The sequence below is a fragment of the Falco cherrug genome, chromosome Z (genome assembly GCF_023634085.1).
Source record: "Falco cherrug isolate bFalChe1 chromosome Z, bFalChe1.pri, whole genome shotgun sequence".
In the NCBI taxonomy this organism is placed as follows: Eukaryota; Metazoa; Chordata; class Aves; order Falconiformes; family Falconidae; genus Falco; species Falco cherrug.
In genome coordinates, this window is record NC_073720.1 from 62,966,694 (window position 1) to 63,110,872 (window position 144,179).

Sequence of the window (144,179 nt, forward strand, 5' to 3'; positions counted from 1 at the left end):
CAACATGCTTCATAGTAATAAAAATGGTCATTAGCAAAAAAATTGAAAAAAACTCCACCCCTTGAGGAAGGCCCATTGACTGGAGGAAAAGCGTGCAGCAATTCTAGGTATTTCTTAAGATGCCACCCCATGTCTCATGACATTCCCAATTTTGAAATCTTTGGTTACTGTTTTAGAGCTGTCAGTCCAGTGTCCTTATCTTTTGTACCCTACATGTCCCAGATAATAGATGAAGTTTTTGAACCGGAGTGAATCTGCATTTTCATTGGTGATATGCTGGAGAAGTAGAAGAAAGTACAGATTAGTGGAACAGTATAAAATCAAACATAGAAACAGTTAAGTATGTCTCCTTTTAATATGTAGCTACACTATCTGCACAGAGTTGTTACCTGGTATTTATTCTTCTTCCCCCACTGCGGCGAATGAAGAGACGGGACGCAGCTTGATGCAAGCAAGTTGTCCCTTTATTAGTGACTTTCTTACAATTATATACGTTTCTATCTTCTGCATATTACACACTGATTGGCTAAATCTTAAGCGTAAAAAACACTGATTGGTTGACATTTAAGGCACACCGTTAAAACAATAGGAACTGATTAGTTTACCTTGTCATAGCAACAATTTCTATTCTAAGATTAGGGGGTTTCTTCCTACTTGACTTTCTTAATAAATAAAGTTCCTTATCGGCACTATCCGTTCCCTTATCTGGCTACTTGTTCCTCTTTGTCCGTCTGGTTGCCGTCTCAACTGCAACGGCTCAAGAGTCTGCAGTTAGCTTGCTCCTTTGTTCCCAGGGCTTGTGCCCTACAAGTTCTAACATGTCTCTATTCATCAGGCTAACAGTACTTGGACTCTTGTCCTTGAGGCCTTGTCCTGCATCTCCCCCTTCCCGTTGCACAAAAAGAACCCTTGAAATGGAACGAGTTGTTAATTTTCGTAAGCATTGTAAAAGACAAGGTATAAGTAATAGGACAAACAAAAAAGCAACTAAAGCATATATAATCATCTTCACTAAACTTCTTAACCATCCTGAAATAACCCAACCACTAAACGGTTTATCTAACCAATCCCAAGTATCACTTTGTTGAAGATGAGAAACTCCATCCTTCAATCTTTGGATGCTAGCATGAATTGATTCCGAATGATCTGAAAGGTTCAGGCAACACATCCCTTCAAACTCTTCACAACCATGACCTTGTGCCAGAAGCAAAAAATCTATTGCAGCTCTATTTTGTAATGTCGCGTGGCGAACACTATCAACATCTAATAAAAGACCAGACAGGGCACTGCTTGTGGCATTAGTTTGTTTGGCAAGCCAACAGCCAAGCTTATCTAATGTTGCCAGAGCATTTCCTGCAGCAGCTCCAGGCAACAAAAGAGATGCAGTAAAGCGTTGGCCAAAGGACCAAAATTGCATGTTATCATCACAATTGGAGGCAAATGCATGAGTGCCACGCTTTGTCCTTCGAGAGTAGCAATGTTGTAAAATCATAGATGTGTTAGGAATCAGGATGGAAAGTCGCCCTAAACTACATGGACCTCCTTTTATATGAGAAGGAATGACAGGCCATGCTCGATCCCCACAAATAAAAAATACTCCACCAGGTAGTGAGAGCAGAGCATTGCTAGATTTAGACAAGTTGTTAGCAGTGTAATTACACCAGATACTTGCATTTCTAAAAACAGGATGAATAGGGGAAACATCCCATGCCCTAGATTGATTCTTTCCCGTGTAGTTAAATTTTACACAAAAATCCATTTTTACAGAACCAAGGAGTTCAATTTCCTGTGGTTCCAAAGTGGCCAGTGGGAGATGGGGTGTCCATACATCCCAATTGTCTGTCACATTTTTTGATACGTTTTTGGGTGGAAAAAGACTTTGAAGGTCCCTAGGTATAGGCCATTCATCTAATGGTAAGCCCACAAGACATGTGGAAAAAGGCTGATCCGGAGCGGCCGTAGCAAGACACAGAGTATCCTGTCCAGTCAAGCTCGCCAACGTAACCCAAACATTTACCTTTGGTAGAAAAGGGGGATAAGAGCTACCTCCAATAGGCCAAGGTCCAGATGTGAACATCATTATCCATATTAATGACAACGCTTGTTTCTTCTTTTCTTTTTCCATCGTCATTTTACAACCAGCCATTCTTCTGGTCATACTGTCCGTGACCGAGGCACTGCAATTGATTGTCCACACTCTAATCCTATAATAATGTTCTTGTTAATAATATAAATTCTGCTTGCTAATATAATATATTGAAACAATAACCATGCAATAGCCCGTACTTCTAGGCTTTCAATCAATGATAAAAAATTTACAAAAACTAAGTTTGGCAAAATCTCAGAACCTAACCCTATAACTCCCTCTATTTCCAAAAGAGGTTTTCCCATAAAACATTCAGCCCACTGTATCTGATTAAACCTTAATATTTGATTGTTACACCCAGAACACATCCAATGACCCCATCTGTCCCTTAGTCTTACAACTCGCCAGCGATCCTGATCACAGAGTTCACAATGAATCTTGATCCACAGTCGACAGAATGGTCCATGTTCATAGCAACATAACTGTAGAACTGAGACGCTGTCCAACCTGGTTTGTGACAGTATCGTTGAAAGTCGATGTAAGGGAAGATAATATCTGCTAGCGGTGCCGTCAGTGCGCTGGGGATCTGGTCTGGTCCAAACGTATTACCTTTGTTAAGTGGTTTGATCCAGGGTGATAGTGTTCGTTCTAGGCGCTGTAAAAAGAGAAATCTATATTCTATGTCCTGATTTTGGGTATCTGACGTTAATGCAAAACAGAAATCCTCACGCAGTTTTTATTTCATTCTGTAGGGTCGGTGTCGGTATCAGTTGTCTGCGGTAAAGGTTCACGGAAAGGTCTTACATTCTTTGCTGGGATCCATCTGGGTCCTTTTTCTGTGGAGACACAAGCATAACCTTTTCCCCATGTAACAAGAGCATATGGTCCCATAATTTTACCTGTTTCTGGATCTCGGACCAATACTGGGGCTTTAACCCGTGCCTCGAAGGAGGTATTTGCAGTAAAATGTCGAACTATCGGTGGGTTGTTATCTATTAAAGAGCAATTTAAAAAATTAAAAACATACAATGCTTTCTGTAATCGTTCCTCCAGAATAGCCATTCCCATTCCCCCTTTTTGTTGTTGTAATAGACGTTTTAGAGACTGATGAGACCGTTCAATGAGAGATTGACCGGTGGGGGAATGAGGAATGCCAGCAATATGAGTTATACCCCATAGGGCAAAAAAGGTTTTTATAGTTGTTGAAACATAAGCTGGACCATTATCTGTCTTCATCTTTGAGGGAATACCCAAAGTAGCAAAAGCACACATTAAATGTCTACGAACATCTCGTGCCTTTTCTCCTGTGTGACAAGAGGCAAACAAGGCACCTGAAAAGGTATCAATAGAAGAGTGGATATATTTAAGGTTACCAAATTCAGAATAATGTGTAACATCTGTTTGCCATAATTGTAGGCTTTGTAATCCTCTAGGGTTAACTCCTGCAGCAATTGATGGGAAAGAATGTTTTTGACAATCAGGACAGACAGCAATAATATTTGACGCTTGTTGAGAAGTAAGGTCAAACTGTCGCTTAAGAGCTCCAGCATTTTGATGGAAAAAAGAGTGACTTAGTTTAGCTTGTGCGATACAGTCTGGCAGTACTTGAACTGGTAACGTCAATAGATCAGCTCGTCGATTGCCTTCTGCAAGAAAACCAGGTAGTGAGGTGTGAGACCTAATATGCATAACAAAATAAGGCGCAGATCGAGAGTCCAAAAGGAAAATAAGTTCCTGTAACAGGGTAAAAAGTTGTGAATGTGAAACATTCCGCAGCACAGAAGCTTCGGCTCGTGTAACAATACCTGCAACATAAGCAGAATCAGTAACAAGGTTGAGTGGTACATTCCATTTTCGGAAAACGCAAACAACTGCATTCAGTTCTACTATTTGAGGTGAACCGAAGACTGTCTCTATGCCTGAGTCCCATCGTCTCCGTTGATCATCCCACCACAGAAGAACAGATTTATGTGATTTGCCTGATCCATCTGTAAACACAGTAAGTGCCTGTAAGGGTTGTTTGCTTCTTTTGGGTTTTAACATCAGACGAAAGTCAATGTTAAACAGTTTGTGTGAAGGTGGATGGGAAGTTATTTGACCTGTATAGTTGGCAAGTGCCATAACAAAGGTGTCTGATTGCTGATAAAGCCATTGTACGTATACTGTTGTTATTGGTAGACAAATACAGACAAAATCCTTCCCTGATAAGGTTAACAGGCGTGATCTAGCTTTAACAATCAGAGAGGCAAACATTTCATGTTGTGTCAAAATAGTTTTTGTAGACTGGTTAGGTAAAAAGATCCATTCAATAATTAACAAGGGGTCTGAGTTCTGAAGGTCCCATTGAAATATCAGGGCATGAGGCTGTCGTGCAGGGTTTAAAATAATCAAGTAAAAAGGTAGTTCAGGGGCCCACCGGTGGGCCTGTCGAGAAGCAATAGCTGAGGCAACCTTTTGTAAAGATGTATCTGCTTCAGAGTTAAGATTACGTGGAGAGCAAAGATTAGTGTCCCGTTTTAGTAGTTCAAACAGAGGACCCAAGTCTGTATTAGAAATTCCCAATAGTGGTCAAACCCAATTTATTGTTCCCAGTAATTTTTGTGCATCATGCAGGTTTCTTACATTGGTATTGATCTGCAATGGTTGAGGAACAATAGTTTGTGCTTTTATTCGCCAGCCCAGATATTTCCAAGGGGGAAACTTTTGGACCTTTTCTGGTGCTATACAGAGACCTGCCGAATTCACGGCATCTGCGACAAGGGCTACAGCTTTCTCCATGATTTCGTGATGTTGTGCTGCCACTAAAAGGTCATCCATATAATGATACAATAACACAGTAGGCATAGCATTTCGGACAGGACTGAGTATTTTCACAACATACCATTGACACATTGTAGGGCTATTTTTCATACCTTGTGGCAGTACAACCCACTGATATCTCTGCAACGGAGCTTGCATGTTGATGCTTGGAATTGAAAAAGCAAATTTTTGGGCATCATCTGGATGCAACGGGATACTGAAAAAACAATCTTTAAGATCTATGACAGTTAGATGCCAGTGTCGAGGGATCATAGTTGGGGATGGGAGCCCGGGTTGGAGGGCTCCCATATCTTCCACAGCATCATTAATTTTTCTGAGATCATGGTGCAAGCACCACTTGCCAGTTTGTTTTTAATAACAAAACCAGGTGAATTCCATGGGCTAGTAGAAGGTACAATGTGTCCTTTGGACAGTTGTTCTGAGACTAAGTTTTGAAGTGCGCGAAGTTTTTCCAAAGGAAGGGGCCATTGATCCACCCAAATAGGAACACCAGTTTTCCAGGTTATTTTTAGGGTGTCGTGCACTTCAATGGCCCCATCTAAAAATGTGTACGGATAGACATTCCCCATTGTGACAATACATCACGTAACCACAAGACCATAGGGACAGGTAGCACAAAAGGTTTAACAGAAGCCACATGTCCCTCTGGTCCTTGAATTCGAATTAGTTCCAAGCTCTGACGACTGTTACCGGTCCCCCCTATCCCAGCCACTGTCTGAGAGACATTAGTCAGTGGCCATTGCGGAGGCCATTTAGCTTGAGAAATTACTGTGACATCAGCTCCAGTGTCAATGACTCCATTTAGTGCTATTTGTTGGTCATTGTAAATAAGGGTACACTGATACATAGGTCGCTGTGGAGAAATGGATTGTACCCACAAAATATGAGGTAACCCTGTGGATCCAAAACCTCCTCTCCTCTGCGGAGGGTGATCGGTGGTAAGAGAGCTTACCCTTGCCGGAATCAGAATCAATTGCGCTATTCGACTACCCTGAGGTATCGTACAAGGTGGAAATGGAGTCCATGCCATAATTTTGATTTCGTCCACACTGTCAGAGTCAATAACACCTGGTAAAACAAATAGATCAGACAATGTTGTGGAAGATCTACCAACTAATAGAGCTTGTGTATCAGGGGGTAATGGTCCTTTGACATTTGTTGATAATAAATGAACCGAGGAATTGAGCAACGTTACTGTGTGTGAGGTTGCCAGGTCCAATCCGGCGCTGCCTGAGGTTGCTGGACAGGGGCTTGAGGTGTTGGTACTTCTCTCCAAGCTTTTTGAAAAATGTCAGTTGTGGCACTTGTGTCTGCGCGCGTCACTGCCCCGCGCTCCGTGGTCGGTTTCCCTGTATCGGTTGTCCCTGGAAGTCATACTTAGATTGACATTGATTAGCATAATGGCGTTCTTTCCGACTTTTCGGACAAACTCCAGGCCCAGGAGGTTGTTGTATATTCCCCGCAGCCCGCGCAAGACAATTTCTCTTTAGATGACCAGGCTTACCACAACCATAGCAATTTCCCACACCACGCATCAATGCAAAAGCAGCGGCCATAGCTTCAAACTTGTGGTCAACCATACCAATTCGGTTACAAGCTTCCACCATTTCCACCAGAGTTGGGTTTGGGTTGGGAAGAGACTTCAATAGCCTTTTACAATCAGCATTAGCATTTTCAACAGCTAGTTTTGTTAGCAATATATCCCAAGCTTCCGCATTATCTACTTGACGTTCCAAAGCCTGTTTTAGTCTATCAATAAACTGCATATAAGGTTCTCGAGACTCCTGAGTGATGTTAGTAAAAGCCTTTTGTGGCTTTTGTAAGTCAGGGACCTGGAAAAAAGCCTTTTTCGCCTCTTCTCTAATTGCCTCGAGAGCCGCACAGGGGCAGTTTTGAGCCTGCACTACAGGATCAGCGTGTGCACCGATGCCCGTAAGACATTCTATTGTTAGTGCAGCTAATGCAGCATCATTATGATTAACATACATGAGTAGGAGTGCTTGCAGTCCTCCTCTCCAATGTGATTCCCATAACGTGTACTGAGTCGGGGTTAGTAACAATCGTGCTAAAGATTTCAAATCATGAGGAGTCATGATATAAGGGTCAAACACAGAAGATAACAGGGTTATAAAATAGGGAGAAGAAATACCATGTTCTGTAACTGTGCGGTGCGGTTCTTTAATGACCGAAAAAGAAAGAGCCTCCCATCGTGCTCCTCCTGCCCGACCCTGAGTATACAAGACCAGAGCAACTATAGTTTTAGCCATTTCCAAATCCCCCTCCATTAAGGCTTGTTTCTTTATTTTTGTCCAACATCACGTAGATCAGGAGGGTATACAGGAGGGTATAAATCAGGTACTTTTTCAGGGTCTATCAGTCCTGGGTCAAAGGGATCTTCTTCTGGCGGATACTCCACTGCATTGACACTCAGGGGTCTATAGCACTGTGACTTAGAGGCTGGTAAGGAAAGAGCTATAGGAGCTTGCGATTCCTCCTCCTCTCCTTCCTCTGGCTTTTCTTCCTGTGCTTTCTTAGTCTCAAAAATAACTCTCCATGAAGAGAGCAGACAGTGGGACTCAGTATTGCCTTTTGTCGCAGAATCCCACAATTTCACCCCTGTGTCATCCCAAAGTTCCCGCGTAAAAACTGTAGATGCAGTCACTGCGGGCATATTTACTTGCACACATTTGAGCATTGCTTTAAGGTCTTGCCCAGAAATACTTTTCTTATGTTTATTAAGAAGACCTTTCATAAGCTCATAGATGTCTCTTTCTGGGGACAAAGTCCGATTCCCCATGACGGATTTCCCACAGCTCACCTCTCAGCTCTGGAGGGATTTCAGGCCGGCCGGCTCCCGCTCCCTTTCAGCGCTCCATTCAAAGTTCTGTGGGATTCGCTGCAAGTCGCTCAGATAGGCGATTCGAGATCCCCTCCACGTCAACTCCTTCACCGGATCACGTCGGGGTCACCAATTTGCGGCGAATGAAAAGATGGGATGCAGCTTCATGCAAGCAAGTTGTCCCTTTATTAGTGATTTTCTTACAATTATATACGTTTCTATCTTCTACATATTACACACTGATTGGCTAAATCTTAAGCGTAAAAAACACTGATTGGTTGACATTTAAGGCACACCGTTAAAACAATAGGAACTGATTAGTTTACCTTGTCATAGCAACAATTTCTATTCTAAGATTAGGGGGTTTCTTCCTACTTGACTTTCTTAATAAATAAAGTTCCTTATCGGCACTATCCGTTCCCTTATCTGGCTACTTGTTCCTCTTTGTCCGTCTGGTTGCCGTCTCAACTGCAACGGCTCAAGAGTCTGCAGTTAGCTTGCTCCTTTGTTCCCAGGGCTTGTGCCCTACAAGTTCTAACATGTCTCTATTCATCAGGCTAACAGTACTTGGACTCTTGTCCTTGAGGCCTTGTCCTGCACCCCACTACTGTGGAACATTATCAAAAGGTCTTTGAAAAAAGCACAGGTCCAGCAGAGGTGGGATTCCAGTTAGGGCATACAAATACTCGGCAACAGAAGCTGCTGGGGTGAACATCAGACATCTGGTGTGTAAAAGCCCTGCCAGATGGTATGTAAAAGGTGATTTGCACATGTGGCTCATATGGTTAGTTTCCATGCCATCGTCTTGGCAGCTGTACTGCCATCATTTGGTGTTGTCTCACAAAGTTTTATTGCTGCAAGGATATCCCTGAATGATCTCGTGACACCCTATTGCTGCTGGTGTTACCTCTGTTCTTATTAATGTGACTCTGCTTTCCCTGAATGGCATCCTTCTGTGTATACACTGAGCTGTGTACCTGGTTGCATTTTTTTATTTTTTTTTTAACTGAACAAGGCTGTTTCCTTTAGTGCTTTCTAGAAACTCCTAGGTCTTGTGCAGATTATGCTTTGACTTCAAACTACGGTTACAGAATGGAATTTCCTAGGCTTCCCCCCCATTCCTTTTGTTTCCTTTTTGTTACTATCCTTCTGAATTTTTAGACATTTTTATGAACGCAGGGTTTCCAGCGATTTTAACAGGAGTCTGGCATGAGTAGAGGCAATAGGGTAACAGCCAACAGAGCTTTCTAGTAACTTTTATTGTAACCTGTAGGTTGCATCTCCATTGGAGGCTGTTATGTGATTTTTCCAAATGGCTAGCTATTAGCTGTCACTTCAAATATTTCTTAATGTTTTTTTCCTCTCAGAAATCTAATTTTTCCTGTGTCTGTTGAGCTTCCTGTCCTGCTGTTGGTACAGTTTTGCTCAACAGTATTTATCTTGTTCTTGCAATTCGTGGGTTTAGCAAAAGAAAAATCTGTTTTCCAAACATCTCCAGTAATCATAATTGTCAAATGAGACCTGCAGTAACCAACCGTCTCTCTCTGACTTTCTGCAAAGGTGTGCATGCAAAAGTGTGTACACACACACATGCACATACGTGTATGTGTGTGTCAAAACAGCCTCTTTGGCAAAGCAGCAGCAGGACTTCTGACAATTAGTAAGAGCAGTTCCATCCAGTATATAATGAAAGGGTAGGGGAAAAAAAAAGCTCCTGATCCTAAACAGATGTTTGTTTCATAGGGGTTCACTGTTACCAGTTTAGTATGATTTAGCAGTTCTGAGCTGCCGTTGCTAATTATTTGTGATATAAAAGAACATAACAATTCAATTCATGTAAAGAATATATTTTATTTCTGAAAACAAATACACTCATTTTTAAAAGTGAACTTCAAAATTATTATAAAAGGGAAGTCATTAGAATAAATAGCATCTTTTTATTTCAGCTTATGAATCAGTGTCATGGTGAGGAAGGTTGATCTCTTTAGCTGTGTAAATGCAAACTCTCAACATTCTTATTTTAGACCTTGAAACTGTGATGAGATATTCCAGGCTGCACAATGGAACTGAAATAAAACCCTAGCTGATTAGTTTTACAACTTGCTGTGTGATTAGTGTGACCTCTTGTGTTAAACACGGGAATATTCATTTGTTTATTTGCATAATGAAACAATCCAGCAAGTAAATGAAACATCCAAAACAGTAACAGCACTGTCCTTGCCATTTCTACAAATAAACAGGATAGCAGCAGTAAAGGTATTAAAATTGGGACATGTTAATTTTTATATATGAAACAGAAAAATTAACACAATCGTTTTCCCATATAGAATACAGCTATGATACATTTTAGTCTACCAAGACTCTAAAAAGATGAATTTTTTCTTCACAATTCTAACAGAACCTTGCCTGACCGAAGTAGATGAAATTACAGGACAGAGCCTTGGTGACTTCTAAATAAACATGAAGATTTACAAATTTCTTAAAAAGCCTTTCATGGTAAAGTAGGAAATTTATCTTCTGTTAAGGAGAACACTTAAAAAGAAAGTATCTTTAAGCAAACATTAAGGATACAGCATGAGCCGAAAAAGAAAGATGAAACCTAGGCCTATCTAAATCTTTAACTAGTTCACAAAACATTCATTTGGACCGCATGCTTGTGCAGGACATTTATTTACATAGGGATAAAAGCCTGGGTTCCCTCAGGTTTTCATTTTCTAAGATCCATATGATTCACATCTGTTTGAAAACACAGGTAGAATAGGACCAGTGACAAAGAATTATGGTACTGTGCTTTTCAAACAAACAATGGAAGATCTGAAACTGTGTTAAACAGCCTGTTCATTCTTAAAAATAAAAGCAGCTTTTTTTTCTTGGTCTTTGGTGCTTAGGGGAATTGAGTTCAATGGGAAGCATCCAAATACACTTTAGCATAATTTAAAAACACAGAGTGATCTATTTGGAAAGTGCTTTATCTTGCTTCATGCAAGAATGTGTGTATGGATTTTTATTCAAAACTTGGTTGTTAAATTGTGAATTATCACAAGGCATGATGATATATATCACATATACTCCTATTTACGGGTGCTTTTTCCAAAATAACCTATGCTGTGTAGACATACTCAGGAATTTTTAATTTTTGGTCACTGTCTAAATCTCTCTCTATTGGACAACTATGATGTTTACTGCATTAGTGAGGGTTGTTTGATTGTGCATACACAATCCCAGTTTGCTTTAAAAGGTACACCTCGGTTAGAAATGAAGGCATTGAAATTTCATAGCAGAGGATATTTAAAAACTTTGCTGATGACAGTGCCTCACTCATATATCTAAAATGCAAGCCACGCAAGGGTGTAGACTTTCAAAGGAAACTGAATGTCGTGAGACACAGAAATTATAAGGAGGTGGCTTTTGTCCTAGAAAGGCTTGGTGAATTTTCTCTTTTAACATTAGTGAGAAGCTGAAGATGTAAGGAAACCTCTCAAACACTCAGATTCAGCAGTTGATTTTTCAAGCGGCAAAGACGGTGCTGCCTGACTTGGGGTTGGGGGGGGCATAAAAAAAAAATAAACCTCTCTTATAATCTCACCTAGGTGACAAGAACGGCACAGCTGTAACAAGGTAAAACACTTACCATTTTCACGATTATTCGCTATAAAGAATTTCCCCTTAAATATGCGGCAGAAAAGAGACTTTACCTGGAGCAGACGTTACTCTGCCAAAGGCAGCGGTGGGAATGAATTATTCAGCGAGAGTTTGGGAGGGAAAGGAAGGGGAAGAGGCCAAATGGTAGCAGGCGACCAGCTGAAGGACTGGGCTGGCGCTGTGTGCCAGGGAGCCGGCGCCGGAGGGGCGCGCAGCTGCTCGGCGACACGGATCCCCTCGCACGGTAACGCTCCCGCCGACCCCCCGGCGAGGGCCTCCAGCCCCGGAACCGCCGCCGCGGGGCGGCCTCCCACCGCGGCGGCCGGCTGACCGCGCTCCCGCCGAGGGAAGCAGCGGCCGACAGAAGCCGTCGTGTGTCCCCCCACCCCCGTTCGCGACAGGCCCGGGATGGGCCGGGGAGGGCCCCCCGCCAACCGGCCGCGGCCTCCGCCGCTCGCCCCCGGCGGCCCGCAGCGGGCAGGGCCCCAGGCGGCGGCGCGGGCCCGCCGGGGCGGCGGAGGGGAGCGGGCGCGACGCTGTGTTTTGCAGGGCGGCGACGGCGGGCGGGAGGCGCTGCTGGACAGCTCCGGAGCGCGGCGCGGCGCCCATGTTCCGGAGACGGCGCAGATGTGAGCGGCGGCGGGGAGCCGGGGGGCGGGGGAGCCGGGGATTCCCGCCGCGGAGGCCCCTTCCCGGCGGGGGCGATCCCGGCAGCGGGGGCGATCCCGGCAGCGGGCGCGCTCCCCGCCCCCGGGAAGCCCCGGGTTTCCGCGGCGCGGGGCTCCCCGCGGCGGGCGGGGCGGGCGCGGGGGCGCAGGGCGAGGGCAGCCCTTACCTGCGGGCGCGGCGCGGCACGGGCGGGAGGCGGGATCCCCGGGCGGGGCCGGGGCGGGGCGGGGCGGCGGGAGGACCCTGCGCCTCACGCCGCGGCCGGTCCGCCCCCCTCAGGTGACGTGATGCCCGTTGTTTTGGTCCGCCCGACCAATCGGACGCGGCGGCTGGATTCTACGGGAGCCGGGATGGGCCCTTCGTGGCGGCAGCAGGACTCTCCCCTGCCGACCATAACGCATTGCGCAGGGTGCACCACCGCCCGGTCCTCCTGCGGCTTTAACGGCCCCGGCATGGACGCGCCGCGGCAGTTCCCGGCGGGCTTCGGCCCCGAGCAGCAGCAACAGCAGCAGCGGCCGCCGCCGCACTGCCAGCAGCAGCAGCACGGCCAAGACAAGCAGAGCCTCCAGCAGCAGCAGCAGCAGAGCCCATGCCTCCAGTGCAACAACTGCGCCTACTACGGGGCTGCTGCGGCAGCCGCGGGGGATAACCTGCCCCTGCTGCTCCGCGCCTCCTCGCCCCTCTCGGGCGCCTTCCGGACTCACTCCTCCCCACTTTCCTCCGCCGCCTCCTCCCGGCAGGGCAGCCAGCTGAACGTCAGCGAGCTCACCCCCTCCAGCCATGCCGGCGCGTCCAGGCAGCCTCACCAGTACCCTCAGTACCACCAGTGCCACAGCCTGCAGCAGCAGCAGGCAGCGAGCCCCAGCAGCAGTGTCAGCAGCGGCAGCACCCACCACCACCACCACCACCATCACCACCACCACCATCACCAGCAGCAGCAGCAGCGCCGGGAGAGCAACCCCTTCACCGAAATAGCCATGAGCAGCTGCAGGTACAACGGCGGCGTCATGCGGCCGCTCAGCAACCTGAGCTCGTCCCGCAGGAACCTGCACGAGCTGGAGCCCGAGTCGCAGCCGCTCCAGCCGCCGCTCGCCAGCCCCGCCGCCGCCGGCACCCCCGCCGCCCCGGAGATCGTGGTCTCCAAGCCCGAGCACAACAACTCCAACAACCTGGCGCTCTATGGCCCCGCCGGCACCGGCCCCGGCCCGGGCAGCGCCAACAACGGCGGGGGCAAGTCCACCAAGAAGAAGAACCAGAACATCGGCTACAAGCTGGGGCACCGCCGGGCGCTCTTCGAGAAGCGCAAGCGCCTCAGCGACTACGCGCTCATCTTCGGCATGTTCGGCATCGTCGTCATGGTCATCGAGACCGAGCTCTCCTGGGGCGCCTACACCAAGGTACCCGCCGCCTCTCGCCTGGCCCGGCCCGGCAGCCGGTCTGATCGTCCCGCGGCCCCGCGGAGCGGCAGTCCCGGCCCCTCGGAGAGCCCAGCGCGGCGGGGCTGCTTGTCCGTCCCGTCGCGTCCCGTCGCGCCCGCGTCCCGAGGAGCGCGTTCCCGCCACGACCTGCGGCGGGGTGCCGCCGGCCCCGAGATGCCGCCGGCCCGTGCCCGGACGGGGCCCTGCCCGGGGCCGGGGCGGTGGGGCGGGAGCGGCCCCTGCGCGCCGGTCCCTGAGCGGCGCCGGTGTCTTTCTCTTGCAGGAGTCGCTGTATTCCCTCGCTCTGAAATGCCTTATTAGCCTCTCCACTATCATCCTGCTCGGGCTCATCATCGTGTACCATGCAAGGGAGATCCAGGTAACGCTTCCTGCTGCGGGTCGGTGAGGGTTGCAGGCACAGCTGGGGGGCGAGGTGCGGGGCGGTCTGCCCCGGGGCGCGGCGGCGGTGAGTGCTTGGCGCTTCCCCTGGTCGGGAAGCAGAAGCGCTGCCTGCATGCCTGCTGAAGTTGGTGAACGGACCGCAGCCCCGGAGAGAAACACGGTGCGCATCGACGTGCCGGGAAGCGCTGCCTGCTAGGGAGTGTTGCCTGCGGTTATTACGCTATAGGATGGCTTAGCCCTGAGGTTGGAACGTGCGTTCCTGGTGACATGCCTGCTGTCTTCTGTAGCAGATGTCCTGCAACTGTCTTTTATTTCCCAATGACTAAATTTCATGCTGTGCACTTTTTCTTAATGGCAAGGTTAATTGTCTTCACTGTGCCAGTGTCTCAGATATGAGTGTACTCTGGGAGAATGCTTAAGAGGAGGGGTAAGACTCATCTTCTGCTGACTTGTTTTATTTAATGCTGCACAGCCATTGGTAATATAACAGAGGAAAACTGTCAAGAAAGGTAGGGCTGAAGGTAGGAGGACTGTAGTGATCAAAGCTGTAGAGTAAGTCTCACAAATACTGTCACAGGTTCTGTTCGAGGGACTTAGTTCTAATTTCAGTTGTATTTTTTTTGACCAAGAAATTAAAATTTCAGCTCAGCTGAAATCTACAAAAGGTAGAATTCAAAGTTTTGAAAAGAAAAATACGTTACTCTTAGGTACATTGGTGCTTTTGCTTTTTCAAATTAATTAGAGATACCTTGAGCTAAAAGCTGAAAAGTCTGCTTTCAAGGGCAAAGAAGGCTTTTCCAGTCTTCCAGAAGAGTAGTACCAACCATTAAAAAAAATAAATGTAAGAATCGTGTAGTACCCTGCTTCTGTGCCAATGAGTGCTGTAGTTCCAATGTGAAATGGTACCATAGTCTCCTACTTAGAGTAATGTTAGAGAAGTATTATGTTACTGAAGACTCTTTGCCAAATTGGATCCTGTTGTGCAAGTCCCTGCACATGCAAAACTCCTATTCCTGGCTCAGAACCCAGTTTCTCTGCATTAATATCAAAGATATTGAAAGCTATTTAGTGATATTGTACTCAATAAACAAGTGTTCTGGTGAAAGAGCATCTCTGTAAGCTACTGGAGTACTGATGAAGAGGTTTCTTGATCTGTACAAAAATAGATAAGTGGCACTGCAGCAATGTGGGAGCCTTCTTCGCTGGTGTATCTTCCCACAAGTTGTGCTTTGGGCATGAAGAGGAAAGCTGGAAAAAAAATCTCTGTAGAAATTGGAAATTACTCTGTGCATTTTCTAGAAACTTTAAATGGAAAATTTTATTCAAGGTAACCAAATAATTGTATGTCCCTGTATGCATCAGCTTATACTTAGTAGTTACTCCAAGATTCGGCTGGGTTTTTTTCATGCAAAGAGTTACAAATTTTCATTCCTATAGAAGTGTGTTATAAGAAAAAAAATCTTAAAAACCTACAGGTTTAAGTCATTTTGGTTGGGTTTTTATTGATTGTTTTAAACAACTTCCTCATGCATGCAACTACATATGCATACTAATAGGAAGGGTTATGCAATCATGTGACTTAATCAAGGTTAATGTAGTTTTCAGTGCTGCTTGACAGTACAGACAGACACAGGTATACCTGCCTGTAAAACAGCAATACCCTATGCTATAGTCTGGGAGATGCTGAAAACTGCAGTAGTCATGGCAGGGCCTGGAGTGAGCTGCAGCTTCAAGGGGCTCTGTCATTCATCTTGCAAATTAAAAGGAAGTTCTCTTTTTCAAGGAGCTTGTTAGAAGGAAAGGGGCATAGTACCACCCTTAGCTATTAGATATCTGATAGCTTTTTAATTTAGGCATAGTCTGTTTCTGTACAGACACTTGACTTTTAAAAAAATAAGAACACGCAGAGCAAAAATGGTGTCCATCTATGATCATAAATTTATGTTAGATGGCATCTGACAACAAGAAGTACCTTTAAAATACTTTGGTTTAGGAATGTACGGGATCTTCTCCCAGCAAAAGAAAATACTGCATAACCCTGTTAATGTAATGATTTTCCTATAGTCTTTAAAGCTGAGTGTTTTCTGGAGGCACATGCGCCTTTAATTCAAGCAAATAATCTGCTATGTGCAGTAGAATGAATCACATTCTGTAAAATCGTGCCCACAGATGGGTGGTTGTGTGCTGGAGGACTGTTTGCACCAGCTATTTGTCAGTCCTCTTCAAGTTTGAACGTTCCTTTCTGATTCTTATCTGAAGCATACTTAGATTTGAACAGTGGGTATAGTGTAGCAGGTTTCATTGAGAGAAGAAACGCTTTTCTATAGAACAGAACAAGGTTAATGTATTCTGCTTGTTGTGTGGTATCTTTCTTATTCTGGTGGAAGCAAAACAGCCTAAACCTCAACAGATTCTTCTACAAAGCATGAGAGAAAACATGTTGGGAAATACAAAAGCTGACAGTTTAGTAATTGTTGCTGATGGCAGACTTAATAGTTAGAAACTCCTGGTGACTTAGAATACTGGCAAATGGTAATCAGCTTCTTGGTTCTTTTCGGTAGCTGTGACCTTGGTTTATTGGTAGGAATTCCAAACAGCCGTGCTGCTAGCAAGTCTATGGGGCAGTGCCTAGCAGCATAGCAGGTGACTCTGGTCTTTCCATTAAAATGACCTTGCCCGTATGTTTTGCTTTGAGAACAGTCAGGCGGTCAGTAAAACCAAACTCTGTAGAGTTTCCCAACCCCAGACCTGCTGAACTTTGTCAGGGAGTTGGAAGGGAAGTTTTTAAAGACTTGTAGGGATTCTTCCCAAGAGCAGGGAGTCAATATGTCGACGTGAGACAAAGGAGTTTTCTTCTTTTGCCTTTTGGCCCGGGTCAGGCCGTGGCCGATGCGGGCTGGAGGAGGTGGCGCACGCTCGGGGCCGGGGGGGGCGGTGGCGCCTCCGCCGCGCCTGTTCAGCACCGCAGACAGCTCCGCACGTTGCGCCCTGCGGGGCGGCCCGGCGGCACGCGCACCCCGCTGGGCACGTGCTCAGCCGCGCGTTCAAAACCTGGTAGCAACTGTGAATTTGTGTGTGAATTCCCTGGAACTTGCCCAGAGCTCCCTGCATCTGACGGGCCAAAGTCTCCGGATGGGTGTAGCAGCAGTGTGTAGACAAGAATAACAGAATGGATCTGCGTAGTCTTGTGAAATGCTGGAAATGTTAAATAGGTTTTCGGTGATTGCACTGTCTTAATTATTCTGTATAACTCTTAAGCGTGAGCTGTTACTAAACTTAATAAATGTGAGTTAGTGTTAAGACTATAATAAAAGTCACGTGAAACCAGCTGGGTTTAGATGATAATTCATAGCTTACCATATCATTATAAGAAAAAGAGGATAAAAATTACACCTAAGTTTCTTTCACATCCCTCCTCCTTCTAGGAAAAAAAAATATGTTAATGAACAATGGTAACAATGTGGGAGTTGAGGATAGTGACAACCCCAAACCTGTGTGTTCTCTTTCTGTCCATTGTTGTGATGCCTATAATGCTGTTAAAATCATCACACTTGGGAGATAATGAAATATGTGTTGCTCTCATCCTGAGGCTGTGTGGTTGTTGATTCAGTTATTCAGAGCAATTGCCGTGTGTTTGGAAGATCGATGGGGAAAATATAATTCATTGTTACCCCAGCCCAGAACAGGTACTTCTCTGACTGTTACTTAGCTGAGCATTTGAAGAGGTGGCAGAGGGAAGAGCTAAGAACATAGCATGATCCAATTATGATAATTATTTTTGATATATAAATTATCCACTTAATGCATGAAGAGTTTGTTACTGTTACTGTTTGTTACACAGTCAAAATTGCAGTTCCTAGATAACTTATTGTTCCATTCCACATTTCTCTAGTGGAATTTGCTGTTAGTTCAATAAATAAAGTGGAATTTAAGAAAGTTTGGTGGCAGTTCACATGATAAAGCTGCAGTTTTTCTGCTTCTATTGAAAAATAGATCTCTCTATCTCTCTTTAGTACTGCTGGAGATAGAAATGCTTTTTAAGTATGCACTCCTGAAGTTCTACTGGAACTTCCTTCTATTACTCAGAGCAAAGGATTAAAATAAAAATTCTCTGAGGTTGCCAGTAGGAGGTCTTCAATGTTTCTTTTTGGGTGTTCCACCACAGCCTGGTATTTCTTGAGAGATGGTGGTCATTGGAGGAATATATTGACTAGGACACTCCTCCTTTGATGTTGGACTGCTTAGTGTATTCATTCTGTAAATAAACATGGTCCTTATATTGCTTGTCCCGAGTAATAGTAACCTGAGTAATACTAACCTGTGCTCTTGTGGACAGAATCTGAACCTCTTTTCCTTCTCCCCAATACAGATGATCTCACTCCTGCAGAAACATGAAAGGTATTTGATAGAAGTGAATAGAAATCTTTTTTTTTCTTGTTTATGTTTTTTGTTGTGGTTTTTTTTTTCAATGTGAGTTGAGATTTCTAACCACTTCCAAACTGTATTGCTAGTTCATACTTAGGTTAAACACCTGTGGAAAGTCTTGCAAACTCCAAGGTTAAGGTTAAGCCATTACTTTCACAGCAAAGCCTCCCAGGGCTCCAGGGAGAAAGCACCTTCAATCCCTGGTGTTTCTGAAGTGGTGGGAAAACAATATGCTACTGATGGATTTGGAGTTAAACTCATTCCGTTTTCATTAACTTCATTGGAAGTTATCACAGTTGGGAGCCCCCATACCTTGCTGAAGATTCAAGAAACTTTTATTTTCCCTGTTCCTGAAAACTTGAAGAAATGGAACAGGCAGTTTCAGGAAACTGCTAAGAATGGCAATAAATACATATCTTGACCTGTTTATTGTGTAAAGAAATTCCATAATGCATGCTAGTAATAAACAGTATTCACAGAAGTTTCATTATCTTATTGGCATCAGTTGAAAGTTCCGCAGTAAAAATGTTGCACTAATAACAAATAGGAAGTTGAACTCCCTTACAGTTTTCTGTCCTAAGAAACAGGTAAAATAGGTATTCTGCAGGCCAAATTATTTATTTGTTTTTATCTATGTTACTGTTTTGCCTTCACTGGGGTGGTAGGTGTACATCTTACTGGGTGTCTTGGCAATCTGTGACTGTGTTGAGTCTAACTCGCCCTTGCTTAGGTATATTGAAATACCAGTGATTGCCCACACAGACTTAAAACTCCTGCAGAAAAAAAAAAAAACTAGTTAGATTAAGAGCACAGAGAGCAAATCTGTTGAATAACAAGTGAAAATCTAGAAATAAATGTTGAGTGATAATTTTATTCTGATCTAAAGCCTGTTGAGAATTCATCATTTTTTTTCCTATTTATTTCAACAGGCCTTGGATCAGCCAACAGCAAACTCATTGTATAGCAGTTTTCATCAGGATAAAGTAACTCTCGTTTTTTTATCCTGATTATAAATTAATAATTTACTCCCTTCTACCAGTCAAGTTTAATACACATTCCATGTGTATTGAACAACAGAAAATCATGTAAGGATCCAAGGACACCATATCTATCAAATGAACACCCTATCTGTTGAAGTAACTCTTTAGAGTATTGTGAAATTATTTAGGTTTAATTCCATTCAGTACATTTTTCAATAGATTATATCAGTAGAACCTGTTGCCCTGGGAAAAGTTACAGGTGCCCAGAGTCTCTGAAATACAGTGCTGTTATACATAGGGCATGGAAGGCAGGTTAGAAAATCCTTTAATATTGTATAGCATCCAAAAGGATCTGAGGCCTTTTACATTGAAGTTACACATAGAAGATGCCTTTTTTCCAACAGGCTCCATTAGAACATAGGAGGAGGTTGTACCTGACGGTCAGGGCACTGATGGCTGGCGTGGCCATACCTAGGATTATCTATTCATATGCACCATTGTTCTGAAGCATTTTTTAATGAGGCTATTAGAAGTTTATCAAGACAGAGTAGTGAATAATGAAGTGTGAGAAGGTATGGTTTTGTCCCTGTTGGAGGAGAACATTTGTAACCAGGGTTAGATTCTGGGTTTCTGTAAGTTGTGTAGTTCAGCTGAAATCAACAGAGGTGCTGTTGTCTACGATCTTAGAGGCATTCTGTAGGCACGTCTTAATGTGAAATTATTTTACATGTCAGATCCTTCAGCTGTGGGGCCTTCAGAAAATTCTGTCAGGTACTTGACTACAGCTCTGGTTTGCCTGAGGTTAAGTGAAAGACTGACAAGTGTAGATTAACACTCTTGTGACTCTGGTTCTGGTTTGTATGTGATCTACTAAATGTAGTATTCTGCACTTAGAATTTGATTTGAGACATATTTGTGGTCCATTTTGAGTAAAGATCAGAACAGGAACAGCTGCTGCTTACAACTTGGGCGAACTTTAATTTATAATTAAATAAAAGCTTCATGGAAGCTTCTGTGCAACTTCAATCAGCTGTCTTCACCCTTGATTTTTATGATGGAAGATGTTGTCACACTCCCTTACTAGAGGTAGTATTACTGCTCTGAGCTGTGGAACTCCTTTTAAGACATAAATTACCCCTAAGAGAAGAGGCTGTAATTGATTTTGTAATTAGCTTTCCGGTAAGCTGGATATGTTGGTCATTGTACAGCTTCTTTTTTTTAACTGAAAATAAACTGTAAAGTATGCAGAAAACCAAGTAATTTCATGAGGAAGTTTCCGCAGCTCTATCCTCTGGAAGAGAGAAAAGTCACACATGATGACAACACACAAAAAAAAAGAATTTAAAATAATTTTTCATTCTTTTTATTCATTTTAATAATGTAAACTATATTACACTGGAAAATGTGAGTAGAAAAGCTTCCATTCAAGAATGTGATACGTGAAATACCTGTGTATCAGTGTATTTTTAATGAAGTTTTATAAATTGCTTTGTTCCATTATTATAATAAAAGATAAAATAATTAAATTCTTCTTATAGCTGTCAGAAGATCAGAAGAGATTGTCATCAGAACATGTTTTACAGCTTAGAAAAAGTTCTTAAGTAAAGGGAGTGGTAAAATATGAACATTTTTTGCTGTAAGCTAGTGTTTATGAACCCAGGCCTTTGCAACCAAAAATGTTTAGTTAATATCATACGTAAGTATTTTATATAATACTTTTTTAATGTAGTTGCTGGGTATCATACATTTGTGACTTACTGATTCATTCATCTTTTCCCTCTTGAACAGTCCTTGCAATTGCGCTTCTTCATCTATGTGAAAACAGTTCTTAATAAACATAGTCTTACACTGACATTTTAAACGCAAAAGGATATAAGTGTTAGATATTCCATGAAGGAGTGGAGAAGGATGAATTCTGAAGAGGGGTATGTCTATCTTCTAAGGTACTTCCTTCGTTCATTCATTTTGGTGGAGACCAACAGACCTTTCTGAATTAAATTCCTTTTAAGGAAATACTAAAACTTTTCATTACAGGTAGAATACCCCTGTGAATTCCATATAAAGTAAAACCAAAGGGTTGACCTTAAATATCTTTGTGTTTTAGAATTGCTACTCTTAGTCTTTTTAAGAGTAATTTGCTCTGGGTTGGTTTTTTTCTGTAAAGAGACATACTTATTAAAAGAAAAACTGCTCTGTCAAAGTGACACTTTCTGAACTTTTATGCATACGAATACTGTAGAGCTAGCCTGATGAATAGGGAAGAGCCGCGTTCTGTGTTTGGTGATTGACCAACAGAATCGTTTCTTGAATTCTAATTGAACACATATCACGGAATTACTGAAGACGGCAGGAGCCATGAGGGTCAAAAATAGAGCGTTAAAAGGCTGTACTGGTGTTAACTCTGAAGTATAGTTTGTCTTGCAAAACCACCACTGCTGGTAAGGATACATCTGTGGTAAGGGACCTAGCTTGATACTGGGTGTGGGTATTCAGAAGAAGATAGAGGAGGCAAAGGAAAAGTTTTTGCTTGTACAAAATATATTTTTGGAATATATTTTATTTGAAATAAAAAATAATTGAGAAATAAATATATGTGGGCTCATATCCACAGACTTTGTCACCTGGGTGAAGAGCTTTCTGGGCTTTCTTACCTGTAGTCTGCAGTAAATACTGCTGCGTCTAGTATTTTAGAGTGTAGCTGTGTCTTCCATAAACAGTTATACATCAGTTCTGTAGTTTGATGAATACGTGTAAGATAAGAAGGAAATGCATGTAAAATAAGCATTTATATGGTAGTTTTCATTGTCAAAGGGAATTACCTGAATGAATCCTCAGTTTTTTCTGTCATTTAGATGACTTTTTTACAGAAGGGAACACTGACATCAGGAATTCAAGTGCTGTGGAAGTAATCTGAGGAAGGCTTCATAACTACATTTAAAGCTCAAGCTTGTCTACCTTGTAGTCTTATGCTCAGATCTGTCATTTGTCATGTAAACAAGACGTTGTTGCCATTCAGCTATGCCTATAATTTTCAAGAATTATTTGCATGCTTTAGCGGATATCCCAAACACGGCAATGTAAAATGAATGCAGTACTCCACGGTATGTTCTAATGGGAATCTGTTGGGAATCTTTATGAAGCATTTTATTCCTATTGCAATTTACAGTTTATTCCAGCTTCCATAGCACTGCAGCTTCTGTAGCATTACTACAGGTGTATGCAGACATACATAGCTGGCCTACCCCTGACCTCTGACAGTGGTGTCTTCCACTAATATAATGCATTATGAAGCATTCTTAATTAAATAAAGACTCATCCCAGCTGGTGAGTGGTGTTTCTTGTTTTGTGTTAAGAATAAGATCTGTTGTAGCCAGTGAATAAGCCATGTCTGTAATTAAAAATAAAAATTGCATAGTAGCTTTGATTCAGTCTGTACCATTGCATCCATAAAATTCACATACATAGAACTCTGATTTCAGTCTGGGAAACTAGAGAAAAACTAAATGTTCAGGTGTGGCTACACAGCACAAAATAAATAATTTCCTACCTGAAACAAATAATAAATACAACTAGCAAAAACGATCACTGAGCACTCACTGATAGCACCTAGGTTTAATGGAGTTTTCTTCAACAGTATTCTTGCTGCATTTCTGATAAAACATTAGTTACCATTTTTACACCAGTCATACACATTAGAGGTGTATTTTAACTCCAGAGGGGAATCAGTATTTCTGAGTATCTAAATTATGGGATCTTTAGAGCCTTTCAAGTTAGAGCATCCTCATTATATGCTAAGGATTTTATCCTTAACACCTTTGTCATTATTAAAATATCTTTTCAAGAAAACTTGAAAACTCTAGAACAGATTTTGATTCATGAATGAACTAAAGATGCTTTTTACCCACTTTTCCTTTGCCCACAGAGCTGCTGTCTACAACAGTTGTAAAATTCAGTTTTAGACATGCAGCTACTATACCCATATTGTAGTGTTTTCCTTTGGTTATAGATTCCTTTGCAGGGTACTGCCCAAGAGTTGTTCATGGGCTCTGCATAAGTAATGGTCTATGCAACAGAAATTCTTGCCCATCCAGATTCTAGTATAGCTGAAAAGGCACCCCGTGACCACTGGTACTGAGCACAGCCATCATCTGAGTGGTGTCATGAGTAAAGTGACTTCACACTAAGCCCACCTTCTCCTTTTGGTCTCGTTTAGGTTTGGGCTTGTCTCATGGTGAAAGCCAATAATTTGCATTCTGTTGTGATTTCTGCAGTCCGAGAGTTTAAAATAACTAAATCTTTATGTGGTAGGATAGACCAGTGCTGGGCCTGATGTATTGCCAGATTAGCTTCCACATGGTTTTAAGGTAGTTTAATGGCAAAATATGTTTAAGGAAAAAAAATAATAAAGACTACCCATGGCCGGTCTGCTTTCCAAATTTGGTTGTCAGATAGGAAAATGTTTGGTTTTCCATCTTTATGTGCAGCCATGCATGAGCAGACGTTTGCCTACCTTCCAGCAACAGAACGGGATGCAGGAGAGCCAGATGAGAAGTTTACCAGTGTGGCTGTACACTAGCAGATGATTCTTTTCCCCTGCCATTTGGCACTGGAAGGGAAAATAAAAAAAGGTGAACAGGTTTTTTATATATCCAGGCTGTGATCAGAGATGCCAGCTCATCCAAAATTAATAATTCTTGCATTTCACCTGTGACTTTTTATGTATGTTGGGGATGGTATCATCCTGTGTTAACTACTACACATCAGAATTTTTTCTGCCAGGGACTGTCCCACTGAACATAATGGTTTTGAAAATAAAGCTTTCTAAAACATTTTGAATAGCAGTTTTAAGTTTAAACTGTGGAAGATAAGGGGATTGGCAGCACTCAGTGCAAACTTGTTTCTTGTATTTGGTGTGCTTCTTAAAAAAACCACAAAAAACAACTTTGAGGACAGATCATCTTTTAATTGAGAGAGCTGCTATGAACTAGACAGATTTCATGAAGATATAGCATTCAAGTAATTAGTGGGGCAGCCACAAGAACTGTGCTAAGAGGTGTTTGACAGAATGTGCTGGGATTTGGTTTTGGGGGAGGTTTTGTATTCGTTTTTTGGGGTTTTTTTTCTGATGAAGCAGCTGAAGTCATAATCGGTAGTGATAAAGTAAAACAGTATTTTACCTATAAAGAAATACAGTTAAATACCTGTAAAGAAACTGGTGTGTATGTTTAACCTGATGTTGAAAGTTGACCTTCTTAAAAATATTTTAGCTTAATCTTTGAGGCAATTTGAAGACTTTAAATGCCATGTGGTTTAGACAGAAGCCCAGTTTAGGCCTTCAGGAGTAACAGGTGCTAACTAAATAGCTGCTTGATTGCTGCTGCCTCCTAGATTTACTTGCCAGGGTGATTTACAGAGGCGGTTCTTGCAGGAATGCCTCTGTACACTTAGGATTAGTGCATGACTGTTTATTAGAATTCGTAAGTACACAAGTGCGTCTAACTCCACTCTGCTTCTTCTGTGGTCCAATTCTTAGTTTCCCCTGCTGAAGTGGTCTTGCTTCAGGACAATGCTTCAGTACTTAGATTTTGCATTTCTGTATTTGGAGTTATATTAAACATATCCTTAAATGAAGTTCCCAGTTCAACTGTGTTTCTGAGACAGTAAAAACACTACAGGGACTTCTTATAATTCCTGTGGTGCTGATGTGTATTCACACATTGTCAGTTAAATAAAAATTTAGCCAGTTTAAAAACAAACATGCAAACTTTCTCATACTTGAAGAATTTGTGTCATAAGTAAACACTAAAGGAGGAACTTGGAAGATCGATTCTTGTGCATATGATGTGTTGGTACCAAATATCCCTTAAAAGTTCCTAAGTTTAGAGTCACTGGTGTACTCCTTTGGCAGAATGAATGAATGAGCTCATTTTATCTAGCTTCGGGTTTGGTATTTCTTCCCTTAACTTCTGTTTCTCCTATTCACTTGCAAAAATATTGGCAATTTCTAAAGAAAATTCAGTTTTCCTAGGAGTAATGAAGCTGATCATCTCTGAAGAGAGTGAGGCTTCTCTCACATGGGGAGCAGAGGCAGACGGCAGCCATTGTGGGAGATGGCATTTCTTTGTGCAGTGATCTGTAGAACAAATTATTTTTAGTACTGAAATTTTGAAGAAAAGCAAATCCTAAATGAAGAATTGTAAAATAATAGTTTAGAATTAAAAACGTAAAAAATATTGAAATGTAGGTAGGTCTCCCCAGTGAGTTTTGCTTCTGCAAGAAGAGTGTAAAATCATAGTTACTTTATTTCTGAAGTACTTTAATTGTGGGAAAATATAACCCAGACCACTAGGTTTCTTAAAAAATGCATTCTAAAAATTAGTTCCTTAAAACATCAGTTAGTTTGTGGGAAGATGTGCTGCGTTCTTCTTAGATGAAGTTTTGGAACTGCTGCTTCAGTACAAAACTAAATTCATCCCTGACTTTGAAATGAGTGTTTCCATCCCTGTGCTGACAAGATCAGTGTAGTAGTTGTAGCAGACCTAAAAGACCAGAGGTTTTTAAATATTATTGTTATTGTTATTGTTGTTTTGGGATTATTTAATTTGCATAGTGATTTATTCAGTGTGGTTGTTTGTTTATATTTGTGAAAGTGCAAAAGGAACCTGAGCAATTAATTCAGTATTTCTTTGCAGCTTTCCCTTTTAGATGTAATAAAGCTGGCATAGCTTGTGTCCTGCTGTACTCTCTTAGCAAGCAGAGTGAGCCAGAACAGGCCAGCAGAAGCAAGGGGTGGTGTGGAGTGGTGGCTCATGGAAGCTGAGTTCTGAGTAAGTTGTGATGTGGTTAGGTTAGGTTAGGTTAAGTGCTGAAATGTTTCCCAAGGGCTGGCTACGTCCAGATAACCTTGCTCAGTCCTTGGCTTCTTGGAGAGAAAAGCTGTGGTTGAAACCTATGTGTTTTTTCCATTCCATCTCTGTCAACTGCATGAAGCCACTCTTCTGGATTGCCCTGGGTCACCCAGTATATTGTCTAGTAAATTCATGTTAGGCAGTAATATGCTTATTCTTTTTATTTTCTTTGTTATTTCTTTCCTGCTTTTTAAATAACAAAATTAAAAATTGTATAAAAGAAGACTAATGCTGTTTCAGTGAACTGGTCCCATTTTCCAATTTTGCACGCAGGAGACCTATCTCAACTGTTCCTTCTCTGTTACTCTTCTTTCCCTTAAGCAATATTCAGAGCTTTATTAAGTCACGCTCCTTCTGTATCTGCCTGGAGAACATTTTTGACTGTGAACCCCAGTCACAGGAGCTTTTGGGAGCTGCTGGTGCTGGATTAAGCTGCTTACATGTGGTAACTTAAGGAACTTACTGTGTTTTAAGCAGCTGGAGAGGGGGAAAAATGTAAACTGAAACTCTGGTATAATGAAATAGCTGCTAAAATATGAAGACTGTTAAAATGAAGAAATACCTGTCAACGCACATCGACTTCATAAAAACTCCTGATTCAGTCAGTTTAATTTAGTGACTTACTGGTGGATCTACTGAGTATCTCAAATGAATGTAGTAACCCTGAGTGATGGACTTTTATTTCTGGACCTCTGATTTGGTTCAAAGGCTCATAAAAAATTATATAACTAAATATCTCCTGGGTTGATAACAGATCGGAGGAAGCTCAGCTATGATTGTTCCCGCAAGAGTCCAAACTAGATTTAATAGGACATTGTCTTGTGATACATCTTTTTAGTAATGAAAGTGAAAAATCTTTTGTCCTGATATTAATATTTTAATCAGCTCTTTCTACTAATAATAATAAGTTAATTGCCTAATTCTTTGGGGTTTGTTTTAGTTTTACAAGCTTGTGATGATTTCTTAGTTTGACGCTTTCCTGAGGTGGTCCTTCTCCATAGCATTGAGAAAGAAAACCTGATTATCTTGGAATGTACTTTTTTTTTTTTTTTCTTTGTTGTCCTTGAATTTCAGTTCTTAGCAATCGTACCTGCATAGAAAGCTACTGGGTAAAAAGAATGCCATTTTTGGGAGCATCTCACCTTCTTTGTGCCCCTGGAGCACATACATTTATATGGATAACCCTATATGAAAAGAAATTACGTATATCCTAGCAATTGCTGAGTACTATAATGGATTTTTGTTGTTTTAGGCTGTCAGGGGGTTAAGCTATTTCACAGTTGTTTGAGATGAATGATGAAGCTGAAAGTTTGACCAGTAGCATTACAAAATTTTGAATGAGACCTTTGAATATCTTTGCAGAAAGCTAAAAAGAATACTGTCAGTATGTGATTTAAAACAGAAGGGAAATATGGATGGGCAGAATTTAACTGTGTGCTTAGGCAGAATTTAACTCTGTTAGTTTCTGTGATCATAAATGTCCTTTCTGTGTAAAAAATCTCATCGAGTATTTGGGGTAGGTTTTTTGTAATGATCTGAGAGACAGAAGTCACAAAAATACATAGACAAATCTGATAAAAGCATTGTTTAACACATCTGTTTTTTTGAAATGGTTGTGGTTATGTGTGGCCTGTCAGAGTAACTAAGATGTATTTTAATGTGAACTTACTGATGCTGCACTTCTGAAAATATGGTTCACAAAGACTGTAAATGGTCTGAGCCTCTTCTGCACATCCCTTCCTAAGATGCTAAGATATAAATGCAGTCTTTGAGAGAAGAGTTTTGAGCTTGCTTAGCCACCAGCATACACTAAGCTTTATTTACATGTATTGACATGCACAATGTTTATAGCAAAACATCAATAACTATGAAAAACTCATTTTGCATGGAGATGCAAAATTTAAATATAATATACTATGCAAATAATCAATTTTGTGCTGAACCTGAGTACCAGACTTTTGAAGTCATCTGTTTAAATTACCATTTTTGTAACTGAGTGTGTGTGTATGCATGTATACATGTACGAGTGATAGAGCAGTCTAGCTTCCCCATTTGGATGAGCTAAGCATGTTTCATTCAGTAGATAGCTATATCCACAACACCTTGTAGATAAATTTCTAAGGACTTACTAGGAACTCTGGATGTGGGAAACATTCTGGATAATGTAAGACAGTCAATCCTTCATGTAGTTTTGTGAAAAACATATTCTTTGCCTTCTGTGCTTTGCATGCAGAAGGTATTTGATGCCTCATGACTTTACTTACAACTTAAACTCACTAAAGTCTCTGCTTTGTGGCGTTGTATTTAGGATGAGGAGTACAGCAGCCCACAGGAACTCCTGCAGGCTCTCCAAGGTCAAGGACAGGGCCTTACATAACTCACAGACCATTTTATTACATGCCTTCTGATGATGGAAAAAAGTCTTTTTCATTCCCCAGTTAGGGGAAACTATGTTAAAAGCTTGAGATATCTATCTCTTACCACCACGTGGTTTAAAATCATTTGTACTTAATGGGGTGCTGTGGGACAACAACTTGGCTGTCTGGAGTACTGTGACAAAAACAGTATAGGCTTCCTCTCTGAGTACCATAATGGTCTTTTTGGTTGTATAAATTATATTCTGGGGACTACAAACTACAGAAAATTGTCTGATGAAAAATTTTAGTAAATCAGCAGCCCCAAAGGTTATATTTTGCTGCTCTGAATCATAGTACCATCCATTCAGTGTAAGGTTTAAGTGACTCCAGTATTTAACAATTTTAAACTTGGATTTTTAAATTAAGCAATTGCACAATATGTTTGTGAGTACAGCTGATTCCCCCTCTGCAAGGAATGCTTCCAGGAGTACAGCTGATGCTACTTTATCACTGTTTATTTTTTCCTTTTTACTCCTGTATTAATGTATCCCCACAGTATCACAGCAAGGTAGTGTGATACAGTTTTCAGATTTATTCTTTTATCTGGATTGTATTTTTAGAAAAGAGCTAGTTTTCTCGTTCTTTGTGTTCACCAACATCCACTGACAGCCTGATATGAACCTGTTTTGATATACTGATGATATACAAAATTAACTTCTCTACTTTTGTTTTAAGTAGTTTCAGGGAGACTCTGATCTGATTTGTCATTGTGTGCAATCTTCTACTTTGAATCTGTTTCTCTTTTTCTCATCTGGTGTTATATAAATTTAACAAAGCATTATGTAAATATACACATACCTATAAATATCTATGGTATATTTATTTTTATGTCTTCAACTGTGTAGCATTACAAATATTATTTGAAGTTAAAGATTTATTTATGTCTTACATTTACATACAATATGCTGGAAATATATTACATAATTGCAGGTGAAAATAACTTCCAAATTTTTCTGAGAGTGCAGACTTAGTAAAGGTATATGAGAGGACTGTATTTGAAGAATGTTGCAGAACACTGATAAAGTACTTGCATTAGATTTCAACGCTGAATAATTATAAGAAATTTGAAAGCTAAGAACAGGCATAACATCTTTGACCTTGGCTGGAATTTGGCTTTCTTTGCAGGACTCAATTCTACATGAAGAGTTTGAACACTGTTTTGTTATGTTCCCTTTTTGTTAGCATCATTCTCCTTTCAAACAGGGAGTAGTATCTTGAAATCAATGCATCAATATTATAATGGGATTGACTGAAAGCAGCAAAGAGGATTATGTGTACCCTTTAAATTATGCTGTTCAGCTGTTCTTTCTGTTCTTCATTCATTTACCTTCCTCACTTTCCAAATAGGAAATGTATCTAGCCAAGCATGCAGGCACACACAAATACCTGTGTATTTTCCAAATTTCCAAATTAAAATAGAAAATTGCATTTAGTAGGTTGCATAATTGCAGGTATATAAAATGTACATGAAATCCTGTACTACTTTCTGTGTCATTTCAGTATGTCCCAATGTAATTGTTATTCACAGCCTGTTTTAGAGGCCCATATTTGTTCCAGAGTGTTTGATACCCATCGGTTTGAATTTAGAGACTCAGATTGTAAGGAAGTCTTCCTCATAAATATGATTTTGAAATGTTAATGTTTTTATGAAATAGAAATTTTGTACTGGATCTGTGGTCATTTGTGGCTTCTGGTGTTTTCTACCTTCTGTGTTTTCACCTCCTAAATCTTATTATATGACAGTTGAAGATCTTATTACTTTAAAATATTATTTTCCTTAAAAGAAACTGGCACAGCTGAGGTCAAGGAGAGTTGGTAGGGATCTGTGTCTGCAAACGTAACTATTCCACTGAGCACTACTGAGAAACTTCTTTCTTTTGTAGCATATTAGGATTCCTTCTGCTGACAAATATGTTATCAAGTATGTATTCCATAATGACATCTTAAAGTTTTTTAAAAACTCAGTTATTAAAAAAAAAGCCTTCTATGAAAATCAAAAGATCAAATTTTAATGACTAAGTTTAACATTATTCTATTCTCATCTTTTAAATTTAATCAGTACTTAAGGTATCATTTTTCTTGAATTGCCTTTCTGCATGTAGAATTTTAGAAATCTGTGAAGATGGTAGGTAAAAAGGTAGGACAAAAGACCAGTGTTTTTTTCAGCAGAGTTTGAAACTTTAAAAGGCATTTTAAACTGCTGCCAGTTTGACACCTATTTGCTACTTATCTGAGAACTGAAATATTTAATTCTGTTGTAAATTAATTCTTTTCTTCGGAAACCCACACAGCATTTGAGAGATTTGATATTATCTATCTCTTTTTCAGTTAAGCTGGTTACTATCCATCTGTATTCTGAGTGTTCTGAATACCTCTTCATAACTGTTGTAGCACTTCTGTGATCTGACCAACAGCATTTACAGGCTAGTCACAAGAAGCGAATGCCCTTGAGCCTTACTCTACTTTGAAAGTTTGGCCCTTCATACTGAATAGCATTTGCTAAGTGGAAACCAGCACTTTTTGGTAATACATACATGCGTACATTCATACATAAATTGGCCTTCTAGTATCAATTCACATATTTAACATAAAAAGTTTGCAGAGTGACCACAGGTAAGAGAAAGTTTATGTGCTTATGTTGCATTCACATTGAATTTACTGAGTGTTTTTAGCTTAATTCAGCACTGGGTTTCTTTGGCTTTAATGGTGTCGCAGCAGAGGTAAAAGCTACATGCAAGTGTAGTGGTGGCTTGACCTTGACCAGCAGCCAGACCCCCCACCCAGCTGCTCTCTCACTCTCCCTCCTCAACAGGACAAGGAAAGAAAATAAGATAAAAAAGTTCATGAGTTTGAGATAAAGATGGGCAGATCCCTTACAATTACAAATGGCAAAACAGGCCTAGCTTGGGGAAAATTAATTTAAATCTATTGCCAGCTAAAACTAGAGTAAGATGGTGAGAAACAAAGACAAAAACTAGAACCCCTTGCCCTACTGACCTCTTCCCAGGTTCAACATCTCTCCTTCATTCCTAGCTGCTCTGTCTTCTCCCCTGCGAGTGGCGCGGGGGGTATGGTGGAGGGGAACCTGTCCACAGCGGCTCCTCTCTGCTGCTCCTTCCCCTGCCCGCCTTTCCCCTGTGCCAGTGTGGGCCCTCTCCATGGTCTGCAGCCCTTCAGGCTAAAACTGCTCCGGCATGAATTCTCCGTGGGCATTAGTTCTTGTAAGGAGAATCTGCTCGAGTGTGGGCTGTCTGTAGGTGGCAGTTTCTTCAGGAAATATCCACCTTGCTCTGCTGTGAGGTCCTCCCTGGGCTGTAGTGTAGATATCTGCTCCAGTGTGGTCCTCTCCACGGGCTTAAGGGAAATGCCTCCTTCACCATGGTCCTCTCCATGGGCTGCAGCAAAACCTCTGTTCCAACGCCTGGAGCACCTCCTCCCTGTTCTCTGACCTTAGCATTTCCTGGGTTGTTTCTCACACTTTTTTTCTCTCACTCTTCACTGCTTGGGCAGCATTTTGCCCTTTCTTAAATATGCTTTCACAGAAGCACCGCCATCTTCACTGAAGACCTCAGGTATGCCTTGCAGCGGGTCGATTGCAGAGCAGCCCATGACCTCTTGCAGACACCACCTGTACAGCCCCTCCAGTACCAAAACCTTGTCACAGTCACCCAATACACTAAGATGGAGGGAAGCAACATAAAGGGTTGGAAAACAGTTCTACAAATACAGAAAATTGTCTTGTTTTGTTGTGTTTCTTACTATGGTTAATTTCTCTATTTCTTTTAGCATCAGTTCAGCTACAATAAAGTTTATTTGTGGTTATCACTTTTCTAAACAAAAGACTGGAGCAATGTTCTGAAGAGACAAACAGTGTATTGGGAGGAGGTCTTCAATCTCTAAGAAACATATGCGGAGAAATCGGGCTTGTATTTCTAAATTCTTGAAAGACAGAGAGAGGCAAAGAGCAGTGCACATCAGTAATTGTTTTTTTTGGCTGTGTATATGGTGTGTAGTGTATATGGTGTGTAGTGTGCTGAAAATACTTTTTTTACATGAAAGAGTGCATTCTTTGTGCACATTTCCTTTTCAGCCTTTTTTTTGAATAATCTAATTTTAAAAATCCTGCAAAAGTATTTTTATTTCCTCTTTACGTATATACTGAACAGCCTTGTTTAGCTTTGGACTATAGTTGAGTTGATGAGGAGGTCTTCTGTCCGATGTTGTATCTTCATTGTCATTACAGGTTATGTTCCTTTTAGAAGAGTTGCCTGTTTGCAACTACTGTCTACTAGTGACAAATACTGGTTAATTAAGGTTTTATTTAGTAAAACACCAGGATCAACATTTACTATGAAATGTTTCAGTTCTTTGGTGGCAAACTGAAGGCCTTGCTTGTAAAAGAACCAACGCCTGCATTTAATTTTCAGCTACTAGTAGACATCACCTGTCTGTCTGGGCTACTCTGATATTTGCCAGCCTTTGCTTTTCAGTGTTTCACCATGAGAGATCTTGCTGAGTCTTTGTGCAATTTCTCATGTAGTTTTTCATCCTATATTGATCTGTATTGGTGCCTGAAGCTTGAAGAAAGCTTAGATAGTTCTACAGAAGCTGTAATAGCACCCTGGGTGAAGCATCGATATGCTCTAGGGCAGGCTTACATTGCATCTTAGTATTTATAAGTTGTAATTTAGATATCCATTCTGACCACACTTTCTTAGATTTTTCTCAATTTTATTAACTTAGTGTAAGCAATTGATTTTGAAGGGACAAGGCTTAATTGGTCTGGCATTTTGTTTTATCAGTAATGACAATTAAAGGATATATGAGAAATTCTTAGTAAATAATACACAAAAATTCAGTTCAATGTAAAGTTTTAAAAATAGTGCATGAAAAAATTCTTTTTTTTTGCCTTAACCAGAGATATGTTTCACTTCATAGTGATGTAGTAATGTCATTTTCTGAAATGGCATATTTATTTTCTTTTTGGTGGTCAATGGCAGCTCTGAAAAATATAGCGTTTTTAAATGAACTTATAACAAAGTTTGCTAATGACATACTAAAGTTAACCTTATATTTTATTATTTCAGTTGTTCATGGTGGACAATGGAGCAGATGACTGGAGAATAGCCATGACTTATGAGCGTATTTTCTTTATCTGCTTGGAAATACTGGTGTGTGCTATCCATCCCATACCTGGGAACTATACGTTCACATGGACAGCCCGGCTCGCCTTTTCTTATGCTCCATCCACAACAACAGCTGATGTGGATATTATTTTATCTATACCAATGTTCTTAAGACTATATCTTATTGCCAGAGTTATGCTTTTGCATAGCAAACTTTTCACTGATGCCTCATCTAGAAGCATTGGAGCATTAAATAAGATAAACTTCAATACTCGTTTTGTTATGAAGACTCTAATGACAATATGTCCAGGAACTGTACTGTTGGTTTTTAGTATCTCATTATGGATAATTGCTGCATGGACTGTCCGAGCTTGTGAAAGGTAAGGTTGTTTGCTTGTTTAGTTCTTTCTGTCTTTCTATTTTTCTCTCTTGTTTTGCCTCTTAAATTTTGGATTTAGGGGACCTAAATATTTAATGGAATGGGGTTTCCAGTTCCTTGATATTTTGAGTGTTGGTTGGATTGTATTCTGTGCTACAGATTGTCAGAAATGCTTTGCCTTTTATTCTGAAGGAGTTCTGCAGAGGTTTATGCCATGCTGTTTACTGTGGCATTGTGATTTGATTTCAGTGTCTCGATACAAATTTAGGTATTTTTGCTAAAACACAGTGGACAGATACCATAAAATATCTTTAAGAGTAGTTGTTGATATTCTGCATTGATATCGGCTCTCATTGTTGTAAATTAAATTTATTGAGGATAAGATAGATAAAATAGCCATGTAAAATTCCATTGGAAAATGTTTGGAGTTTTTTTAATTTGAGTTTTATTATGCTGTAAAAGAAAAGGGAGTACAAAGTATTGTTAGGGAGTTGACAAAATCAAAAAGGAGGAACAAGCAGAAAAATTACAGTAATATAACTTTTCTTTCTTCCCCTAAAAATCAGAAAAAGTACATTTTAGAGGGAGACTTTCATTCATTTCAGCTCGCTTTCCAACCTCCCCCTCCCACAGACTTCAGTGTAGGTGCAGAATAAATGGCTATCAGTGCTGACAGCTTGAAATTCTCTCAAACACAGCTTTAACAGAAAATAACTTAGCTTCTTATTGGATAGGATTGCTTAGGAATATGAGCTAGGTTAACTCCTGAGGAGACAATGAGGATGATTCTCTATGAAAGCTTTAATGCCTAGGACAGCTCTTGATCCTGGAAGGAATTTCTCCTTACTTAAACTGGAAGACCTTCAACACAATTAAGGCACTTCTGCTGCAGGTTATTGACCCTTTTATTTTTCCTCTTCCTTTCCATGTCTGCCCATTTTAGAAGGAGTTTAGTGGAGTTATTTGTAACAGCTAGCCAATTTAAATCAGCAGTTAAATTGCACATCAACTGTTATGGTTATGTTACTTTTGGAAGTTAACTCCCTGCATCACTTCTCAATTTGTTACAAAATAAAATAGCTGATCTTATAAAATGAGTGTAGAGATCATGTTGATGTTGTAGGTTTTATTGATAAAATTGCCAGAATCTTAGAATGTAGTTTGTTACAGTAGATGCTTTGTGTCAGTTGTTTCCTCGTGTTACGGCAAAACTAATCATTAAGTGTTCTGAAAATGCCATGTTAACAGTGACATATTATAGTTTCAATATATTCCCCATAGGTGAAGCAGACAGAGCATCCTAGATTCTGACTCGATCTATAATAGTTGTATTTTAATAAGCATGTTCTTGTTTCAGATTTAACTGACTTGTGCAAAGCCTCTGTGTGTCACATTCTTCACCTGTGTTCCCACCAGGTTTTTTTTCCAACAGAATTACTGCTCAGGAATTCCTGAGTGTCTGCATCAGGCATTTCCCAAATTGTCACCTGTGAAGTGGCTCCAAATAACGTCATCATCCATTGTTGTCACTCCATTACATATCACTAGTTAATAATGATATTTTTATGATGTTGTTGTTGTTGTTATTATTATAAAGTAGAATTAGTCATTATTTTATTAACTTTTTAATAGATGCACATTCAAAATAAGCTTATAAAACTTGTGCCTCAGTAAAAATGACTGAAAAATATTAACTACTGTCTGATACACATGTTTGTAAAACATGTATTTGGGTTTTTTATTATTTATAAAAGTTTATTTGTTAGTGTAAAGAAGGCAGGACAAGAGGCTGTAGTGTAGAAGTAATACTAAAGTAAAAGAAACAGACTTCACCTATTTTCCAATCAGGGAGAGTAAAGACAACACTATCATAAGATTTTTATTTTGTGAGTTTGTTTATTTCTACTTAGAAATGGAGGCACTTCTGCTGTGATCCTGGGGGGAAGCTTTTTTGTTTGGTCAGGTACACTGAACTCAGGATTGCAAAAAAGCACTGAATTTTCTTCAGCTTGCTGCTAAACTAGTCATGGATTTTCCACATTTTAATTTGCAGTTGCTGTCCTTGAAGTGATTGTAATGGTTTGGACAGTAACATGGATAGCCGCTAGGGCCTTCTAAAACCGAAACCAAACACAACTAAAAGCAAGTTAAATATAAGAGTGAACATTAGGTTAATATGTCTCTAGCATAATGACCTTCTGTCAGTGGAGTCCAGTCCAAGATTATGTTCCTTGACATTTAACAAAATTGTTAATTTTATAGGTGTTCAAAACAGGGACATATGAAAGAGATATATGGGTGGCAGAGCGCTGGCACAGGCTGCCCGGAGAGGTTGTGGCATCTCCTTCTCTGGAGATGTTAAAAACCCACCTGGACATGACTCTCTGCAACCTGCTGTAGGTGAACCTGCTTTAGCAGTGGGTTGGATTAGGTGATCTCCAGAGGTCATTTCCAACCACGACCGTTCTGTGATTCTGTGATTTTGGCTTTGGGAATTAGATATTTATGTCATCCATGCTAGTTGCACAGCCAGTTTTGTGTGTTTTGCCTCAGATTTTCCCTTGAGGGAATATGTAAGTATTTTGCCAAAGGAATGATACTTTGGCTTTGGATTCCAGTTACTAATTAGTCCACCAAAAACCTATAGATCCATAGCCCATAGAGTACATTTTTTTTAAAAAGCTCCTAAAAGAAAATGCCAAACCCCCACACATCAGAATGCTCTGAACACTGCTATCTGAAGCTAGGTATCCCTTTTTGTATAGCTGGAGGCAGATGCAATAACCACTGGTCATGGGAAGGGACAGGTGTGGTGGCTGAATCCATTCTGTGCTGTGTAGTAGTCATAGTCCTCAAAAGATGTCTCCTGAGGTGTTAATGGCTTTGATTTGCTCAGTAGTTAAAAGTTTAGTTAACGCAAATAAAATACATTTCGTTCATCTGCTCTTAAGTTGATTTTTTCCCCCCTCAGTTTTAACTAGAGGGAAACTATTTGTTGGAATAGAGTATTTTATGTACACAAAACAATCCTGAAAATGTATTTTATCTTTAGAAGCATTTTATTCCACCTGATGCTATACATGAAACCCTAATTTAGCAGGAATCAGGATTTAAGGCAGCAGTCAAGTGGGTTTGTTTTGATGAGGGGGGGTTTACATGAATAACATTCGAGGTGTTAAATGGTTCGCAGCATCACTCCAACACCAAGCTCTTTAATTTTTGTTATGTTGTAGTTTTACATAAAACTTCGTACTAGCGGTTTTAGAATTTCTTCAGTGTCTTATTAACTCAGCTGGCCATCCAAATTAGAACAAGATGATGGTGATAAGATTTAATAGATTAAAACATTAAAATTTTGGAATGGAGATGAAACATTCTTATGCTATTCCATGTCCTCAGTGAGGGGGAAAGACACAGGAGACAGCATCCTTACTGTGAAGCTGTGTGTGCTCACCAAAAGCTGTTGCTGGTGAATCACAGCCTGATTTGGAGACTGTTGTTCTGTGTGAAGTCAGATTTTTCTCATTGAAGGCTGGCCTGGGGATGGGAAGAGAGATTTGGAAGCACTGCATTTCATAGCAAGGAAGGTAACATGAAAGAGCATCGTTATCCACATAAGGAAAACCCTATAGAGATAAGTTATGGATTGAAGCAGGTGAGTTGACTGTCTGAATAAAGACTTCACTGCTTTAATGGTCATCTGACTGATCACTTGATATAAACTGAACTAAGGCAGGACATGTGGCTTTCTCAGTGCCTTAATGGCTGTATTGTTAGCTCTTAGAATGCTAATTATAGCAAGTGACACTTCGCATTGGTGAGCAAGGTATTTTCCAGGATTGCAGTTTAAGGTCGTCCATAAGGGCAGAATGTGGTACAGATAATGATGGTGGGCAGCCAGCTGAGTATAAATGGGTTTCTAGGGCTGCAGAGTAATCTGACTGGGGGAGTTTGAGAGCAAAAGATGGGGAAAGTACGAAGTGTTGCTACATACACGATGCCGGAAATTCTTGCTTTTTTATTGCTCAGGTTTTTACATCTGTTTTGAGAGGGAAATTACATTACATAGGTTTTAATATCTGCCTTTTCATTGCCAGCATCAGTGTATTGCTATCTGTCATATGTGGGCTTCATAATGAAAATCTAAATTTTTTATTATGTCTAAGTCAATAGATGTTTGTGTTTATAACGTCTCTGAGGCACACATCTGGAACACTTATGAATACATTATTTTGTATATGAATTATGAGCCCTGTGAGCAGATTACTTTTCTCAGTCTCCCATATTGATCTTGTTACTGAAATAGCTCTCTGCGTGGTCGTCAGTTGCTTATAGCAGTTAAAATAGAAATATTTGGTTTCTCAAAACAAAGTTGGTATGTGTAGTGCTGTGTCATTGAAAAGTCTGACAAACTTGCTTTGCTCTTCTGGAGAAGACCTGCCTCTGCAGTGAGAAGTGTGCTGCTTTTCTGGGTTATGTAGAAGGTAATTACTCCTGGTGATCTTCAGTTTTTTCTGTGCAAAGGGAGAACCTTGTCTTCTGAATGCACACATGGCTATAACGTGCCTGTGTATCAGGGCAACATGAGCCACATGTGCCCATGTTACACTGTTGTACGTCCAGAACAGCTCATATCACATGCCTGGAGTTACTGTGGATTTACAACAGCGGAACTAAGAACAGAAGTGGATTTTCTGATTCCCCAGAGAACACATTTTTGGCACCATTTTTGGTTCTGTTTGTACCTCTCTAGCTTCTGGCAATGAAGACAGTTCAGACTGAGTGTTTAGTCATCGTTTCTTCCTCCCATCAGCTTCTGCTCTATATACTTTCCTTGCTTTAACAAAAAAACCCCAAACAAACAAAAAACACCAAAAAACCCCACCTCATATGTGAAGGTGAAACCCTTTTCAGCTCTCTGTTCATTCTTGTTTTCTACAGATGAATACCTATCTGTCTTACTTCTTGGAAATACCATGCCATCACAAGGCTTCCAGTAAGCAGCTCATACATGACACTGCTAGACAAATGTGAAGGGGTCATTTGATACAAGCAGGTGGATGCACAGAGACTTTCAGTTGTAATTCATGCAGGAAAAAGATGTTTCTTAGCTATCTAATTTCCTCGCAGTATGTGACTTCTTTGATTGGCTTGAGGACCTTATCTGAGGTTGTACAGTGCATGGGTAATCCCAAGGCCATACTCCACTGGAAACTGCCTTTAGCAGTGTCCGCAGTGCCAGTGTAAAGATTCTTGCTAGTAGTTTAACAGTGATCAAAGATGACATGTCATCATCTTGACTTGAGTCTGTGCTATGAATGAATGATTCTTTTGCCTTCTAGTCTTCATTTCTGGTTTTGCCAACTGAATGCAGATGAACTGCAAACGTTAGGTTACTCTTTTGTAATATTTACATCTCAAAGCAACTAACTCATAACTAAAACCATACGTAACTGGCTGCATTTTTGTTGCAAATGTTTCCAACAGACACCAGGTCTATTGTTTTATCAAACAGTGAAGGCAACAAGGGAGTCCATCACAGAAGTACACCCGTGAATGTCTGATATACATAATTGAGATCCAAAAAAGAGCACGTTATCCAAATAAAAAAATTGGTTTGCTAGGTGTATCCAGAAGGATTAACGGCTAAATGATGTATTCTTTAGCTTCTTGAAAACAAAACTGTTTATGTACATTTAATGGAGGATGCAGAGGCATATTTCTAATGCCTATAGAGTTTGATCACTGTTCTTTTAAATCCATATTTTCCTTCCCTCTGGAACAATGCTGTTTGTGTATTCTCAGCAAAAGAATTTTGAGACTACAAGTAAGAACATATTTATCAGTTTGTTTGGATTTACAGAATTAGCCTTATAGCTATGGAAAGTAACAATAATTGGTGCAGTAACTGAGTGTGTATATTCATTCTTTCACAAAAATGTAGCAAGCCAAGATAGATCAGTGTTTCTCTAGGCCAAAAATAGCAGACCCAACTTGGGGGAATGGAGTGCAAAAGACGAAAAGTTAAATAACAAGCACCAAAAAAATCTCCTTGCTAACTTAAAAAAGGTCTTACATCTCTTTTTTAAGGTCATCTAACTAGAGCAGGAAAACTTTTTTTTTTTAGGTTAAATTCCCTTTTATTTACAAAGGATTTATATGTACAACATGGTATGAGAACAGAATGAAGTGGAAAAGCTCATGTATAGTTCCAAGGTCTCATAAGAATGGTGAGCCAAGAAAACTGTTTCTATAAATGCAAAAGTCTGAAGAGAATGAGAATACTTACAAAGGAGTACTTACCTGCTTCCAAGGACAAATTGTCTTCTTTTTTTCCCCCCCATTAATCTTGAATGTGTAAAACTAATTCAGGGAATGATCTTTCTCCTGTTGAGCAAGGATGGTTATACACGCTCCAAATTCTTTCAGATAAGAGGGCACTTTATGGGATTATTTTTTTTTCATTATTTCATCACTGGATCCAAAGATGCATCCTGTGGTTCTTGCATTTTTAAATGTGGTCATTCATTTTTTTTCCTTCCCATTTTAACTAACACCTTAAACTATTCAGAATATTTTACTTCAAAGGGAGTCAAGCCTATTTGTCATAATACCTTAAAAGCAGTCCTTAGAAATTACAATCATAACTGAAGCAGAAATCAATTTCTTATAATTTCAGAATATAATGTTTTGCTCCAATAGCTTAATGTATTTGAAAAATACACCCTGAAATTGGGATTTAGCCTTTACTACTGTTTTATTTTGCTCCTTGAGCTGGATATCAGGCCACAGTGCGGAGTTTGCATCATGATTGTCACTTCAGTGCTAATAAATGCATGATAGGCTGACTATACTCTGACATTAGACATTAAAGAGTTCCTTTTATTTATTTTTTACAATTGAGTCCTAAAATTATAAGTCTAGAAGGTCAATTACAGGAAACAGTTATTGTGTGGGGAATTGCACAGTTTAAAGAAATTAGTGGTTATATGGATGGAAACATCAGAAGGTGCTTTTAAAACATTGTGTGTTCCTTGTTTTCTTTTTCTGTGCTCCTCCCTCTTTTAAATTGTTTTCTCAATACATTTTTTTGCTTGGGTAGTTTTTTGTCTTGAAAAGTTCAAAATCAACTATAGTTTTTGCTACAGCTGTTCTGTAGCTGAGATGGTAAGTGATTTGCAGCAAATCACTCATACATATTGCACAGATATCATGCTAGTGTCCAGCCTATGCTTAGAACTTCTGCTGTGCTATATCCCCATATAGTTAACATATATATGGGGAGTACAGCTCCCCAGGCAAATCTTTACTGCTGGTAGGTCTCATAGCTTTGCATAATTTACAGGTAATTCGGTACTGTTTTGTTTTCAGAGGAGCTGAAAAAGCCTTACATTAAAATGACTTATTCAAAGGATCCCCAACAGTGTACAGCTCTGTGATGTACACAAGCCCCTAATTCCTATGGAAACATTGGATATTTAAACCCTCAACAAAGTTTAACAGCACTTAAAGAGAACCCTAATACTGTGTCATGCTGCAAACCAGTGCCCAGTGAGTGGAAAGGTCCCATCAGCAGCCCTTCTGGAATATTATTGAAATACTACATCAGTCTTAAGTTCAGAAACAGCAGCTTCCTTCTCTTAGCAGGAGTCTGACTTGATCTGTATTGCTGACTGCAGGAAATAAGTGCTGCAGGAAACACACCAAACTGGAGTGATGCTTACAGCGGGGACTAGGGAGATACACCTTGATATGACACCCCTTGGCTCAATCTGTGAGATGGGTGCACTTGTCACACGCAGTTCTCCCCAAAGAGTCAGACCGAAGGCTGCATGTGTTCACCTGCCTTCTGTTCTGAGCAACTCACTCTTAGTATTACTTCTTGAAATGATTTTATGTATTAAAAAAAAAAAAAAGTTAGTCGAAGAAAAAGTAACAGAGTTCTAAAGGGAATGAAATTTTGCCTTCTAAATTCATTGCAAGTGACAAGGCTTTTCCCCATTGTGGCCCCAAACACAGGAATTCTCAAATCCTGATGCTAGTTTTCTGTAAAGCTTCCATGGTATTTCTGGACTGAAATACAGACACCTTTTTCACTTTTATTTATATTGATTTATTTAAAATATTTTTCTAAAAATACCCTACATTCTAACATTTGTAGTATGTTGTAGACATTTGTATTTGGGTGACTGAATCAGAGGGAATACATCATGATTTTTTAAAAAAGAAGCTTGTTCTCCTTTTTCCTCCATCATTGTTGCTGGGGTGTGTTCCTGGGATCTCGGTCTTCTCAGATGTGCAGTGCTCACGAACAATGCATTTGGAGTCAGGGCCATGATACATGACTGACTTTGTTAATTTTTTAACTGTGCAAGTGTTGGTGTATGTTATCATCTACACTCATGCTTCCAAAAACGGTGATGTTAAACTTGTTCAGAGCTTGTAGGCTGATCAATCAAGAACATTCCTGAATTAGAAAATAGAACATGAATCTACTTGCAGTTATTTTTCTCTAAACCAGAGTGATATGCAATTATTTTTTTTAAGCCTTGTTCCGTGTTAAGTGAAATCCATTGGCAAAATTCCTATGGGTTTTCAGAAGACTGGTTCACTGAATTTAAATATGTTAATGGCAAAGTGAAGCTATTAATGCAATGTGAATTGGACAAGTATCTCAGATTATTTAAGCTGCAAGCTTCTGGATCGGGGCTGACTTTGTTCTGTGTTTGTACACTGCTTAGCACAGCCATGTCTGAGAATAACACTTACATACATGATGTTGCAGTACTAATAAAAGCAATTATTTCCAGGTAGAAGAAAAGGGAGCTAAACACTTCTGAAAACCGGTGATGTTCAGATGAAGGTGAATGCTTTCACGTGTTGATACAGCAGTTTAAGACAAACTGTTCAGTTGTGATTGATGCCACCTGTGCTGACAGCTTGCCTGGGGAACGCTGCCTAGGCAGGAGTAACACCCTGCTAGCTGGCTTGTTTTCCCTGCAGAGACTGGCTTCCCAAAGAGGAGAAGGCTGAGGAGAGAGTCTCTGTAGCCTCACTTGAAGAGGGCAAGCTATGTTCATGCCAGTCCTGCAGTGGGACCTTAAAAGCTAGTCAGGTTGGTCAACTGTACTCCTATTACGTGGGTGCAAGCACTGTGTGTAGCAGTGTGCTGCAAACATACGTCAGGTTGTTTTGGAATGGCCCGGCACTAAACCGGGCTATACTTTCATTTATGGCATCTGTGGCACAGTGCTTAACTGTATCTTCTGGTGCCAAGCTTAACAGCAAAAGACACCAGTCCCTGATTGCTGAGAAGGTGCAATGAAGGTAGAAAATACTCCACATGTCCTAGAGTAGCAGCTACCTGAATAGGATAAGAGCAGAAACAGTATCATCACCTCGGAATATCTGTCTCAGTGCGTGTTTGTGTGAGACAGAAATGGAAAGGGAGAAGGACATCTAGCAATAACTATGAATAAAACAGTTCTTTGGGTTTTTTTGTTGTTGTTGTTTCTAAAAGATTTATTTATTCCATTCATTTATTAAATACTTACAAATAACACTGACTTGCAGAAGAGTCAAAAACATATATGTCAAAAATAGCAGTAAAAACCTGTGTATGCTGTCTTTTAAAGAATAAAAACATTGTAATAAAATGTATTATAATACATATACAAGATATATACATATACATTATAATACAAGAAATGACAGAATGAGTAAAGATGTGGCTGCAGGGCAGAAGATTTTTATTAATATTAATGTTAATGTAGTTTTCTGTGGTAATCTTGATCACCTAGAAGTGTAAACAAATGATTCACTTAATATAAACTAATAAAATTCACATTGTGGGTATGCCAGGACTGCAAGGTCCTGTTCCAGTTTTGAGTGCAATGGTGTATTGTTCACCAGTTTTATTTTGTTATGATGGCATAAAAAAGCAGAATGGGATAATGTTAAAGAGTATTGTCAATATTTGTACACTGGCGTAGATACCAGTGTGGTTACATAGCAGTTGTTACGTCTCGTTGGACAGACTGTGTTAAAAACACTTCGAGTTGTAGGCAACTTTGGAGTACAAAGCAGAAAGGTTTTAAAAACCTAGGAGTTGAGAGTTGTGTGGGCTGAACAAATGAACATATTCTGTCAAAGATCAGGATTTTGTATAAGATTAGTATACTAAAAACTAGCTTTTCTGGAGCCATCTCTGCAGTCCAGGTGTTTTCGCTTACTACAGCTGTGCTTTCATTTCCTTGCCTATAATGCTGTGACCCTTCTTTTGGGACATATTTGGGCATCTTCAGCAGGTGCAAAGAGCCTCTGCTAGCAGGGTATGCACAGCTGGAAAGTGCAAGGCAATTATTACTTCCTAAGGCACCCAAAAGCTAGTTGGAATTTCATGAGCTACTAGACTAAACATTAGGACACTCACCAGCACAGTAAGACACCAAAAGACCCTTTCCTGGCCAGGCAGTTGTGAGGGAGGTGGTGAAGGTCTGGCCTCCACAGCTCCCAGAGACAGTCATTTGTGCTGCTGCATTACCACCTCTTGCCAAGCTGCTCGCATTGATGGATGGATGATCCTCCCTGGCTCCAACCAGACCAACCAGTCTGACTTGCCTTCTGGTTTTTTGTTTTAGGACTTTATACCTTTCCATGTTGGGGTTTTGCCTCTTAATCCTTGAGCTACCAACTGTCCTTGTCAAGCAGAGGAGGTGTTGTTTTTTCAAATTAGAGGAAAAATCAGTGATTATGTCCTAAGGCTTATGTATATCCACTTTGGAACACATTCTTCATTTGTAGAAAAACATTTGCATCCTGCTGCTGGAGCAGAGTAGCTGAACTTCAATTTTATTTCTTGTATCTTTGGTTGGGTGTTTCTTTCTTAGGATCAATAGCAGACCCAACAAAGTTATAAAGGACACAGTTTCAAAATAATGTTCTTCTGGTCATTGCACAGTAGAGCAAACAGTTAAGTAGAGATGTGACTAAAAATCTTTAAAAGTTTCAGACTGAGCTGTCAAAGCCTATGCAGATTCAATCTGTAATCTGGTGATCTCATGCTCTCATAAACTAAGTCAGCTTAAGCCATGAAAATCTGTGTTCAGGAACAGGTACTGATTAAATAACTCGTTCTAAGTTATCTAGGAGTTAACAGTTCTGTAATATGGAAGTGTCATTTTTTTTATAAGACTTAAAGCAGTCCCTAATTATTATCTTTAAAGTCCATGATCTTTTTCACAAACATGAGAAACAGTAATATAAAAAAACCTAGTAGAAGCACCTTGTCTTTTTTTGCAAAAACAACTACAAGCCAGTAATGCTTTTCTGCTGTTAGTTTACTGCCTATTAGCTGTCTCATGTTGTCTGGATGTTTCTGAAATGAAACAAAGAAAGAAGGAGTCAAAAGACACTGTTGCCCTAGCTGTTGTTTAAATTTTAAATGGAAGAATTTAATGTAAAAGGAAGAAAAAATATTTTAGTCTCATTACAGCTTGATGCTGTTTGAAGGGAGAGGAGAATTTTGGCTGTGTATTTTTCTTTTTGCCTTGTTTTCTACTGCTGCCACCTCTGGTAGGTATGGGATATATACAGGACATGAGATCTAAAGGGGAAAAGCTGCTCCCTTGATCCAGCTCTAGAGGAGAATATGGAAGACCATGGAAGGTATTTTGGTTAATAATCAGTCATGTCAGAAGGGTCAATGGCTTTGTTTTGGATTAAGTATTTGGCTATGGTACATCTGAGAGGGAAAATTAAACACAGGTTTATAAAACATTGCACACCAACTGCTGGGTTTGCAGTGGCGTGGTGGTAGGAGGATGCTGAGGTTACTCTGAGGCGGGTGCTATTTGGCAAGTGCACCATCAATTCATTGCTTCAGGCTTGCTTTTGGTAGTTGCAGAGGGATGCAGTTAATCTTTGTCACATCTCCTTCAGCCACCGAGTTCATTGTTGTTACTGAATAGCCTAGATTTATCAGTTGTGTAGACACTTAATTTAATTGGTTTGACCTGAGAATTGTCCAGAATGTTTTCCTTTATGACCTTAGTGTCAATCCAGCGAATGGACTGCACATTTCCAGGCATGCAATAGCGTATGTGGAAAACAACTTTGCAAATGGTAATAGTCTTCTAATAAAAATTATTTATCTCTTCATTGAGTTTCAGACAGAATATACTTGATGTTCTAATTCCTTGAGTTAAAGGTGGTCTATTATTTTATACTTTAAAGAATGCGATAGATGCAACCTGAAAACCTTCCCACAATCTGAAATCACAGAGATGCAACATTGCCTGAAATGGAACAGTGAGATTTCAGAACCAGTATTCATGCCCAAATGTCTTTTCCTTTGACTTTGTTTTTAATCATTCATCTTTTCAGAGGATCGTCATACACCTTCAGAGTAATGAGCTTCTAAAATTGAAACCTCAACTGTTTAAACTTTGGTGTTAAATTGCAGTCTTTCACAGTATTTCCAAGGTATTCAAAAGCAAATTATATGTTAATTTAATTATGTTATTTAGTTAATGTAACACCAAAGATGTTTGTCAGCTCTCAGTGATACTTGCAGCACTAATTTTCTTTCTTTTCCAAGCCTACCAGCATTTAACAGAAGTTGTGTGTGATAGTTCTTACTAATACGGCTTTTAGAGTGGCATTTGCTCAAACAGTTGAATCTCCTTGCAAGCAGATCACATCAGTTGCCTTCCTTGCTCTTTGTGTGCTGGGAGGCAGAAAACCAGCTGACGCAATCAGTGTGCCACAGCAGGACACTGTTGTGCTTCAGTGGTTATATTTCTGATGGCAAGCAGTATGATTTCTCTTGATTTTTGGAAAATGAGATCTTAGATCTAGCACAGATAATCAGCCAAGAAGCAGATGCTATGGCCTGATGTTCTGCTGGAAGTGCAACAATATGCACCAGGAGCTACACATTCTATCAGTTAATTTTCTCTTTCTTTCAAAGGAAAATAAAAATTTAGACTAAAATAATGTTAGCATGGTTTTAATAGGATCAGCCCTAAGGCTTTGCTGTTATTCAGGTAACCGGCAGTAGTGTTGTTGGTAGTATAGAACCTTGAAGGAAGGGTTTCAGTATACCAACAAAAATACGCTAAATGTATACAAATAATCTATAAATTCACAAAAGTCTTTAAAAGTGGACAATTTTAGTAAAAAATGCTATTGTTTAATGATACAGAAGATGTTCTGTTTGTTAAAGCACGAAATAGAGAATCCATCCTGCAGCTCTGGTGTGACCTTGAACAAAGTCAGTTAAGCTCATTGTGTCTATTCCATGCAGAGAATTATGTTTACTGTTATTGTTTGGTGTGGTGTCCTTATACTGAATAACAAAATGGTTTGAACTTACTCAGCAAGAAGTCCTATTAAACTGTGATTGCAGTGCTAATGCTTTTACATTTTTTAAAATTACTGTACAGGTAGAGATGCAGTCTAGCTATACCCATTCTGAGGAGCAAGGAGGGTGTGTGTGTGTGTGTGTGTGTGTGAAAGCAGAGGAAATGCTGTTAATTCTGTATGCTTACATTTTGCTTTCTCATGCTTTGAGGAAAGAGATGGAGAAAACATATGCTACCCCCAGCAGAATGCTCTGTGTCTGTACTGCAGCTCCACACCTACTTCTATTCAGTCACAACTCCTGAACCTAAAGGAGAGATTGACTGAAGCTAAGTGGCACAGAGAAGCAGGACTGTAGATCTCATGTATTTTCTAGGGATTTTTAATCCATATAGTTGGACATCTTTGTCCTCTGCCTCTTGGAAGGATTCATGACTAAATTTCTTGAACTCAAAAGTTGCAATCCAGAGAAACCCAAGATTTTTTTTATCTTCTAAAGATTGAAGTTTTACATTTAGTCACATCTTTTCTTGAGCTCTATAAAAGGTAACGCTCAAATGTAGTTAACTCTTATAGGAAGAGTTTTCAGTCTATGTTAAATATGCGTTGTTTATAAATTTTTACAATTAATGTTTTTTAACTGCAGAAATATAGCTTAGATATAAAGTGGTCCCAGCTCTAGCAGAATGACACATGCTTCTTCACTTCAGCGTATAGTCCTCTTCTTCTTCTTCCAAACCAAACATCTTCTGTTGAGTATCTGTGACTTGTTTATTCCTTAATGTCATGGACTTTTGCTAATAGAATATGGTGTCTTTGACCTGTAAGCTGATGGTCATTACTCAATCAAAATGAGGGGCAACACACACCCTCCCCAAAAGAAAAAAAAAAAAAGTCTTTTTTGATTGTCCTTTATGGTGCTTTCAAATTAAAATCTCAGATACTTTTCATGAAGCAGGACAGCTGAAACAGTTAAGATACCAGAAAAATTGTAGCTCTGCAGTCAAGTTTGGAGCTCTACAATACCTGCAACTTTTTAATTTTTTTCAATTGGATTCAGTTTCTGTTGTATATGTAAAATCTTGCAAAGGGTCAGTTCTGCCAAGCAAGTGAAAGGAGAAGGATTAATATCTCCCTAGGGGCAGTATTCTTCTTGCAAGAACTAGAGCTGCTCATGCGTATACACTTCCCTGTGTTTGTCCCATTTATAGGATCAAGAAAGCACGGCAAATTAGATTTCAAGTCTGTTTAACATTTCATCTTCCTGCTTGTACCCTTTGTTGCAATTTAATATGTATTATCTTGACAGCCTTTATGAACCATTCCAGAGTCTGAAAAAGGGAAAATTAAATCTAGTTTTTGTATCAAGCCAGTAGTGACTTGATACTGACAGCATGGCCAAATTCACATGTTCCCATCCTGTATGTACATCCTTAGGTAAGCATTTTGTGCTTGCCTGCCTAAATCCTGACCAAAGAGTTTAGTATGAAAGTCACATAGATACTCCACACAGCTACTGTATGATTTGCATAGAAGTTACCAACAGAGCAATCAATAGGCATTAGATATTTTCTGTTTTATTAAAGGATTTTTCCATGTTCAACATCAAAACTGCAAGACAAATGCTTTATGCATATATAGTGCAAAAAGTAAGCTCATTTGCTACTCCATCCAGACTTCTCCCCTCCAGCACAACACAGAATGACAATATGTGACTGCTCTTTCTTGCTGAAAAAGTCATGGGCTGAAGTTCCTCCAGAGCATAGAATTTCATTCCTTTCTTCAGTTCTTCACTGAAATCAACACAAATGAAAAGTCTTGAATGAAGGTCAAGACATCAGGCAACAACATGGTCTTGTTAAAAAGAATTTGGCAGCATAAAAAACTGTCATGTGCATGGTTTTTACAGAAAGTACTGCAAGGTCTTTTTTTTTCTTCTTCTTTTCTTTTTTTTGGTAAATGTTGTCATTAAAATGAGGATGGATCCCTTCAGAAGTTGATTCTGTCCTGAAAGCAAACAACACATGAACTTGAAAGTGCAAAATTAGCTGAACAAAAAAGCCTTTTTTTTTTTTTATTTTTTTTTAATAACAAAGTAGGGAAGACGGTAGAAGGATCAGACTTCTTATAATCTCACACCTCCAGTATAACAGAATTTAGCAGCAACATGCCAAGGCGTAAAACAGAGCGAAGACAACCATAACTGCATCTGGCATTTTTAACATACTATGGTGAAGGTCTGTTAGGCATTTTTTTGTTGGGTGCATTTAGCTGAGCAATACTTCTGTCTTCAAATCTGGCACTGCAGAGGTCTGTATAAGCAAATGAGGATGGTGTTCCTTTATTATCATCACCAGAATTAAACACTGTGTACAGCTGTATTACATATCTGATAGCCTGACTGAAACAATGGTATTCTCTCAACGTGCATTTGCCTTGAGAGGCTTGTGGCAGAAATCCATCCCAAAGCTGATCCACACATGCACTCACTCCACTCACTCCATATGGCACCAGACAGACACAAAAATTTGTCTTCTGTGTAGATACCCTTTCTTGATTCCTAGTAAATGAACGTCTCTAATGACAAAAATTTGCCCTGAAGTATTTTCATAGCTTCTGATCAGTTTGATGAAAAGAACAGAATTAAAAAAGGCAGACCACTTTTTTTAAAAATATTGATGACCTCATGCTGAAGTTTCATACTTAAAAATATAAGTGGGAAATATTTAGGTTACAAGTGCTTTCCTTGTTTTGTTTGCATATAGCAATATATAGTTATGTTTTTATACTCCTTTATGTTTCATAACATTAAAAGTACTAAATGTCCCCAGTACATCACTAACGAACTGCTAGTGAAGTCTGGCACAGCTTTCAGATGACTCTCAAAAGTACACAGACTTTGGGTTTGGAATTGTCTTTATAAATACTCGGTAAAATCTGTGCAGTTTCAAGCAGTGTGACTTACATGAGCTAAACTCAATATAGCCTTCCCTTTTCATAAAGAAAATTAAAATATATTCAAGGAGTAAGTCAATTTTTGCTTGATTTACGTTAAGCGTATGGGTCCACTAGTGTTCGTGATACAGGGTGTGAACCTAGTCCCAAATCTGAGACAGTCAATGAAATTTTTTGCACTGACCACAGGCTTCCACACTGATCCAAAGTTAGTTGAAAAAAACTTCTGCCTTGATTTTGTAACATGGTTACTTGTCAGGTGCTGTGCTATTTAAAACAGTTTTATTCTCCAGTTTATCTGGAACATATATTTTGATGAATCTGTAAGTTATTTTGTTTCTTACTTCTAAGGAAAATGAAATTGGCTTCCCCGCCCGCCCCCCCCCCCCCCCCCCTTTTTTTTTTTGTTGACTTTCCAGTGTTCATTACATTAGAGAAAAAGCAGTTTTTGGTAAAATTGTTGATATTCTCATGAAGTTTGGACCAAAACAAAACAGACCTTATGACTGTGAACTTGTACTTCCTTTTTATGGAAGGCAATGCATTCAGCTTCTGCTGTAGAAAACCAAGCCTTTAAAAACCAGTCATTTCCATGATGATAAATTTATTCCATGAGAGAAAAATACCTTCAGAGAGTTTAGTTTATCAGAAGGTCTTCCCTGACAATTCAGCATCGTCTTTGCTGTGTAATTTCCCCTCCTCCTCTTTTCTCCCTCCTGTTCCCACATGCAGCAGCAAAGAATGGCTAACTTTTATCTAGTTCTGCTGGTTTATGTCAGGAAAAAATGGTGGGCTTAACCTTAAGAGCATAATGATTAATTCCATTTCTAATTTCTAAAACCTCTGTTTCTGAAGTTTTTCTTCAGCAAATTACTTCAGATTCTTTAGACATCAGTTGACTCTGATGAACTCAAAATAAGAATAAAATACCAACCTTTCCTCCTTCTGAGGGGGGCTTGTGCGCAAAATGGTAGCAGCGTGTCTCCAGAGAAAATGCAAAACACAAGATAAAGGAAAATTTTAGAAGGAAATTGGTTGCTAGTGCATATAATGAGTTATTCACAGTAGAGCTCATTAAGAAACTCTTGATTTTGAATGATTCGTATTTCTAACACAGCTTTAACCAATGCTGTTTTACAGACTTTGAAGATTCAGTCTTACTATATTGTAAATTTCAAACATTATGCTGTGTAAAAAAAATGGCTGTGGACAGTAAATACACATGCGCATATATATTTTAAAACAAGGTATAATAATAAAATATTTTTCCCCTCAAACTTGCTTATGTCACTTCAGTGTGTTTCTATTGTATTAACATGTTATAATATTTTTAAACTGTGCATTTATAGTAGCTTCTTTTACTAATCTTCATTTGGTAAAGGTGATCCACAGAACTGCAGAAAGAGCAGCTCTTGGGATGTTTTGGGGTTTATTTTTATTAGTCAATGTGTTTGTGGTCTCAGTACTTTCCAGATTACTTGTTGAATTTTGCTTTGAAAGCAGAGCTATTTTTTACTCAAAAGAGTGATTTCTTGGGGATTGGAATGGACATGTTCCCTTCTCCAGCTCCTGTCCTAAACCTTGTAGGCAATACTTGTCTCCACTAGATTAAAGAACCATGCTTTCTCCATCCTGAATTCAATTTAAAGTTGAAATAGCTTCAAAAAGATATTCTGAGATACTTTCACAGTCTCTGTCCTAACAGATAGGGCAGTGAGGTGCAGATGTTGATGTGAATCAGGCCTGTGCTTGAGAAGAGACTTAATGCAAGTTTGCTCCCCATCATGAATGGTCTCATCATTAAGCTGCTAAAGTAAAAAAAGGGTATCAACATCTCTTTTTTCCTGTGCCTTGTGGTAAGCTGATCAGTTACTTGTTCCCTAAGAATTTTTTAATCTCTGTTGGTTCATGTATGAATACTGAAGCATTCATTTAAAAGGCTATTTTCCTTCTTTGGGACGTGCCACTCATTTTTGGTAGTGAAGACTTCTAGTGTTATGCAACTTTTGGGTGGCTAATTTAAGAGGTTTATTTTTATATATATGTGCCATTATAGAGGACTTAGAGTTCACTGGGTTTTAGTCAGAGCTTTGACTGTCTGGGCTAATCAAACTGTGAAGTATGGAGCTGAAAGCTCAGGAGGTGAAGACCACCAAAATGATGGTAATATGTAACAAAGATGGCTAACTTCCTGCAGGGAGCCTGTCAGAGAGCTATGAAAAATGAAAACTTGATTTTTTGTTCCCCAAAAATGAGGCAGAAAATTGTATGATAATGAAGTATTTTGTGGTATGGTTGTCCATCCCTGGAGCAGAGCTGTGCTTTGCATTGAAAACTGTACTAGTGTGTTTTTGTGAAAACTAAAAAGTAGCGTATGATTATGAAATTAGGGAGCACATTGTAATACATGCATCAGTGTTCATGAATAAAGATTGTTCCAGACATTACTCTTTCAGTGCCAATTGTTACTCTGGATCCAGCGGCTAACAGCTGTTAGAGCCTGAGTTTGCCTCAGTGCCTGAGTGATATGAGGCATGCTTAGTTTCTCTGCATGGTCTGGGCATGTATATAGGAGTCGGAAAAGGCTAGAGAGCTGAATTTTTAAAATCTGAAGGCAGCCTTGTGAAACTTGAAATCTGTTTTTTGTTGGAGACAGATTAACATCAAATGTAAACAAATTTGAATAGAGCTGGGAAAAGCTGAATCCCTGAGCCTGCTCTACAGCATGAAGAAGCTGAATCTATCCAAAAGATTTTCTAATATAGTAAAATGTATTAGTCCAAATAGTTAACATTGAGCAAAATTTTGCACAAAGGCTAATTAATAAAAATTTTCTGAAACAGGAAGAATCAGGTAACCTTCATGACAGCAGCTGCTGTTAGTCCCAGCTTTCACCTCTGAGAGACAGAAGGGTATTCCTACTGGCCTTAACTTGCTTTTCTATTTCTGTTGTGCTTCTGCATCTTTTTTATTAAAATAAGCCATGTTTAGCCACAATGAGCCTGAATGTTTTTCAAAGCAGTCAGGATATATGTTTAAAAACCCCAGCTGCAGGCAGAGCTCATTCAGGTCTCTATGACTTTGGGTGCAGCTTTCCAAGGTCTTCAGTGTTATTCGTTATTCTACTGAGTCACGGCAACCATGTTGGAAGTAAACATATGCTATGGGTAAATTTAAATCCCCTAAAAAGCATGTAATTTCATTATTATGCTTCTAAATTTTGATGAGGTGAAACATAAATTTTTACATTTTTTTAGTTTAATTAACTTAGCAGTTTTATTAGGCTGTTTCTTGATATAAATAATGATACTCATAGCAACAAAGCTTTATTGGCATCTGAAGTGTGAGTTGAAGACAAAGGCAAAGTAAGAGTTCTGAAATGGAGAAGCATGGAAACACTAAAAGAAGTAATTTTAATGAATGATCAGTGGAAACTAGCAAAAAAAAAAAAAAAGAAATACTGGTCCCACTGAAGTCAATGGGATCTTTGCCACTGACCTCGGTGAAGATAAGGTTTTACTTCATTTATGCCACTGCAGGAACAAAATAGCTTGAAACTGCTGAAAAGAACAGTGGGAGTAAGAATATGATTATATTGGGGGATAAACCCCTATAGTGGGGTTTGGGAGTGGGTGTGTGTGTTTCTTAATCGAGGCAAGAAAAATTTTACCTTGAACGAATGCTCTAAAAACTTTTATAAGTGTTTTATATAGTCTAAGACCTTCTAAAGCCGTAGTTACCACTTTATTCACAGCATTACTTTTTTGTACACTGATACTGAGCACTCCTATCTTTGCCGCTGTTCCTCTTTGTGGATTGCAGTCTGTCACAAATGTAAAGGTTTCCTAATTCCACAGTATTTGCAGAATCGATTCAACAGATTCTCCTTAACACTCCTACAAAATTACTGAATGCAGGTTAAAAAAACAAAACAAAACAACAACCAACCCCCCCAAAAAAGCCTCAAACAACAACAACAACAACAACAACAACAACAACAAAACACAACCAAGGCAGGTAATACTTTCAAGCAGCTTCAGCAACTTTGATACCTTCAGATTATGCTTGTAGCTGAATGTCTTCTCTTGGAAAGTTGGAAAATCCATCTACCATGGCTGCAGACAGGTGTACCGATTTAGCAGATCAGCTCTTCACAGCACAAGGAAAAAAAGACAAGACCTTCACTGGTGGAGGTCAAATAAAAGTTTGGTACCCTTTGAAAAAATGGCAATTTGTTCTTATTTCTCTACTAGCAGGTTACCCGTTGTCCAGGCATTCAAAGGTAGATACCTGACAGCAGCTAGGTGTTGAAATAATTTTATGTCTTCATACTGTTTAACTATGTTATGTTTAAACTGCAATTTATATTCAATGATAATGACAAAATTTCTTAAAACATGCCACCTCACCCTTCTGTTTTTGTGTTGATTTCCCTATCTCCTCTGTCCTCTTGTTTTCTGTTAGGTTATTTTTTCTATCCATCTTAGGTAACATATGCTACTTATGTAATAGTATTTAGCATTTCTCTGTTGAATTTATTAGTTTCCCATAAATAGTCCACACATATTCTTAATAGAAAAATCATGAATGTTTTGATCCCCGTAGAAGCAATCCAGTCTCTACCCCATAGACAGCTTACTGGCATCTATTACTTTTGTTTGAGTTCTGAACTGCTGCTGGTGTGAGACTGTCTATATGAAATCCAGGTGTTTGCTGTGGTGTTTTGCACTTTCATGAAGCAGTTTTTGTGACAGCATTTTTGCTGCTGTTCATAAATACTTGGGGGATGTGAACAGACATGTTAGAAAACAGACAAGGAGTGACATGCACTTTTCGAGGTGCCTTTCTAATCCTGAACCCATCAAAGCAGGCAAAATTTCTTCTGTTGACTTCACAAGACTAGGAACCAGCCCCACCATTCCTTCCAAGTGCTGTTGTGGTTTTCCTTTTTTTCTTCTTTTAAACAGGAGGAAGTGAGAAGGACTAAAAAGACCTGTCTGTTACAGTCACTGTATTAACACATTTAAAGCTGCCAGTAGCTACCATCTAACTAGAGCAAAAAGGCACTTGGCAGCAGAATGGTCTGATACTGTGGGAGAGCTCTAATAGCTGATTAGATCAATCAGTGTCTCAAGCAGAATCTTGATGAGTTTCTGATTTAATAGGCTGAGGCATTTTCCAGCTGTTATTAGTCTAAAAGTTTTTAAGATTTGACAAGACTAAACTCAGCCTGGATTACCATTGTACTGCAGGCCAGGAATTTCTCGGTGATTATAGTAAAAGCAGTCCATTTTCTTCCCTACAAAAGGGTCATGTTTGCAACCGTTTTTTAGTTATTTCATTGACTTGCTCAAGAAAGTAAAACCAAAGATGGCAAAGTTATCAGAGGCTGTCCATGGACGCAAGGTAAACTGAAATGAAGCTGCTAAGTGTAAGTTAATCTGCCAGTGGTCAGACTTAATGTTATCTTTTATTTCTTCTTATTCATGACTTTTTAAGATGAATGTGCTTTAGGTGTTAAGATGTCAATGTGTGATAACCTTGTGCAGCTAAAAAGCAGATGTTTTGCCAATTAAATGAAATGTCATCAAATATGAACATAGTTCTGAAGGAAAGAAGTACTGAAAATCACAATATCAGTGCTGAAACCAGAAGAAAAGGAGTGCTGTTTGATAAAGAATCCAGAATATTACTTTGACAATGCAAGCCACTGTATTATTATCAGCTGAGGAATATATTTATGTCTTCCCGAGATGAATGATAAAACTTTCACTCAGTTTGGCTTGGGAAGGAATTGAGCCATGCTATTTTTGCACAAATCTAATTGTTCAGCTTTTTTTGTTTTAAATTATATTCTCAGGATGTATATGTGCTGGTTGGTGAGAACTGGAGAGTGGTATTTCGTGGCATGAGGATTGCCTTGTGGGTAGCATGTTCCAGCTGCAGCACTGCCTGCCTGCTAGCACGTTCCTTATTAGAGGAGAGGAAAAGTGATAAATAATACTTATGCCTGTGTGACTTCAGCCAAGGACTTTCCTACCTCATTGGAATACACAGCTATTCTAAATGACCCTTTATTCTGCTGCCGTGTGGGTCTGGATGTGATTCAGAAAATCAGCCTGTTTATAGCTGCAGTTTTAATACAATTAGATACTAGCTCTTCAAGTGGCTCACTGTGGTTTTAGGGCAAGTTTTTATTGACTAACAATAGTGGGCTTTAAACATTCAAATAAATATTTGTGTAGGGATTAAAATTTTAAAAATAAAAATATTTATAAAAATAAAAAGCTTTATCAAGCTAAAGATTAATGAAAAAGAGCTTGTGTTTTTTAATTTGGTTTGTAATGACTGGATTTTGCTTTGTGTGGAACTTACTGCTGAAAGGAGATCTATGTTTCTTTTTCTTCCTGAGCTTTTGGGTTTCTGAGCTGTTCATGGTACAATATTATACCATGTATAGATATGGTACATATGTGAAATTCAGATTTCAGACCTCTCAGATACAGAGTGAAAGGACAGTTTAGGAAAACTGCAGTTGAATTCTGGAGTGTGTTACATCCAAGCCGTCTCTCACAGTCCAGCGGGAATGAGGAGATGTTTGTACTGGCTGGTGATGACTGACAATGTGGGAGACAGCTTTGCTCCAGCTGTTGGTGTGGATGACTTCTCCTCACTATAATGTCCGTTTCAATTGAGTCTGCTGGAGATAATCTCAATAGCGATGTGAAAAATGATGGAAATGGCTTTTCTCATGTTTTCTAGTGACTTCAGTGCAACACGTTAGAGGTGTGCTGATGGAAAAACATGGGAAAGTTTAACTTCTGCTGTGTTCGTTTTACTGTTCCCTGCATAAATGGTGAAGTTCAGTCTTTAGGGCTGTGGTAACTCTGAAAGCAAATCAAAAAGGCAATGAGTAGATTTCTTTTCCCCCTCCTCAAAACAAAGCAATTTAAATGCCTCCAGTGCTCGTTTGCAGCATTCCCATGGCTGTACAAATAAGATGTTGTAATTCCTACTTTTTTAAGAAATTGCTTTTCCTGTTTTGATAGAGATGTAGTAATTTGCTACCTGCTTGTGGGCACAGGGTAGCCAGAGACTCCTCTGGCTTTGCTTGTGCAGGCATGAATTCCAAATCATGGTGGTGCTTAATGGCATAGCAGAGCACTTGGAAGCGTATGCTGGCGCAACTCTAATCTCATGAAAATCAGAACGGTGTAGGCATGTACTGGACTTACTAACCACAGAGATTCAAAAATCATGAGTGATGTTGCAAAAAAACAAGACAAAACCAATCTACCTTCCTATAAACCTGGCACAGAAATGATGGGATTACCAAGACAGTGACCCCTGCTTTGAGATTGTCTGTGTTTTACTTAACAGATTCTTAATTTGAGAAGTCAATCCTGCAACTTTCCTTGTACAGTTGCGAGAGAAAGAATTTTTTGGTTTTGTCGAAAGATGAAATTAGCTTGTAATTTGTGTGCTTTGCCATGCTTGAGCATCTGAGCCCATAGAGAGGGTACAAAGTGTCCTTTGTTTCTCACAGTAAAGTCGTAAGTATTGATGATGATTTTTAAATTAAGTGTGCACCATTTGGTTGCTGAACTATAACCTTAAAATCACAACCAAGTGAAATATTAAGAGCAGGAAGTCCAAGAGGGCTGAGCTAACAAGTTAAAAACACTTGAACAGGTCCTTGAAGTGTGCTACTAAATATGGATGCAAATGGCTTTAATGAATATTTCATCTAGGGGACCTTACTAATTAAAATCCACGTCTCCAATGAAAGCTGAAAACCTACTGTTGTGGGTTTTAAAGTTTAACTCTATGTCACCTTTATTAAATGATCAATGGGTGGATTGTTTTTTGTGTTTCCTGGAATGGGTGAAGGAGGATAAATGGATAAAGGCAGCATTAAAATTTCCCTGTATCACTCAAGGTTTAAGAGAGAGGTTTTGACATTCTTTATGTGAAACTGGTGTTTCAGGGACTTACTGGGTTGTATTTGAATGTTCTGTTTTCAGTCATATCAAGATTTCTATAATTATCACCATGTAGGGCTGAAATTTTGTAAGGATGTAACCATTTGGATAAAATGTAGAAAAAACCCAAAAACATTGCATTGCATTTTCGTCTTCATTGGAAAATTTTTTTCTGTGTGAAGTAGAGAAATGGCCAGGTTCAAAACCCAAAGAGAGGCATTAAAGAAATGTATTATAAAGATGTATGTGAACATTTACTGGTATTTAACTAAGTTGCTGGCCTTAGAATATGTGTTGTGGCTTTAGCACACTTCTGTGAACCTCATTCAAAGGTTATGGGTCATATCACTTACATATACTGTGTAGGGACTTGCGTGATCACGTAGGCTTTCTTCTTACTTCCTGAATGGGATGAATATGTCTCTCCCTGCATCCATATATTTCACAGCTGTTACTTGCAAAGTTTGGTAAGTGGAGACTAAAATCCATCATATTTACGGCAGACTGGCAAAAAAGCAATGTCAGATCTCTTTTTTTGTTGTGCAGAGCTCTGTGGTCTTGAGTTAAATCAAGTTTGCTGTTTACTTTTTTTACTGCTGTTGTTGCTGTTCTGGTTAATTTTTGTGTCACTGTCATCCTTAGGACCTCCAAATGTGGGCTTTTACTGCATTGTGCTAGGTGCAGAACAAAAAACCTTCAAAAGCTTGTATGAAGTATGTGAGAAAGACAATGCTGACAACAGGAGAGAGTGCAGGTGGAATGTGGAACAGACATGTTTGGAGTGGTTGCTGTAGTCTCTGGCTGTCAGAGAGTTTTTAGGTTGTTGTAACCATCAGGGCATAGGTGGGACTTTGAAGAAGACATTTTGCAATTATTTATAGTGGATATCTTGCAAGTGAGAAAATAGGGAATTTTCCAAGAGTGCCTTTGTGCTCACTCTGCATTCCTGCTTTGTCATGGAGACTGCGGTCCACAATGGAAGAAAACTAAAGCAATTAATTTCAGTTGTGGAAAGCAGGCAGCTTACAGATTTGTAAACTAATTTCCTAATGGCCCTCTGTGACCCACTGTGAGACATGGATTTAGGCACTGTCTAAAATAATACCCTTGAGGATCCAGCAGCATAGATAGCTCACCTGAGGCTTCACAGCAGCTGCAGGGGTTATTGCAACCTTGAGGCTGCAGTGGCTGCTACAGAGAGTAGAGTGTTGCAGAATTACGCTGTTTGAGGAGCAGAATTCCAACTATGTTAGACTATTAGGAATTTTGCCCCTCCAAAGTGAGTTGTGACAACAGGTCGTAGTCCTAAAAGGTGTTTTTATGGCTTCCCAGTTGATTAGGTATGTATGTCATGTGAAAATGGGATTATTCACCTCAACTTGTTTGATTTGAAGGAGAAAATGAACATATTCTACTAGAATATTAAAACTAAGACAACAAATTTAAGGTAAAGATGTTTTGATAGAAAGAAATACAATGTAATACTTTTCTATTTATCTTGAATATGTAGAAGGAGAGATGTTAGGTTGTCCAGGTCAGCATTTACATGGTAGTTCACGCTTAATTTTCTGATCACGGACTTGCCTGTAGGCCAAGGAGATGGAGATGTGCTCTGCTGTCTGCTTGCCCTTTCCTGACTTTTGTATTTGCCTCAGACAACAGCAACTGTAGTGAACTAGTGCCTTATTCCACTGCAGAGGATTGGCAGGACTTGTACTCCTGATGACGAGAATCTATTAAAAAACAAAAGGTTTCTGCTATTTTAATAGTAATAACAGAATACTGAGTTATAAACCATCCTGAGTATCTTTACTACTGGTGCTATTGTTGTATCTTCTGTTTCTTTACTGCTGATGTATTTGAGTTTTATTTAATTCCTTATAGCTACTTTTAAAAAGGAAGTAACTGTAGAGTACAAGAATGGTTGTATGACTAGTGAATGTGATTTCTTTCTGACAGCACAAAAGTCTAACAAAAGTTTTAATGATAAAGAAATTGTTTTCTTTTTCTTTTCAGGTACCATGATCAACAGGATGTTACTAGCAACTTCCTCGGAGCAATGTGGTTGATTTCAATAACCTTTCTATCCATTGGGTATGGTGACATGGTACCTAATACATACTGTGGGAAAGGAGTCTGTTTACTCACTGGAATCATGGTGAGTGTTTCTGAATTTATTCATTGGGTAGGAGATTCCGTTTGCTGCAGTTAATCCCAAAACCTGTGGCAGTCATAAAGAGATATTTATTTGCTGGCTTGCATAGTGTATATATATTTACTTGCGCCATCCCTATGGCCTTTCAGTCCTGGTGATGGAATGGAGGGTTTTCTTCTTCTTTAGGTAAAATCAACAGCAGTGTGATGAAATACAGAGAAGCAAATCCCAATCTGACATAATCTCAATACAGTCTTTCATTACATGTTAAGGTATCATATAATCTTTATTACCTTCAGACATATGTAATTGGAGCAGTACTAATAACGAATCTTGAGTTCTGACTTTGTTTCTTATATTTAAGTTACTCACAATGAAATGTGATGGTGGCTAACCTTCTAAAACATTTTGCTTGAACATAGTTTTCTACTCTTATTTTTTTATAAGTCTACCCATAGCATTCCATGGCTTTAATTGAATTTAGGTAGTGCAGTTTTCACTGTTAACAGTTTTTGTTACTGTTGATACAATGCAGCAATTGTTAGTCCATGCATATTCAGTATATATTTATTAACTGTACTTATGTCTGGTTTTCATTTTTCTGTGTTGCACCATTTGGTCAAAGTTAGGCAGGGAGTAAGGCAATGTATGGGAAATTTACACGTATCTACAGTAAATTAGAAGTAAAAGCTTTCCAGACTCTGCCACCTTTACTTGTATCAACTCCTATGTAGAAGTCTCTGTGAATGAGAAAGGTAGAATGAGCATTATATATATATAGTATATAACAGTAAGATACATACTTGCTTCTGAATTTTTGCCATTGATTATAAGTAATGCAGCTCCAATATCTTCCTCTGTTAAAACAGGTATATTGGAATTATGGCTGAAACCAAATGGTATCAAATGGTTGCCCCTTTTGAACAGGTGTTTTGGTAAAATTTTCCATTATAAGGGTGCATTTTATGTTCAAAGAGTAAAATAGATCAGTCCATTTTTGTAATGTTTAAGAATTTTTGCAAAATGCTTAAAACAAAACAAAAAAACCCCAAAACAAAACAAAACAAAAAAAAAAAAAGGAAACCATCTGAATGGGTTGAGGTCGTTGATCTCCAGATTAACTGGAAGAAAGACTTCCAGCACATTTTGCTGGTGATGGCAAATGCATGTCTCCTTAAAAGCAGAGTTTGCGATGTAGTTGGAAGGTACAGGCTGAAAGCAGAGGAATGCCTCAGAAGGCTTTTTTAAAGGCTGTTGGCTAAGCTCAAATCTGCCATCTTCTGGGGTATTTGCCTTTGCGCCTCTTTCTGAGCTGGATTTTGATGCCAGAGAGAATAAAATGTGGTCATAAATTCATTAGGGGAAAAGGAGGGCAAGCAGTAGATATTGCCATGTGGATATGCAGAATAGGGACAGAACCCTGTTATAACACTTTTATTCTTCCCAGGCACTGTTTATAAATAAGAAGCAAATACTTGAAGATGCAGGTATCAGATCATTTTGTTCACTCAAATTCTTCAACACTTTTCAGCATTTCATTACAAAAAAACTTATTCTAACAGAAATCTAAGAACTTAAAAGCCCTGCAGAAGTGCAGTGAGAATACTAGTATCAATACTAATAATCTACGGACTTCACACTGATGTTGCATTTATGCTAGTGCAAAGGATAGTAGCATCTATCCTTTGTGGCTAATCTCCTAAAGCATTTTGCTTGAGCAGGATTTTCTACTCTATTTTTTATAAGTCTAATAGCATAGCTGTATAAAGAAAACAATTTCTTCATCATGAAAACTTTTGTTAGATTTTTGTGCTGTCAGAAAGAAATCAATTCACTAATAACATGGACTTATTTTGAATAGCTGTGGGTAGGCTTATGATTTTGTTATGATTAAAAAAAGGTAAAAATAATATCAGAAAAACGGAGTCCAGATTATTGCAAATGTTATTCTATACAGCTGTGAATGAACCACACAGAAGCTGAAATTATGAGACATTTGTCATTTTGCTTATGAAAGCACTGTTTGGATTAAGATGTAAAATTATTTATTGCAATTTTTTCCATTGCTTTGGTGAAAAACTAAAGTACTTTATGATATAAATATATAAATTATATAAAATATATATCATTTGCACACATAGCATTTTTTTTTTCACAACTAGGACAAGATTACATTGAAAATTAGACTTATGAAATGTATGGATGATACTCACCTTCATGTCTTTGATTGTTTTTTTATGATTAAAAATTCTGCAGCTGCTTTGGAAGCACAAAGGCTTCAATCAGAATCTCATGGTAATAAGTTTGGCATAAATACCTCCAGAGACAGAAAGCATTCTTAACCAAAAAACAAGCCAGGTGGCTAGTGTGTGATGACAGGTAAAACAATACTTAAAGTCTGACTTCCAGTTACATTTTTAAGGACATCATCAATATGACTTTGACAAATGTTAACTTTTAGAAAAAAATTAGATAGCAATGGGAGAAAGTCAAATGTTGAAATTACTCTTTTATTTCTTTTCTTTTTTTTTTTTTTAATGAAGGGCCTGAAAGATACAAAGTATGAAATACTGAACATAATAATGACCTATCTTCCAGCCTGACCTGCAATACCAAAAAACTATAGGTCTTGAATAAAAATCTTCAAAACCAGCTACTCTTCTGAAACTTGTACAGTAACTAATTAGTGTTTGTTGTGCTAAAGATAAGATTGAGATCCTAAAAGAACAGACTTACTGATTTTTATTTCAATAGAGGTGATGGTCTAATTAGAAGATACACCAGGATAATTTTTGATTGAGTGTAACAAATGAAATGAAACCATGTATGTGACTTTAAAAGGGAAAATGTAATTACTTAGCATCTGAAGTAGCAAATACATTGTTGGATTAGTGTGACCAATACCAAATACCACTGAGGTTTTGCTTTTGAATAAGGTCCCTGTTAAAAGGAGTGGAAGGGAGAATAAACAGAAATACTTGTGAATACAAGAGTAGTTACACAGACCACGGAAGAGTTGGTATTGGCTTTGCATAACTGGCAGCCTGTGGAGGGCTCCTTTGGTGTCTTGACCCCAATGAAGGGAGAGCACAGGTGCCCTGGCTGTCCTCCCACTTCTTCTTCAGGAATTGGTTTTTGTGCGGTGGAAATTGGACAGCTCAGGCTGAAGCCTGTGCTGTGCTCCAGCCTGGGAAGTAAACTTCGTGCAGTCTACTGGTGGCACCGAGTTATGCTGGCTGTTGAAACTGCACATTTGAGGTACTGGCTCAAGCAACGTCTTTTAAATTGTGCATATTCACACTGCTGGAAAATAGGAATATTTTTACATTTATTCACGTTATACCAAAAAGGAAAAATGCCTTGAGAATCGTTAAGAGTAAGCCAGCAAGGAAATCTGATTCATGTATTAAAAAATAAAGTAAGAAACAAAGTGAACAAAGAAGGAAAATAGTGAAAAAATGTGTACTGTCATACTGAAAAATTTACTTTTTGATCCTGGAAAGCACTTAAATATGTGCAACTTTAATGAAAATACTGACACAGCATGGTATAGTTCATGCCAAGTAAGTGAATCTGAACCTGGTATCTCAATTACCTATCAATCTTTTTCCAATGAGAGTTCACTGGGCAGCAGCAGCAGACTATGGGCCAGGTGGATATGTATGTGTGTGTGTGTGTGTGTGTATCGGTGTGTGTATATATATATATATATGAATTTGATAGCAAGTGTGTCCTCTGCCCTCGGTATACATCAGGTAGGTCTGCAAGAGCACGATGGGTGGATAGAAATATGAGTGCTGTCACTGTTATCAGAAGAGGATATAGAGGAGATGGGGAGGCCTGTGGTATCTTCACCATGCCACGCGGTTTGTCTGCCCACTGAAGGTGCCATCCATGGTTTTCAGTGCACACCCCCGCAGATCTCTCAGATCCTGGTCAGCAGGCTGAGCCCAGCTGCAGGTGGAGCACTTCTGTTTCTGTGGTGCTAACTGGAACTGCATACACAGGCAGCAATTTCACCTCCTTAATGGCTTTTTGGAGTTAGGGCCTTGGAGTCATTTGCCAAATTTTCCTTGCTTTATGAGGAGTATAATAAAGTTAGCAATAATTTAAAGAAGAGAAGTAGAAATTAGTGGAAGTAGAAGGAGGGGACAGGTGTGAGGAAGATACGGAAGATGCATAATTACTGACTGTGGGGTAGATAACTTTTACAGATCTTTATAAGCTTGTGTACCTATGCAAGACAAAATAATGGCAATCCATTCTTCCAATTCCAAATGCAAGGTTCTGTTGCAAGGTTTGAGGAGTCTTTTCCTTTTACATCCAGCATTATGTGATGAACTAGTGCATTTATTATATGATGCAAAGCTGAGGATGCAGAATCTTCTGCAGAACCAACTGCCAACAGTTAGAAGCAGACATGCAGAACTAGCAGGTCAAACCTATGTTGCTACAATAAAATGGATGATTGTAGTTGTCCTGTCATGTGATGCACAGGATGGTTGCCTATAGCTTGTATGAAAATTGCTTTAAATTAAATAGCTGTTATTTCAGTGTCTGCCTCTAATGCTGAAAGTGCTGCTTAAATGCTTCTGTTATTGAAATGAACTCCAAAGAGATCATTAAGCCGATGGAAGAACCAAATAAATTAGGGAAGTTTTCTTAAATTTACATCATAAAGGTGGACAAGATTAGATGTTGCTCTTGGAAATGTTTTAAGTAGCACCTTTTAACTACAGGATTTGAACACCACTCATGTAGCTGAATTTTTGGCGTGGTCACGATGCAGTCAATGGGTACAATATGGCCTTAGGGATAGTAGTTTTCTTAGTTCTAAATCATGAATCAAAAATGAATCAGATCTGATTTTAAAGCTTGTCATGCTGCCGCTTTTAATGTCCTTGTGGAAGTCTGCACATAGTTACTACATTGTAAGAAAAAGTAAAGAGTTGCAGAAACATGTAATTGTTTATGAAACACAGAAATGTATTTTGAATTACACTCAAAGAGCTGAAAAGGTGTGTTTAATAGGCTGCTTTGTGGGCAGATAGGTATGGTTGACTGGCAGAAGCAACTCATTTTTTTGTAATAACAGTAAAAGAATAATAGATTGTATTCCTGTTTAAAGGTTTACCTAGAACATTTTGCATATTGATCAAGAATCTATAATATTTCTATCATTTCTAATATCTGGCGGTAAAAGGTCAGAGCAATGTGGTAAATAGTTTTGTGAATAAGAAGCTTACCAGAGGAATTTCACAAATCTAGAACACAGCGCAATTTTTACTTCCCTGAGGGTACAGGAAAATCTGAAAAGCTTTTCATGCAAATTGGCAGCATTTGGGTCCATGTCTCAGATATATGGTAGAATTTAATTCAGCTGGTTCTGAGAATTCAATAATAAGTGGCATCAGGATTCATAACAGATTGTGTTTATTCCTTCTACCACAATACAATGTAACTGGACAGTGTATCAAGCAGAGATGTAGTATGAAGAAGGCAGTTAATGATGCTTGAATTATTAAGAGTTGAAACTGTTAGAAGCTGGGCTTCTCAGAAATTCTTCAGCTCCTCTACTATTGTTGTTCCAGCACACCAGATTGCCAAAATGGAAACTTTCAGAAGGAGCACATTTTGGGATTATTTTATGGCGGTCGCTTGTTGGGGTGAAATTTCTAATGTAAAGACAAATAAATTATCAAAATCAAGTTGGGAAGCTCCAGAGAATGGTCCATGAAGTAGTGGTGCTTAGGGCAGCGATCTGAAATGTGAGAGAATGGCAGAGGCTCTACCTCAATTTGAGTAACTGGAATCTCCTGGCAGGTGTAACCCTCTTTTTAGCATTAGAAAAATTAAGAAAAAAGCCTCCCTTGGGAAGGTCTTCAGTTCATACCAGTAGAGCAGGGAAGTTTTTGAAGCATCAGAGGACAGGGGAACTGTTTCCCACTTAGGTCTAGCTGGGAGTTACAGATGCATTTCAGCAAGTTGAAGGGCAGTTACTGGCTGGAATGAACAGCAATAGTCGTGTGATAACTTTTTTGACAGAGATATGACCATTACTGACAACTGTTACAGCAAAACTTCTGCTTTTTTTAAAAAAACAAAAAACCCCAAAAAAACCAGATGTAATAACTTTAGATTGAATACAGCAATTTTAATACACTTTTACACATATTCTCATGGAACTTTTGTATTTACAACACAAGTGTTGGACAAGAACATCATCGGTAGCTTTCATCTTGAATTACTAAAGTAACATTTCCCCTCAGCCTTGTAGGCTTGGACCTCCTTGGTTAGTGAAATCAGATCTCACCTCCTCTCACAGCAAAAGTTTTTTTGCACATTGGCAGAAACTGTTGATCTCCAGGGGGGTTCTAGCTGTTACAACCACTGATAGTTTTCCAGAAGCCCAGCCACCAAGGTGCATTAAATTCTTGGGCTTCTCTGAGTTAACACTACTATCATTTATAGGTTCCCCTGTAGAAGAGAGATTGTCTTCATTTGTAAATCGTTTTCTGTGCTCTCCCAGAAGCCTTCCCTAGTACCCAGCTTGCATTACTCAAGAATTAAGTTTACTTCACCTCCACTACAACTACCTATTACTGTGCCTGAGAGTATATAACCAATTTCATATTTGTATATTACATTCAGTGCTCTTAGTAATTTTCATTTTTGCAACATTGCTAAAAACCTTATGGACTAATTAGAAGTAAAGGAATCTTCTCATCTGCTGTTGTATAGATTAGAAGCAATATAGATAGATAGATAGATAGATTAGAAGCAATATATATACATATATATATATATATGCAATAAAATTCTAACTGTGGTACAGACACAGTACTCCACTGAAGACTCCACTGAACTCCACTGAAGACAACCGTAGCCAAGCATATATTGAATATATGAAAGTATAAATAATGCAAAACTATTTTAGGGTAGCTTTTTGCCTGAGATGGCATAGTTGTTGTCCTGTTACTCACCCTGTTTTGTTTCAGTGTTGCGAGGTTACACATCTCTCCCAGTAAGCAATGACAAATGCAAAGCCACATTGACACACCACCATTTCCCCAGCCTCTGTTTGTCTCGTGGATGGATTCCTCCCTCAACTTTTGCATTGCTTGTTTTGGTGAGGGGTTTTTTTACTTCAAGCAAGATTTATTTTTTTTCCTCCCCCTCCCCTGGTGGTCCTGTAAGTCCACCTTCTAGAGAGCCTAATGAACAAAATACCTGTTTAAATTCTTACAGGATTTTCATTTTATGCAGAGCAGCAGGAGGAATGCTGTGCCCTTCTGGTGCAGAGCTAAATTTCCCACCAGAACCATATGTCTGCAAAGCGGACCTTCTCTCTCCCTCAGTGGATCCCAAGGGAAGTGAGCAAGAAATGTGGCAACAGCCTTCTTTCAGCTACAGGCAAGTATAGCAGGACATTTTTGTGACAACTACAGCACTAAAGACTGCATTTCACTTCCAGTCCAGTAAACCAAAGCTGCCAGGCGACTTTCAGCTGAGACACTGATACACAGTGTTGCTTCCTTTGTCACCAGTAGTACCCCCCCAGGTACATGTATGACCTCCAGGCAGGTGCAGAAATAGCTTAATTCATTGTTGACCTTTAAAGGTGTTTTGGAACCTTGCCGAAGAAAGAACCAAGTGGAAATGCCAGAGCTGTTTACTTAGAGGAGTACAGGACTTCTCTGCGGACCTAGTGCTGATTACAGTGCAGCGTATCAGCCAGGGCTAACCATTCTTTGCCTTAGATAACTTTAGTTAAAGAGTTGCAAGCACCTCTATTTGATTATCATTGAAACTGGACCTTTACCAGAATGATGGAGCTAAATGCCAGGCTTCACTGAAGCCTGACCCTGCAGTTTTGCAGTCAGTGTGTGTTGCACCAGTGGGAACCCTCAGCCTTAGCATTTAGTAGGAAAGGCATGGTCTTGATTCAAACTTCATAGCCTCACCCTCATCAGATACGCTGGGCAACACCAGCTTTCTTACCTAGCTACCATGGCTATATCTGCTGTGGTTTACCATTATGTAAAATTCTCTGTGGTAGCTTTATGTTAGTCGGATTTCTTCTGGTGATTCTGGTGATAACAGCAGAAGGCTCAGGGTGGGCTGCATTGGTGAAGAGGACAGAGGGCTGGGATTAGACTGTTAAAGGCATCTCAGCGGGTATTAGTATGTAGTAAGTATATTGATGCGTAGCCACAGGAAGGGTTGGAGGAGAAAAAAGGCAGAGTCGGGTCTAGTACTGTGATCTGCACAGTATCATTGGTTAGTACAGACCTACCATCTATATTTATTGTTACTTATATTCCTGTAGCACTTCAGGACTCTTAACACCTGATCCTATTGATACTAGTGCTGTATAAAGAGAGTAGAAATATATAGTGTGACATTCCTGAAGAGTTGGCCATCTACATATAGCTCAGAGAGTGGGGAACAAGGAGGCATTAGGTAGGATCAAAACAAGTGATCTTGGCACACCAGAATCTTAAGTACCTTCACTGGTTTTGCTATGCTTTGTAGTAAGTAATATCCTAAAGGGGAAGAATTTGAAAGAAAACTATAAATTAGTTTAGTACATGTTTCCAGAGAGCTTTTCCTCAGTCAAGAGAAGATGCAAAGGAATCACCATCCCTGGAGGTGTTTAAAAAACATGTAGATGTGGCACTTAGGGACATGGTTTAGTGATGGACTTGTCAGTCCAGGCTTAATGGTTGGACTTGATCTTAAAGGTCTTATCCAACCTAAATGCTTCTGTGATTCTGTAGTTCTATGATACTTTTTTGGCATAGAAGAGCTTGAACCCATGAGATGGAAGAGCCTGAAGTCATAAAATACTGCAACTGAGAGAAAATATTCTATATGTAATGCCACAAAGAAGGGAATAGATGGATGCAAAGCAGAGTGACATAGTAAAAATGACAGGCAAAGAAAATCACCTTTGCACCAATCTCTGATACCGCTAAAAGCTTTCATTGCTTTGTTAAAGTCGATGAAAGGAAGCTTGCAATAGTGCAGAACTAAGTGCCAAGAAGAGACACTGTGCAGACAGGTAGGGAAAGTTGCAGTTTATGGTGCCTAAGGGTAAAGGGAAAGATAACACCAAGTAATAGTTATTTTGTTCTGGAGTGTATGTTTAAACATTTTGTTTGGTTGCTAACTTTAAAGTATAACTTAAAATACAATGAATTTAACCTTTCTTCTCTGGCTGTTTTTAAATAGTGTGGCTTTGATGTCAAAAAGCCGTTTTATCTTTTCACTCAACTTAGTCCATTCATCCATTCATTTTTCTAATATCGGTCATTGTTTAGGCTTGTATAACAGAGAAAATAATTAGCCTACTAGTGTTTAACAAGTACCCACATACATGTGTGATTCAAATACCCACATACACTTATATCTACCAGGGAAACTCAGAGACTACATCAAAGAGGGTACCGAAGGAAGGCTTCCATGGACTATTGCTTACATGCGTGAGCATTTGCACTTAAGGTGTGATTCTTTGTCCTGAACAGGAGCAGCATGTTTAGAATTAAAGATATGAGGAATGTCCTAAAGTTGTTTGCAGATACATCAGAGTGTTTTCATACAGGACACCAGCTAAACAGTTAAGGGAAGTTCTGTCCAGTGTAAATGGCTGTAAACCTTACACTTCAAGACTGTACTGCTCACAAATGCAATTTTTACCTCACCATCAGAGATCTGATGCCACTGTACAGTCCAGTGTTTGTTGCTTTGCCCATTTAAAAGACTGAGGATGTGTCATATGTTTGTTTGCAGACTTTTTACTTTTACTGCAGACTAATACACACATCATATCAAGCAAGAAATACTGTGCATTCAGGATAAGATTTATGTGCTTCATCTTCACGTCTTTGCAAATAGGAAATAGGCATTGCTGAGCTAATCAGCAGAGTCCTTGTCTTGTTTTAGAGAAGCCTATTTTTAAATCTCTGATCTTTAAGGGCTTCTCCCGGTTTAGTAGGTAAGTTTGTTCAGCCTGTACATGCTTTCTGGAAAACAGAAAAATTGAAGTAGGTCAGCTTTTTTGCGTCTGAACTGTCCGCAGAGCTTATAACTGTTTAATGCTTCATTTCATGTGAACACACCAAACTTTTCTGGATAGAAAAAGAATTATGTAACCTTGAGAAACTGTGAAAGCAGAATTGTCTGTTTTCCCAGTTTACCTGAAATCAACTGAAAATCTGAATAGTCAGCATAAATTAATTAAATTCATTAGCCACTTTTCCCCTTTCTTGTGAAACCTTTAGGTTCTGATGTACATAGTTATGAACATTTGCTAACTAGCACAAACTGGTAATTTTTTAATTCATTGAAATATGACATTTGCTTTTCCATCTTTGACTGTATCCACACCTTGAATGGACTATTCAATAGGGTGGAGGTTGGTGGCTTTCATACCTGTCTTTCTCTCTCTCTAGCTAAAGCTGCAGTGGACTGATGAGGGAACGTTGTGAATACTCTTTCATTCTCTTTTTTTCCTCAAATTTTGACATACTGGAAGTCATAAGTGCCTTTAAAATCAGGCTGCTTTCCAAGCCAAAATACACTACAATAACTCTGTAATGCAAGAGGTGGACAGGGGGCTGACCGAGGAGTGCAAATTCCAAATAGAATTAATTACTGCCTTGATACTTGAAAACATATACATTCCTGCCTTTTTCATTTTCTTTGCATTATATTGTCGTGTTTTAACCCCAGCTGGCAACTAAGTACCACACAACTACTTGCTCATTTCCCGCTCCACCCTCCAGTGGCATGGGGAGGAGAACTGGAAGAAGTTAAAAGCTGTGGGTTGAGATAAGAACAGTTTAATAATTGAAATAACAATAATAATTGTAATGAAGAGTGGAGGGAGAGAGAGAGATAAAACCCAAGGTAAAAAGAAAAAAAAGGTGGTGCACAATACAATTGCTCACCACGCACTGACAGATGCCCAGCCTGCCCCTGAGCAGTGATTAGCAGCTTCTGGCCAACTCCCCCCAGTTTATATACTGAACATGACATTCTATGGTATGGAATATCCCCTTGGCTAGTTCAGGCAGCTGTCCTGGCTCTGCTCCCTCCTGGCTTCTTGTGCACCTGCTCACTGGCAGAGCACGGGAAACTGAAAAGTCCTTGATTTAGAGTAAGCACAACTTAGCAACAACTCAAACATCAGTGTGTTACCAACATTATTCTCATACCAAGTCCAAAACACAGCACTGTACCAGCTACTAAAAAGAAAATTAACTCTATCCCAGCCAAAACCAGGATGTAGATATCATTACCCTGGCAGTTAAGCAAGAACTTGAAGTAGTGATTTAGTTTATTATTTACTTCAAAATAGGATAAAAAGAATAATGCTGGAAATTATAAAATGCGGTAATGAAATACAAGCGGGTTTAGAATTTCATTCTCAAAAGGGCCCATCATGCAGTTGAAATAATTATGGTGCTTTTGCTTAGTGTAAGTCTTTTTAATAAAGAAGTGGCTGCTGCATTATGCAGTATTGATATAAGAAAAAAACCTGACCTACCGATTTTCATGTGAATCAGGATATGCATGGCATAATATGATGCTTACAATGTTACCATTTTAAAGTAACTGTATTGCCTCTATTTCATTTCTGCAGTTTGCATAATTCTCACTTTGTTAGTATTCTTACGGATGCTGAGATCTTTAGGGGAGCCATATAATAGTGCAGAGCACTGTAACATAAAATATTAATTATCATCATGTACTTCAAGTGGAATTTCAGTCTCATTTCTGTAAGCTGTTAGTTGTTTAAGGAATGAGCGTAATTTGTTTTCCTTCAAGGTACTGTGAAATGTAAACATGCAGATAGTATAATACTTCCTTCTTTTGCAGAAACGCTAAAAGACCTCATTTTTTGTATCTGGAGATCCCATCAGATCCCACAACTGGAGATCCCATCAGATCCCACAAAGCCAACAGGGATAACCTGAATCTAGAACACATTGCTGTTGCAGTAAGCTGGCCTGGAGATAAGGAAGACAGGAGTGCATATACACCATAGAGGTGGTTGTCATAGCTTGCCAGTGACAGTCCTCTGCTGCTGCAGGCAGCGTCTGTTGTGTGAGATAAAAGCTACTGGTTTTCACAGCGTTTGGCCCTCATAACTGCTGTGCCACTCTGAAAAAAAGCATGGAAGTTAATTGCAAAGACTGGAATAATTTCAGCTCAAACCAACTCCTTTTGTCTGTCAGCATTTATTTAGCCTTTTCTGTGAGGGCGTGGAAGGGGATCTATATTTCTCCCCCCTGGTAACTTGGCTTATGTATCAGTTTTGCGCCACTGTGCCAGTGGTGTCTGTATTAATAATCTCATTACGTTTTAGCGTTCTTGCTGTAAGCGGGCAGAACTCAAGGTATGTCATTAAATCAATGTCTGACCCCAGCTATGCTGACATACTGAGCCAAAAGCTGTCTGCTTTTCTCTTCGTGTTCTTGTTATTGTATGGGGTCATCATTTCTTTGTTTATTTGCCCTCAGAGAAGTCTTCTGCCTATTAGCACTTCCCTCCTTCCCTCCTTCGCAGGAAGGAGACCAAAGGAAAGCTGTCTGTTTTCAGGGGAGGTAGGGCATATGGTAGAGCATCTCCTTCGTAGCAGTCCTCAGAAGGCTTGGAGGATATCTGAAGTGCTTAGCCTTAGGCTGCATTGGCTGTCTTCTTCCCTTTTAACTCTCAGCAGGATCTGGAGAAGCAAAGGAACTTGTAGCCCCATTTTGATTCATGTTATGGAGAGTGCAAGGCTTTAAGTAAATTTCCACAAACTTCTATCAACACAGGGCTGGAGAGCAGAGGGAGAAAGAACAGCAAAACTGGAAAGCTTTAGTATTGAGGACAGGAGAGAAGAGGGAAGTGCAGCAAAATTACAGTGGACTCATGCAAAGGAATGTTGAGGGCTGTTGGGGATAGGACCTTTGATAGGTGAGAACTAACTGTAGAGAATTAGATGTTTTGTGAGGGACCAGGTGTATTTTTTTGAACAATATACCAGGGAAATGGAGAATTAATTTATGTGAGACACTTCCAAAATTCATTGGGTCTCTCAGTAGGTAAGCAGAGAGAGCAGATTCATCTTTTTGAGAACACTATGTGAATAAGAGTTTTCAATGAGTTAATTTATTTTGCAGTCTTTATGTGTTTATTGATGGAATTTGTATTTTGGAAGCTAGATTCAGAGATTTGTTCTGGATTTTTCTGAAGAGAGTAAGGCAATTGAAGGTGGGGGGTGGAGAGAGAATTAATTAATGGGAGAAATACAGAAAGAGTGGAAGAAAGCCTTGCAAATGTAAATTAAATGTAAGCTTCAGTGTGCAACAGGAGATTGCTTTATACTGGAGGGTAACTGACAGGTGCAATTTGGGTGAAATTGCAAGAAACACAGCCTCATATAATGTTTTTAATGTTACTTTTTATTTAATGGGGGTTTTTTAGATTTTATGTTATTTTTGTTATTTAATGGGTTTTTTTAGAAAGGACTTGTAAAGATTTGGGCTTTTTTTTGAAAAAGACTAAGGTAACATAATTTATAAATAGTGTAAACTAAGCTATACCTCTAGATGTGCATAATAGACACTCCTGCTCATTACGTGGTTTTCTTTCCTCCCCGCCACTAAGAGTCTCAATTTGTGATGCTGATAAAGGCAGTGTTGTTTCAGAGGGACAGGCACATACTGGCTTTGGCCTGATGTGAACACGCGTGTCTGTATATGTACATGCATATGCATACATACACACAGCACAGATGAGAAAATTGGTATTTTCTCCATCCACGTTTTGAAGAAATGTTCTTGTGTATGTGTGCTGTTTTAAAAGGTAATAAGACAAGAAGAAATACTATAGGAAAAGATCATTGAAGGACTTGGAGAACAACAGGGAAGTATACTAAAGTGATTAAATACTAAACTTATTATTATTTTTAGGCCCTACAGAAACTCCTAAGATTTTTTTTCTTTTTTTTCTGTATGCTAAATACTAATCTAATCTTATTTCCTCTTTAGCACTTGCTGTAACCTTGAGACACTAGTTAAGAACAGGTACTCTGCATTTATTTGCTAATATTCTGGAGTTTAAAAGTTGTTTTGATCACCCCCTTTGTTTATGCACTAGAAATGGGATGTGTTCAAATTTTCAGCCCCTGCAGAAAAAAAGCAGAACTTTTAAATGTTGCTGCTCACTAATTATTTTGACGCCTTGACAGTTTACCAGCCTGTAATTACTAACTTTTCCTATTACTCTGAACTGAAATAGCTGTAACGTGTTCACTCTATTTACCAGGGATGAATCACCTGATGCCTGTCAGACTTCTACAGCAAAGGAGAAACTTCCGCTAAAAACTCTGCAAAGTGCAGCAGTAACATCTTGAGGGTTTATTTTATTGTTTTCAGGGTGCTGGGTGCACTGCACTGGTGGTAGCTGTGGTGGCAAGGAAGTTAGAACTTACCAAAGCTGAAAAACATGTGCATAATTTCATGATGGACACCCAGCTAACTAAAAGAGTAAGTCACACTTTATATTTGCAACTGAAAAGGAAATGTGTGTTAATTTATTTCTGTATTTGTTTTAAATAGTCTCTTGCTCTGATCTACTGAACATTTTCCACGGGTGTGATTTTGCAAGGAGAAGGAGTCGAATGCCTTGAGCTTTTCTCTGAATTGAGGCAACCATGAATTCTCAACAGATTTGGAGGATTGGAATATTCTTCTATGAGGGGCCCTTACAGCTGGAAGATAATTGATATAACCAACAGCTAAATGCTGTGAAACTAAAGACTATTATATTAAACTACAAAAACTTTCATGCAGCACGTGAGAAGAACATATGACATTTTTGTACCTAAATTGTTGAAATGCCTGTTATACACAAGAATTTAAAGCTATGAAGGACATTCTTAAGAAAAAGACTTTCATAGTTTCTGAGTGAGACAGGTTTTTTAATTGCTTTGTGTACTCAACACGAGGATCACTTAGTGGCACACAGTACTGAAGTGCCTTGGAAGATCTATGTAGATAATATTTTTAGAAGAGATTATTTCAAAACCTTTTTATAAATCATTGGAATTCATAAAATGTATTTTTTAAAAGTCCATATGAAATATAATTTAAATTGTAATAACATCTTGGAAAATGAAATAATGCAGCAAACAAGGCAATAAAAATCCTTTATTGAAATAAACAGGTCAGTGTTGAGGGAACAAGCAAATGAGTAGGAGCTACACAATCCTCTCAACTTCTTCACTCTTCGATATTGAGAAGAGCCAGTATGGGGGGGAAGGTCCTTACACAGGACCTCAGCAGAGCCTGTCCTTGCTGACACGAGGAGAGGGATGTTGATGCCTGAGCTGGAAGCCATGGTTCTGCTCCAGAAGGAAGGAGGTTGGCTGCCTCGGTACAGCTCTGCGCAGTGGTGTGCTGCCACAGGTCCTCTGCTGTGGAAAGCCATGTCACGTCTCTATGCGCTGGTGTCCAGGACACATCAGTACACCGCTATGGTTGTGCTGGCTCCCTCGTCTCTGTGCTGGTCACCACTAACAGGTTGTACCTCCCCTAAGCAGTCAGAGTGGGGAAAGACTAAGGATGAGTGGGAAGGCAGTTCTTATAAAGCTATAAAAGGTGACTTGAGATGTCTATCTAAGCTTGTATATCTACACTCCTATTATAGTCAGTTAAGGTCTTGTTGATAGTAGACCGTAGACAACAATTTGTTCCTTCCTAACACAGGCACTTTTCTAGTTTAATCTGACAGCTGAGCTCAGAATGTCTTTCAGGATGGAAAAAAGTTTTGTAAACATTGGCCAGGTTTTGAGTCTAGTGTACATTTGTGTCTTTTAAAGGTTACTTTATTTAGTTATCCTTCATCTAAATCTAAATATCAGTCTAATACTGTATCCAAGTGCTGCTTTGGTAGGTTCAAAGCCATGAAACTCAAATCACATGAAGAGCAAACAAGCAAACAAATCTGAGATGCATGTTAGGTCACAAATTAGTTACACAGATACTAGAGAGGTTTCCCACAGCTTGATGATAGCCATACCTTGCGGAAATGCAAGCACTGGGTAGAGATTGTGTGGAGGTCTCTAAAATGCGATTGTGCTTCCACTGAAGTCAGAACCAACGTTCTCCAACAATTCTACAGGTACAAGGTGGGGACCGCTTTCTGGGAAGAGCTACTGCATGACATTCCTGCGATGCCTTTACCTAGACATTGACTTAGCTCCGACACTACAGTGACTGGCATGATATAAAGTCAGAGAGAGAGAAAATAAAGACGAATAATAAGGACAGTTTTCCTTTGCAAGTAACCTAGTTGTTCTGTCATTAATCAACCTTGCATTGAAATTCTTTGTCAGTTGTTTTCAAGCATTCTTGAAAATTTTAGAGGGCCTAAGAAGGAACTGTAGGTACTCTAACCTTTAACAATGTAGGGAAAACCTCATTTCAAAAAAAAAATTCAAAGCAGTTACGAAATAGAACACAGGCCACATTAATTGACAATTTTTTTTTTATCTTCTCAGAGAACGGTAAAAAATAAACAAGAATAAAAATTCAAAGAAAAATGAAAGTATGTTCGAACAGCTCTGGAAATTTAAAGTCTGTTAAATGGCTAAGAGAAGAGGTACCAATCATCAAACAAGAATGAAAGAAATGTTATGATCCTATTAAATACATATAATTAATTATCATACAGATAATGCACTGGTGTTTCCTAACTGTAATTTATATTGCCATAAACACCAAATGGTGCTAACTGTTTAAAGAGGGACAAATTATTCCCCAATGCAAAGAGAGCTGGTCCCAGTGTCACATTTATAAGTAACACAGAAATTGCTCAGCAGTCCCCTTGGTCCATTTATTGCTTTCTGCCCTCAGTGCCGCAGGTTCCTGATGTACCCAATTCCCACAGTTACGCAAGGCTGTTAAGTGCTTCAGCAAGAGTTTATACCAGAAAAGAGAAAACATGGCACAATGGTACTTTTGTCAGCCTGGTGTTTTTCTTTCATTAAACAGGTGAAAAATGCAGCGGCCAATGTACTCAGGGAAACATGGTTAATTTATAAAAACACAAAGCTGGTTAAAAAGATAGACCATGCGAAAGTAAGGAAACATCAACGCAAATTCTTGCAAGCTATTCATCAGTAAGTACTATTTTGCTGTGGTTTTCCTCTCCAGGTGTTTTCTCTCTCTTAGTTTCCCTCTCCCGCATAGTTACTCTTAGTCCCTGTGTTGCATCCTGCCCTCTCCCTTGTCCCCCCACCTCCCCTGCTTCATAGAACATTGCTCTGGAGGTTGATTTTTCTCTAAGGCAAAGCTGTAGTTTTACTCTGTTACCTGTTTGTGGAAAAATTAAGAAGTGTACTGGCTGTGTATGTCCAGTATGGGGTAAATAAAACTTTTTTTGTCTTTTTTTTTAGAAGTTTCCCACACTTCTTGAATTATGTAAGACTATTGTTGTCTTTTGCCACTGAGACTGTCCTTTGTTGTTACAGGTAGTAAGATACAAGCTACAACAGACAGAAGAAAATGAAAAAGTTTCATTTGTAGTAGTTGTTTTAATAAATTAATTTATACATTTTTATATAATTTGTATAAGCATTAATAGATTTATTTTAATAATTTAAATTAATTAAATAAAATAATTATGTGATATAAGAGAGCCTATGAGTATGTATGTAGTGTTTAATGAAAAGAATATGCATCAAGTGTGATTGTACAGGCCAACAGCCATTGGTTGCCTCTCTCTACCACATATTCTTAGTGCATAAAATTGAATGTTGGTATGTCAGTTATGACCCCTGGCATCCATCCTAGAAAATGAGAGTATATGCCAACAGTCTGTGTGTGACATTTGAGCACCTCTAGCGCGATTGAGATGGGTTCTTCCCATCTACTGAAACCTTAAGGAATTGAAAACAAGCCAGATAACTGCAACCAGTGTTAGGATTAAGTTGAATTACAGTACTGCCAGACAATAAGTATTTATCTAAAATTCATAATACATATTTGCCATAAAGTACATCAAAACCAGCAGAGTTGCACAATGATTCAGTTACCCTTCTTTAGACTACATGGAGAAAAAAAGAGACTTCTGTTCCCAGGAACCACAAATTCTTCTTGAAGAATAGTCAGGACCCATGCCACTATTTGTCTGCTATATTCGACGTCCCCATCCAGCCTGAGGCAGCTGTTTGTGCAGTCTATGAAATTAGTTCCCACGAGATACTGGGGAGATGTAGATAAACTGAGTAAGTTTAATTTCAAACTGATGTCTTGATAGCTTTTGAGTGTGGGTCTGTGTCTGATCCAACCTGTGGGAGATGCAAGGGAAGCATCCATCATGAAAAAAGAAACCTATGTGTCATCTTGAAGGAAAAATGGGAAGGAAAGGTCAGGTTATCATGTTTCCTATTAATAAATCTAGGCTAACAGTCATTGTTTCTCTCTTTCATAGCAATGTTTTAAAGCAATGGGCAGCTAAGCTTAAGATATGAAGTAGTCTATAAACCTTTATCACTATATTGTATTTAGCAAAATTGCAGGATTAAATGTTACTGTGATATTGCAGAAATACTTGAAGGAATATAAAGATGACAAAAGTTAAGGCATTTTTATGTGATTATATGAAGTATGTTTTCCCAGTTTGGTCATCCTGCTTAGATTAAAACATTGGGAGGCAGAGAGGAGTGGCAGGGGTTCTGGGATAGAGGATGGCACGTCCTGTGCATCCTTTGCTGGACTTGAATCCTTGATTGCAAAGGTTATTCCTTAATATTTTAACTTTGCTATTTATTTTGTGTGTCTGTGTGTGTTTGTGTGCGTGCACATGTTCAGAGAAGAATCTAAAAAGCACAGCAGGCTCGATCTGCAGCTTTATATATCAGTCAAGACCAGAAGAGCTTCACGGGATAGGAAGTGTTACTCTGCACCTGCCTTAAAAATTCACTAATGAGCAGGGGTGAAGAAGGTGGCAGCAGTAATTTTTTCCTAGCTGTGCCAGCCAAAATTTGAACAGCTATGTTAATAATGCATTTCCCTCTGTTCTTTAGCACTTTGCATCCCATTCCCAAAACTTTTGTGTGTAATAAAAAGAAGAAAAGAAAAAAAAAGGATAATTTTCTCAATATGCTGAAGAATGTGCCATGGGTGAAAACATTGCTCTAGCAGTTTGCTTTCTCCTGGCTGTAGTGGAGTAGATGAGTGCAAATGATTTTTTTCTCCCTTTACATCTTCGAACTTTACTCAAGTGACTCATGGTAGTATACGGCTCATTTCTATCCTTCTGGATTCTTAGGTTTTTATTGTTTCCCCTCCTTTCACCTTTCCAACTATTTCACTAAAGACCGAAATAAAAAGAGTGAAGTTTCAGGGACAGTTTCATACAAGAAGCCAGAGCAGATCATGGTAGCAGTCTCAAACTCACGGTCACAGCTCTAAACTGCCTTCAGCTGGTCTGGGTCTTTTTTGTTTCTCATGCACACCAAGTAAGATGAAGGTGAAATCATCACTCTGAATGATACTATTAAAAGGCCTTTTGTGTATTGTATGAATAAGAAAATCTACAGATAATAGTTAATGGAAAGGTTTGCAGCTATTACAGGTTTCTTCATCATGAATGTGAGTTAGACTCCACCTCAAAGAAGTAGCAATTCCCTAGGACTTTCCACTTGCTGAATCGAGCCCACTGTGCTCATTTGGTTGTTTTAGTATATTTTACAGTTTCTTTTCTTTTGTCTTTTTATTTCAACAAAATGAAAATAGAGCTCGGAAGTAAGTTGTATAAGCTGTTCCTTTCTAAATTTGCAGAATTTACCACTGTCTGCATGCAATAAATAGTCTTTATTTGTGAACTTCAGTGGTCTGATTGCTGCCATGGAAACACGATCCAGAATCATGATCTTTTGCTGTGATAAGTGAAGTTCATAAAATCAAGATGTTTCATATTTTCTCTTAATGAATTTAGGAATGAAAGTCTGACAGCTTTTGTTAAATCTGGCTGCTGCAGCTAAAGACTTGCCATTACCTAGAGATACATTTTTACAGTCTGTGATAGGTATTGAGTTGATTAACATGGGGCATTATCATGTTGATGTCACTGGTACTTGTGTTGCTACAATAACAATGGATTTCTTGAAATTTTAAAATTCAAATACTAACTGGCAAACAGATGAGTCAGTGAATCTTCAGAAAAGCAGAAAACACATATTCTGCAAATTACTTGAGAGTTGCGCACCAAAACACTAGGGTTATCATTCCTCAGTCAAATTATTTCATGCTTACCTTTGAGTAATTATTCTGTTCTGAGACTGTAATGATATAGCTCCATACCTGGGAGACACCTCCATACTTTTTACTTCAGAATAGCTGCAGCTCATAGCCCCTGAAAGCACCATTCTTGCAGTCCGCATTTATGTTGTGGTTTGAAGGAAGTCTCTAGGGGAAGAAGAGCATATGACGCTCCAGTAACAAGCCACCAGCATGTCATTTTTATGTGAACAATTGATTTCTACCTTAACAGAGTTAATTCCAAGTGTGTTAAAAGCTATTTCACTCTTCACAATTTACTTTCTCATGGTGGTTAGACTAGATACAAAAGGAAATGCTTGGTATCTAAAGGCAGGAACAAAAACTTCCTGATTTTGGAATATCTTCAAGAAGACTTTCTTTAAACTAGTTTTCTAAGTAACACCATCCCTGAAAAACAGGCAGTGTATGCATTCGCAATCCACCTGCCACAAAATGCTGCCAAACTTATTTTCATTTGACAGCTAACCAAATGGTTGGTTTGGTTGGCCCTACATGCTAGTAGGCTGCATGGCATCTCATCACACATAGCTTAAAACTGATATGTTGGTTTTGAAAAATGCTATTTCCTGCTTAGAACAGCCACAGGAAAAGTCATTGGAATTCCAAGTATTCCTCTGTTGGGAAATGTTGAACAAATAACTTGCACTTAAGGGAGAAATCGCTTGTTTGTGAACATTGCATCTACAAACCACCCCTTTAGTAGTTAACCTGAAAAACATGGGCTTTGTTTCAGGGAACATGTAAGAAGGGTCATGTATATATCTTTCAAAGAATGCACATAACTAATAATGATGCAGACAGATAGGCTTGAAAGAGAAAAACATACCCTTGTTGCTGCTTCATAGTTTTTCAATGTTGTAATTTAAATCATGCATTGAAAAGGAATGTCTAATGTAAGTTTAAAATGTAATCATATTTAGATTCACAATTATGTAAGAAAATCAAATGTATTGGCAAGTAAGTTGGTTATTTAGCTGCTGGTCAGATGGAAGTTCTATTTAAAGTAATGAGAAACTCACTTATCACTGTATTTCCATCAGGTTCAAACACCTGCTAACCCAGTCCATTTCCGACAGAACAGGGCTAATACCTGTATCTAGTCATGTAGGCATGGGAAGATTCTTGATTGATACAACATTAATGACAAAAATCAGTTGTTCTATGTTTCTTCCTATATCTACTTGTCACGATACTGAGGCTTTGAGGAATGTTTTGGCTTTCTTTCATATAGCCTGGATAAATTGTTACCTCCCTTTTTGAATTCAACTTTGACCACGGCAAGTGGTATTCTCAAGGACATCACATTTCCTTGCTCTTTCTTTATTGCGGTGTTGAAGAAGCATGCTTCTCATTGTAGCAGGCACATAACCAATTCTGACTTTACACAAAGTACTCAAGGCATTGTCCATGCAGTATTTGCTCTTATAAGTTTTGTGCATGCTTTTTAGAAATGCTAAGATGACACATACACCAAAAAAATCTGACTTAAAATTGCACTTTTTAGATTAAGAAGTGTAAAAATGGAACAAAGGAAACTGAACGATCAAGCCAACACTTTGGTGGACCTGGCAAAGGTTAGTAGAAAATTACTGTTACTTTTAACATGCATCCTTTCAAAATGAAGAGTTTGTAAGTGAAGTTGTTATGCATTATACATGCAAATATTGTTAACGAGTTTGTTATTTGTAGAAAATGAAAAGATGTGTGTGTTTTGTGGTAAAACCTACTAAATAAACCATCTTGTTTATGGCTCTGGCCAGAGTTTGAATGCACTGTATTTTGGGGGTTTGTTTGGTGGGTTTTTTTTGTACAACTGAAGAATTCAGAGGCTGATTCTGAGAGCTCCTGAAGTGACTGCAGTGGTGTTGGTAAATGCTGAACTGCGAGTGGGCTGTAGTAGTGTAGTGCTGCATAGTGAAGAGATTTCCCGTCCGGCGTCAGTGACTGTGCCATGAGGGACCATAGTACACAGGCTCTCATGCAGACTGGAATTAGAGGTTCTGGTTTTCTATTCCTGTTGTCTTATGTAGCAGTGACTTTGAACAAGTAGGTTTAGGTCTGCATTTGTTTAAATTTTTTAAATGAACAATAGCTGCCTACTTTGCCAGTACATAATAAGACTTTATGGATCTTTTTTAAGACAATTGAGATGAGGTAAGAGGCTGTTCAGTTGCAAACGGCTTGTCTGTTGTTGCTGGGATTTTTTATTAATATAAAAGAGTAACTAGAGAGTTAGAGGGCTGAGCTGATAGCATTCCAGGTTTCACATTAGACCTCAGTATATGACAGTTACTTTGATTAGCATTCTTACTACATTAGAGGCATTAATGGACTTTTCCTAAGGGTTTCTTGTACACCTCTTCATGTACCTAAAACCCCTCCTCAATTAAAAGTGTATCAAGGCAAAGATTAAATTATTCAGTGTTCATTCCCCTTTTGCTTTAAAGAACCACCTGACAACCACAGTTGCTGAAAATACATTTCAGTCTAATGCTCCTGGCAACTGGTAAGGACTTTTCAGATACTATTAAATGTAGACTGCTTTGCTATCAAGGGCTATGCTAGCATCTTGAAACAGTGGGCAGAGAAATGGGTTATCGACACTCATCTGATGCTGAAGTGCTTGACACTGCAGGCAGTCAGTCATTCAATTAATTTTCATTGCCTTTGGATAGTTTATAAACTTCAACCAGTTATTCTACTGATTTACATCCAGTTTTAATTTGTTTGTCTAATCTGAAGTCTCAGTCTATCAGAGGAAGAAATTGAGTCATTATTTGTAACCAGTTTCAAGTCGCAACGGAATAACACGTTTCGGATTACATTTTTACTGACCACTATGGCATTTTAAAGTACACCCTATATACTTGCTGTAGCCAAATACTGTTTTATGGAGGGCAGACAGACTGGGGAATGCAGAAGCAGAGAAGCACACAACTGAGCTTTTACTCTTTGCACTACATTTCAAAAACAATCCACCCAACTACTCTTAATACAGCCAGTTTAAGAAAACCTAGTCAGTTTAAGGAGAAAGCAAATGAACATTTGTGTTCTGCTTAGAAGAATGAAGGTATTTAAAACCAGAGGAAATACAGGGGAGTCAAGGCTGTCATGGCTTTGGAGGCTTTGGTCTGCTGGTGGCTTACACAACTGACTGTTCACAAAGTGCATTTCTAAGCACCTTGACTTCTAGAAGAGGTCTTGTCTTTTGTCTAATCCATTTAGACCTTGACAGCTAAGGTGCTACTCAAAATATATTACATTTCTGCTCAACAAATTTAGTAGAAAGTTTATTCTGAGTCTACAATGAAAACTAGTTCACAAGACTAGATATTGTTATAATATTCATATTCTTGGGGATTTTTGCGAAGCACAAAACCATTTACAAACCTTTGTAGAGTTATGCTGCTTGTTACAATATTTGTAAGATCTCTCTAAACCTTTGTTTACATCCTTCTACTTTCAGACTCAAAACATCATGTATGACATGATTTCTGACTTAAATGAAAGAAGCGAAGATTTTGAGAAGAGAATTGTCACTCTAGAAACTAAACTGGAAACGTTAATCGGTAGCATTCAAGCTCTCCCTGGACTGATTAGCCAGACAATCAGCCAGCAACAGAGGGATTTCCTTGAGGCTCAGATACAAAATTATGATAAGCATGTTGCCTACAGTGCTGAACGATCACGATCTTTGTCAAGAAGAAGGAGATCATCCTCCACAGCACCACCAACTTCATCAGAGAGTAGCTAGAAGAGAATAAGTTAACCACAAAATAAAAACTTTTTGCCATCATATGGTCAATATTTTAGCTTTTATTGTAAAGCCCTATCGTTCTAACCAGTGTTATCTGGGTTCTGATGTCAGAATCCTGGAAACCTGATCACATTTTAGGCCAAAATGGTGAAAAAGTTCTTTTTTTCCCCCTCCTCCTCTCAGATGCACAGTGAATGCACCTATTATTGCTACATTAGATTGTTCCTCCTGTAATTTCACTAACTTTTTATTCATGCACTTCAAACAAACTTTACTACTGCAGTATATAATATAATAAAAAGGTTAATTTCTGCACATAGTTGCTCGGTTACTTGGACTTAACTAAAAAAAAAAGCTCACAATCAAAAGGCCTAATTATAAACTTTTAGGAAACAAAATTGAAGCTTAATTATTTCTCACTATGAAAACTAATTCTCTAAACTTTGCTTGCAGTGGAGGGGGAAAAAAATCAATGTTCATCTAACAGTGTGCTGTATATGTATAGTCATTTTAAAAGGTCACTGACAGCTTCAATTTCTAAAGTGAATAATTAAAAATATAGTTTATCCTAGAAAACAAGTTATAAAGTATGATACGGGTTTTTTAAATCTTCTTGGGGCTTTTGTTTAACATGTGTTTGTATACACATACATAGATAACATATATACATATATACCTATGTATATAAAATTATTTATGCAGTGCCCATGGCAAAGATCTTTTAAACTGACTATTTGTAAAGCTACTGGCATGCCCAAAGCACAGGTAAAGTCCCGTTCATTTATTCAGAGTCTCAAAGTTATGCCAGGTAAGGATGTCCAGATGGAAGCATCACTTTCAAGCTGGAAGTCTCCCATTAATGATGATTGGGTTTTGAAAGTCTTGGGTTGCTACTCTTTCTCCAGTCCCTTTTTGGTGTTTCGTGTTTCTGGAGTGAATGACTGGCACACAGGGTTGTGGTGTACACAATTGTGTGATGGCAGCAGTGTTCTGTATATACTACGTTTGGGTATTCCCCATGATTTCTGCTATGCAGTCGAGCGTAGCAAGACACTTTTAGCAATATTTCCCAAAACTGTTGTAAAAAAACCTGCTGTAGATTACAATTATGGCAGTGGGGTATCTGTGGTACTTTCATGCACAAATAATGTCTCCTGCTTTCTTAAAAAAAAAAAAAAAACCACAAAGCATAGTGTACACATTTGTGAAAAAGTTCTGGCTGACTTTTCTCCTGGTTTATATTCCAGAGTAGCAAAACTAAGTAAGCTTCAATGCTCAGCACACACAACTTGCATTCACAATTCCTAATTATAAACAGGAAATTATTTGACTTTATGAAATATCTTACAGTACTTGCTATTTATGAAACATACCAGTCACCCCCTCCAATTTCCAGACAAGGGTGAAACTTTAGCTAAGTTTAACAAGCTGACTGTTTTGGAGGAATACTAATATGTACTAAATACATATTGAAAGAAATGTCAATTGCTCCATGAGACACTGTGAGTTCTGATCAGTAGTGGCAGGCAGGGAAGATACTAGTCCTAGTATCTAATACTATGTAATACTAAAGTCAGGGATGAGCCATGCTGGACAAAACAGAAGAGCTGTTCTCCCCAGCACCCAAAATTCCCCAAACCAAAAACCAAATACATAATCTGAAAAACAGCAGACACTTCAGGTCTACTTAAAATAAAGCATCTGCCTTTTTTGGGGATACAAAATGTGTAACTGATTAATATCAGTTACATTTAGAGGCATTGCTTGTTTATGAAAAGGTCAGGAGTGTCTCTAACAATTTTCACCTCCTTGAGACAGGTGGTGAGTTTGCAGTATTTTTCCCCCTAGGTGAGCAGGAGAGTTGCATGCCTTTGGAGTGCCTTGTTTACAGACTGTGGTATTTTGTGACTGGAAATAATGAGCACTATGTATATGCGGTTCTGCTTTTGTTTTTGTGAATTTCATTTTGTAAGGAAAGCATGGATATTGTACAATGCTAATACTGTGCTGGTCCAGTCCTAAGCTAGACGAGATTTTGAGTGGTCATGAGGACACGCACTTTACATTATTTGCAGGATTAGAAGTAGTGATTAATAATATTGGAATTTAATAGTCAACTTTCAGAATTCTTTTTTTGAAGCTTTTTTTTTGTTCATTCTCCCATTTTTTGTGTTGAATTTAGAATATTTTTCTTATCATTGTGTGTGAAATACACTTGCTGTAGCATGAATACATTCCTTTTTGTCCCGTCAGCTTGAACAAGCACTTTCACGCTTTACAATACCTTTTTTTTTATTTGTAAGAGCCTTTTTTTAGCTCCACATTGAAAATCCTTGCCAGTCTGTCTGTTTGGATTAAGATCTGTCTGGTTTGAATTCTGATGTGAAAGAGCAACTGTCATCCTTAACCTCTCAATTTCTTGTATACAGTAGGACTCAGGAGCCTGAAACTGCTGAATTCTTGCAGCAGCTTTGTGCAAGCAGGGTTGTGAGCACTATCCCTGTCAGTAGGGTTCTGTCACAAGCTGGTAAATTCTTCTGAATTCCTTTCTTTGATTTTAAAGCAAACAACCAATAATGACACCATGGAATACTCCAGTTCAATTTCTTAATTCACTTTAAAGCTCACTACAAATATTTATCTGCATTTTTTGTAGTAATGATCCTTTTCTTCTAATACCTGGTTTTGAAAAGCAGTTAAGCACAACACATGAATCCAGTCGAAGACAAATACAAACTTCTATTCAGGAGAGCACAAAGCAACATGGCTTTGATTTTCTTACTCCTGATGCAAAATTCCTTTTAATCTTTCCTTGTTTGAGTTTTGTAGTACCACAAATTCCATTACTGATTTTTTATTTCCAAAACTTAAACTTCTTCACTGTTCTCAGCATATGTGCTCACCAAAAGGAAAAAGTAGCATTATAGCAAATCTCTGAAACTGCTTGTGTAGTTGAACGTAGATTTTTCTTTGAAAGATTGTTTACAAATGAAAAGGAATCTTTCTGATAGCATACAGTATAGTTCCCATGTTACAGTTTAAAAGCTTCATGTGCTTCTTGCTTTAGTCTCACTGATAGGAAAATTCAGCTTTCAGTTGCTATTGAATTTCTCCTTTTCACTGCATTCCAGACGCCGATTCTGTTTATCAGTTACTTTGGAGTCTTGTTGCTAATCCCTGCATTTTTAATGACATTTAGCAAAGATCCCCTGCCTGAAATGTAAGATCACAAATAGGCCTATTCACTATGCTTAAAACTAAGTACATTGATTTAAATAGTAATTTTTAGTTGCATTTAAGTTTTTGCAGGATCAGAATAATACATTCACAGATATTGTACTTGCAAACGCTCTAGCTCCGCAAATCATTATCTGCTGTAAGCCTGCAGATCTACCCAGACAGACTTCTGCAACTCAGCCTTTCTTTACCTCCTGCTGCTGCATAAGGATGGATCTGATATGGAAAGAGCTTCACTATCTGAAAGTTAAGCATCCGGCTTAGGAGCTCTAAATGCCTTTTGGAAATCCATACCTTTCCTTCTGAGCTATTTAAAAAACATGGCTCCCCAGACTGAGTCTGAATCACTGTCGTCATTACAAGTCAAAGATAAGTAATAGGCATACAGTTTTCCTGCCACTTAGTTTGTAAGACTCCTTCCATGTCAGATCATATGTGGACAGTCAAATTGATAGACTGCACACTTAAAAGCGTATCTAAGCATAAAAGAATAAATGGTTTAAATATGAATGTCTAATATTCAGAATAAAACCTATTACCCATATCAGTACTACAAATGGATATTGTCTGAAAGCTCTTTTCCCCTAACCGAAAGTAATGAAAAATTCTTAGTTTTATCTGTGGAAGAAAAATTTTCTGATTAGTAAGTCTGTTCTCTTGTGAGCTCTATCTACGGAAGGAAGATTTTCTGATTAGTATGTCTCTTCTCTTCATCTGCCAAATTTTTTTGTGGCTCATATTGTTTCTTTAAAAGGAAGTCCTTAAAGTCCTTTTGCCTTTTTGGTCCACGCCTCTCAAAATTATTAATTGGTGAGAAGCAGTCAAATAAAGAGGGGAAGGGAGGAAAGAGCTAACAGCGCTGTCTCACTTTCAGCAGCTTACCCCTGCATCAGCATGTTTTATGTGCTCTGATAGGAACTGTCACAAATTTCCTCCAACATCACTCCTGGCTACCTAGGTACAAGCCAGCTGTAGCCCAGGAAGAGCACTGCCCTATCAGTACAGTCCCGAGGTGGATCTTACCCACACTCAGAGCCAACCATTTATGATGTGGAACTTTATGTATGCATAATGAAACTAACCTACCTCTGTCAATCAGGGTTTATGTTTCTGATCCTATACCTGTTAGCACAGGTGCAGAGAAGACTGAGCTGTAACATCTGTTTGCCTTTCTTCTCCAAACCGTGTATCTATAAGGATCTTTGCCCCCTCCATGACTGAGAGAATAAAGAAAAAGAGATGCTTAGGAGACACTGTGGTCCGGTGTGCACACGTGTAGCTCTGACCCACCTGAGTGCCTCACCATCTGCATGTCAACCCTGGCCCAGAAACCACAAGTGTCACTCACTATAGAGTGAGTTTGCACAGCACTGAGCAAATAAGCCATGTCTTTCAGGAACATCCTGATGCACAGGATGATTGCAATAAACAGGAGAGTTCTGTTAATTTATGCAACTGCTCCAGACTTGTGGCTTAGTGTAGCACTGAGCCTAATGCAGACACTTGACTCCCCGCCAAGAATGGCTTGCAGCTGGGCAGTGCAACACAGAGATGGAGCAGGTGCAGCATAGTCTGGGCTAGGGTGTGTAGACATGCCTTGAGAAAGCTAAAATGGAGGCAGTTGCCAGAATTAGCATGACCATATTGCTGTATGTTAGACTTTATTATAGTGATACAGTTGAAGGTCCATAAGGTCAATAATTTTCAGGGTTTTATTTGAAGCAGATTCTGCTGCAGAGGACTGCAAAGCCTTTCTGCATAATGGAGGGTATGGAACACACCTGCAGTGCAAGAAAATCTCTGATCCACAAACACGAACATGTTGCAATCTAGTGTGGCAAGTGACCAAATCTGATGGAGAAGTGAAGCACAACATATTTTATGCTGACTTTCCTTGTACTCAGATTCACTTAAACCCATTAATATCTTCAAATATTTAGGACCGTCTAGACGATTTTCAGTTATACATGAAACAAGCAACAAGCTTTTAGTTAGAATAAAACATTCTAGTTTAATGTGATGCCTATTCTAACCTCTTGTTGCCTTCCAAACCTGCATTTCCAAGTATCTTGAGTCTAAAGAGGAGCCACATGTTCTGCAGTGTGGTGACAATAAAGCAGGTCTGTGAGTGGAAAAGCATCTGCAGTCCAGATAAATGGTCAAGCATCATGTGACACCAGGAATAATAATGAAGCTAAAACTTTCAAGTAGGTGAACTGACCAGCTACTAGCCTCAGAGCTTAGAAAAATTTTAAGTGAAGCCTCACTCCATGTGTGAAAGTCATGGGTACCAGTGAACTGTAAGAGACAGTGCAATTACATTTCCTGACAATGAACAGTAGGGACACACTATTACAGAGTATGAGGGTGGCTTATCACACAGAAATAAAAGAAGATATCTTTTATTAAAGAACTCCAAACTCTGTAACAGAAAGGAGAAAACCTGAAAGAGCTTGTGCTAGATTATTGTCTCAAAAGACAGGCATCTAGCCTCCAGAAAATTTGCGAGAGATGAGGTTTCAACCTCAGAAGCGGTTTTGCACACTCAGAATTGCCCTTAAAAAAAATTAAAAAAAATTACAATGTGCTGAGTAGCCCAAATCTGTGCAAAATGAGGTGTGGGAGTGCTCTGCCTCTCCAAAGTGACTGAGTCTAGATTCCTGTTGGAGAGGTTAGAAATGTCCAGTGTTCAGCACATGAACCTGACATGCGTGTAGGAGAACAAGAAATCTATCTTAAGACTCACTTCTAAACTTAACCTCCAGGTTCAAATAGTTGTGGCAAATTCATTAACATTGCAGTAATGATCAGAGCTCCAATATTTTATTTTTGCAAACATCACTTACAGCGCACATGCACATGCGCGCTTTGGTTAAAAGGTGTCTCAACAGTCTGTGCCACCCGCACTCTGTCCATCACTCCTGCCCACCTCAGCCCTTTGCTCTATGCGTTTTCCTCCAGCATCTGCTGAGCACTGGGGGCCATAGCTGCTGCTGTCAGCACCCCTGGAATGGAGCCACCAGTACTGATCTGGAAGGCAAGGTGGCCCCGAGGCACTTCAGAGGCCACTGGCCCAGTGCAGGTCACTGGAGAGAGCAGACAGCAAGACCAGCCTAAAGGCAGTCACAGCCCCTCATCAGGGCATGCAGCTGCTGTTCTCCCTACCACATCACTGCATTCTTCTATTTCTTAAATGGTCTTATGGACCGAAAAATGTTTTTCCTGTCACATCTCAGGTGTGATAAGATCTCGCTCATTTTGACAGGCTGTACTGCTGCTGTGAGGAAGGCACAAGGTCACTGCTCCACTGTGAGCAGCTCTCCATGGTGGAGATGGAAACAGGCAGCACTCACCAGCACCAGCTACCAAGAGCCAAGGGGAACAAACCTCAGGAAGATGTTCTGTCTGGGCATTGAGATTCAGGAGCTTAGCTTCTAAGTGGTTAAAGTCTACTTCCAAAAAAAATGAGGGGGGGGGGGGGGGAATGGTGCAAGGAGAGATGTCAGTTAGCCTTTCTTGATGTCTGCGTTGGCTGGAATTCAGTCTCACTTGTGCTGTGTGACAGTGTGACAAAAGACCTGCAGATTCACTCCTGAGCGTGCTAGTTCAGAAAACAGTCCCAAGGCTGAAATGTGGTAGCAAGACACCTAGCTTCGTTAACTCCCTTTGAAACAGAGCCTTCAGTCCATTTGGCTGGTAACAGTTGATCATACACATTGCATTATCTGTGGTTTCAACACGCTTCGAAAGTGCCTCCTGCTGCTAGTCCTCAGGACCCTCTGAGGAGTGTATTGACTTCAAGCAGCACAGCTGGAACCACTGCTGGGCCATTTCCACAGGCATGCTGGGAAGTGTCTATGCCCACTGAATTCACCTGGTCAGCAGGTGCTGTAGCACCTTTTACTGGCTGCTCAGCACATCACCCGTGATTAGGTCTGGAGAGAAGAAGCTTTCCCATAATTTCCCAAGGTACTTCGGAAGATAATGCAGGAATAGCTGGAAGGGTTTCTGTTCTTTGAGGCTTTTTAGTTACAATCTACATACAGAGGAAGCTAATCAGGGACCAAAAGTGCAGCGGGAGGAAATTAGGCCATACTTATTTCAGTTATCAACTGCATGAAAAGAAACATAAAAATGGTACATAAGAAATAGACTGCTTTTCCAGAACTCCCGTATTCAGGGTTGCATTTCCAGCCTTGCTACCCTGTTTTCTTCAGCCTGTAAAATGTATTTAGTGGTCCAGCTATATTTATTTGCAATTTGAAGCAACTGCTGTAATACCGCAGTTGACATATGTGCATTTCCGGAATTACAGACACTCTTTTCAGCAGAAGGGAAACAGAATAGAGATGGGTAAGTAGCAGGTAAGATTTCCAAATAAGTGTTGCAACAAATTTCAGAGAGGTAGAAATGGGACAGAGAAAGGGTTTGATCTCCAGCTGGCACAGCCTGCAGCCTCTGTTGGTGGTCAGTGAATAGTTCTGAATTGTGCTTTGGAGGCCGTGTCCACATCTGCCATGGAGAAGATAATGGGTGATCTCTACAGACAACGTAGACATGGTCTAGTGCCTGGTGGCAGCACAAAAGCATCTGTAGCCCATATGAACGTCTACTTCCCCTGCCAGCTTTCTGCTCAAAGATGTCCAAAAGCAGCATACAATATTCAAACAGGACTAGCCACAAAACAAAACAAAACAAAAAACCCCCAGGCAGCTAGACTGCTACCACAGAAAATACTTGCTTTTAACTGTTTAACATTTGCTTTCTTTTTCTTCTGCATTAAAAAGATTAAAAAAGAAGAAATGTGAAGAACAGTATTGGTTTTATTCGGTCGAAACAGCTTGTTTCCATGACATTTATACATTAAGCTTTTTCTAAATGACAAGCAGATTGGCAAAGTCTCCCTCCTTTTTATTTTAAAAGTTGTCTTCCCCCTCCCCCCCTTTCATCTTTGGTTAATGGATATTAAAAAGACATTGTCAGGTGCCGAGGCCTTTTGTAATCTTCTAAATTGGGGGAAAAAATGTCTCTTACGTGTGTATGAAATAGCCAGACATTAGCTGGTGGCACTTGTTTGCACGATTCAGGGTATGAAGTTCCACCTGCGCTGACTGACACTGCTCTGCAAGGGGCTGCAGCATAGCACACCTCACACCACTTCACAAGATGTTTCACAATTGTTTGAACAGTTCTGGCTCAGTTCAGCTGAGTGCATGATAAATTGGCTGTGCACCAAGGCTAGGTGCAAGGCAAGTGCGCAAAGGAGCCCAGCAGAGGATATGGCAATTTCTGTTTTGTGAATGAAGAAGCACTGTCCTACCGCTCTGCTTAGTTCACTTAAATAGACCCACAAGCTTCCCTGAAGCTGCATGTGTATTATTGCTCCAAGCAATCTGCAAGATGACTGTGAGAAAATCTTGATGGCAAATAAATTAATTTCTGTTGCAAGACCTGACATTTCCGCTAGATAACTTTCCCATGGAAGGGAAGTCACTGAGAAAAACAAAGTTATCTATCCAAAGTGATGTATAGGAAATAGCACTCCTTTCCCTGAGACTTGATTTCTAACCGCTCAGGGATGGATGTACATCACCCAGACCTGTAAATATACTTGGAGTTCAGTGCTTCTGAAAAAAAAAAAAAAAAAAAAAAAGATTTCCTTTGCTTTTATTTCTTTTTTTTTAATTTTTTTTAGGAAAATCATTTAAGTTAATCCAAAGGCAGAGTAGAAATGACACTCATAGGCAAAAAAATATTTTTCATTTCTGCAAAGTGCATTTTCTGAACCACAGATTTCAGCTGTCTAATTTTCTGTACATGCTCAGATGACTTAAATGTAACAATACTTATTAGAGCAAGAATTGGCACTCAGATTTCTTCTTCTGCTCCTTCCCAGGTGCATGCTGTGATGACTATCCATCAGCTTCATTCTCCCTGTGACAGGATATTCTCCCCTAGAAAGCTGGAAGGATGGGCTCAGATTACCATAGCAAGTACAAAGTACTTATTTTCTTTTTCTTGTCGTGTTGGCTGGGAGGAAGCCCTGGCTTTGCTCCTTCCTCTTTGGAATCAGAGGCAATCTGAAGTTTTACATCAGGCAACACTGTGCAAGTGTAATATGAAAAATAATGAAGCTGTTTCTGGTATGATTTGGAAGCAAAACAGACAGGTAGCAGCTCAATGATGCAAATGCCAGAAACACTCTGAGAACTAATGCTGTGGTTAAATGCCTTTTGTGAAGTTAGCCCTAGGCTTTTTCTATTCCCAACTCGGTTTTGTGAGGAAGATTTTAAAAAAATGGACCAAAAAAACCCCACCAACCTACAGCATTTTTAAAAACCAAAGCAGAAAGATAATTCTCATCATAAATTCTTCTAAAACAGAATGAATGAACACTTTTTTATTTTTTTTTTTATTTTTTTCCCAGAAATAAATGATTCTGCACTTTGGAGACTAATCCCATAGGGAGCCAGCAGTGACGACAGGCAGATTCACAGGTTGCCCTATCAAATTCAGTGCTTTTGCTTTCTAATAGCTGCATTACCCTGTTAGCATTCAGAAACACTTATAGCACCTCCAGCGCAGTAGGTTACCAATACTTTTGGCTTTATGAGGAAAATAGGAGCCAACACCCAGTTAGATTGCTGTTTACCTGTCCAAGCACTATATTTGAGCACAGCAATATCGCGCAAATGAACGCTAACAAATGTAACTCACCAGCCAGGCGATCATCGGAGCAGAAACTTCTGCCTGGCTGGCGTTTGTATGACGCTTGGACACACAATGCTGCTCCCTAACTGTAGCTGGCAGTACCTGGCCAGCCTGCTGCCCTGCCTGCTTGCGCTTCCTATAGCATTCTTGCAGCCCTGAGAGGCACCAGGCATGTCCTATCTTAGAATCAGGCTCATCAGCCATTTTTCTATTACAGTCTTAGATAATGAGTGAAGATTGTGTTAACACAAGCAGACGCCTAAACTCCAGATTTCTGTACTGTAATCATAAACTTTTTTTATGAAACACTCCCACAGTAAAGAAATACAGGTATTTATATGAATCAGCAAGGAGAATGTGCCATGCGGTACATTTTGCTGCTTTAGGAAAACAGATTATATTAAAAGGTCCCAGAGCTGCTTAAAATTCTACTAAAGAGTGTTGACTTTAATAATAAAGGATATGTTTATATTTTTATTGAATGTTGTTCCATATATGGCAATAAGTGAACGGGAAGACAATGTTAAAAGTTTTTTACTATTCTATTGATGCCACGTGGGCCAAACCTAGCAAGCTGGTTAAAGTAAGACCATATGCTATTTGAGTCATGGTTATAGAAAAGCTTAGTCTGATCAAGGTTAAAATTGCTTAGACATGAAAATGTACAGAGCAGTACAGCAACTGAGTTATTAAACTCAGAGATTAAGGGCATTAATTACCATTTTAGTGCTGATTTCTTATAGAAGGATTTGAGTACCTGTTGTCCTATAAGTGTTTTCTCTTCAGCTATGATTTAAGAGAGCAGCTGAATGTAACAAGAGAAAGCTTAACTCCAAGAGTTGAGTGATACACCCAATTAAGGAGAAGTACTTCCTGGAAAATGTCTACATTCTTTCCCCTCACCCCAATTCCCCTCACTCCAATTCACCTGCTCATCTTAGTGTATCACGACATTTTAATTCTAACCATCTTTCCTAGGTAACCCCCAGAACAAGCTGACCCACTACATCTTTTTACGATGACTTAGTTCTCCCTGTTATATTCCAAGATGCTTTGGATGCCAAATCCAGGTCTGAGTATTCCACTAGACAGCTTGACTATCTTGGGAGGAGGTATGTGAAATACAAGTTGAGCAGCACCCAAACTCTTTTGAAAGCCCTGGTTATAAAATATTATTTAAAATATTTTTTAAATCTTATTTCCCCTTAGTTAAATGGGATCTCTCTAAATTCCTAGAGTATAACATAGAGGCATAATATAGGAATTTCTGTAGTAGACACACAAACAATAGCGCTAGAATACTTGGTTATGCATTAAATGAAAGGGGAAAGCTAAACCAGCAGTGTTATTGCTGATATTTTTCACTTAAAACATTGCAAGAATTTAATGCTTTGTAAAATGCTCTAAGTGATTTCTTTTACAAGAGGTTCAATGGTTTCAGAGGTAATTTGTAACATGCAACAATTTGGGTGTTAACAAGTCACTGAAAAACAATCACATCAGGTTTTGCTGATGAAATATTTATGCAGCATCCCTGTTTTCAACTATGCTAGACTATAAAAGAAGTACATGGGATAAATTGACATGTTCAAGGGCTTTTCCCTTCTTTCAGTTTTGCATTATTTCAGTATTCCTTGAATTACTGACAAGAGATGAGTGCTGTGGTTTGAAGAAAAAAGCCCATGCTGCGTTTTAAGGTTTCTTTTAAAACATGGGTGCTCTTTTCAAACCTTATGCAAAAAATGGCTGTTGCTTCATTGTTGATGACCTGCTTTCCTTTGGACTTCCACACACTTTTCGTTTGTCTTTTCTTTAATGACAAACACACAGAAGTCTAGCATGGGTACCTGTGGCACACCAACTGACCTGGAGTCATGTTTTTGTTACTCAACACCTCACTCCTCCTCCCAGGCAACAAAGTTCAAAATTCATTGGACTACAGAAAATTTACATTCATCTAACTTCAGCCAGTTCCTATCAGTTCTATAACAAAGACAACCAGAGGAAAAATATCCATTATGCTAATAACAGGGAATGGATAGGGAAAAAAAAAAAAACAAACCCATAGAAGTATTTTGGAAACACAGTCAGTCTAGATTAATGATGGCCTTTTAAACAGGTTTCAACAGGCTTTAGACAAAGCCTTTAGTGGTTTAATAGGATCAGAAAGAATAAATACTACATCTCACCTCTTGGTCAGATGCTGAGACCCAGTGCTGTTCTACCCGTAGCAGCTTCAGCCTTTCAACTCTGAATATATTTTCTAGGTTCTGTGAAATAGTCTGTTCAATTCTTAATGAACAACAGCATCTGCTCTCAGTTCTGCTGGGAGTTCTGTTCACACAACTATTGTCAGCGCTCTACAACTGAAGTCCTCCTTCGCTCCTCTTTCGAAGGGACTCTCTTGTTTCCACAAGTTGTAAAGGGTTAACTTTAGCAGCAGCTGCCACTTGCTAGTTAGAAATCCTCCCGATGGATTCTCAACTGGTTGTAACTAACTTCTGAGGAAGCGAGATAATGCCAGGAGAAAACTAGAACATCAAATAACTGGCACCCTATATAACTGTGGTTAATTGTGAGCTTTATCATATTACAGGCAAAGAGAATGTAACCATTCCCTGACACTAGTGGAGAGAAAACAAGTTAAAATTAATGGAGTATGGCGCACCCAAACCTCAATTTTTATATAATTTTATATATACACACACACACACAGAGTCATATATAAATCAGTCAAGAATTAATATGTCAAGGAATAAATAATTCTAATTTAAGATTTAACTTTCTCAGGCACCTGTAATTGACGTAAGATTAATACACCTCCATTACTACATAAATTCATCTTCTTGGCTAGCATTAACAATTTCTTCCTGTAAAAATTTTACGTATTTGCACAGTAGATCTTCATGACCTGTTAAATCTTCCAAAAGAAAGAAGGTATTTTGCTGCAGTTTGTTTCCCATGAGTACAGAAGGAAGTCCACTACTATGGCAGCTTCTAGCAAGCAACAGCCATCAAGGAAAAGCAATTCAAAGCAGTGGCTGTTGTGTGGTTCCCCAGCAGCAGGGGATGGCTCAGAGCCCCTTCCACCTTGCTGCTGCAGTCCCTGGGAGCTGTGAAGCCATCTAACTGCAGAGGTCTTGAGGACAGTGAAAAATAGTTCAGCACCACGTCAGCTTTTAACACTTGGGTTTGTTCTGTATGGGAACCAAGACAAAACAAAAAATGAATGAAGCCTTTCAAAAGTATTCATGGTAAATAAAATGGTTCTACAGTACACTGGATACACAGGATTGGGGTATTCCTGGAGATGATGGCTGAGTCCCTGCTTTGCAGCACTCATAAGACTAACATTTTCCTGCACATCAAATAATGGTAGTTTATACTTTCATTGGACATGTCAGCCACATACTCATTTGCAGTTCAGCAAAAGGCTCCCTCAATTTATTTAAGTCATGAATGAGAACAACACTTCTGCATTAAATAATTCACCCTCAATGAAAAAACTAATTTCTCTGAAAACACATTTGACCAGCTTCCCCCTAGAGAGCATGTGCCTCTTCCCACACCAGTTTGGTCAACAGAATCTGTGTGGAGCAATATTTACTTCTAGGTAGGCTAAATTAGAAAGGTAGGACACTATAGACTCCTAGCATTTGTAGATAAAGTCAGACCCATCATACAAACTTCCAAGTATGATTAATTTGCTCCTAGCTATAGATTAGTTGTGACACTCATTAAACTCGGTTTTTTGTTTTTTGGGTTTTTTTGAGAAAAGGAAGTAAATGGCAGTACTAATCATACCAGCAGGTTTTGTTAGTGAGGAGATGGGAATATAGTTCATAGGGCAAAAAGGTGCTCAGCATTTTTTTCCTCACCCCCCTAGAAAAGTTACCACCTTACTCTGTCAGTTATGTTGTTTAAAAGCCCAGAGCCTTTCAATCTAATAATGCATCTTTTTACAGTTAAGTACAGCTTAGAGTATTTTTTCCCTTAAGGTATAATTCTTTTTTCACTTAATGGAGGTGCCTATACATTATTCATTTGTTTTCCTTCACTTCAGCAACAGGAGAGTACTTCCTTGGCTTTTATTCGAGGTTCACATAATTGTATTTGTTTATACAAATCTGTTCATCTTCACAGTTAACTTACTTTTCTCCAGGCTGTTGGACATCTACCAGAGCACTAAACAGAAAGCAGCGTAGTAAAGCAACAGGTTCCTGAAATGGATAGGTGTGATCATCAGATACAATCCAACCTCACGTCCTTGAAAGTATGTGCTACCTTCTGTTTCATTTTTTTTAAATACTAGGATTTTGGATTATTTATATTGACAATAGGGCAGGGTAAGTTTGTTCTGGTTAGCAGCAAGTGGGTTTGTTTTGTGTTTTCGGTGTCACTTTAGGCAGTGAGGTTACCCCTACCCTCTCCCAAAGGCATCTAAATCTATTCAGGTTTAAAAGCATGAGGGAAACTCATCCACCAAGTTTGCCCTGTGAAACCATGGCAGAATTTGGAGGTTTCAATCAAGACTGGACCCCTAAGCTCATAAGGCCATCTGCTGCTCTACCAGCGTTTCCACCAGCAAGCTGTTGGCAGCTCTCTGGAATTTGCATATCATGTTTCAAAAGACATAACCTTTCAGATACACAGCCTGCAAATCCTTGACACCTAACTTTGGCAGTCAGGGTCACACAGGATAAACAAGGAAACGCACAGCTCTCACAAGACAGAGGCTTTCATTATGCCAGATCCTGATATTTTTTTAAAGGGCTGATATTGTCAGTGTATCCATTTGCTTAGTACCACTTTTACCCTATATTGAGATGGCCCAAGGTATCTTTTGTCCGAAGTAACCTTTTAGACCCTAGCTAGTGATAGTGCAGAAAATCTAAACCCTTTTGGTAAGGTTTTGGATTTTTGTGCTGCTGTTTATGTAGTTTCCCTTTCAGTTTTCATTTTACGTTGGTTTCAGGGTTTGAAGTCTGCCTACAAATGCACTGCAACTTCCTTGGTTATGGCAACTAACTTGGAAGGTTACCAAATGCCATAAGCATTTGGAGACTGCTGTCTATCCAAAATTAAGAAAGCTAAATAAAAAGGTAAGATTTTAGACAACCCAGCTGCAAGAATTAAGATGAAAAAACATGTTTCTAAAATGAATGTACTAGCATATTTCATCTTTGGTATTTTCTTTCTGTTCCTTATTTCCTGTCAATTTCTGCAGTTTCTCTCTTTGATTTGAAACTCTTGCCCATGAACTTCAGCCCTTACAGCCTTGCACAGCTGTTTCCCCCTGAGGGAAGGTAGCCAGAGACCAAACAAGCTGCAAGCCTCCCTGGGGAATTCAACAAAGCCCAAACCAAAAATGCTTGTAGCAACAGATGAAGCTGTGAAAGGAAAGACGGAGGTCCACGCTAATTAAAAGAGTGTTGCCAGTTAGACAAGAATAACACTGGGAAACCCTTTCACGATCTCTGGGCTTTCCTTACAAAAACTTGCAAGTTTTAATACAGCTGTAAGAGCAGAAAGAGGGTCCCTGACCATAGTTGAGTCTTTCGGATGAACAGGCACAATCATATGACAGGAGACAGCAGACAGCTGAATGTCAACTTAATCAAACTGAAGCTGTCATGGATGGTTGTAAACCTCGATACCTTTTCTGCTCATGTGTGGTGGATCTACACAGCTATTAACTTTGCTATCAAACTCCAGAGAGGTGGTTTTAGCATGGTTGTCACAAACTGGTCTAGAAGAGATGACTGAAATGTGTCTGCTGTTGCAAAAAAGACAGTGTAGGATTCCAGACCAGTCAGGTTGATATCATCACTTCCTTAGAAAAAAAAAAGCGAACTACCAACAACAAAAAGAACCCTCCTTCCTTCTCCAAACCCATCACTCAATACCCTCAATACCCTCTATGTAATTCACAAAGACTCACAGGTAAGCAGTTCCATGAGTGGAGGTACCATGGCTAAGGGTCCAGCTCTTGTATGGATACTGCCATGCCACAGCCCTTCCACCAGCAGTACAGTAATAGATCTTCTCCTCCCCAAGATGCTAAGGTCCTAGAAGTTTTGTAAAAAATGTTTGGGCTTACTCTTCTACTCCACTGTTATTTTTTACTGAAATTAGCCAACTGTTTCAAGAGGAATGAAGGGACTAATTGGTTGCGCAATCCTGCATGCCTTGCTACTTTAGGAAGCCAGGTCAAAGTACTTTATATACTCCCACAGAAGTACTAAGCTCTACCAAAACTAGATAGATAGATAGCTATTGCACAGTCATTGGTAACTCAGAACTAACTTGGAATCACTGCCTGAGTCACAAAATCTCATTCCTCTACAGCTGCAGAGAATCCTGAAATGGATGTCTAGCTCAGACATCTCCACAAGACTCCTTTCATACACAGGTATTTGTTAATTAAATCTCCTGGCTGAGCCGTGGCAATGACATGCATGTCACCTTTCAGAGACAGCTAGGGGGTGGAGGTGTAGGAGGTGCAGAAGAAAAGAAATTTTTGCTTATAGGCTCCTAACATACACTTCATACACTAACTACAGGACTACTCAGAAAGCATTGGCAATTTCTAGGAGCTGAAGTTCATATTTGAATACCTCAAGCCCTCAGTACCTTACAACACAGCTTTTTAGGCCAGAACAATCTAGCCGTGTATATATTAAAGCACACCAATGTTTGCTCATATACACGTAAAGAAATCTACCTTCTGGTCTGAGCCCATATTTACCACTGATGTTTTCTATTTCTCCTCAACATAACATTATATTAGCTATCAGTTCTATTTTTCAGTGTTCTTATGTTCACTGTTACGGCAGGACACCTCATCCCACCTGAGCTAAAGATCTTAAGATGTGAAGGCTAGGTAGTGAAAGGGAAATAAGTTGTGCAGTTGTCTTTAGCCCGTCAACAAAGCTGAAGATTTTCATTCCCTCCTTCCTCATCTCCCCTCTACCAGATACCCCAGACTTGTGCTTTCATGGGAGAAGAAAGCCCACCACCACAGCGGTGCCTTCCTAAACACACATACAATAAACTCCTCTTCATCTTTGGGATGTGTTCCACTACACATGCAAAACTAGCAAAAATTTACAGGTATTCCTACCAATTCTGAACTTTTTGTGCACATCTTGGCAGTCATGTCCAAGACTGACACCTTTTCAGTGTAAGCCTATAGTTCTGAAGATACTGATCATGTGTAACTCCAGTGCACAGGATGTACATTGCATTCATACATGCAAGAACTAAACTAGACCAAAATTATTCTCCCAAGAAACAATTAACATTAACTCATCACTGGGAATAAACATCTTTCAAATACCACTTTGGCACATCAATTACCAAGTTTCCTTTTTAGGACACTTTTTCCTCATGAGTTTTAACTAAGTGCCCAGTTTATTAAATCTGAACATCTGTCTAGCTTCTATTTGCTCCATACATGACAGCACAACGCTATGTGAAAAATAACTGTAGAGAAAAAAGATGTCAAGAAATAAACCAAATGCTTGGTGTACTACAAGGTAAAGCTTGATTTTCCTAAACAAAGTAAACTTCAAAGTTTTAATGCTGTTAGCAGGACTTAATATGAGCCTTTACACAGTTACATGGTCACGCATTTCTGGGTGAACAAGTTTGTGCAGAAGTACTGATTTCTTCATGTTGGCCTTAAAATGGTCTACATATAGCCCCTAAATATATGTGGCAGTACATAAATAACCAGCTTAATTTTAGAGCTTGGAGAATGGATTAGCTTCTATCAAATTTCCTGATGCCTCACATATTGTAATACTTGGATAGTAGTTTGCATCCTTAAACAACAGCATACGCTCCTAAATTTTGAAAATCTTGTCCTTTTAAAGTAGTCTTTTTATGTATTCTGTGAATAAATGAAACTGCTGCCTGCAATGTAAACAAAAACACATTGTCTAATTTGATCCGCCAAGTACATCTTTGACTGCACCCTTCAAACTACTGAATTTTAACTGTATTTGAATCATCTGCTGCTGTTGCTGCAGATACTGTCCCCATTCTCTCATTTAAGTTGATTTTTAGTTGAGACCCTCTATCCAGCTCAAGGAGTTTTTCTGAATCTTTCAAATTTCAGTAGAGATTTAGTGAAGAAAACAGAAAAGGCTAGGGAGGATATTGCATTTTTTTCTTTTCCAAAGCAAATCTAGCAATGTAGGACAAAGGGTTTCTTAGCACAAGAGCACATAAAGAAAATGTGTCCTCCTGCACAATGAAATGGAAGGTTTCTGTTGTCTACTAACCAAATTAGTTGCAGAAAGAACAAAGATTGGCTGTCCTTCCAGTCACTTCAATGAATCATGGAGGTAAATGGCTGACCGGACAGTAACAGAAAATGAAAGAAAAACCAAGACCTTAGCAATAAAATGAAAAGAAATAGTTCTGCCTTAATTACTGTATTCTCTGACAGAGAAATGGAGTTTCTCTCAAACATGTGTTTGGAAGCCAAAATGATATAATCAAATCTACTGCAGTTACTGCACAACTGTTTTCTTGAAGCTAATACTAAAAGGAAAAATTGAATTTAATATTAAGTACATATTAAGTAAGAATGTTAAGTATCATGTTGCAAAATAAGTTTAAGTATCATATTGCAAAATAAATCTTAACTGCAGTCTCGTCTGTAGACAGCAGCCCTCTACTTCTTCTCATATGAAGCATTTCCTTGGCAGCTGGAGAGTAAGATACAATGCTGACTACAAGCAAGAATTAAAGTGAGGATGCGGTGGGGCAAACGTAACAGGGAACAACTGCACTTATTTCTCCTGTGGCCTCTCGTTCCCTAATACATAACTGGCAAAGGCAGCCTTAGCAAGCACTGCGTATATCCAAAGATACTCCACCTAAGCTCCTTAGCGTCTGATACCAACAGGGAATGCGGTATCACAGACAGATTTCTTTGAAAATTTTATGAACTCACACAAAAACTTCACTTACATTTAGGGAAATCCCATTTAGGGTGAAAAGCAGTGTTGAGTTCCTAAACAGTCTGCTTCAGAAGAGACGTGGACCAAGAGCTTTACACAGGTCTTCCTTTTCTTTTGTGCTTCCTATGTAAGACAAAGAAGGAAAAGGTAGCCGAGTGCTTTCAGGTGTGTGACCTTTGTGAGAGGGAGGGAGGGAACAGGAAGAGGGCAGAACTAGAGCAGGTTCATCTTAGCACTGCACTTCCAGAATTGCACCTCAAGAACTGTAGGTCAGAGAAACTACATTTCTTGAGAAGGTTCTAAAATCACAGTTTTAAAAGATATCATCATTACTGAATGATGTTGTATCTTCCTGAGCAAATAACTACCCAAGTCTAAACTTGTCTAGGCAATGGTATTTCTGACCATGATTACACTAGAATAATAATTGATTCCTTGCTACACTGGAAGTAAATTCCTTTGTGGATTTTCTTCTAGCATAAAATAGACTTCGTATTTTTCCAGGACCACTCTATAGTGGAGGGTGTCTGTGCAGAAGTGAGCCTTACACACTCACACTGGCTCTGTCCATCCTTAGCACAGAGCAGTAAAAAAGAAAGAGGCTTTCAGCCCTATGCAATGTTGTCTTGCTGCTTTGCAGTCCCGGCCAGAGGCTGATGCAACTAATACCTTTGGCTTAGGCTTACTGCAGTCACTAAAAAAGACAAGGTTCAGGACTCTGCAAGAGTACTGCATGTGAATGCATACATGCATACGGACATGTCTGTCCAACAGCAACTGGAAATATGGCAGGGACAAGTTAAGTATATAACTGGGTTTTGTTACCCTGTTTCTGGCCTGGACTGCATCTTCACAGGAAGACGTGGAAGCTCTCTACAGATGTGAGACTTTGGTGGTTACCTGTGCCAAGCACTGCATCTGCTGGCGCTGGAGATGCCTAACAAATACAGCTTCCACACAGGTAAGCCACCTCATGGTATGAATCCTAGCCAAAACCCAGAAGTTTTGTTTCAGCTGCAGCACTCAGCATTATTTCTCCCATAAGCCACAGAATCAGAATTAAGGACCACTTGACTGGATAGTTAAAGGAAAATTTCTAAAGAGGATCAAGAGTTTGGCGACTACCGTTGAATCATTGACAATGGCCACTTCACTCTCCTTTAAGAATGTAAAAGCACTCGAGAAAATGGAATAAAAGAGCATGACTGCTGTTTTAGGACAGATAACACTGAACAGCTGTAAAGAATTTTTTTTATTATTTAATAAAAACCTGTCTCTTTTCACCCAAAATACTGAACAATCTGGAATTTTTTTGTTTTCCCACCTCAAAAGTTCTTTTATAACTTTGTGAAGAGTCTGTGAAAATTTCCTGCTTTATGACTAAGATCATCCAGCATCAACAGGACTTATTTTTCTGAAACTACGCTTGCAGCTAGAAGGTAACCAGTCGTTGAAAAGGCATGGTGTGGCATGAGCTAATGAAGAGACTCATTAACAAGATGCAGATGATGACACTGTGACCAGCTTCTGAACTGTCTTCAATCATTGACAGGGAATCCTGTTGACCAAGTATCACTTCAGCTTTTCTTTTACCTACTGGCAAGTGTTGGCTACAATCAAAAAGATGAGAGCACAAGCATGATATCTCAAATCAGCATGTATATCAAAGAAAAATAATTTTTAAAGAGGTTACGGGAGAAGGTAGGTGGAGATGGGTAGTGAGGGGATGCTTATAATCATGAGGTGCAAAAACTTGCCCTGCTGCTCACAGCTCCCAAGAGAAGAAACCTGTCATTTAAATATTATAACAACTAAAAATTGCTTTTGAACCTCACAAATCCATAGACCTATAGCACATATTAATTTCTGCCAACAGACTGAAGATCAGAGCAGTTAAACATAAGCAAATTGATTAGTAAAGGAGAAAAGCAAACACTACTGCCAGTTCACCAACTGAACTGTGGGCAGCACAAGGCTGTCTTCCAGCAGCTGGCTAAATACCACCTGCAATAGCCTTCTAGACCAGAAAACTGAGCCTGCTGGGAGATCCAAGTACTTCTTTAAACTTAATATTAACAACATATCCATTTGGGGAAGTGAAAACTTAAATTAGGTTGCTATAAATACTGTCAATCCCAGTGTCATAAGAGGGAAGCTCAATTAGCTCAGACTGGTCCCAAAAATCATATTCTGAAAATGAGATCATGATGAAACACCATGTGTGTGGGTTTTTGGTTGGTTGTTTTTTTTTTTAAATTAGCTGTTCTGTCAGTAGCTCAGAGGGAAAGATAGGCCATGTCAGAAACCAGGAGTCTTTTCCATTAAAATGCAGCAGCTGTTTGTAAGGGCTTGTCGAAAATCACCATGAAACTCGAACTGTACTGGAGGCAAGACTGAAACAAAATACCCTGTGAAGAGCAGCTGTGTCTGAGGAGTTCAGCTTCAGTGCTTTTAAACTGTGAGCTCCTTACAGAAAGCTTTTTCCAGCCTTAGGAAAAAAATTCTTTTGATACCAGGGTCAGAGGAACTTAAAACCTCCCTGGGTCAGAAAGCACATTTATCTGTTTTGATTTCTTGCTAATACCAACACACCAGACTTACAAGAACACATACTTATCCTTTCACTGGTAAATGACTGAAGCAGCCAACTCACTACCAGGGAGACAACACTTGACCTTGTGTATTTAAAAAACAAAAATAAAAAATCTATTATTATTTAGTGTGCAAATGAAACCACCTTATATTCCCTCTCCTCTGCTACAGAAAACAGAGTGTGGTAAGCTCCTAAATGTTGCTTTTCCCCTAATGAGGTAAAAAATAGATGACTATAAGCATTGTAAAGGGATTTCCAAATCCAAAACCTCTGAGCCATTTTTCTGAGCATCTATATATTTAAAAAGAATCGCAGCACACATTACAGAAGTTTCCAGATACACAATTAATATGAACAGGAGGCTTTGTTATACACGGACCATAGCATCAGCTTTGTAATACTAGCAGGCAAAATTCACTTCTATAAAACCTTGTGCAAAACCTAAACCAGAGGGAATGAGGAAAGGAGGTGAGAACTCCTTGATGAGATATCTTCAGAGACACAACACACCCAGATTCCAGGAAGAGACACTGGAGAGCAGCAGTTGCACTCTGCACAGTATCTAGCCCATCTGCCACAGCTTCCCTCTGCAACTGCTGGCATGCATAGGGCAGGAGTAGATGCATACCCAGTTAAAAAAACACCTGGAGAGTATAAAGCCATTCAGAGTACAAACAACAGTTCTTTGCACAGATACCAGAAACCACATGGGTGTATAAAGGCTGCACAAATTTTGCAATATTTGCAATAAGCGAGGTTTGTTTTGAATGGATAAGGCAAACTGCCAGTCTGGGGCCCAACCCTGATTCAGGGTGTTCGAGAAGCATAGCACTTGCCTCCAGGGCTCTAGCATTAGCCTTCTCTCTACCTTTATCCAGCTCTGAGCTCAAAACAACAGCTTGCGGATGGAATAAGGGAGCAAAGAAACACTGTGAGGGTGCTTAGCTATCTCTCTTCATTAGACCCCAAGCTTCCCAGCCCTCTCATCCCATTGTCCAGAAAAGGGGCACTCAACTGGATTAGCAGTGCTCATCAAAGAAGAGGTTGGCTTGCCATCTGCAGCCCTGTTTGCAGTCTCATGCCTGTCGTTTGCCACAAAACGAGACAGGACAAGGGCTGGCTCCCTAACACGAGGGTTGCATCTGCTCCTGGGTGGATTTATAGGAAGAAAGCATTTAGACAGGTCTTTCAGAAACCAGCCTTAGTTTGTAACAGCACCCAAAGCTGAAAATAGTCAACATCAAATAATAATAGGTGGCATGTTTACACAGTAAAAGAAGAGGAACATTTTTTTCCTGACCAATTCAAATCAAACCTGATTTCACTCTCACAAATACAGAGCTGTCAGTGTAGTATGCCCCCAGAATCTGACCTTACTAGGTTCTTGGTGATTTTGGTACTACTACAGGTCAAAAGGGGAGAAGAGGAGAGAGGAAACTGAAGGATAAGAATTTGTTCTAGGAACTGTCAAGCTCATGTGAGTATAAGCAGTCCTTGCCCCCGTAACTTAAGTGATATTTTCCCCATTTATAACATGCTCCCTCTGAACACTTCACAGCATTTCACACTCGGTTCTCACAACATTGCACATATCTGCCAATGTGGGCATCTCAGACTCACATAGTAACAGAGGTAGCACAACAGCACAGTATTAGGGTCAAGGCTGAGCAAAGGCTTGCCTCTTTCACACGCCCACACAAAGCCTCCATACTCATTACTGCAGCTGCTCTGTCACATCCTTTTCTGCCACTTGGTTTGCTAGAAGAAGTAATGCTAGAAGAAAGTTTGGAATGAAGGGTTCAGAGGAGGCTGTGTGGCTGCCACTTTCATTTGTGGAACTGGAGAGCAGACTCAGCAGGAATGGGAGCAGGGAATCACAGATCTCTGTTGGCATGTTCTGCAAGCAAGGCAGTCAGCTAAGACAAGGCTAAGAGTTTTCCATTTCTAATACTAGCTGCAGTTGCAACCTCCTGTGGAGGGGAGCAAGGCAGAAGAATATAATTTCATAATACATGTTAATTCTGCTTACTGGCAAATGGCGTTTGAAGGAAACCAAGTTTATTAGCATGCCTGATACGTTGCTATTTGCAGTATGTTTTCCAGGTCCATAATCTGCAGTGCAATGGCTTGAAAGATGAGTATTAACAGAGAATCCATGAAATATCATACTACCATGAGGATGGAGCTGTTCAAATTTAAAAATTAAGTGAAGTGAGAGGAAGGTCTTAAAAATGCTGCAGCATAGCAGGACCCTAAGTGAGAAGGGGAGACTCTGCAGTCATGCTGTCCTGCTCCTCAGGGTTTAGCTGCCTGTGTTGAGGGTTGACTTTGCCACAATGCGTCCATGCAACCTTGGATGAAATTAATTGCCATCATGGAAACACAGTGGGATAAGTTTCATGACTGGGGTGTTGCAATGGGTGGTTACAAACTCGTTGGAAGGGATAGGCAAGGAAGGAGAGATGGTGGGGTAGCTCTTGTATGTCAGGTGTTTTTCTGACTGCCAGGAGCCGAATGATGGTGACAACAGGGTTGCATGTTTATGGGTAAGAATCAGAGGGAGGACCAGCAGCGCAGATATCCTGGTGGGAGTCTGTTACAGACCACCCAACCAGGATAAAGGCAGATGAAACATTCTGCAAGCAGCTGGGGAAGTCTCAAGGTCGCTAGCCTTGTTCTCAGGAGAAACTTCAGCCTACTGGATGTCTGCTGGAAATGCAACACAGTGGAGAGAAAACAGTCCAGGAGGTCTCTGGAGTGTGTGGAAGACAGCTTCCCGACACAGCTGGTCAGTGCCCAGCCAGGGGAGATGCCCCACTGGGCCTGGTGTTTACAAACAGGGAAGGACTGCTGGGTGATGTGGTGGTTGGAGGAGATCTTGGGCACAGCGATCACGAGGTGACAGAGTTTTTATTCCCAGAGAAGTAAAGGGAGGGGTCAGCAGTACCATTACCTTGGACTTCTGGAGGGCTCACTTTGGCCTGTTTAGGAGCCTGCTTGACAGAGCCCCTTGGCAGACAGCCCTGAAGGGCCAACTGTCCAGGAAGGCTGGACACTGCTCAAGAAGGCAGTCTTAAGGTGCAGGAGCAGGCTGTCCCCATGTGCCAAAAGATGAGCCAGTGGGGGAGAAGACTGGCCTGGCTGAACAGAGAGCTTTGGCTGGACCTCAGGGGGAAAAGGAGAGTTTCCCACCTTTGGAAGAAGGGGCAGGCAGCTCTGGGGGACTAAGGAAGTTGTCAGGTTATGCAGGGTAAAGATTAGAGAGGTGAAAGTCCAGTTATAGCTCAGACTGGCCATTGCCATGTTTTTACAAATATATTAGAAGCAAAAGGAGGTCCAAGGAGAATCTCCATCCTTTACTGGATGCAGCAGGGAACATTGTCACAAAGGATGAGGAAAAGGCTGAGGTACTTAATGTTTTCTTTGCCTCAGTCGTTAATAGTAAGACCATTTGTTCTCTGGATACTCAGCCCCCTGAGCTGGAAGGTGAGTATGAGGAGGAGCAGAAAGAACTCACCACAGTCCAGGAGGAAACAGTTAGTCACCTGCTGCTCTAATTAGATGTCCACAGGTCTATGGAGCAGGATGGGATCCACCCAAGTGTGCTGAGGGAGCTGGTGGAGGAACTCACCATACCACTCTCCATCATTTATCAAGAGTCTTGGCACACTGGGGAGATCCCAGTTAACTGGAGGTTATCCAGTGTGATGCCCATCTACAAGAAGGGCAGGAAGGAGGATGTGGGGAACTACAGGCCTGTCAGCCTGACCTCAGTGCCAAGGAAAATTATGGAGCAGATCATCCTGAGTGCCATCATGCAGCATGTGCAGGACAACCAGGGGATCAGGTCCAGCCAGCAGGGGGTTATGACAGGCAGGTCCTGCTTGACAGACCTGATCTCCTTCTATGACAAGATGACCTGCCTAGTGGATGAGGGAAAGGCTGTGGGTGTTGTCTACCTGGACCTTAGTAAAGTCTTTGACACCATCTCCTACAGCATTCTCCTGGAGAAACTGGCTGCTTATGGCTTGGATGGGTGTACTATACACTGGGTAAAAAGCTGGCTGGACAGCCAAGCCCAAAGGGTGGCAGTAAATGGAGTTACATCCAGCTGGTGGCCTGTAACAAGTGGTGTCCCCCAGGGTTCAGTACTGGGGCCAGTCCTGTTTAATATCTTTGATGATCTGGATGAGGGCATCCAGTGCACCCTCAGTAGGTTTACATATGACACCAAGCTGGGTGGGAGTGCTGACCTGCCTGAGGGCAGGAGGCTCTGCAGAGGGACCTGGTCAGGCTGGAGCGATGGGCCCAGGCCAGTTGTATGAGGTTCAGCAGGGCTCAGTGCCGGGTCCTGCCCTTGGGTCACACCAGCCCCACGCAGCGCTACAGGCTGGGGCAGAGCGGCTGGAAAGGGCCTGGTGGGAAAGGGCCTGGGGGTGCTGGGTGACGGCCGGCTGGGCAGGAGCCAGCAGTGTGCCCAGGGGGCCCAGGCGGCCAGCAGCACCCTGGCCTGTGTCCCCAGCAGTGTGGCCAGCAGGACCAGGGCAGTGACCGTCCCCCTGCCCTGGGCACTGCTGAGGCCGCCCCTCGAACCCTGTGTTCAGGTCTGGGCCCCTCACTGCAAGGGGGACATTGAGGGGCTGGAGCGTGTCCAGAGACGGGCAGCGGGGCTGGGGAAGGGGCTGGAGCACAAGTTGTATGAGCAGTGGCTGAGGGAACTGGGGTTCTTCAGTCTTGAGAAGAGGAGGAGCCTCAGAGGGAACTTATTGCTTTCTACAGCTCCCTGACAGGAGGCTGTAGGTAGGTGGGGGTTGGTCTTTTCTCCCAGGTAGCAAGTGGTAGGACAAGAGGAAACAGCCTCAAGTTACACCAGGGGAGGTTTAGATTGGGTATTGGGAAAAAAATTCTTCACTGAAAGGGCAATCAAGCATTGGAACAGGCTGCCCAGGGAGGTGGTGGAATCACCATCCATGGAGCTGTTTAAAAACTAGGGACAGGGTTTAGTGATGGACTTAGCAGTCCTAGGTTAATGGTTGGACTTGATCTTTCAGATCTTTTCCCTCCTAAATGATTCTATAATTCTATGAAACCGCTTTGAAAACCGCTATGTTGTGAGAAAGAGCTGTGAGATGTGTCATGGAGCACCTCTTCTTCCTTGCCTCAGGAGCTGCATTTAAGCTCAGGCTCTTGCTTCTTGGTCCTTGCCTGAACCATCTTGCAGATATGCACTTCCTGGTCTTGCACCTTGCTGACCCTGGTCTTCTGACTCAGGTCCCTGGCTTGAACTCCTACTAGCTTCGTTGGTGGGGCTAGTGCAGTGGCCATAGGTTTTGGCTGCCTATCCTCACTGTCTCAGCCTTTTGCAGGTCTCCTTGTTGGGGTGCTGTCGTCTGGTATTCTTGTCAGTGAGGGCATGGGTCTGCCTGCCTCTCTGTCACCTTTGGCTCCCAGCACTTGTTGAGCAGCAGGTTCCTGGCAAAGGGTGTCTTAAAAATAAAAGAACTTTGAACCGAAGAGAGACATCATGTATCGGCATCACAAACTTACCTGGAGGATGTATCAGGCTATCACTTCCTCGGATGCCCTCCCTGGAGTGTTCTGAGCAGCTGCTATCCTGCCCTCCCCTGCCTACTTTCTTTCACCAGGCTAACAAGCAGCCACCCTGCCAGGGGCAGAAAGCAGGACAGACTGGTGGATTCCTTCAGAATTTTTTTATGTGTAAGTGTGGGTGGCAGGTGGTGAAATCCATGAAGAGCAGATCTTCCTTCTCACCCTCCCTGTAAAACTGTATGCCAATCAGCCTGCAGAGCCTGCGTGGGATCCCAGGGGTTCTCCAAAACAGAAATCAGGATGAATTCTCAAATTATTTCTGCTTCAGGGAACGGCTATTCCCTCTCACATATTTGTTCAGCTCCGCTGCACTGCAGCCCCTAGGCATCAAATCAACTAACAATTTTGGTTCTGTTTTCAGAACGTGTCAGAAATCTCTGAAGACACTCACTGAGAACCGGTTGCAATAATTCCAGTGAATTAACTGCCCATTAGGGGACTTCCATTTCTTTAACTTGTGAGGTTTGTGCAGGAGAGTTAGTCTAATCTAAAGCACTTATGAAGTTGATTTTGATCAACTCCAGTACATCAGGCACTTGCTACTTGGCTATTCACTTTCATACAGCAAAACAGAAAAACCTAAGTGCTGTCTGGGTCACCAAATCTTTGCATTTTTTGTGATCCTGAGAAATAATTTTTTACTGAAGAGGAAGAACAGAAAATGGTCTCATTCCTTTTTTCTCACTCAAAAACTGTACTTAGGTGCTAGGAATTGTATCTTTAAACAATTTCCACAAAATCTTTACAAATATATAAGATTGCATTGCCAAGCCATGTGTGGCAGGTCCTTGAGCAAGTTGCCACTTACCTGTTTAGCATGTGAACTATGTAGTTAAAAGGTTGTTATGGTAAACATGTAGGTTTTTTGCTTTTCAAAAAATGCAGGATCATATTCCATAATCACAGAAACTTCTGCGAATTGCTGGCATGCAAACACTGCTAATCTGAGCTATCTCATCTTTCAAATTGAACTTCTTTTCCTTGTTTTATTCTGATTTTCTTCAGGAACAGAAATTTTTACCATGCAACACTAAATTTTCAAACAATACAGCTGTTAATGCATCAGCATCGAGTTGCCGAGACACCACTCACACTTGCTTCCCAAAAGAAAACTGTTTAATATGTTTCAGCCATGCAATTGGTAGGATTATACTTGTTTAATAGTACATGTTACAGTCTTGTTTTGTTGTATGTATCAACTTTTTCCCATGTTTGGGGCAAGAGTCTGTCTTCAGCAACTGCAAAATATTGACAGGAGTGCAGCTGGCAGCAGCGCTGGACCCTATGGCCTGTTAGTACTGCCTCTCATCTCAAGTCACTCACCATTATTAAAAGCAGTTCTTAGTTTGACAGTCTCTCTATTCTTCCCCACCCCATCACATCCATTTTCATTTAACAAAATCGTCTCATCTAGTCTAGCGCTCTACTGCGTCCCAGCTGACCTTCATTGTCAGCAAATTATTTTAGAAAGCAACTACCACTATGCAGAGGGAGAGGAATACATTTCCAGAGCTTTTGAACATGTCCCAAATACTCTTCTATGTCTGAGAACTGCTGTGCTTCCATAGAAGCCTCTGGCAAAATGTAGTTATTCCATTGCATTCTCAGCTTCCTTTGCATACTTTCATCATGAACTAGACTGCAAAGAAGCCATTGCTCTGTACTTATTGACATCTCTGTACACATACCAAAGACAGTGGCCTGTAGCTGATGGAAAGGAACACAGTAAACCATGGAAGCACAGAAGCATATCTTTTTTCATTATTTTTTTTCTGTCTTGTGAAAGACTTCACAACTTTTCTTTTTTTTCTTCTGGTAGAACATAAGTTTTCCATTATCAGAATTTGGTTATGCTCATTTGGTGAAAGTCCATTACATAGTGCAACACAAGTTCTAGACTTTACTGTTGACATTACGTCAAGGACTTGAGAAGGTAGTACAAACTCATATGAAGGACACTGAAGTGCTTATGCTTTGCATGTCTTGACATACCTGACCAGACATTGCTGCTTTTGGAAGAGCAGACAGAGTACAACCCTTCTCCAGTTCATTTACATATTTCATATTTATTCCTTAGCTGGTTCTATTTTGTGTGATCTTTCTGACACAGAGAGTTCCTGTTAATGTTTCAGGTTTGCTGATCTGGAGAACTCAAACCTATCTTCTCCTGGAACAGAGATGCAACCTATGAATATATATAAACAATTACAGCTTTGAGCATGCCTGAGATTAATTAATCCTGGAAAAGCTTCAAAAAATACCCCAAACTGCCTTTCCTCACCTCTGCTATCAAGTCTTTCATATGCTGTATTGACCACAGACTAGATACCAGATATAATTTTTATTTTCAGATAACCTAGCAGGATAAGCAAGAGTTTTTCTCTGGATGTTTTGAAATCAAGACAGTGATCATATAGCAAGAGAATTTGGCACTGGTCCTGTCCCAGACCTTTGCAGATAAAAAATTTTTATGTTCCTGAATGAGACCTCAAGTCACCATGAGGATTTTGCAACACTGCACATTTCAGCCTCATGCAGATTCAGAGAGGAAAGATCACATGTACTAAAAATATCCGCCAAAATGATTAAGACAGCAATGCCGGCAAATTCTCCTATTTGTTAATATTGCTGAGCACAGCTATTACATAGTCTTCTGAAAATCTTTGTTACAATCTAAGGTCAACCAAGTGACTGCAGAACTAAACCAGATATCCCTCTATTACACTGAAGTGTTGCCTTTTTTCACTATAAGTAGCCCAAAAGCTTTCATAGTGAGACAAGATAAATAATATAAGTAGAACTAAACTGCTGACAAAGTTTATTCAACAAGCAAATAAAGCAGAGTTGAATACAGCATGAAAGGCTTGAGGAAACAAGCATTTAAGAAAGGCTTTTCTCTCCCATTCCTCACCCTACATTTAAAAAAAAAAAACAAAACCAAAAACAAACCAAAAAACAGAACAAACAAACAAACAAAAAAGAAAAAGGAGACAGATCAGAGCCAAGGATATTTTTTGCTAAACTGCTGCACACAGAATATGGTTGCAGAGAGCAATCTACTTCTTGGAGCAACAGTGGGGCAGTTTTTTCCAAAGTTTCTCCAGTTTTCCTGAATTATTTCAGACCCTCAGAACTACTGTGAGTGCTTTCCTGGTCAGACTCCCTGTGGGATACATGCCAAAAGAAGTGAGGCACCTGGAAGCTTAAGACTTGGGAATGATTTTCTACCAGCAAATTAGGAGGACATCTATTCTTTAGCAAACTATTTCTTGAAGATACATCATTTAACTTTGAGATCTGCCACCATCAGGCTTCTTCCCTAGGAGAAAAACGAACAGAACAAAAAACTCAGAAGCATTTTCCTCCACAGCTATATAGTTTCTACTAATTCTTTTAAATACTTGCTACTCTTCTTCTCTGTAATCATACTGTACTTTCATAAATTTCCGTCAGAAGTTACTGTTGCCTTTGGAGAACAGAATTCCCAAGGAGACAGGGAACGAGAAAAGGGAAGAGCAATTATCTGACATGGTCACACACTTTAGTATCAAGAACAGAAGGCTGGTTTTATGTTTCAGAAGGTGAAAATATGTGCAACAGTGACTTACTCAGGCACTACTTGTCTCCACTCTCTCTCTAATTCCAGCAGATACCGAATACAATCTTCCTGCCCTTAACATTTATTGTTGAAAAAGGGAACATCTGATTATAAAAGCTGTGGGTTGAGATGAGTAAAGATAACATAATTCTGAAGGTGCCAGAAGCCTGAGGTACATCAGTAGGACTCCACATTCATCTTCTGATTCTGTTAAGCTAGTAGGGTGTTTCGTCTCCTTTCAGCATTACCGAAATTAAAAGAGAGACAGATAAAGGAAGACTGGGAGAGGCTCAGCCAACAAGGGAGGCAAAATAATGATCAGCTGAGGATTTTCACTTCATGTTTTTGTGATCCATATGCCTGTGGTCCTCCACTAAAGTTACAAACAAAGCACCTATGGAGTGGGAAGGCACAGGTAACCCCTTTATGACATTATATAAAGAAAGCATGCAATGTTTTGATATTGTTTGAGCAACTTCCTTAATCTACCTATAAGAAATTTCAACCAAAGCAATTTCCTTCATAAGTTTGATAGCAAGGACCTACTTACTTGCTTGCTACTCACTAGTATATAAGGCTGGTTTAATTTCTGTGTGTGTTTACCTTCAATTACCTTGCTGTGCAACAACAAGTCTGCCTCTGTACTTCAGCACCTGACACCAGTAAGACAGAAGTAACATGTGTACACAGAATTTGATACACAAGCAAATCAGCAATGTTAAGCCAGCTTCGAAGCACAAAACCCTAAGACTATGCATGCACATGGAGTTCCTTTCAGTTTTCTGCTTTTGCGGAGATGTGCAGGCTTATGCCTCAAGGAGGCAATTCTTCCTTAAGGCTTGGTAATAGTAACAACCCCCACGCTGAGTTTCATCAGCTCAGCAAGAAACAACCCCAGGTCTTGGGTCCTTGTCATACACTCCTATACAAACAGTTTCTCAGTGTGCACTGTCTGGTACAAATTCACCCTTTGCAGAGATTAACACTGATATTTTCCCAGTTCAGTTTCTAGTCTGCACTGAAAAACTGTTTAGAATTGTTTATAGCCCCCTAGATGTTAAAACGGAGGTACTTTCATCTTGAAACCTTTATCTTTTCATACAGTTTGAAATATAAATGCCAATACAAAGAACTCAGCATTTCAGGATGTTTCCTGCTTCACACCTTCAGAGGTATGAACATTAACAGGTCTTTTTGCAGCCTGGGCTTCTGCTGTGCTTGAAGGCTACTTAGTTTATAAGTACAGATTTCCACCCCTCTGAACAGCGTCTTTAGTTTTGCATATTACATTGGTTGCAACCTACATAAAATGTGAGAATAGCTCAAATAGAAGGTATTTCTTATGCTGGGATACAGTCATCATTGTGGAGACCACACAGGTTGTTAGGTTCATGGTTTCATGAAAGGATCCTACAGCATCCTTTCAAATTAATGGTTCATAAAAGGTTTGAAATCTCACTAAATTCAGACAAGATAAAAATTTTTTAAAAAAAAAGACATGATTGAAAGGAACATATTCTTTAAAAAACAAATTCATACTAATATACTAGAAGCAGCTCAGTTTCTAACCCCATGAAAGAGCAATATTTCACCTCTGCTCTAAATTTCTAATACATTTCACATTTGCACAAGAGTAACTGCATTATCTCTTTCAAAGCAGGGTGAAGTACATGAAGTACATAAACATCAGGCTTGACTGAGAAGATATAGATGTGATTCTGGTGGCATCAAATCCATGATTAACTATGGGTTTAATGCTGCACTGCTGGGAACACAGTGCCTTTAGCTCTTGGGCTCCCAGTGCTGGACCAGAAGATGCTGCAGACATGTAGTGCACAGCCCTGATGTGGTATGCACCAGCGTGGGTACATTACATTTTCACAGGAAAATCAATCTTGCATAAGCAGGCTTCAAGCTAGTTTTATGCTGGCTAACGAAAGAAAAAACAGATTTTCTCTTATCTGTTTTTCTTTACCGCACTCTGTCAAGTTCTACAGAAATATGATCATATGTCATGTCCGATTCAGGTCAGATTTTTATCACTGAGTGGTACTTGGTACTGCACTGATCCAGTTTTATGATTGTGGAAGCAGCAGCTGAAAACAGCAGAGGTTTATAATACAACAAACCTTACACTTCTGAATAAATTAAATTCCATGTGTAACACGTTAAGAGCTACAGGACTTAAACAACTCCATCATCTTCATTAAATATCCCTTTACATGTTTTTGTTTTTGTAACTGTATCAGTTCTTTTCTCGCAGGTCTTCTGCATTAATGTTAGATAACACAGGACTGTATTACTTTATACTCACAAGAAACTGACAACAGCTCCATGGGCTGACGTTTTTAGTCAGCATCTGTCACTCAACACAGCAGCAGGCTCAAATGCTTTGCCCTTGTGCCACCAGCATTTAGCTGTCTGCATTCAAGGTCAGGTCTGCCAAGGTGTAGCCTTGGAAAAACCACTGGTGCAACAGCTGTGTTGTGATAAAGAGATGTGAGATGACTCAATGAGCACCTCTCCCTCCCCAGCTCAGAGCTGCGTGTCAGCTCAGGCCCTTGCCCCTTGCTGTCCCTGACCTGCTGACTTGGCTGACTATAGACCTGCCTCATAAGTGGTGCTGCTGCAGTGGCGACAGGTCCTGGGCCAAGCCCTGGCCACTGTCCCAGACCTGCACCACTCTCCTTGTTGAGGTGTGGTGGGTCACTACCCTGGCTGATGCAAACATATTCCTGCTGGCCTCCCTACTACCCTCAGCTCTCACTCCTGGCTCTTGCAGAGTGTTTGCTCCCTGACGATATCCTGGACTTGCCAATCTCATTTTCTACCCTAGAGTTATCCAGTGCTTCTGGGTTTATTTCAGCTATTTTCAGCTTTTAGATTGTGCCCTTCTGTAGCCCTTTTTAATCTATGTTCCAGGAGTCTTAGGGGAGGTTGTCTTTTTTTATTAGGTGTTCTAAATAAATTAGCATTTTGCACTACTTCCAACAGTAGTAACAGACTTTTTCCAGTTTTTTTTCTAGCTAGGGAGTTAAAGTAACACAGTATCTTTGCACGAAAACTTTTCCCCCTCTAACTGGACACTGACAATCACCTAAAGACAAAAACCTCCATATGCTTCCCAGTTAATTTTTTTCATAGTGGATACTGTATTTCTCCTGCACCACACTGAGTGATTTATGACAGCTTTTAACCTTCCTGATGACAATTTTCTTTTGATGTTATGACTTGTAGCATATCTTAAATTCAGATATCATGAGGACAAATTTTACTGTAATGAATTTGAAATGCCTGGTTTTCCAGTGCTGCAACCTGGCAATGAGCACCACTCAAATCCCACATTCTTCCTTTTTCTTTAATTTGGCTTGTACCACAGTATTATTTTAATCTGCATGGAAGTTGAAGGTCTTTAAAGTCACCATAATAACACAGAGTAACAAAAAGTAGCACTGAAATTCAGGATCCAGCACTTAAGTGCTGCAATTGCACAGTTCATCCTGACTTAGGATTCAACAGTCATAAAATGATTGTAGGAAGATCTGAGAAATGACATCTTGGCATTTCCTAGTAACAAATTATTGAATGTATCAGAAATATGCCAGCAACGAAGATGAAATTATCATCCTTTTTCCATTTACATCTTCAAAGGTGCAAGGGAAGTATAAGAGGAACTAGATGTTCCCATAGACCAGGTCACTTATTCCATAGGCATACTAGTGCCTTTTCAACACCTACCCTTGTAAGCTTCAGAGTCTTCAGCACTCATTCAGATATTCTTTGTGCAAGCTGGCTCTCCATCCACGAGTTAAGGTGCTTAAAACTGGTCCCATGTGTTCCTTCCTTCTCAGTCTTGGTCATCCCTTTGCATTGGACACTTGCCTGATGGGGCTCACGTTGGACATAAGTTGCAGCCAGCTGAAGGTGACAATTCCCTAGGCTGTAGATGATTCCAAGTCACTTTCTTCTTTGCTGACCATTTCTTCTGCCCCACACACCAACAAATTCTTATCCCTGACATTGTCTAGCTGAATAACAGATTAACTTAAATTTTAATTCACTTTAAATTTGCTGTTTCAGAAGAGCATGTGTGATGAAAAATGTCTTTTCCATGCCCAGCAGCTACGTCATCTGGTTGAACTGATTACTTTAAGGCCGTACTTCCATATCTGCACCTACATTTATTCATACATGGTTCTTTCCACCCCACCCATGCCACCACTCTGTGTCATGGATTTCACAAATCTCAGGAAAAAGTTGTCTTGCAATTCAAAGTGCTCTCCTAGATTCTAGCAGGACTGTGGGTTATCACATCTCTTATAGTCTTTCCTCAGGTGTAAGGGTTTCCACCCCTTCTCAGTGAGATAATTCAAAATTTCGCTTTGAGGGCTGTAGATAGGCCAAACTGGTGACGTCAGTCATGGTGCACATTTCCCCTAGTCACCTTGTATTTCCTTTGTTCATTCATCTAGATATAAGGATGATTACAGCTCCCAAAACCATCACAAGGTCCCACTGCAGAACACAGTAACATCCCTTGAGACATCAGCTGAAATCCTGATCTTCTGCCTGATTATAATTCATAGTTCTTCTATAAAGAACTTGTGTTATTTTGTTCCTACCTGAAACTCTCGAGCTGGATTCATAAAGATCCTGTGCCTTTTCTTAAGTCATGTGTAGGACAACACTGTAGAGAAGCAGACCACCAATGTAACAAGAAAATCAAATTGTAGGTATTACAGTAGGAAGAGATTTCTTTAAGGCTTTGCTTAAGTTCTCCAGCAATAAGTATCCCTGAAGATCTGCAGGATACTTATTTTGGCTACATAAAAAGAAGATGAAACTCTAAGAGCATACAAACATCTAAGAAAAGGGGAAACGCATACAAATTACTGAGCTAGGAGGTCTTCACCATGCAGAAACCATGAGTACAAAGGATGGGAGATCACAAAGCATTTTTATTTTTTTAAAAAAACAACAGGGTACCTATCCTCATATAAAGACTACTGAAAGTTCTAGAAATAGGTGATCAATAAATAAAATGTTCAGATACTTCTCTGATTTTTTAAAAAAATGTATTAGTCAAATGATGTACCTGTAGAAGCTGAGGAGGTAGAAAATTCTGAATTTCAAAATAGTAATGCTACTTGGATAGTTCTGGAAGACTTAACAAGCTGAAACCAAAGTAAAAAGGGAAGAAGAAATGCTGTAAATTGAAGAGAGTACAGATATGAAATTGTTTTCCTTGCTACCCATAATAAGAATCCTTTTCTCAATAAGGCTCAAGGAAGAAGATGTTGAAAAAGTCAGGAGTACACCTGGGCAGTAATGCAGCTAAAAAAATTATTGTGACTGCAGTGGTAAATTGCAAATGCATGCATGTGCAAGGCTACAGGGTATTGTAAGAAGTGAAGCACGGTTTCAATTTCCATACAGAGGAAAAGGAAGTCACAAATTCTGTCTAAGCAGCCTTACTCTGGGCATTTGTGAAATAAAACATTTATCTATCGAATGCTGCCTTAAAGGAAAATACAGGCAAACTGGAGCAATTAAGAAAGCAAACTATACTGCCTACACACACAAAACAAAATCAATAATGTAGAAGAACAGGTTTAACAAGAGCTTTAAGGAAAAGTTGATCTAACAGAAAAATGAGAAAAAACTGCTAATTCAGAAATATGTATAGATATAAAGGTGCAGGGGGTGGGGTGGGGGGGGGTAGGGGTGGAATCAGCCATACCGCTATAAAAGCACTTGACTCTACCACTTTCCTTCCATTCTCCTCTAAAAAGTCCTGTTGTCACAAAACTGACAAGCAGCCCAGGCTTCAGTCCTGCACTGTCATTTCCATGGCAGCTGCTGCGGTGAAGGGTGCAGGGCTGGGCACCCAGAGAGTGAGACAAAAAGAGGAAACACACAGGCTTTGTCTCTGTTGTCCCACAGGTTATGCCACATGTCCAAGCTCAGACAACCATTCCTCTGCTCTCTCTTCCTCCATATCCTGTTATTTGCACAGACTGCTCTTTCTCTTTAAATCTAGCTGCTATCAACATCATCCTCAGCATTTTGATTTTCTTAACACTTCTCACATTGCAGGTAGATCTATGTATCAAACATTTGCTTAGAGTGAAACTGACCGCTAGCATGCTACTACATCTTTGGGGTATAAAAAAGTTTCACTTGCTTTTTATTATTTTCTGTACAATGAAGCATTGGACCACAGGAATGACAAGAGATGGAGTGCATATCACAAGTCATATGGCAGTAAAACAGGAATGTGGGATCCTGTGCTTGGGGATTTAAAATTAGGTTGTACAGAACACTACTTATACACAGTAAAAAAACACTTTGTACTGCAAGGGTAATAAACCAAATGACCTCTAAAGTCTTTTTTTCTGAGGTTGTTGGGATCTTTTGACCCTTTTTCAAGGACCTGTTCTTTGGTGTGATCTACAGGCTATACATCTAACAGGAAAAAATCTGAATGGGTTTAGCAAACCTATTACTACATACGCAGTATCCGGTTGCTTTTTGGATGTCCTTCATGCCACCAAGGAATTCAAAGAAATCCTTAATATAGGAGGAAGTCATTACAGGAAAATCCAAAAGTCATTAACTTTTCTGTTCTAAGTTTCATGACAAAATAACCAGAGGTCCAATAATTTTATTTAAAAATAACATCCTGAAGCAAATAAGTGAATTTGAAGCTTTAGCGTTTGTATGGTGGAAAGGGAATAAATAATTTATGAAATATTAAGCCCCAGATTAAAGCCAAGAGTCATATCCTCAAGCATTTTAAAGGAAAGACTGAGAGGGAGATTGTTACCCTAGGAGTTGATCAGTGGGTGAGCTCACACCAGCCTCAGCAAGACCAAACTTTGACCCTCCTGGATAGCCAGCAAGACTTGCCTAGCAAGCCTGGCACTAAATCAAATATTCTACATGCATTTTCTGGAGCACAATAGCTAGGAATCTCTCAGCATTATGTTTCTGAAGTATTTCCTACTGGGAAAATAACTATGCCACTTCCTTACAGGAAACCTCTGTGCCAGTTAGGAGCATTATAGCAATCTGCCATTAATGCTCATCTTTGTCCTTAATAGAAGTTCACGGTACAGCTTCTTCATTTCCTCTTCCTTCAAGACTATATCACATCTAGAATTATATTTGGAAAGAAAACCCCAAATTCTTGTGTTTACCGCATTTAAGAACAATTTCCAGCACACAGCCACAGTTACTGGCATATTACTTAAAGGAAAGCAGGAACTATACCACCCACCAGTCATGTTCTGACTACTGTGGTGAGCTTGATTATCTCAGCAGGTGGCAGGGCATGGGCTGGTGTGAGAACTCTGCTGCATTGCACAGCAATACACGGCACTTGGACCGCAGAGCCCAAGCCTGCAATCGCAGTGCCTCAAGATTTTCAGATCACTGCTTACAGAGGGACTGATACAGTATTCTCTGCACACAAACAAGAAACCCACAGACCTCCAACTGGTATATAGATTATACAAGATAACTGTTGTGAAGAAAGAGTGATAAACTTCTAAATGCTAGAAAAAATATCACAAGCTTTCTGTAGTTAAAAGATACCAGTTTGGCTTAATTCAGTAGAATGTCAAATGGACACCCACATAACAAAGAGAAGTTTAAATATGTGCTGAACAGAGGCAGGAATAGAGAAGAGCAGGCTTTTGAATTTTTATTTGAAACACTGGACAGTCATGCACTTCACCGAGTAGTTGTATTGCTCCTTTTAAATCAAGTTCAACACTCGATACAAACCCACTATATTTAAATTGACTGTTCAGTTAATTTGTATTTTTAATTCCCCTTTAAAGATCCACTAAAATGTAGCCAATGTGAATGACTTTTAAAGGATGTCAACTCTAAAGATTTAGATCCTCTGATCAAGAAATCAAACAGACCTTGACAAGCAAGATCTGACCCCTTAGCAGAGCAAGTAAGATTTGAAAGAGACCGTAACAGGCTGGATGAATGGGCTGACTGGAACCTCGTGCAGTTCAGCAAGGGGAAGCACAAAGTCCTGCAGATGGGCAGGAACAACCCCCGGCACCAGTACGCGCTGGGGGCTGCCCAACTGGAAAGCAGCTCAGCAGAAAAGGCCCTGGGGGTCCTGGTGGGCACCAAGGTGAACACAGGCCAGCAGTGTGGCCTTGCTGCAAATAAGACCAAGAGTGTCCTGGGCTGCACAAGGAGGAGGGTTGCCAGCAGGTCAGAGGAGGTCATCCTGCTGCGCTACTCAGCACTGGTGAGGCCACACCTGGAGCGCTGGGTCCAGAGCTGGGCTCCCCTGTATGACAAAGACATGGGCACAATGGAGAGAGTCAAGTGAAGGACCACAAAGATAAGGAAGGACCTGGAGCATCTCTCCCGTGAAGAAAGGTTGAGAGAGTTGGGATTGTTCAGCCTGGAGAAGAGAAGATTCAGGGAGATGTCATCAGTGTATATAAATACATGAAGGGAGGATGGAAAGATGGAGCCAGGCTCTTTTCAGTGGTGCCCAGTGACAAGACTGGAGTCAATAGTCCACACTGAAACACAGGAAGTTCCCTCTGAACATCAGGAAACACTTTTTCACTGTGAGGGTGACGAAGGAGGGTGAAGTGACCCAGGGAGGGTGAGAAGTTTTCATCCCTGGAGATGTTCATGAGTTTTCTGAACAAGGTCCTGGGCACTTGGCTTTAGGCGGCCCTGCTTGAGCAGGGCGTTGGACCAGGTGACCTCCAGAGGTCCCTGCCAGCCTGAACCATTCCTTGATTCCTAAACAATTTGCATTACTAGCCTCTAAACAGAATTAGGATGGAAATACATCTTTTTTTTCTTTTTTTGTCCTAAGTTTTTTGCAGGAAGCCTAGGTACTATTTAAAAGTACTAAAAGATCTTAGTGCCCAAATAACCATAATAAACTGGGCAAACATTAAATAGACTACAAGCAGTTGAAGAACCAAATCAAGCACAGGTTTAGAAAATTTTATCTCCAAATTGGTCATTTTTGTTGCATGACCACTGAACTACCGAGGGGACAGTTTTGTGTTTGTAACATCTTGCATTTACTGATTCTTACTTTTAATGTTACTAACTGTAAAGAAGCAAGAACCAGTGAATAAGCAATCTAAACATAAGCTTCAGGAAGGTCCAGATTGAAATAAATGAACTGAAAAGGAGATTTTTTTTTTCAAAAGAGCTCTTACTGAAGAGAAACAAAGTCACTTCAAAACAAGAATTTCTCCACTGATGAAGTCAGGCAGACTTCTTATAGTAAAGTTTCAGGGAGGGATATAGGAATCTCAAGAAGCTTCAGTTATCAAGTATTCTCTTCATAGAATTTTTTCTGCAGGCCGACATTAAACCTCTCCTGTTCTTACAACATGTAATATTTTGATTATCCCATAATTAAGGTTTGGTAGATAGGACAAAGCAAAAAGTCTTTATTCTGTTCTTTATTAGGTCACAGAAATATGTTTTTCAAAAATCTTCACTTACACTTGTATTTATGGAGTAAAACGTAACTTTCTACTCAGACAACAAATTAATAAATTAGATGCTTTCCATCCCCTGAATTCAAAGTAACAGGAAATAAAAGGCATCTGTTTTCTACTGCTTTGTTTTCAGGAATTATGGCTGTGAATCACATTCCCATCTGTCAGAATTTCGCTGCTTAGGATACAAACAATAATTCAATATATCAAGAGAATAGTATTATAAAACTATTTTAAGCTCAGCATAAATCCTTTTACCCACCTGACAACGAGAACAAGATCTTCTGAATGCTTCAGGAGTATCTGACTCAGACACCGGCAACTAGAAATCTGTGGGGGTTAATCATGTTTAACCAGATGGCTGTAGTCTTGAGTAGAAGTAAGCTTCTGGAACTCAAATTTGCATCCTTCCAATGAGAAAGGAAAAATGTCTCCTTTTGCACAATACCATAATAGGAGCTCAGATGTGAAATAACAGAAGTGTTTGAGGTCAGTTACTCATCCAGAAGACTTTACTGTGATACAGCTGTACTGTACAATTTTACCTCTAGCTGTAAAAATATGCTTTTCACTTACAGTGGTAAAATAAAGGGCATTAATTATATTTTTTTAGCCATTCACTCATACAGGATTGTGTTCGTTCTTTGATAGGATTCTAGATACGCCTGTATTGCTCAAAATTGCTGTCACAGACTAATCCTTGCATTTGCCCCTGATTTGGTCTCACAGATATGGGAAGGAGGATGGGATGAAGAATAAAACAGTCTAGTCTCCATGATTAATTACAGCATCCTCATCATTGTTTTCATTCATATACAGATGTATCTTGGCCCTTCCAGTCTCTTCTGGTTGCAAGAGAATACTAGAATACATAGGTGCTTGACTGTAGTCCCTTTTACCAAGGAATATACTTGCCATTAAGACAATAGCTGTGAAAGGAATATATAGGGAGATACCTATCTATCTATCTATCTATCTATCTATCTATCTATCTATCTGTCTATCTATCTGTCTGTCTGTCTGTCTGTCTGTCTGTCTATATTATAAACTGGAAGAATTTCTTGGCACCTTATTCACCTGTATCTGATTAGAGGTGATGATCTGATTAGAGGCAGGTGATATGTATCACAGGTGTTATTATAGGTATACAAAGTGTACAAGTGTCCATGTAGAAGCTGCTAAGAACTTTAAATCTGAATTCACTAAAAAACAATGACTGATCTGATACTGCAAATAAATTCCAAGATTGTACTGCACATGCAGAAACTGAAATCAAACTGCACATTTTGCACTCAGAAATAGTTTCTAAAACAACTTTTAGAAAGCTTTTAACCAATAATTCATTGTAATTAGAAAAAGGTCTTGAGATTAATCCTATTACTGCATGTTCAGCAAATTTAAAAAGTGATATTGTGGATGATAGTCAGGAAGTTAAATTCACTTTTAAAGAAAATGAACGATTGTCCAAAAGTGCTATCTTCATAATAAAATCTTCCTTTAAAAATCAGCTGAATGTTAAAAAAATGCAGAAAAAGCACTACCGTCCTTCATTTATCATTAAGAGGGAAGAAGAAATAAAGGGTGAGCCAGATATTCACAAAATCTTCCTTTTCAAATAGTTTCTTTTTATATTATTAGAAAATATAATTTCACCTTAGTTAAGCGCTTGATGAGAGAAAGTGCTTTAATGTATGCCTCTATCCTGCCAATTCATAGCTGGTAGCAGAGAGGGATAGTGCTCCACTTTGCTGCTGCCTTGCCAGTGCTGTGCTGCCCTGTGAGTGCATAGCATTCCCCTTGTCTGAATGAGAAATGAGAAAAAGGCTGTAGACTGTGCAATACCATCCTTGATGGTGTTACTGAATAGTTTCTATTAGGCAGCCAATGTCTGCAGGACGTTTTGCTCTGTTTTTTCTCTAATTGTTCCCAAAGAAAAAAAGGCTTTAAAGTATTTAATGAGTTAATCATATTTGAAAGGTTATACTTCTGACATGGGGACATATCCCACTGTTCTTCATAGAACCACTGATCACTTGCTTTCAAAAACTGTCAGTTGAGGGAGGTTGAAAAGGCAAGGCTTTCCAATGTGGACAAGTACTTTAAGGGAGACAAGGTTCGCAGTGGTTCAGTTGCTTGTCAATGTTTCACTCGGATTTTTAATACCGTAAGTCTCACACACTATTTTTCACCTCAAGGACAGAGAATTATTCTACGTGTACTGATCATAAGACATCTGACTTTCATCTTTTCCCATTTCTTTCTCTCTCACTCTCAGCTTGGCAATCCTAATAATTCCTTTCTGTTACAAAACAAGCCAATCTTCTTCTCCTCAGGCCCTTCAGGCATCATCCTGAAAGATAAGCCTTCCTTTGCAGGGAACACAAACCCGCAGCTGGCATTGGTGGGATTCCCAGGCTGCTGATGGAGGCCATGCTGCCAAGTCGGGGAAGTAGGATTCAGAAAGTCAGAGAGCAGCAGTAGCTGCAGCAAGGCAGACCTGGGCTGAAAAGGAGATGTAACTACTGTGCATTACCTTGTGCAGGGTACCAAAACCACACCTGCAATCCTGTTAAACCAAACACAAAACCTGACAAAGACACAAATCGCTTTGCTTCTTTTAAAAGGAAGGGATTCCCTTTGCCTGTAGCTGCTACACTCACAGTAAATCACGCTACTTGTATGCCTAATAGGCTGGGTCATCAGGTGGCACGAGTGAACATCAAACTCTTGTTATCTGTAGAGCGATGTTGGTCTGCACTGTCAGAGGACTTGACTTTTCTGCTTTTTTCACCAGTTTGTTAGGAGAGTATTGTGGAAGGGGTTTCTGATGCCTGACTCCTTTTGGTCTCAATCACGTTATGACTGGAAAGGACAGATCTGACAGTGAATGGAACCTCTTTATGTGATTAGGAAATCATGCCTGGACTCACTTTGTGTCCTCCTGGTTCTGGATGACTCTGGTGCATTTCTATTTTTGTTTTATGAAACTGTACTTTGTTGTAAGTACTCAGATGTCATTGCAATAGCCAATGTATAAGCTCCTAAGATACACAGAGCAATAGATCACCCATACGTTTTATCTTATAATTCAGTTTGACACTGTCCAACCCTGATTGCAGTGCAATGACTGTGTAAATTTTGCAGTGAATCTAGGTTTGCAATACAAATAGTTAGATGCTACCATCACTACGTGATTTTCTGGATGTGACTAGTGAAAAAAAAAAAAAAGAATAATGCTCTGTAATTTTCTCAGAGATCAAACAGGAATAGTATTTCATCATATCCAGAAATGATAGAATGCAATACATTTGTCCACTGGATACAGTTAACTTTTTTAAAATATAAGCGTATCATAAAAAATAGCACATTAAATGTGCTTAATATGTGTGTCCATTATTACTTCAAAGGAATTATTCACTTGACTCACCGCTGAGTCAAAGCATAACTATTAACTGTAACAATGCAGAAGTATTCAAGCAGGTCATATTTAGGACAACCACGTATAGATTACAGCCATTATGGTTTTATAAAAGGCAGAACATGAAAATAGTGAATTTATTTTTATGAATAAAATATAGGTATTATCAAAAAACTGTGGAAGAAGTTTGGTTTAACATAAAATTCTCAGGGTTTGATATTTAAGAGGTTAGAACTTTGGCAATTCTCCATGCCTACTTTTTTGCTTCAGCAATAAAACATCACTGAGTAGGCTTTCGTGCACTGCAGCTGAATGCTCAGGATAATAACATTCAGACATACAAAGACTCTGATGTAATCCTGCTATGCATATTGTAGATTAAGTACTGCTTACTAACATCAAACTTCCTCAGAGAAATGTAAAAGGCATTTTGGTGAAAAAAAATCCTAAATTACTTAATACACCTGTCCACTTCAAAAGTCATTCTTACCCACTGCTACTTTTATTAAGTAAATTTAGTTGGGACTGCAGCATTACACAAGAACTGTGGACTAGAGCCCACCATGCTTGCCACTGTAAACCACAGATACAAAAAGAATCTCTGTCCCAAAGAATTAGAAGATAAGCTTTTTTTCACTATTCTGATGGGCAAAGTTGCCCATTATTCCTCAGATCTACTCATCTGAGAATTGCTTAGACTGTAAAAATGGACACAAAATTAGAGCAATATAGAGGAATTTATTTACAAGGCATTAGCTCAGCTGAAATAGGGAAAAGAGTATAAGACACACAGGGAATAGCTCATGACAATACATTACCTTACACATGGAATACAATCCCAAGGAATAAGGCAGAACTTCAAAACTAAACAAAACGTAATACTGGATAATGTATTGTGCAGAGTCAGGTATGGCACAAGTTCAGAGGCAAAAGAGATACTCTAATATTGTAGGTCATTTCCATGGTAATACATTTCAACTCATCTGCAAAAATAGGCAGTGCATGTTAGCCAGTATATTCAAAGCTCTATTGTTGCACAGATAGACTGCAAGCTTCTGTGGACTCTTTCCAAATGAAAGATATTGTAGTCAAATTATAAATGCTTAAATATGACTCACCCTACAACTCTGTGGTGGCAAATCAAAGAGGCTTTAAATTGTGTGTAGTGGTAAGTCTAACATGTTGCTTAAAGGAAGTTAAGGATTTCAGAGGCATAGCTTGAAGCTCTGTGATTGCACTCAAATGTCAGGGCATGATTGTTTCTTGGGTTTGTCAGATAATAGTTCTTAGGAAAGTGAGATGAAAGAGAACGAGGATTCTTAGGTCAAAACCTTTCACCACGTACTTCTGTTTAGCTATGAACCTTAGGTGATAAAAGCCTTTAAAAGGTATTTAGAAACTGAAGACTGACCTTGTATGTTGCTGAAAAAATAGTAAACTTACTATTAACTTGTTAGTATTATATTATTAACTTTGTCGTGACTCTTACAAGATTTCCATGTGCATTTCATAAAATAGCTAAAACTACTTTTTTAAGCATTTCTTTTTCTGAAGCTGAAGGCATAAAAAAACTTAGCAAAGAGTAAGGACTGCTGTTCTTAGACCTGTCTGTGAAGGGTTGGAAGTGTAAAATACAAACGGAGATACAGAAGCAAAGAATGACTAAAAGGAAATGTTTAGACCCACAGGAACACCTACTTTGCACAGGTCACAGTTTCTGCTGGTCTGAGTGCAGTTCTCTGGTGATATCTATGGCATTTATGTGTCAGATCTGGATTAGAGAAGACTGAGAAATTTAAAAATAAAAACACCACAATAATGTACAATTTTTTTTTTTTTTGCAAAGTGTCTTAAATATATTCTTTAGGACATATCATGCCTTAATGCCACATACATACTTGTTATAAATTATCTCTATAAAGAGTATTATTTCGTGCATTTCACAATTGCTAAAATATGTGACTAGAAGCAAAACAATTTTGTACCATTAATAATGAAAATACATGATGAACAAAGAAAACCAAAAAAGGTGAATTTTATGTGATGACTGTGTAGCAAAGAAGCCAAAGGGCTCATAAAACTTTTAAATTTGCATATGCCATTAGTTAGCTCTTTGAAGCTGCATTTTTGGATTTAACTACTTCTTCTATGACAAAGAAGTACACTACAACAGGCTGTATTTTTTGCCAAGGCCTCCATTGACGCTGCATGTGATCTAGAAATTTCATTAACATTAATAAGAATCATCAATTTGGAAATACTGCAATAGAGAGCAAATTAGGCCACGAAGATGCATTTATTGCTGTAACTGAGTACAATATTTATTAGTATTAGCAGATGCAATATTTATTGTACAAGAAATGGAACTACAGTGAACATGAAGTCATTAGATTGCATTAAAAATAGAAATCAGCATAACCTGAAAAATTTGGCATTTAAAAACTTAAATATTAGTAATGTCTTGCTGCCAGACTTTGGTCTGGCTCTCTATAAAGGGTTCTTTAACAAGACTTTATCATGTTTTTTGATTCAAAGCACTGGCCAGATTTTACAGCTTGCAGATGATCGGAAAAACAGGTAGAAATAGGGACAGCAATGCGTATGTCATAATTTTTGAGTTTTAGTCCAGGCTAGATCTATTCTTATGGATGTCATTGAGAGATAGGCCCAGTCTCAGGACTGTTCATGTAAGGCTTCAAGTGATAAAATAGCTCGGTAGAAGTAACGTTATACCCATAACTCCCAGTGAAAGTTTTCCAGATCTGACATTGGTAAAGCACTGTGAAACAGCATTCTTTTAAATTACTTCTATGTGTTTTATATGATTCTCAAGAAAATATCAAAGGCAGTATGACATACTAGATAATTTTCTATTTAACTAGTAGCTGGTTAGGAAGCAGGGCTGGTTAGTAATGAGCATGTTGCCTGGGGAAGCCACAGGAACACACATCATTTCCAGAGTCTCACGGGGACAATTTCAGTTCATTCTCTGAGCATGGTCATTTTCCCCAGCTTGCCCATCCAGGACACTGCTTTTCCAAAGTAATGGAAGTACTATATAAGAGAAAAAAAATCGTATCCATTTCCTGATATCTTTCTTACTTCTTTGGATATTTTCTCTACTAGTTTTTACTCAGAATTAGTTCGGTACCCTTGTTAGCATAAGGTCATTTAATCCAAGGTCATTTAATCCAAGCCAGAGAATAGAAGAAGGTTTTTCCCTAATTAAATATTTACTGCTAACATCCATGACTATGGTGTAATTCCTGTTATGTCTTTTTTAAAGTCTGCTTCAGAAATCATATCTTCACTTTGGCTCCCTAAATTGGAGGCATTTCATACTGCAATTGAAATAGTTGTATAACCAAAACCAAACGTCCATCTATTTCTTGAAAATACTTCCTTTATATAAGGAAGATTTAGGTTCAGTCAGGCTGCTGAAGAATAAACAGTATGTTCTCTGTCACGGAAATCACATAATTGTTCTTGGAAATCAGGTAATTGTTCTTCGCTGGCTTTCCTCGAATGGGGATAAAAACTGTTCACATATTAAAATAAAAAATGCATGTTTTGTTTCCTAGGTATGCAGAAATGCTTATGATCCATATAAAATGGGTTATGAAATATGTGAAGTACATAATTCTTCAAGGGACTTTCCAAGGAGAAAAGGACTTGACAATATATATCATCTACTCTTCAAAAGGCATATAAGATATCTTCAGATGCTATTTTCTTTCTGGTTTAGATAAAAAATGGGAGGTAAAATCTTCACCTCCTTTATGTTTTAAATGTCTATATGTACCTTGACTATTTTTATCACTTTCTATAATTTCTTTTTCCATTTCTTTGCCCTAGAAATCAATCTATGTTTACCTTTAATTTGGAATAAAAATGATAAATGATAAATGATAAATGAACATTTATAGTGTCCTTTACGAAGTTAAATACACCTTCCTTATTTGTCATTCATGATGACACTTCCCTAAAAGTTGGTGGCTACTGCTAAGATTTAAAAATGGAGGTTATTTGACTTTTTATCCAACCCTGCAAAATAATGCTAGTGCAGAAAAAAACAGACACCAAAACTCACACTGCATTGTGTGTTCAAGCACATTAACCATGTATCTCTCAGCATGTTTTTCCGTGAAGGATCTTTTCAGTCTTTCTTCCTTATCCAGTCTTTGGACCAAAATCAACTCCCTGAGTCTTCTGAGATCAAATCCACACACTGTGGCTCTTTTTTTTCCCTGTCATTGGAAAAAGGACTTTATCAGAAGAATTTTCTCAAGGAATTCTTACTCATCAGTGGTCACTGTCACAAGATGCTTCAGATTTAAAAGCTTTGACGTGAGACATACAGTGCAACTGCGCTTGCTGCATTGTCTCAGCAGGCCAGACATCTCACAAAGATTAGCAAGGCAGAGTGACCATCGTGGGCAGAAGCCTGTGGCAGAAGGAGTCAAAAGCAAAATGTTCTTTTTTGGTCACACTTTGTCCAACAGGAAGTGAAAGTAAAATGGAAAAAAAAAGGAAGTATAACCTTTTCACAGATGCTGCGGGTGCCAACATTAGGAAAAATGGGATAAAAATGTACTGTATTTGTGCCTTTTTGGTTGTTCCTCTCAACTGAAAATGGCTGGATCTCTCACTTCACCATCAGAAGATCTCCCACTAATGACACACTTGGATATTTCTGAGGAGCTTTCCAAATCAGGTATGCTTGAGCAATGACATTTTCAGTTCTTCAGGCTAGCTGCACTCATTTTGGTAACGTTTCAGGCTTGTTTGTGCATCATTGTTAACACCACAATGGAACTGTAAAATAAAAAACTTCCTCATGCCTGTGCCCTCACTTCTAATTGTGAAACCCCTGTTAACAACCCATCTCACATTCTGAACAGGATGTTTCAACTCAGGACCATACAGAAGGAAGTTTCTCACAATCTTATTTTCAGGAGAGCACAAAAGAAAGAGGATTTTATTTAGAAGAAATCTATATTTATCACCTAGCAGGGACTACAGTGTTCAGAATGTTAAAAATCAGTGATTATTTTGTGCATAGACCCGTATTTCTATGAATATGGATATCTATGGATATAAGAACTGAACCTGCATCTTTCTTGGGAGTGCAGAATACTGATTTCAGGGCAACCAATTTCTGTGAACAAAAATTTTATTTCATAGATGGTTTTGTAAAACCATCACCTGTTTTTTGCAAACAAGCAGCAAATCCAAAGGGGGCTCTTCAGAAAAACTTTAATTTCTACCATTATTTAATGTCGCTGAAAACCGTTTCGTCAGGAATAATGATTAACATGTTCAGAAATCTGTCTGCAGGATATATGCTGCTCTAAACAAAAGAAGTCAGACTTGTCCATAACCTGTCTCTACTGGTTGCACACGAAGAAGGTTTGCTACCTATTTCTACCCCAAATTATTATACATTTGCCTTAATCTGATGGTGTCTTCAAGATACTACAAAACATTTAGAAAGTATGATATATGTATTCAGTGGATTTATTACACTCAGTATGAATAGATGCCTTGCAAGCAAGAAGAAAATAAAGAGGTGAGATTGGCAGAAATTACGATACTTTGCTTGCTGTGAGTTTGTGTATGTTACACCAAGAAGCACCTTAATTTTAGAACCCTTTCAACGTTTAATTTTTTTCCTTCCATTTCAGACTCTGACTAATTTCCTGATGGAGTTACATTCTTTATTTTCAAAGAATGGTTTGTATTGCTATTTCAAGATTAACTTCTGTTGATTGGTGGTGTGTTTTTTTAAAAAAATATGTTAATCAACTGTGTAGTGTGCAGATTACTTTAAGGTCATCATTTAATGCAAAATAAAATCATCTACTCATGTACGCTCTGAGAGCAGAAAATACACCCTAATCCAAGGGGTTGGGGAGAAAAGAGGGAAAGGTGTACCAGACACCCTTTGTGGAAAGACAGCTTGCCAGCTAATTGATTCTTGTGGGTTTTCCTTTGTATGGCAACATATATCCCTGGCTTCATTACATTTACACGTACTATGTAAAGCTTGATTTTCATAATTGCACATAATTGTAACCTTTTGGGGATTATATACACTAGAAAAAAACAATTTCCCTTTCTTTCCCTCTCCAGATGATTTACCCTCTGATTACCTTATCAGTGAGGATGGCTTAAGAAAAAACAGCTGACAGAATTTCAGGTTAGTGTGGTGACAATACTTAGAACATTTATGAACCTGACACCAATAATCACATTCTATGATAAGAGCTGACACCCAGTCTCATTGGCTATGATGTAGTCATTAAATTTCATCAGGGCACCCATCAGGCTTGTAACATTTCCAGCCTCCCAAGCACAAAACAGCACACCGAAGAGCAGAAGACAGCACCAAGGAGCAAGATCTCAACTTTGGAGTTGGGGTGGGGGCAGACAGATGGACCATTTCTTAGACCGACTCATATGGGTTGTGAAATCTCAGCCTGTGCCTCCACTTGCATGCGTTTCTCACTGTCCTTATGTTGCAGAGTTCTCCAGTGAGCAGAAGACAAAATGCATGCAGGTGAGAGGAGACTAAGATACTGACCCATTTTATGTAAATGGAGACAGTGAAAAGAAATAGATCTTGCTGGAGCTCATCTTTCAAGTTTCCAGCCAGCCCCAATGTACTCCAGAGGAAGCCAATGGCATTAAATTATGCTATGCAGGTAGCTGAGCAGGACAACACATTTTTGTAACTAGATATAGACTTGTGTGAGATTATGATCACTGCATATGAATTCAGAGTTGCTGTGATAAGCAATGGTTTGAACATAAACAATTGTTTATTTAGTTACTAAAAAATTAGTAAATATTCAAAAGTAATGTTTTTACAGTGTCTGTTGCAGGGCTGTTGCCTAACTGTGATTATAATCTGAATAACTTTCTAAATTAAAAACCTAAATGAAAGACAGGATTTCATTCAGCTGAGAATTTTATTCATCTCAAGGACTGTACGTAACACACATCTGGAGTAAGCACATACATATTTAAAATATTATAATCTTCTGTGAATCAGTCACATGTCGTAGTTCTTCCATCTTTTCCTCTTTAAATGTCACACAGGTAGGGATGCCTTCCCACAGCCTGGGATTTGAGTGTGTGTGGGGTGGGGGAAGCTGACATTAAAGAGAGAAAGCAAAGCATCTTATGCCAAAAATTGCACTTCTGAGCAAAAGTAGCATATGGCATCCATGAATTATTCTGACTGAAGTCCATGTGAAACCTGCCGGTTTCTGCAACTGTTGGAGGCACTGCAGCAGCATGACAACTTGGAGGGTAAAGTCTAACTGATTACCTGGTTTTGGCAACAATGGGGAGACCTTCCACAGTCTAGATTAGAAACACATTTAAATAAGTTAATTAAATTCCTTGGAGCTTTTCACAGAAAGAGAAATAGGCAGAACCCAAACTTTGTGAAGTCAGAAAGTGGGTGTAACAACACAAAACCACTATAAAGATGTCATGAGAAATCTGGGGCTAATATGCTAAGTGACATACTGAGTTTATTGTACTGAAGGAAAGAAGACCAGAAACGTAGTCTGGGCAATAAAGCAGTTTAGGCAATTACAGACTTAAGTCTTCTGTTTCAGTAAATCTAATCATAAGGATCTCTAGAGCTATTATACATACATTGATGGTACTTGAGTCACATCAGTTTAAAACATGTGTCCCACCCAGAAAAGCACTTAAGAGGTGTTCAAACACGTGAACACTTTCATTGTAGTCAGTGGAATTACTGAGTGCTTGCTGTCAAGCAGATGTTCAAGTCCCATGTTGAATCAGAGTTTTCTCATTGCTTTTTAGTGTGTGACACAGAACTGCATTTTTGAAAAAACATCAACAAAACCCAACTGCATGGTTGAGTTAACAAACAATGAGAGTTTCGGATGCCAGTGACACAGCTTTTCTTAGTTTTAACAAACAGAATACCATGGGACTTATAGTGCTTGCAATGAATCCCTTAGCAACTTAGTATTACTAACACAACTGGAGTATCAGATCTTAACTTGACAGTTTACCCAGAAGACAGGAAACAAAGTTTTGTAATTGAACATAAGGAAAGGAAGACATACACATATTCAGTTTTTCATATTAGCTTTAGTGATGCAGCCTACACAATTTACAGACAGTGATGGACCAATAAAACCAGAGAATCATAGAATCATTTAGGTTGGAGAAGACCCTTAAGATCATTGACTCCAACTGTAAACTTAACACTGCCAAGCCCACCACTAAACCATGCCCCTAAGCACCACATATATGCATTCTTTTAGATACCTCCAGGGATGGTGACCCAACCACTTCCCTGGACAGCCGTGACTGTTTTAACCTGTTCAAAACATTAAATGGAAAACAGAGCTCTAAAATTGTGGCAAGTGCCTTAAAGGAAAGAGGGGCAATTTGTAAAGAAACAGTGGAAAAAAAACTTTCTCTGCAACACCAATGCTAAAGAGATTTAATGAGCCCATGAAGCTAAAGCGACTGTTCTGAACTACTGTTACTTTGAATATAATAACCTCAGCACAGTAAAGAAATGTAGGGAATGAAGGCAGTGGGTTGATTGACATTGATAATATGCAACTGTGGCCTTGTTTTGACAATGTACAGCTGTGATCCTACAGCAAAGTGTTTAAATAGCCCTGAGGAGTCGAGTCTGTCTTGGCCTGGCCTCTGGAGGATGGAGAAACAGCATGGACAGTAGAGTTTGACCAATGGTAAAGCTTTTTGCTGCTTGCTAGTTTATTTGTGTTATGTTATTTTCCTGACTGCTGTAACTCGAATTGCAACAAAGAAATGTCTTCTCCAAAAGTGAACCTATAAGTCTTCCACATCAATACACTGTTCAGCAAGAGTTCAGCATTCCTTTGGCCTATCTGTCACATGTTTAACTTTGTGTGATGGCCAACAGGTATCTGATAGAAATGGTGGCTATAAACTCACAGTTATATTATGTGTAGCGTCAGAATCTAAAATACTTATTGTAAAGGCTTTCTGTACAGACAGCCTCATGGTATAAATGAGACAGAAACAGTAAGAAAAATATTCCTTGTAAAACAAAATAATAATCTTCTTATTAGGTACTCATACAATAATCTGCTGTTTCAGAAATCTTCCCTGCTGCTTAATGTGCCTGTCCTATGAATGTCCATATGGTTATTTACCGTCCCACAGTAGCTGATGAGAGGCTACCTGACAGCAACGCGTCCTCTCAGCTGGAGGTAAAGGAAGAAGGGAAAAATTCAGAAAGGGCTTCCACTGTCTATGCAGGGATTTCCTATCTGCTGGCAAGAAACAAAACAAAAAAAAAAAAAAGAAGTAATAGCGGGCATTCGAGGAGAAATAAGTGAGGATAAATCTATCTACTGGTTTTGTGAGTGTATTGACTCTTTCACCATTCCACTGGAAGCAGAGGGTAGTATTTAACACAGGGTGTTACTTCTGCATCATGAATGCAACTCATGCAGTTATCTGTCATGGTGTATATAGCAGAAAAAACAAAACACATTTGAGGATACCCACTTAGCTTTAAATAAGGACATCTGCTCTAATGATCTCTGCAGCTATACCATTTTTAAGAATTTATTTTAAAAGGAGAGCCTGATGACAGAGATGTAAATCTGAGGATGGGAAAAATAAAGACTGTTATAAAAGAAACTAGGGAATCAAGAAAACTACTTCTGAGATACCCAAACTCTTAAGCTTCCAAATGAAAATGTGAATTGCTATGAACAATATCGTCTAAACTGTACTCAGAGGTATACCTATTTCCAATATGTGCGTGTTAGCAAGTAATGCAGCATCTTAACATAACGTGTAGTTGCTGAATTGTGCTGTTGACATGGATATTGAGTGTAAGACTAAGTAATGATGCAGTAGAACTGTACAGATCTGCTGACTGCATGTCGGCACATTCAGCTACAGAGGGGCAGTGGAAGGAAAGTGAATAATAAAAGAACTTTTACCAAATGATCAGTGATTAAACCTGGCTGCTTTCCAACTGCTTTGTGATAGCATGTATTCAATTGTACAAAACTTCTTTTTACTAGCAGTATCTCAGTCTGGTAGCACTTTAAGTGATGGGTTAGACCCTGTCTAAAGACTACATGAATATCCAAGGCTCAAAAGACATTTATTCCTCACTTTATTCTTTCAAAAGGTGTAAGAATCATTTTCATACTGCCATTGTCAAAAACTCTTCTGGGTTCTGAGGGGAAATAGTTAATTTCCAGGAAAAAAACATTTTCACCAAGTAACTTCATAATGAACCAAACTGTATTTCTCATGGAAAACACTAGATAGGAATGGCCCAGTCATTCAGAGTTTATATGTAAATCATTTCACAAAAACGTTAAACACAATCCCTAGCAAAAGACAATGCAAACTAACAAACTGGAGAGCTATGATTACTTCTGTTTTACAGGCTCTTTATATTCACTGTTATTTTCACTGCTTCCCTGACCACCTTTCAGCCTCCTTTGTCTTCCACTTGTTATATGCAGCTGTTTAGAAATAGGTCTAGTAATAGTCAAGTGCAGGCAGAACTTCTATTCCACCTGCACCCAGGCTGGCCGGATTGAAGTCGGCTCTTGTGCAGAAGCTGTGTAGTTACACTAATGACTGAATATATGCTAATGTACTGTGACTGTGACACATGCTCTGTCTCTCAGCAAGCCAGATGAGCTACCCAGCTTCCAAACCAGGCCGGGCAAGCGCAACCAGCAATGGGCTGGCAGAAGTTAAAATCTCCTCTTGCATGAGCCCATGGGCTGCTCCTCAACATTTCTTCTTGGGCTGTGGGTTCAGACCAACCATTTCTCTGACACAGTTTTAAATCTAATCCTGGGCAGCTCTCTGCTGTTTTCATTACTTCCATGCCCAGGCTGGCCAAACTTCCCCCATCAGCCCAGGTCTGTGTCTGACTAAGGGTAAGTGTGGACCAGCTGTTCCTGATGTACTCTGATGCTGAGAGGGCAAGTGCTGCTGAGCACCTCTGATAAAGCTCAAAAGTCCTCTCATGACTGGAGACTGGTACCCAGAGTCGGTTCTCCATACAGCTTGCCAGGACAGTTAGCACCTCAGAGCAGTGAAAAGACCACGTTAGGAGTGTCCCACAGGTAAGCAATGGAGAGCACTCACAGACTGGCATCAGCCTGGGCTTCCATCTCCCTCAGGAGCTTGGATACCTCCATCCATTTCAGATCTCCTGACTACACACTTACCAAAAAGACAGCCTTTTAAAGGAATGAGCAGGTCATACCAGATTTCATTTCAAATGTAGCCAGAAGAAGACACAGTGGTGTTCAGCTTTTAGATAATAACTTTATTACCTACACCTCCTTGGCTCATAGCTCTCTTTTGAGTTATATAGTCCCTCCTTCCTAAGCTGTCTGCCTGCAAGAGCTTTCCTTTGGGTAGCCCTTTTGTTTTGGTACTCCTGCCTTCTAATGAAAGCAATTGGTGTGGTTTTGAGCCATGCACAGACTTCTTGCCTTAACTTCTATTAGGAGAGAACTCTGCAATTGGAGGGCCTATTGTACCTGCATTATGCTATTTCATCCATAGACAAAATCCGTTTTAAAAAGAGACAATCGGAGCAAAGCAAAAGGAAGAGTTTGCTTAACACATTTCATCTACTCACCTGGGTGCAGTACTATTTCAGGATTAGATTAATTCAGCATGTCCAGAGGAACATTTGATCATCAGGTCCCTACAGAATAATTGCTTGTCCTCATGTGAAGACTGCTAATCTTCTAATCTCTTCCTCCTTGCCTCTAGCCCCTAGTATTTCAAAATTCCTCTTGTGCTCAGAAGAATGCTCGCACCAATCAAGGTGATCGGCCTGCAGACCGTATTGCCACAGTTCCTTGGGGAAGGAATTAGATCATGCTTTCTTGCCATAGGCATCCAGTTGCTACCTCTGCTGACCTCAGCTATTGTCATGATCTGCCTAATAAAATCAAAGCAATTTTTATGTGAGAAAGCTTTGCAGTTAGACAGAGATTAAACATACCCTTAGCAATGTCTCCAAATTAAATTTTCAGATCATAACTCTTCAGCCCCAGGCCATTCCCTAGTAAACGTACTGGGCCAAATTAGATTTCTGAATGCACTGTTCAGAATTGGATTTTTAGTATCATAAATATTAATTCTTTTATTCCTTATGCCAATTCTAAGAAGCCACAGTGAAAAGTATGTTTCAGCACTATGCATCAGCATGGCACTTCAAGCATCAATTACCTATAACAGAAAAATCTGTTTAAGCAATATCAGAATGGCTCCATAAGTTTAACAAGGGGAAAATGCAACAGAAATGGTACAGTGAAGCACTGAGTGAATCATCTACTGTACAAGAAGCCCTTTTATAACACAAGAGAAGGGGGTGCACACCAAGTAAATGTTTATTTCTGAAAAGAAATAATATTGAGAAACCATGTTTAGAGAGGCTGCATGGCAAATAGCAAGCAGTTCTGTAATCAAAGTACACGTTCATAGCAGTCTGTAGTGATGATAAACTGAGGACAAAAATCCAGCCAGAAAAAACACTTTATGGACTGTGATTAAGAAGAATAAACCTTGATGTAAGAAAGATTGGAACCAGCAGCACAACATAGCAGAAATGGTTCAGTGACAAAAAAAGACTGGGGGAAAGAACCACAAATGAAAACTGGATGCCACATTTGTGAAGCTTCATTTTCTTAAGAAAGAAAAAGGGATCTATAATGAAACATAGGAGTTGCTAGCTTCAGTATGGAGCGTAAGAACGTGCATGAATCCTAGCAGAAAGGACAGAATTTGCAGGGTAGAAAAGTCTGGGATAACACAAAATGTTACTCCATATGACTGGAATGAAAACTCCAGTTGCAGCAATTGTGTAACAATTTCTTTTGAAGATTTGTATTGGTCTAAATATGTGGTGTCTTCTTGTCTCCTTAACCAAACACCCTTATCCCTCTTCAGCCTCCTACCAAATCAACTTGAAATGGAACGAAACACAGTAAAGGGAGAGAAAGTAACATGTCCCTGCAGACACCTGCATGGAACCTCCTGTCACCTTTAATTCATAGTGCAGGAGCACTGCTACTAAAATCTAAAGGACCAATGGATAATTACCAATACCTTCTCCTACTCAAACAAAGCCATTAACAAACATTAAGAAGCATTTCAATTTGCCTGCTTAAGCACCAAGGACTGTTAAATTTGTTTCTGAGATGCCCAAGATGTCACACAAACCTCTGGGTTTCCCTTTTGGGATACATCAGGATCAGTGTTATCTGGGAAAAGGAAATCAATAACTTGTAGCTGTATATATAGCCTGTGGTTTAGCCCTCATCTGCTATCCATAAATGATTTTCAAAGGGAAAAAGAAATGGGAAAAAAGAGCAGATATGGGGCTGGTATTTCCCTTCTCCTTGAAATTTTAAGAAGGTTCCTTGCTCCACTGCAAAAAATGATGGACTACCTGTGTGACAAGGTCAGAGTGGGACAGGCTTTGTCCTAGTAACACCCTGCTCTCCGCGAACATGGTGGGCACACTGTGCTTCTCAGGAGCCAACAGCAGCTGTCAGGATGACAAATCAGGTTGAGTTTGTTGTTCTGCCTTTACAGTCTATATGTAAAAGTTCCCAGTGATGCTAACATCTACTTCGAAAGATAGGAATATGATAGGAATATTCATAACTTTTGAGAACTAGTTCTTCACTGGTGCCACTCAAGCAGTACTGAATATGGGAAATAAAATATGCAGGCTCTCTTTGGTGTGGGTGTTCAACAAAGTTTCCTAAAAACATACAATAATAGAGGTAATGAGAATGTACATTTGTGAATTTCAATGCATACTCCCCTGCAAAATACTTGCAGGCATGCCCATTAATTCATTATTAGACTTCCCTATGCCAAGCACACAAGCTCTAACATAAAATCCAATATGTAAAATTACAGGGAAGTGAGCACAGTAACAAAAGACAAGTACTGAGATTATTCTTTTTTCAGTTGGTACCAAAAAAAATCTATGCATACTTTGCTCTAAGGGAACATTTTTTTTCTTTAACATCAGCATCTACTCTTGGACTTTATTTGCTTGTATTTTCTGGCATATGTAATAAGCCTTAAGAGTTCTTTTGGTAGTGTTTTTGTCTGAAAGCTTACACATTTATTTCTTCACAGCCTTTTCAAACTCAAACCAGGCATTTTATAATACACTGTTTTCTGTAGCATGTTCATACTCCTTAAAGTTTAGTACTGGGAGCTCTGCATCAGCAGATTATCATGTTTTAGCCTACGCTGACAGAGCCCAGCAGTGCTAATTATCGTAATTTCTGCTAGGTCTCACCTTCAGCTGTTGCTCTGACAGTCACAGTCTAGATATTATCTGAAGAAAACAGCTCCTTATCAGAATGATGTTGTCCTGGTTCCAGCTGGGGTGCAGTTAACTTCCTTCTCGGCAGCGGGTGCAGCTGTGCTGTGGCTGTGCTGTGCGAGCAATGCTGACAGCACACGGGTGGGTTTGGCTGCGCCCGGGTGGTGTCTACCCTCAGTCAGGGACTTCTCAGTGTCTCAGGCCCGGCCAGCGAGAGGGCTGGGGGGGCACGGGGAGCTGGGAGGGGACACAGCCGGGACAGCTGGCCTGGGCTGCCCAAAGGGATATTCCACACCATGGGGTGCCGTGCTGAGTATATAAACTGGGGGAAGAAGCAGGAAGGGGGGACTTTTGGCATTATGGTGTTTATCTTCCCAAGTAACCTACACATGGAGCCCTACTTCCCTGGGAATGGCTGGAAACCTGCCTGCCCATGGGAAATGATGAATGAATTCCTTGTTTTGCTTTGCTTGCGTGCGTGGCTTTTCCTTTACCTGTTAAACTGTCTTTATCTCAGCCCTTGATTTTTCCCACTTTCAGTCTTCTGATCCTCTCCCCCATCCCTCCTGGTGGGGCGAGTGAGCGTGCAGCTGCGTGGGGCTTAGTCACTGGCCAGAGTTAAACCATGACAGATCTATAAAAAACCTGCAATCATAGAGGAAGTAGGGAAGACAGTCATAATAAATAAATTTAGCACAATTCTATGTTTTATGAAAAGATTCTGTAATAAACTATTTGTATGTGTATATAACTCCTTCAATTATAAGTCTCTTTTCCCTCTCTATTTTGCACCTTTCTTCGGATGACCACAGGATTGCAACTCTGTAAATAACAAAAATGTTCTTATTTCTTGCCATTTGGAATTCAATTCCAATTCAATACATGAGTAGGTACTGGCATGTTACACTGCAGAGTCATTAATTGCATTTGCTCTGTAGTATTATGCGATTGGGATGCTAGCCTCTTTGCACTATGAGCATGTGTAACTCCTATTAATGACGTTAACTTAGACAAAGGAAACTCAAGCTCTCTGAGAAGGGAATATGCCACCCTTGGGTTTCCTTCTACTTTCCTCTGTTGTCACAACTTCACATAGGCACTTTCTAAATGTACCCTTACACACCAACTTATTTTTCCTCCTTTGCAACCAATGCAGTTACAGGATGTTAAGCAGTAACACAAAGCAACCAGGTTTTTAGGAGGGGAAAAATAAAGCATTTTCTGTATGTACAGCATTCTACAGGAACTGATATAATTTCACACTGATCTCTCATTACTTGTGATTAGGGCCTTCACACCAAACACCCCCAGCAAGCCAACCTTGCACTGTTCGTAATAATAGTAATTAATCAACATTTAGCACTTACACAGCACTTCTTACCCATACATATAAAAGTGTTACAAAAAAGGCACGAGAAGCAAGGTTGTACAGTGGGGCTAACACCAAAGTTCAGTGAAAATCAAAGCTCTGACTG

The 144,179-nt window shown here is 39.6% G+C and overlaps 1 protein-coding gene across 1 annotated transcript; it reads left to right on the forward strand.

Annotated features, from left to right (window-relative positions):
* Nucleotides 1–11,929: 11,929 nt before the first annotated feature.
* On the forward strand, nt 11,930–85,795 carry KCNN2 (potassium calcium-activated channel subfamily N member 2). Its single transcript, XM_055699658.1, has 9 exons — nt 11,930–12,016; nt 12,336–13,453; nt 13,758–13,853; nt 33,694–34,112; nt 60,427–60,568; nt 74,995–75,105; nt 77,614–77,741; nt 82,412–82,481; nt 84,374–85,795. Exons 1-9 carry the CDS (start codon nt 11,995–11,997, stop codon nt 84,659–84,661), a joined length of 2,394 nt encoding a protein of 797 aa, XP_055555633.1. The 5' UTR covers nt 11,930–11,994; the 3' UTR covers nt 84,662–85,795.
* Nucleotides 85,796–144,179: the final 58,384 nt, after the last annotated feature.

Excerpts from the sequence above, each read along its gene's own strand:
- KCNN2 (XM_055699658.1), top strand. The coding sequence starts at position 11,995 with ATGTTCCGGAGACGGCGCAGAT. Across the intron at positions 13,854-33,693 it reads ACCATGCAAGGGAGATCCAG|TTGTTCATGGTGGACAATGG; the intron begins GTAACGCTTCCT and ends TTATTATTTCAG. Across the intron at positions 77,742-82,411 it reads TTCTTGCAAGCTATTCATCA|ATTAAGAAGTGTAAAAATGG; the intron begins GTAAGTACTATT and ends TGCACTTTTTAG.